Here is a 136,131-nt window from a genome sequence, read left to right on the forward strand (position 1 = left end):
CCCCCTTTGGTCTGCAGGGAGTCTTTCTGCACACGTCTGGTCCGGGAGGTCTCCTGACTTCAGGAATCAGACAGGTGGTCTGGCAGGGCCCAGCCTCCTCCCTTAATTGTCCTGCTGTTCCCGTCTTGGAGTTTGGTCAACAGGGAAAGGAACCTCCAATTGCTTCCCCCAGGGGCCGGGCCATCAGCCTCCCGCTGCAGGACCACAGGGGCACTGGACTGTCCCAGGCACAGCAGACCACGCGGTCTCCCTGAGTGGCCTCTTTTCAGGGCAGAGCACCCTCCCCAGGGCTGCAGGGGTGGGATTCAGGTCCTGGAAGCTCGCCCTGTAGGTGGGGACCGTGCACAGAGGGGCTGGGCGGGCTACAGTCTGTGGGGTCGCAAAGGAGTCGAATGCGACTGAGCTACTGGACAACAGCCGCTGGCCCGGCCGTGCCAGCTCGTGCACGGGATGGGGGAGAAAGCCTCGGGCCGAGCTGGTGCCGGTGCCCATGACCGAGCTACTGAACAGCAACTGCTGGCCGGGCCGTGCCAGCTCGTGCACGGGATGGGGGAGAAAGCCTTGGGCCGAGCTGGTGCCGGTGCCCATGACCGAGCTACTGAACAGCAACTGCTGGCCCGGCCGTGCCAGCTCGTGCACGGGATGGGGGAGAAAACCTCGGGCCGAGCTGGTGCCGGTGCCCATGACCGAGCTACTGAACAGCAACCGCTGGCCCGGCTGTGCCAGCTCGTGCGCGGAAAGATGGGGAGAAAAGGGGAGAAAACCTCAGGCTGAGCCAGTGCCCAAGCTGCTCGGTCAGAGCTGAGGCCACCGCACCCCCGCCACCCCGCCCCCGGGGGCCCACAAGCCGGGCAGGAAGTCCTATCCCTGTCCTTTGAAGAAGAAAAACAGGTCTAGGGAGCTGACAGGTCCAAAGTGCTCCTGCCCTGCTGGGTAATTACGCAGGCGCTGGAGGGGAGGGGCTGGGGGGTGCGTGGGGGAAGGGGTGGGGGGCAGGGCAGGGTGGGGGGCAGTGACTGTAAAGCTGAGGCCCTTGCGGGCGTCCTGTCTGGTCACCCGCTGCTGTTTGTTCTGCCTCCTCCCTCTCTGACTACAGATGGCGTTTTGAGGCTCTGGGCTCTGTCCTGAGCTCGAGATTTACTCAGGAGATGAGTTTCTAAGAGTGTTGCTTCTAAATAAGACACATCTTTGTCAGATACAATGAGCATTTTGAAGGACCGTGTCGTGAAGCCCCTGGACACGCAGGGACCACAGGGAGCTTTTGTAGCAGATGCGACGGCTAGGAGAGGGAGCAGGTTCAGGAGGCACCCCCAGGAGGTGAGAGGGAGCAGCTTTGGGAGGCCCTCTGGAAGGTGCTGGGGAACTGGCAGACCCATCTTCAGGCTGGGCAGGCGTCCCTGCCCCGTCCTCCTCATCTTCCTTCCATCACAGGGGCCCCACTGACCAGTGGCTTAAACAACAGGAGCTCATTTCTCCCCACCCTGGAGGCCGGGCCCACGGCCGCAGTGGAGGCAGACCTCTTGTCTGGTCCATACCCGGCCGCCTCCCGTGTGCCCGCGTGGTGGGCCCCTAGGCACGTCTGATCCCCTCTCACGAGGACACAGGTCAAATGGGATTAGGCCACCCTAGTGATCTCATCTGACCTTAATCCCCGCTTTAGAGGCCCCATCTCCAAACATGGTCACGTTCAAAAATATTTCTGCTCTTGAAAAACGGCAAGGCTCTCAACTTTGGGATTTCAGAGCAATAATATAAAGAGAAAATACCCCAGATGCACGGCATTCGGAGAAACCCAACGCGCATACACCTGGGACGGGGCTGGCGTGCTTGTCACTGAGTGTGGGGCCTGCTGACGTTCACGCCAGCTCACGCGTGCTCTCACGTGTCTGCATGCAGGTGTGACCGGTGTCCCGGCTGGCAGCCCTGTCCCAAAAGCCTCTGGAACTGTGACCTGGTTCCCTCTGGCCGAGAGGAAAGGTGATCTTTCTGCCTTGAGGCAGCCTGAGGGCTGTTCTTCCAGGAAGGACAGTCTTGAGCTCTGTCCTGATGGTCTGAGCGCAGCCTCTGCCGTCTGCACTGTGGCAGCAGCTCGAACCCAGGTCCCACTTTGCTCTCCACTCGGGTCTCAGGGTGAGGGCCTCGGGACGTCCCAGGTCAGGAGCTGGTCAGGTGTGGGCACCCTGAGGCCGTGGGATGTCCTGGTGTGTGTCAGCGCCCCACGCCAGGAGCCTGATCCCTAGAGCGTTCACTTTAAGAGACACACAGCTGCCGGAGCCAGCGTCACACCAGGATTTCAGGCAAACACAAGAGCAGGTCCTGCGGGGCCGCTGTGAGTGGTCATTAGCCACTGGGTCTCATCCGGGACATGGTGATGGCTGGAATGGCGAAAGCAAGTCTGGACCATACGTTTTACTGGAAGAGTTTCCTCTGCGGGGAGGGGAGGACTGGAAGCTGGGGTTAGCAGGTGCAAACTATTATAAGCAGAGTGGGTGAACCACAGGGGCCTACCACACAGCTCAGGGAGCTGTATTCAGCATCCTGGGATAAATCATCATGGGAAAGAGCGTGAAAAAGAATGTGTGTGTAACTGAATCCCCTTACTGCACAGCAGAAATTAACACTGTGATCGGCTTCACTCCAGTAAGATAAATTTAATAAATAAAATTTCCCCAGCACAGACAGGGCGTGTCCCTCCCTCTCTGAGATGCTGGGAGACTCTCTGAAGCCTCTGGGCAGGTTTGCATTCCGATGCCTTCTTGGGGTTGCACCCGTCTCTGAAGTGCGGATGTGGAGGAGGGTCCCCTTGTGGGGAACGTCCCCCGGGAGCCGGTCCGCACAATGCCACTTCCTCTCACGGAGAAGACAGGAGTTTCACTTCTCCTGTGTGTCTCAAGGCCTGTGCTGGGGTCTTCCTCCCAGATTCCCGGCAAGTTCCCGGAGGTGGACGTTCTGCCCACAGATCCCGGAGAAGGAAACTGCTCTCTTGGCCGCCCACCTTTGCAGGAGGTTTTCGGGGCTGGAGAACGCTTGGTTGTTCGGTTTGTTGTGAGGCTGGGGTGCGGCTTGGGGGTTTGGGGGAGCACAGACTCGCAGTCCCGGGGGAGCGACACCTCTGCTAGAGCTTCTGGTGGCCCCGACACCACCTCCCTGCCTGCAGGGCTGAGACCCTGCCCCCTGTGGGCTCTGGTCCTGTGTCTTCTCCAACCCCTCCTGCTCCGACTTCCCAGAAGCCCCGACGGGCTAGACTTTGGAGCGTATTTCCTTCCAGACTTTGTAACCCGTGTAGGGAATAGAACAGCAGGTATCATGCACACACATGTACAATGCACATATACCCTACACATCTGTACATGCGTGTACACATGCACACACACACACCCTATTTAACGGGCTCTCATTCTATACGACGTTGGAGCCACTCTTGAATCCTCAAGCCACCCTCACACATCGCCCAGCCCTGCCCGTCCCGGCCCCTCTCAGAACGGGAGTAAGTGTCAGATGACCCGCCTCCATGCGCCTCAGTGAGATCCGGAGTTCCTCACAGGAGGAGGTGCCCCCCGCAGGAGTCCATCCTTACGGCCCAGCTGTGGACAAGACCCTCATCCACAGGGCTGCAGGGGAGCAGTGACTGTGTCCACACGACCCCCGGAGGCAGGGACCCCTGCTCTGCGCCCACCCGCCTTGCGGGCACACTGGGGCGGCCCCTCACCGAGCGGGGGCCAATCCTGGCCCCGAGCAGGATCAGCTGCAGGGAGGGGGGTCCCTGCGCTCTGTGCGATGAGCAGATGAGCTGCGAGCGCCCCGGCTGTCACCCACCCCGCAAGCTCCCTGCATCTGCACGCCCTGGGGGGCTGTGGGACCCAGACCCTGCAGAGTTCCTGGGCCTGCAGTGCCCTCTGGTGACGCTGGCCATCCATCTCAGAGCTGAGTCTGTGCCCAGCGGGTCTGAGCCCTCCCTCCGCCCGGTGACCTCGGCCCGAGACTCAGGGACGGGCAGATGAGGAGGGCCGGTGGGTGCTGGGGCGGGTCGGCGGGGACCGCGGGCGCTGGAGCAGGTCACTGGGACTCGTGGGTCAGCGGGGACCGTGGGTCAGCAGGGACCGTGGGCGTGGGGGCGGGTCAGCGGGGACCGTGGGCACTGGAGTGGGTTGGCAGGGACTGTGGGCGCTGGGGCGGGTCGGCGGGGACCTTGGGTCAGCGGGGACTGTGGGCGCTGGAGTAAGTCACTGGGACTCGTGGGTCAGCAGGGACTGCGGGCGCCGGGGCGGGTCAGCGGGGATCGTGGGCACCGGAGTGGGTCGGCGGGGACCGTGGGCTCTGGAGCAAGTCACCGGGACTCACGGGTCAGCAGCGTCACTAGGACGCGGGCAGGGCGTCCTCTCCCTGCCTCCTGACGCTGGGAGACAATGAGAGTCTCAGGTGCATTTAGTTTGACTCAGGAAACAGTGACACAGACGAGTGCCTGTGGTCTTCCACAGTCACCACGGCCGCCAGGGCCCAGAAAGTCAGAACTTCTTGTCTCACTGTTGGCGTCCATTGGCAGAGCGAGCGTGGAGGCCAGCATTTATTCTGGCTCCTTCAGGCTGTTTCTGAAAGACTTGAAATTCTCCCCGGGCCGTGCGTTTCCAGTGCGTCCACACCTCCGCCATGACCCCACCTGGCCCACGACTTGGTGATGAGTGGCACACGTGTGCCTGGGCTCCATCCAGGTTCCTGGCTTGAGCGCCCACGACCCTCCAACTTTGCCCCGGTTAAACCCCTTTGGGCCTCACCCAGGTTTCTGCCAAGGTGGCGACTCTGGAGGTGGGGGAGACCGGCCCCCTGGTCAGAGGTGTCTCATATAATCAACATGCAACCTGTAGCAGGAGCAGAGTCTTGCCTGAGCCATCCTCCCGGGTTCTGCTGGGAATCCATCCTGGAGAAGCACAGTTTTCAGCAGTTTTGTGGCTTGTCAGAAAAAAGAACATCAAACAAGTCAGGGATACATTCTCCCACGGGTGAAAAACAAAGCAGCCTGTGGTATCTTAGTTCCCTGATGAGGGATTGAACCTTCGACTCCTCCATTGGAAGTGCAGCGTCTTAACCACTGGGCCTCCAGCAGACGGAATCCAACATGGACGCTCTTTACTTCTGGTCAAAGCTGCTGCTGCTGCTGCTGCTAAGTCGCTTTAGTCGTGTCCAACTCTGTGTGACCCCACAGACAGCAGCCCACCAGGCTCCCCGTCCCTGGTTTTCTCCAGGTAAGAACACTGGAGTGGGTTGCCATTTCCTTCTCCAATGCATGAAAGTGAGAAGTGAAAGTGAAGTCACTCAGTCGTGTCCGACTCTTCATGACCCCATGGACTGCAGCCCACCAGGCTCCTCCGCCCATGGGATTTTCCAGGCAAGAGGACTGGAGTGGGGTGCCACTGCCTTCTCCGTCTGGTCAAAGCATCTCTTTCTTCACCAGTTAAAGCAGACGTACTGTGTGTCTGATGTGCGGCAGGTGGGCTGTTTTAGAGGCATCGAGCCCAGGTTAACTTGTGGCTAAGCCGGAGGGTCTCCCCACACGTGGATATGGAGCACTGCTCCCCTCAGAGGCTCGGAGAGTGTGGTCCCAGCCCCGACCTCGGGGGGACGGACGCTGAGTTAATCACCAGCGGCCAGTGAGTTCACCCGTCCTGCCTGGGATCGGACCACCTGCAGGAGCCCGAGACGTGGGGCTGAGAGCGCCGTGCTGGGGACTCGGGGGCCGACGCCGCGCGGGGGCAGGAGGCCCGCCGGTCAGGACTGTCCGGTCTGGGCCCGCCGGCCTCGTCGTCGGCCATTCACCCACCACCTTTCTAGAAAGCTGGCCGTGGGAGCAAGGTGTCGGCTTCGGGAGCTGCCCCTGGGCGGTGGGAACCCCAGTTTACATAAGTGGGGGTGTTGGGGATCCAGCACTGCCTGCTGACCCTGGGGCTGAGCCCGAGTCTGTGGGGTGGACGGTGGACGAAAGGAACCTACTGCAGGACCTGGCCGGCGTCCAGGGAACCGCGGGGGGCGGGCCGCGTGGGAAACCACGCCGGCTCTCAGTGTGGCGGGGGGAGTGGGGTTCCTGCTTCACAGGTTTGGGGCTCCTCCGTCCCTGCAGTCCAGGCTGAGCATCTGCTCTGAGCAGACCTCCAGGAGAGCCCCCCACGCGCACGCGTGTGGGGTCACGGTGACGCCCCCGACCTGCAAACCTGGGTCCTGTGACCATGACCCTTTGTCTCAAAAGCTTACCCACGTGTGCTCTGACCTCTAACAGGCGGAGTCCTAGGACTTTCTGAAAGACTACAGTCCTCGGGTGGTTCGAATGGAATCTCCCACTTTTTTCCTTGGATCAACGATTGATCAGGTTTTCTGTGGAAATGAGAAAAGCCAGTTTCCTTAGGCTCTCGGTTCTTTCAGGGAAAAGGCCCGGTGCCTTCACAGGCCGCAGGGGGATCCACACACTGAGTGCCCTGGGGGCACCCCCTGAGCCAGGCCAGGCCTCGGGGATGGTCACACCTGCTCTTCTGAGAAGCCCTTCCTGTGCAGAAGGAGGGGGACACGGGGACCCTGTCTCCTGTGTCTCCAGGCACCAAGGAGCGCGTTAGGAGAGGCTGGACACAGGCCCGTCCCCACGCGCGGTGCTGGGCTCTGGAGCGCCGGGCCGGGGCTCCCACTGGTGGCCTCTCTGCCAACCCTGGTGGTGACCCCAGGCCCTGCTCTGGGCACTGCAGCCTCCCTGGACGTCCCGGGCGAGTGGCCACTGCCTCCTCAGGGCCCTGCTTCCCGGGGGCGGCCCTTCCTCTACCTGGGCTCTGCCCAGCCCACCGGGCATCTGTGCATCCCGGGACAGCCGCTGGCCTCGTCTGAGCCCCCGGGGGCCCCCTGCAAGTCCCAGGAAGGCGCTGGCCTCGTCCGGGCCCCCGGGACCCCCATGCACATCCTGGGACGGCCGCTGGCCTCATCTGGGCCCCCAGAACCCTCCTGCGAGTCCCGGGACAGCCTCTGGCCTCGTCTGGGCCCCCGGGACCCCCATGCACGTCCTGGGGCGGCTGCTGGCCTTGTCCGAACCTGGGGGGGCCCCCTGCGAGTCCCGGGATGGCTGCTGGCCTCGTCCAAGCCCCGGGGGGCCCCCTGCACATCCTGGGATGGCCGCTGGCCTCGTCCGAGCCCCCAGGGCACCCCTCTCCGGGAAGCCTCCGCTCCTGCTTCCTAATCTGAGACCCACCTCCCCCACAGCCGTCAGAGAAGTGAGAACCAGGTGTGTGACGAGCCACGTGTTTTATTTCCTTTCTCAAATGATTTCCAGCTGAATAAAGTTAGTAGAGATTCAAAGGAAAGAATACCACAAAATATATTTAGTTAATTCTTGCCTAATGGATCATTTTAGAGTTAACTTGTATACAAAGGAGGATAAAATAAGGAACACTGAATCAACAGCTGACGGTTAATATGTAATCAAGTATTTAAAAAATCAGGACCAAAGGGCAAAGGTGCCCTCGCTACGCAAATACGCAATGCTGAATTTGTAAACTGAGCGATGCTGTTCCTGACGGGCGCCTGAAATAAAAGCGCACGCCCGCGACCCCGGCAACAGCGCCTTCTCCGTGGGCAGCACGCGGACACACAGGTGGGGCTCACAGACGGGTCTGTAAACAGAGCCCGAAAGCGCTGAATCGAGGTAAAAGTAGACGAGCTACTTCAATGTAAGAAAGCACGTCAGCTAAAACGCGGATATAAACATCGGCCACCCGTCCGCCCACCCGCTGCCGCAACGGTTTTTTCAGCCCAGGGGTCTCGAGGGTCTTTCTTCTGTAGAAAAGACGTCACACTTGCAGTGCGAACACTTCCTCCACCAGCCAAGCTCGAAGGACCTGGTGGTCCAGGCCAGGGTCCAGGGCCAGCTGAACACTGACCCCCAGCAAGTCCTCGGGGGTCTCTCTGTTCTTTTCTGGGGGGCTGCTGGGAGGACGGTGTCGCCGGCAGTGGGGGCCGTGGGAGGCGGCCCCTCGGGTCACAGGCTTGGGGTGGGGTTGGAGGTTCACGTCATGTTTCCACGACTCGAAGGGGCGTGACTGGCGGCATCTCAGTGGCCGTTCTGGCCTGTTTAAAAACAGTGACAAACCCCTCCTGCTTCTCGTTTTAAAAAGAACACACAGCGTGCACAGCGTTTTTATCTCCTCCGTCTGTCTTTGCCAACCGTTGCCTCAAATCGTTTGTGGACCAAAGTATAAATCAATAAAAAGGATAAATCAGATGGTGCCACCAGGCACAGCAGGGGGCGGGCACCCCCCAGCCCCAGCCGAGGCGCTGGGTCTGAGCAGGTGGGCCTGTGGGAGAAGGGTCAGGCCGGGGCTCTGCTGGGCTCCCCACACCTCTGCTAAGGGGCCTGCGGGGTCTGTAGCTCGGGGGGCTGACCGCAAGCCCAGCGCACTCCTCCTCTGACCCCAGCCCCTGCAGGTGGGTGGCCTCAGGGCCAGCGCCCGCCCAGGCCGCAGCAGGACTCACAGGCCCGCGAACGCTGCTCTGCCGGCGGTGGGAGAGATGGCCGGTGACGGGTCTGGGAGAGATGGGCCGGTGACGGGTCCCGCTGCTCTGCCGGCGGTGGGAGAGATGGCCGGTGACGGGTCTGGGAGAGATGGCCGGTGACGGGTCCCGCTCCTCAGCAGGTCCTGAGGGAAAGCGCCCTTGGAGTCACCTGGAAGCAGCACTGGAAACTGCCCTTCACGGCTCTGAGAGTCAGCGTCCAAGGGAGCAGTCTCCCCGCGTCTGTTGGCTCTGGCCAGGCTTGGGGGGCTGGAGCAGCCGTGCCCGGACCCCAGTGAGGCCTGGACCCCTGATGCCACTCGGGGTCACTTCGGAGGGCTGTACTTGTCGCTGGCCCTGAGGATGGTTGGCCTAAAAGACAGCTCAAAGGACCTCTGGTCACTGAAGCTCTGGGCTCGGTACTTGGCCAGGTGTGGCCCGCGCCTGCTGCGCCCCACCCCGGGGGCATCTGGGGGCCCCTCCTGGGCAGGGCCACGGGGCGCAAGGCTGCTCCCCAGCTTGGGTGTGGGCACTGCAGAGCCTTGCGCTGGCCGGAGGCTGGGGGCCACCGGACTCTGCCCCTTCTGGATGCTGTAGGGTGCCTGGATCTCCCCTTCCCGGGGGCTGGGGGCTGCCGGACTCTGCCCCTCCAAGCTCTGCGCCTTCCTGAGACTGGGGGCCACCCAGCTCCGCCCCTCCTGGACGCTGAAGGGTGCCTGGATCTCTCTCTCCCCAGGGCTGGGGGCCACCTGGCTCTGCCCCTTCTGGATGCTGTAGGGTGCCTGGATCTGCCCCTCCCCAGGGCTGGGGGCCACCTGGCTCTGCCCCTTCCTGAGACTGGGGGCCACCCAGCGTCGCCCCTCCTGGACGCTGAAGGGTGCCTGGATCTGCCCCTCCCGGGGGCTGGGGGCTGCCGGACTCTGCCCCTCCAAGCTCTGCGCCTTCCTGAGACTGGGGGCCACCCAGCTCCGCCCCTCCTGGATGCTGAAGGGTGCCTGGATCTCTCTCTCCCCGGGGCTGGGGGCCGCCTGGCTCTGCCCCTTCTTGAGACTGGGGGACACCCAGGTTTGCCCTTTCTGGATGCTGAAGGGTGCCTGGATCTCCCTCTCCTCGGGGCTGGGGGCTGCCAGGCTCTGCCTCTCCTGGATATTGGAGGGTGCCTGGATCTCCCTCTCCTCGGGGCTGGGGGATGCTGGACTCTGCCCCTCTCCCAGTAGCGCTCGGGGGCCCCCCTGACCACCCCTGGGGGCTGGAACCTGGGGTGCCTCATTTCTGCCCACTGTGAGTGTCACTCCCCCTGAGCCGCTCACGGGCCGTGCTGAGTTGGGGGGCACCGTCTGGCGCGCCTGGGCCTTTGCTGGGAGCGTGGGGCTCCCCGAGGGGGACAGGGCCTGGCTCTCGGAAGTTGGGGCCCTCCGCTCCTCCAGGAGACCCTCGGCGTGCCCCGCTTGCTGCCTCCGCGGGAGCTCTGGGCCCTTCCCGGCACGCCTGCTGAGAGCCTCCTCCCGGGGCCTACTCCCAGCCTCCCTGGCCCCTCGCGAGCCGGACCTCTCGCCCCAAAGGCCTTCTCCCTTCCTTCCAGAATCATCCGGACTCACAGCCCCTGGGCACCCCTCCTCTCGTCCATGGCGACTTTCTCCCGTGCCCAGACCAGCCCGCTCTCCTCCCTCCACTTGCCCGGAAGCCTGGAGGTCAGGGTGCTTCGGGGCCACCCTGTCCCCCCATGGCCTGTCCACTGCTGTGGACGAGGGGCCGGGCTGGCGGGAAGGCCCAGCACTGAGGGGAAGCTGTTCGCTGGACGAGGGGCCCGCCCTGCCCTCTGCCTGCTGCTGCTCAGGAAGCTGAGGCCTCGGAGTCCCTGCCCCGTGGCTCCCCCGGGGCGCCGGCAGGCCTGGGACTGGAGCTGGGCGCTCCAGGCTGTCCCCCCGAGGCCTCTGCCACGTGGTGCCAGCGACCCTGCCTCCTGCCTCCACCTTCACTCCGCCTGTGGCCACGTCACCGGTGGCCAGTTCACCCAGAGCCACCAGGTGGGGCTGGACGGCCAGGGTCGGTGCGCTGGGGGCCTCCTGAGAGGGGCCGGGCGGGGACCCCAAGGCCGAGCTGTGGCCACAGGGCTGGTGAGCAGCCTCCTCGGCCATGACACCCACAAGACCCGGGCCTGCGGGCCACCCAGCCCTCCCACCCTCCCACTGCCCAGCTGCCAAGTTTCTGGGGCTCAGGGCTGGGGGACTCTGGGAGGCGCTGCCCACCGGCTCCCGCCTGGGGGCTCTGACGCCAGGTGGTGTCTTTTCATTTGAGGAGGAGGCTCTCTTCTCACCAAGATCACGGCTGGCGCTCCCTGCAGCTATAGGCACGCGCCCAGCTGACTCCAGGCGTGGCGGGGCCCCCCGGGGTCCTTCCTGCTCCCTCGGGGGGCTCCTGCGCACGGGGCTCAGGCTCTCGGGCCTCCTTCCAGCCCCAGCGGGTGCCGCTGGCCACGTGGGGACACGCGTCCCGCTCTTGCTGTCGGGCACCGGTGCTTGCTGGCCGCTGGGTGCACAGCCCATGTGGCCCCTCCGACGGTTCTCCCAGGCACTGGCGTCGCCGCCTGGCCGTTCCTGCAGTTCTGACTGCTGAGGCGGCTCAGAACTCAGGGGGGACGCGTCCTGCTCACGCACGTCCTTGGGCTTCAGGAGCCATTGTGAGGCCCCAGGCCCAGGTCTGGCGTCCTTTCCTCCCAGGGAGCTGTTCTGTGGCTCCGTCGTGGAGACGGCCGCGGGGAGGTCTGGACCGCAGGCAGCAGTACCGTGTGCGGCTGCGAGCCTTGGCGCCGCCCCTGCGCCCTGCGGCGGTGCACCCCGGCTCCCGCTCTCGGCCGTGGGGGAATGTGGGGCGCCTGGGTTTCCCGTCTCACTGACCCCGCCCAGAGGACCCCAGCCTTGGTCTCCTGACGCCCTTTGCAGGGTGGCGGGAGGGGGCGGCATCGTGTGGACCACCGGGAGTCTGACCGTGACCTGTGGGGGCTCCATGGCCGGCTGTGTGCGCCGCGCGGCCTGGGCAGAGGGTGCGGTGAGTGCGGCCAGTGGGGGGATGTGTCCCGGCGCCTTCTCTTCTGGGAAGCTGTCCTGGATGGCGAAGAGGGGCTCTGGCACCCAGTCCACACTCGCTGTGTCCATCTCATCCTCTGAGCTGCACACGGTCAAGGTGACCTCGGGGCCAGCCTCCTCGTGGCCTCCGGAGAGTCCTGGTCGCGGCCCCAGGCTTACTCCCCTGGCCCCCTGAGCAGCTCCCTGACCACCTGGGCTGGCTGGGCCCAGCGCGGAGCTCGCAGGCTTGCAGCCAGGATGGGCTTCGCTCCCGGGGGAGGCGGCAGCGGGGGCTGCCCGGGGGACACATTCGGCCTCCATACCTGGGAGCCCTGTCTCCAGGTCGTCCCTGGAAGCTGCCAGCGGGCCGTTGGAGGGCGGCGGGGGCCGCCACCCCGGCTCTCTGCTCCCTCCGGGGGTCTCTGCCGCGTCGGGGGAGTTGCCCGTCTCCCCTCGGGGCGCACGGCCCACGCCCGTGTGGGTGACTCGGGTGCCGTGGGACAGCCAGCTCCGGGGCCCGCAGACCACGGTGGCGACGCTGAAGGGCAGCGCGGGCTCGGTGGAGCAGGCCAGGAGGCGGGCGGCCGGCGCGCGGAGGCAGCTACTGGCCAGGGTGGCCACGCGGAACACGCGCGGCTCCGGCCGGTGCAGCGGCCTCCGCGGCGGGCGCTTCTTCGAGCGCTCCTCCGCGCGCCGCGGCAGGAGTCCGGCCTCCGCGCACAGGCCGCCGCTCTGCGCAAACTTCTCCCGCAGCCTGGCCAGCGCCGCGCTCCGCGCACCGGCCTTCACCTTCGCCTTCGCGGCCAGGCCCCCCGCGGCTGCGGGCGGCTCTGCGGGAGGCTGCTCCGCGGCCTGCTTCTCCTCCGCGGCCAGGAACACCTTCAGGATGCTCTTCACCGAGCTCCTCCCAGCCGGGAGGGCCCGCGGCTTCTCGCGGCCCGGTGGCTCCCTGCCGGGGGCCGGGCGACCGGCTGCCTCCCCGGCCTTCTCCAGCAGCTTGTGGATGGTGGCGGCCACCAGGCTCCTTCCAGGGCCCTGCTTGTCCTTGAAGATCAGCCGCCCCACCTCCCGGGTCCTCTTGAGGCGGGGCTCGCGGCCGCTGCCCATGAACCTGGCCTGGAGCAGCTGGAAGCGCGTGGGCCGCCGCTGGGCGTCCTGGGGCTCAGGGGCCCGGCTAGCCTTGCCCTCTGCCCTCCGGGCGGCAAGAGGCCCCGGGGCCGCGTCCTCGCGGTTGGTCAGGTAGAGCAGCAGGCTGCTGAGGATGGCGCGCGCCGCTGGGTTGCAGGTAACCCGGCCCACCTTCTTTTTCAGGGCTTGGACTTCGATGGGCGTCTTGTCGCTGCAAACCTTGCTGCTCCTGGGGCTGCAGGGAAAGAATGAATCGTCACAGATTTTATCTTCGTTTTTCTAGGGTGAGCCCGTACAACATTTCTTATGGGACGATCCCATTTAAAACACCTCAGGAAGCCCAGGAATGGGGCCTGGGTGCCGAGGGGCTTGGCTTCTAGTCGTCCCTGCTTCTGCTCCAAGAGTCAGGGTCGCCCAGGCCCCTCTGGGCCACTGTGTCCCCTTCTGTTAACTGGCCATTGTTCTGACCGGGCCTCTGCAGAGCTTGGAGAGAGCACTTGGGAAAACTGCTTGCACCGGTGGTGTTCACACTTTTTTTTTTTTTTTTTTAATGCGGGCCTTCCTTGTTTGAAGCTAAAGGCAAAGGAGAAAAGGAAAGATATACCCATTTGAATGCAGAGTTCCCAAGAATAGCAAGGAGAGATAAGAAAGCCTGCCTCAGTGATCAATGCAAAGAAATAGATGAAAACAATAGAATGAGAAAGACTAGAGATCTCGTCAAGAAAATTAGAGATACCAAGGGAACATTTCATGCAAAGATGGGCACAATAAAGGACAGAAGTGGTATAGACATAACAGAAGCAGAAGATATTAAGAGGTGGCAAGAATACACAGAAGAACTATACCAAAAAGATCTTCATGACCCGGATAACCACAATGGTGTGTGTGATCATTCACCTAGAGCCAGACATCCTGGAATGTGAAGTCAAGTGGGCCTTAGGAAGCATCACTGTGAACAAAGCTAGTGGAGGTGATAGAATTCCAGTTGAGCTATTTCAAATCCTAAAAGATGAAGCTGTGAAAGTGCTGCACTCAGTGTGCCAGCAAATTTGGAAAACTCAGCAGTGGCCACAGGACTGGAAAAGGTCAGTTTTCATTCCAATCCCAAAGAAAGGATTTCTTTGGGAATGCCAAAGAATGCTCAAACTACTGCACAATTGCACTCATCTCACACGCTAGTAAAGTAATGCTCAAAATTCTCCAAGCTAGGCTTTAACAGTACGTGAACCATGAACTTCCATTGTTCAAGCTGGATTTAGAAAAGGCAGAGGAACCAGAGATCAAATTGCCAACATCCGCTGGATCATTGAAAAAGCAAGAGAGTTCCAGAAAAACATCTATTTCTGCTTAATTGACTATGCCAAAGCCTTTGACTCTGTGGATCACAATAAACTGTGGAAAATTCTGAAAGAGATGGGAATACCAGACCACCTGACCTACCTCCTGAGAAATCTGTATGCAGGTCAAGAAGCAACAGTTAGAACTGGACATGGAACAACAGACTGGTTCCAAATTGGGAAAGGAGTACATTAAGGCTGTATATTTTCACCCTGCTTATTTAACTTGTATGCAGAGTACATCATGCAAAATGCCGGGCTGGATGAAGCACAAGCTGGAATCAAGATTGCCGGGAGAAATATCAATAACATCAGATATGCAGATGACACCACCCTTATGGCAGAAAGTGAAGAACTAAAGAGCCTCTTGATGCAAGTGAAAGAGGAGAGTGAAAAAGTTGGTTTAAAACTCAACATTCAGAAAACTAAGATCATGGCATCTGGTCCCATCACTTCATGACAAATAGATGGTGAAACAATGGAAACAGTGACAGACTTTATTTTTGGGGGGTCCAAAATCACTGCAGATGGTGACTGCAGCCATGAAATTAAAAGATGCTTGCTCCTTGGAAGAAAAGCTACAACCAACCTAGACAGCTGGAGAAGGCAATGGCACCCCACTCCAGTACTCTTGCCTGGAAAATCCCGTGGACAGAGGAGCCTGGTAGGCTGCAGTCCATGGGGTCGCTAAGAGTCGGACACAACTGAACGACTTCACTTTGACTTTTCACTTTTATGCATTGGAGGAGGAAATGGCAACCCACTCCAGTGTTCTTGCCTGGAGAATCCCATGGACAGAGGAGCCTGGTGGGCTGCCGTCTATGGGGTCGCACAGAGTCGGACACGACTGAAGCGATTTAGCAGCAGCAGCAGCAACCTAGACAGCATATTAAAAAGCAGAGACATTACCAACAAAGGTCCGTCTAGTCAAGGCTATGGTTTTTCCTGTGGTCATGTATGTATGTGAGAGGTGGACCGTAAAAAAAGCTGAGCACTGAAGAATTGATGCTTTTGAACTGTGGTGTTGGAGAAGACTCTTGAGAGTCCCTTGGGCTGCAAGGAAATCCAACCAGTCTAAAGGAAATCAGTTCTGAATATTCATTGGAAGGACTGATGCTGAAGCTGAAACTCCAATACTTTGGCCACCTGATGTAAAGAACTGACTCATTGGAAAAGACCCTGATGCTGGGAAAGATTGAAGGTAGGAGAAGGGGATGACAGGGGATGAGATGGTTGGATGGCATCACGGACTCCATGACTGACTTAATGGACATGAGTTTGAGTAAACTACAGGAGTTGGAGATGGAGAGAGGCCTGGTGTGCTGCAGTCCAAGGAGTCACAAAGAGTCAGGTGTGACTGAGTGACTGAATTGAATGAGCTTTGTTTGCATAAGATCACTGCTGCTAAGTTACTTCAGTCGTGTCCGACTCTGTGCCACCCCGTAGACAGCAGCCCACCAGGTTCCCCCGTCCCTGGGATTCTCCAGGCAAGAACACTGGAGTGGCTTGCCATTTCCTTCTCCAATGCATGAAAGTGAAAAGTGAAAGTGAAGTCGCTCAGTTGTGTTCGACCCTCAGCGACCCCATGGACTGCAGCCTTCCAGGCTCCCCTATCCATGGGATTTTCCAGGCAAGAGTACTGGAGTAGGGTGCCATTGCATAAGGTAGGAAAAAGCAAAAGGAGTTTCTATTCTGTGGTTCTGTTGGTTCCTCTAACCACACCGTGCCCTGACTCAGGCCGAAGGGGAACGTCCCCAGCTCTGAGACTCTGCCCGCTGTGGACAGTGGGACTCAGGCGCTGGAGGGTCTCACTAGAGTGGAAGTGATGGGGGGGGGGCGGGGATGATGGAGTGGTGGCCGCAGAGCTGGAGTGGGTAGACTTCGCTGTGTGTCAAGGGAGGAGGGCTGAGGTCACCACCGGGGCCGCCTTCCTGAGCCCCTAAGAAACGCTCCCAGAGAAACCCCAAGACTGAGAAGCCTGAGCCCCACCCTGCAGCCCTGTCCCCAAGGACCCTTCACTCCAGCCTGGCCACCTGCAGGCGGTGCCTCTACAGGATTCCTGGGGTGGGGGTCTCAGTCCGACGTCCGGACGAGACACTTTCCCCTGAGCCTGTCGGCCGAGTGCTGCTGAAGCCTCCTCCCTGGTGGGGCCCAGCCTCTACAGTTGGTCGTTTGGCAAAGGTCGTTTGCCCAGAATCGCAGTCCAGCCCTCCCCCACTGGCCGCTCATTCCCGGAGATGATCGGCACAGTGCGAAGATTACTGGGCTGTGTGCGGGCCGGGACACACGCTAAGTGGCTGACGCTAGGGCGGCGGGCAGAGCCTCGGAAGCCAGCACTTCTGAGTCTGCGGGGAGAAGGCTGCGGCGGGAAAATGCTGGACACACAGCGGGCAGAAACACAGAGGCTGGACGCAAGCCTGCGAACACACTTTCTTTTCGTACTTCTATTATTTTTGCAGAAGCGAGAGCCCTATTTTCAGAAGCTGCACACAAACTTCTCTCAAGGGGCCGTTAGCGGGGCTTCCATAGCGGTGTGACAGCCGTGGGGTCCTCCGTGAGCCGGGCGCACGCCCACTGCCTGGAGCGGATCTCGGGCTGAGTTGCTCGGGTCCAGGCGGAGGGGGCTGGACGCGTCCGCGGACCTCTCCTGGGAACCCTGCGTTCACCGCGGCGCCGTGAACTCGCACAGAGCGCGGCTCCGCGCGTTCGCCTCGGCCCCCAGGACCCAGAGCGGCTGGTCTGAGGCGCTGGACTTGCGTTTCCGGCAGGCTCCCGGAGCGGACGCAGCGCCCAGGACCCACCGTGAGAACCTCGTGCAGCGGGGCCTCTCCAGCCTCAGACCCCGACGTGGGGGGCGAGGCTCCTCAACAGGCCAGCCCTGAAGGCACCGAGCCCCGAGAGGGCGCAGGGACCGCGGCTGAAAGCAGAAACGGCGGGGCGGGGCGGGGCAGCACCGGCGTCTGAGCTCCGAGGCCGCCGGAGGGGCCGCGCTCTGCGCTTGCGCCCGCCCGCGCCCTCCCGCGGCCCGCCCGGGCCCCCAGCTCCCAGCCCAGGGCCTCTGCAGCCTGCCCATCGCAGGGGCCCGCCCAGCGCTGCCCGGGGCACAGCCCCGGGGTGGGCGTGAGCAAGCCCATCCCAGGAGGAGAGCGGAGCACGTTTCTCCGGGGGCCAGTGGAAGCAGTAGGGCCGCAGTAGACACGCCCAGTGTGGTCCTGTCAGGAACTCAGGCTCCCGAGAGGTCACTTGAAACACAGGATCACCAGTCAGCGCCGGCGACACCGCGCCCCCCGGCCAGTGCCGGGCCCCCGCGGCCGTCACAGGTGGGCAGGACGCCGGGGTCCTGCACCCGCTCCTTGTCCTAAAAGGCAGTGGCGTCCAGCGCCCGCGGGGCCACGCCCCCACCAGGGCCCCTGTTCTGCCTGGCCTGGGCCGGCTCTGCAGCACGTGGGCGTGTGTTGGGGGCAGCGACTGGACGGCCCCGCCCCCGCGTTCCCCGCTGAGATAAAGGTTTCCTGGGCACAGGCTGCCTCCAGCCCTGAGGGTCGGATACTATTTCAGGACCTGAGAGTTAAATAGCAGAGTGCTGTGGGGACACACCCCTCATGCCTAGCGACTAGGGCTGCTGTGTGCGTCTGTATGTGCGTGTGTGTGTGTCTGTCCGTGCCTCTGTGCGTGTTTGTGTGTGTCTCTGCGTGCCTGTGTGTCTCTATGCGCGTCTGTATCTCTAGGTGTGTCTGTGTGTCTCTGTGAGTGTCTGTGTCTCTACGCATGTCTGTGTGTCTCTGCGTGCCTGTGTGTCTCTGTGTGTCTGTGTGTGTCTCTACGCATGTCTGTGTGTCTCTGCGTGCCTGTGTGTCTCTGTGTGTCTGTGTGTCTATGTGTGTGTGTGTATGTGTCTCTGCCAGTGTCTCCGTGTGTCTGCATGTCATGAGAGGGAGAGAAGCCCCTGCAGTAAATGGGGTCCAGTGTGAGCATAGTAACAGTGGGTGAAGCTGGGCGAAGGGAACGTGGATTCCTTAAGCTGTTTGCGATTCTGTGCTTGAAGTGCTTGAAAACAAATGGGAAAGGACAGGGAGGAAGAAAAGCCACTGGCTTTGACAAGGGCCTCCAGGGCCCTAAAAGCAGACCGCCCCTGGGCCAGGGGGGCGCGTGAGCCCTGGCGGGGTGGGTGAGGCTCTGGGTCGAGGGTGACCTGCCCTGCCTGTGCTGCAGGGCTGGCCTGTGGTCAGGCTCCAGCCAGCCCGCGTCTCCTTGGTCGCGTCTGGGGGCCCAACGTCTCCTCGCTGGCATCTGGGAGGACCAGCCCGCGTCTCCTTGCTCAGATCTGGGGCCCAGCGTCTCCTCGCTTCTGTCTGGGGGTGGGCAGGGGAGAGGAGAAGCCCGAGGAGCTGACGTGGGCTTAGCCTGGCCGTCACCTGTCTGCAGCTCGGCCCCGGAACCTAAGCCCCGTCCAGAGAACTCGAGGCTGAGCGGGTGGCTGGCCGCTGGAGCCCCCGAAAGGCTCGAGGCTGGCATCCTTCCGCCACACCGGCGCTCACATCATATCCACTCCTTCACCGGGAACAGGTCAAGACAGGGGGCATCTTAACCCAGGTGGTCAGCGCTGCCTCTGTCACCCCAGGGATCCCTTACACCTTCAGGGTGAGTCTCGGGGACGGAGTTTTCAAACTCCTTTTCGGTGGAGCACAAAGTTGGAGGCTTCCTGCTTGACATCTGGTTGGTATTTCCCTCCGTCTGGTCTGGGTGCTGGGTTCATAACTGATGGGGCGGTCAGGGAGCCGGGGGGCTGGGGGTGGGGGTCGGCTTGTTGGAGGGCCCCTCCCTGAAGCTGTGGCGCAGGGTGTGAACCTGTGGTTCTCACACCCACGTCCTGACCGGCCCTGGGGCCGTAATGCAGGCGTGCAGTACAAATGCAGGAGGGAAATGGCCACCAAATTCAGGGCAATGGAATTTCAGGCAAGAGCTGAAGAGATGGAGAGAGATGTATGTGTGATGATCTAGGAAAATGTCCAGAAAAGTGTCAAGTGAAAAACACCCATAACAAGTCACAGGTAATGTGTGATTCCTATTTGTGCAGAGAAGTCGTGTGTGTGTGTATCACACAAATGCACGTGTGTGGCACCCCGCTTACCCTCACTGTATGTGTGCAGAGCCTTCTGGAAGGACGTGTAGGCACCGTGACCTCTCAGCCTGGTGACACCAGTCGGGTGAGGGTCTGAGGGATCCTGGGTCCCACACCTCAATTTATGGACTGGGTTTCTAAAGCTGTGTGTACGTATCCCCCTTCTAATAAAAATGAAATCAGCAACTATTACATTTTAGAACATCTGAGTACATATGGGATTGTCTTTCCTTTTATGATTTTTTTCTTTTCAAGATTTGCGTTTCCCTGGAATAGGAAAAGGAAGTGGGGGGAACGAACTTCTCTCTAATTTTATGAGCCTTAGAATCTCTGTGTTTTAGTTTATAATCAGCCTGTAAGTAGACTCGCTGCCTGACTCCCAAGGAGGCGATTAGTTCTCCTGCATCATCAGGAGGGTGGAGGCCCCACGGCTCCAGCCCAGGGGCTCCCCGACCCTGGGCACAGTGGCACGGGCACGCGGCTCTGACGGGAGGGCGGGGCACGTGGCATAGAGGCTGCGTGGAAGCCCAACACGTCCTGTGCGCCTGGGCCAGGGTCGACTCACCTTAGCCGGCTTCCCTTCCTGGAAGATGACTCTGTTAATCTCCACACCCCCAGCCCTGCCTGCACCCGCGCGGCGGGGCACCTGCCCTCCCCCCGACTCTGACTGCCGAGAGTCCTGAGCAGTGAGGTTAGTTCGGTGGCTCAGAGGCGCTGCGTGGAGCCCCTGTGTCGCAATGCGTGTGAGGCCAAGGGCTTGTCAGCACAGCCAGGGGCCCCGCGGGCCGGCGGAGCACCACCCATGGCCTCGGCTGGAAACGCGCCCCGGGTCACTGCGGCCCAGGGCTTGGGGTGAGTGCCGCGCGTGTCTGGAGGGGACGCGCCTGACTGCTCCGCCCCAAGCCTTCTCCCCGTGGGGACGGCCACCCCACGACAGGCCCGCCAAGCTGGTGAAGCACGTGTTATGTGTCAGCCGCCACCCACTGTTCCGCTCACGCTAGCCGCTGCTTCACCAAGGCTGTGGTCAGGGTTATTTTTAACAAGAGCGAGTGTCCTCAGGGAGAAGCCGGACCACAGGGGGCAGGCCCAGCTCTGTCCTCATCTGCGAGCCTGGGGACGGACATCCCGTTTCCAGGCGTCCTCGGTTACTTGCTCCCAGAGGGGTTGGTGTTAAGCGCTGGTGTGATTAAACACATGGGCTGGCGGTTAGACGAGCGTGTGGGGCGCCCCGAAGGCTCGGGCTGGGGGCCGCTCTTCCTCCTGGTCTGGACACACCGCAGTGAGGATGCAGACACAGCAGCTGCCCTCCGGGGCTGGGAACCCAGCGGTGTGTGGGGTGGACAGGCCTCGCTAAGAGCTAGAAAGCAGCCGTGCAGAACGCCCTGCAGCCCGAGGCCGTCCCAGCTGAGCCGTGGCGGTTAGTGCTGTCCAGTCAGTGAGCAGAGAGCGTTAGTTTTGCAACAGAATAAAATACACCGAGTGTCCAAGAGGCCCTTCGTGACCTTGTATTCGGAGGTCTGAGGCTGTTGAACGCAGAGTGACATCAGTAAGGCATGAGGCTCGGCCAGGGCAGGGAGGACACGCTCACCGGACAAACAATGCATTTTATGCAGCAGTTAGGCCCCGGGAGCCCGGAGGGCGGGTTAAGACGGCGCGGGGCTGCGTGTGGCCCCGCGGGGAGGGCTTTACTTCTCCTGCGAGGACAGGCGGTGCAGCGCCTCGCCCAGGCGCCTCAGCTCGTCCTGGTGCTCCAGCTCGCGGTACAGCCCCGCGGGGACGGCGTCCAGGCCGTGCAGCAGCCCGAACAGGCAGCCGGCGATGGCCCCGGTGGCCCCGCTCTCACCTGGAAGAGGCGGGACCCTCAGAGCTGCCCCGTGGTCCCCGCCCCCGGCCCCGCATCCCCTCACCAGGGGGCTGAGCTGTCTCAGCCTCTGCCCTGACCTCGGCTGTAGCCCAGTGAGGGGGCGGGGTGTCCCCTCCCGCTCCTTGGACGGCTGGACCCCGGCGTGCAGAGGTCTTCCCAGCCCAGGACCCAGCACTCAGGGGACAGCCTTGAAGGGGTGATGTCCTCACGGTGCCCCCCACCCGCTGACCTCGCCTCCCAGCCCCCTCCTCCCTACCCACCCGAGGCCCCAGGTCGCTGCCCCCTTCTCCCCTCTGCCTGCCCCGAGAGGTGCCGCTGGGCACCCCTGGGCGCTCGGAGAGGCCCCTGGTGCTGGGGAGGTGGGTGTTCCTCCCAGCAGGAGGCCCGCAGGCGGCCCCTCACCTCCATGGAACATGGCGCGGTGGCACAGCTCCGTCCAGCTGCCCTTGGCTCCCAGGAGGGCGTCGTAGGCGATCATGGGGGCGTCGTGGCCCCGCCGGCCCCCGCGACCCTCAGAGCTCCATTTCCTGTACGTCTGGGGAAGGCACCACGGGTCAGAGGCCTGGCCCGGGCCATGCCGAGGGCCTCGGGGCACAGTTCCCAGCCCACCCCTGCACTGATGTGACACCCCTGTGTCCAGGCACTGCCCCCGGCTGAGGGTGGACAGTGGGCAGGAAAGGCCTGCTTCCCAGGGCTCTCACACCCGAGCTGTCCCGCAGACAAAGGCGGCAAATTCTGTGATGCAGATGGCTGGCAAGGGGCCGGGAATGTTGTGGTCGGGCGTCACTGCGGCCTGCGTGGGGCACGGGGACAAGTGAGGCTGGGTGGGTTGTGGGTGTTTTCTGGGCTGCAGACCAGTCGGTGGACACAGTGGGAGCAACGGTGGCTGGGGCCTCAGGGCAGGTCCCTCTGTCTGGGAGAGAAAACTGATAAGGGGCAGGGGCCAGACACAGCCAGGGAGATGGACGCAGGCAGGTCACACCGCTGCACCTTGGCAGCAAAGCCAGCTGGTCTGAGGCAGCAGCGTCTCCAGAACAGTGCGACTGAGTCTTTCTGCATCAGGGGACTCGTGAGGGGTAAATGAAAGGGCAGTAGGAAGCACTTAAAAAGGAAAGGGTGGGTGCTGCTTCTTCCTCCACACCTTCCTGACACCTGGAATACAGGTGTGCTGGCTGGAGCGGGAGCAGCCAGTTTGGACTATGAGGCAAGTTCTCAGAATAGCAGAGCAGCCAAACAGGAAGATCCTCAGTTCCTCACTGCAAGAGAGTTCTGACCAGCTCTGAATACCCTTTATGTGAGGATAATAAATGTCTGTCTTGGTTAAACTGTAGCTACACAGGCTTTCTCTTGTGTTGCCAATCATGATCCCGGTGATTTCAGCCACTTCAGGGGTTTTCTCAGCATGGGGAATGCCACTGGTTTGCACCAGTTTATTCATCCTAGACAACCCTATATCCCTGGTCTTCAGAAGAGATGAAGTGAGATGGACTATTTTTGCACAAATTGTGTTTGTATTCAAGAAGATGAAACCATAAAAGCAGTAGCCATTTCAAACGGGCTTCCTGCATGAAGTTTTCCACAGCCCCCCACACGCTCCCTCAGCTCACCTCCCTGGTTCCCCACAGGTGGGGGCGGTAGGCAGGACTTGGCCTGGGACCCGGGGCAGTGGCCCCCACTTCTCCCACCCCATCCATCTCGGGCCCAAGAGCCTACTTTTTCCCTCTCCTCTGCATCATAGCGGTCAGGAAAGCTGGCCTCGTTCTCCGTGTCCTCGATGATTTTCCTCTCCTCCAGGTAGAACTGCCACTTAGCTTCAAAGTAAAACCAGTGTTCCTGGTACTCTAGACACAAAGAGCGGGAAGAAGGCTGTGCCGGCCGTCCAGCCGGGCACCGTGGACAGCGATGGGGAGGGCCAGAGGCAGAGCCCATGCCCCAGCCCAGATGGGCTTGGAGGGGGGCCTGGGGCTTTAGCAATGGCTCCCAAAATAAAAAGATGCTCACATTGTAGCTGCTTTGAGATACTAGCAGGGAAGATGGAGAGGGGAAAGGATGCTTGATGATGGGCTGAAGTAAGGCGACCATCGCAAGATCAAAGCGGCTTCTCATGGAAATTCTGAACATGAGTGTTTTTATTAACTCAATGCTGTGCCTGCAAAGTCAGGAGACAGGACATTCGTTGCCCCTAATTAATGGCCTGACATCCAAGCCCCAGAGGCACTGGTAACTTTTCTGAATCGTTGTGCAGCTCCACTGGCTCATGGATGATGCTGGGGGTGAGGGGGAACCTGCGTTTCAAGAACCCAGAGAGGGTCCCCACACCGGGCCTCCCGCTCTGCGGCCAGGTGACACCACAGACCACAGACCTGGGGTCCGCCTGTCACACGGAGCCCCCTCCCCCTGGGCCTGGCCACTTCACTCTGTGTGTGGATGGAGCTGCCGGGAGCCGGCTCACCTGCCAGGTGCCGGATGGTCTTCTTGCAGTACTCCTCGGCCAGCGGCACTGTCCGAAGCATGTCTCGCCCCCACTGCTCCAGCCGCTTTCCCTGGACAGCGTATGATGCAAACAGGGCGGTGCACAGGGACCCAAGGAAGCCTGGGATGCGGGACAGAGGCCAGGATGGACCCCCTGCACCCGCCTGCCGGGGCCACGCTCGGGACAGAGGCCAGGATGGAAACCCTGCACCCGCCCGCCGGGGCCACGCTCGGGACAGAGGCCAGGATGGACCCCCTGCACCCGCCCGCCGGGGCCACGCTCGGGACACAGGCCAGGATGGACCCCCCGCCGCCCACTGGGGTCACGCTCAGGACAGAGGCTAGGATGGACCCCCGCCCGCCGGGGCCACACTCAGGACAGAGGCCAGGATGGACTCCCGCCTGCCGGGGCCACTCTCGGGACAGAGGCCCCAGGATGGAACCCCCGCCCGCCGGGGCCATGCTTGGGACAGAAGCCAGGATGGACCCCCCGTCCACCCGCTGGGGTCACGCTCGTGACAGAGGCCCAGGATGGACCCCCCCACCCCTGCCCACCAGGGCCATGCTCGGGACAGAGGCCAGGATGGACCCCCGGCCCGCTGGGGCCACGCTCAGGACAGAGGCTAGGATGGATCCCCGCCTGCCGGGGCCACGCTTGGGACAGAGGCCCCAGGATGGAACCCCCACCCGCCAGGGCCACGCTCAGGACAGAGGCTAGGATGGACCCCCCGCCCACCGGGGCCATGCTTGGGACAGAAGCCAGGATGGACACCCCGTCCCCTGCTGGGGCCACACTCGGGACAGAGGCCCAGGATGGACCCCCCCACCCCTGCCTACCAGGGCCATGCTCGGGACAGAGGCCAGGATGGACGCCCCACCCCCCACTGGGGCACACTCCCGAGCGTGGCTCCCGGTCACCCCGAGCCCCGCCCTCCGCCCCCGCGCCATCACCTGTGGGGTGGTTGTGCGTCATCCTGCCACACTCCACGCTGACCTCCACCAGCGTCTCCAGCCGCTCCGGCTGCCAGTACCGCATCCCCACGCACATTGCCTTGGTGGCAGCGCCAAACCCCGAACCTGTGTGGGGAACCCGCATTCAGACCTCTGCCTGCAACCCCACCTAACCTGGACACGCACAGCAGTCTGTGCCCACGTTTATCAGTGTCGGTGACTCAGAGACAGGGACACTGCCCACATTCCTAAGACGAGAGACGAAAGAAATTGCATGGGGGCACGTGTTGGAACAGACGCAGCCACGAAAGAGGCTTTCGGCTGGGGTGGGGCCCGCTCCCAGTGTGGCCCGGCTGGGAAACGCAGGAGCCAGAACCGTCCACGGTGCACGCCCAGTCATGTCTGCCCCTCTTCCTAAAAGCTGCTTCCCTGAGCTACAGCTGACGGACAACCGGCCACATGTATTTAACAAATGTGTGTTGTCTTGACATGATACTCCCCGGAAACCGGTACCCAAGGAAAAACTGCACATGCATCTGTCATCCCAAAGTGTGCCTCTGCCCCCTTCAGAAACGTATACAAACAGAGTCATGTAGAAAGTAGCCTTTTTCGCCTGGCTCCCCTCACGCAGCGTAACTGCTGAGACTTGTCTGCGCTGTGTGTCCGTAGCTGGGCTCCACCGTGTGGGTGGAGGGACCTCAGCTGGTTGGTCCACTTCCAGCTGATGCACGATCGAGTTGTCTCCAGTCTGAGGCTAATACAGATAAAGGTGCTATGAGCATTGATGACCGAGTCTCGTGCGGATGGGCGCTTTCTCTTCTCTTGGGTAAACATCTCTGAGAGGAACGCTGAGCTCACACATCCCATGAATGTTCAGCGTGTGAGAAACTGCGGAACCAGATTCCGAAGTGGCCACACTGCTGCACACCCCCCACCCTGGAATCTCCGCCACATCTGGACACCGCTGTCAACGCGAGCTCGCCCATGAGGTTGGGGGTGGGCCCGTGAAGTTGAGGGTGAGCCTGTGAGGTTGGGGGTGAGCCCGTGAGGTTGGGGGTGAACCCGTGAGGTTGGGGGTGAGCCTGTGAGGTTGGGGGTGAGCCTGTGAAGTTGGGGGTGAGCCTGTGAGGTTGGGGGTGAGCCTATGAGGTTGGGGGTGAACCCGTGAAGTTGAGGGTGAGCCTATGAGGTTGGGGTGAGCCTGTGAGGTTGGGGGTGAGCCTGTGAAGTTGGGGGTGAGCCTGTGAGGTTGGGGGTGAGCCCATGAAGTTGGGGGTGAGCCTGTGAGGTTGGGGGTGAGCCCGTGAAGTTGAGGGTGAGCCCATGAGGTTGGGGGTGAGCCTGTGAAGTTGGGGGTGAGCCTGTGAGGTTGGGGGTGAGCCCGTGAGGTTGGGAGTGAACCCGTGAAGTCGGGAGTGAACCCGTGAAGTCGGGGGTGAGCCTATGAGGTTGGGGGTGAGCCTGTGAGGTTGGGGTGAGCCTGTGAAGTTGGGGGTGAGCCTGTGAGGTTGGGGGTGAGCCTTTGAGGTTGGGGGTGAACCCGTGAGGTTGGGGCCTTTCACCGTGGCTCCGTGTCAGCATGTGATAACGGGTGTGCTTCCCTGGCATGCACATGTCTTCCCTGGTGAAGCGCTTGTCTCAGTGGTTTTCCCACTTTTGTGTGGGGTTGCTCTTCTATAATCAGGGCTTTTTAATTAGTTACTCATTTATGCTCGCAGTGCGTCTTTGTCGCTGCACGTGAGATATCTCTGGCCGCAATGAGTGGGGGCTGCTCTCGAGCCACGAGGTGTGGCAGTGGCTTCTAGGCTCTAGGGTTCGGGTTAAGGAGCTGTGCACACGGGCTTAGCTGCTCCGTGGCATGTGGTACCCTCCCAGACCAGGGATCCCACCCACGTCTCCTTCAGTGGCAGGTGGGTTCGTAACCACAGGGCCACTAGGGACGTCCCTCATCATTAGGCTCTGAGAGGTCTTCAGGGCGTCCCTGGGGGCTCAGAGGTAAAGAATCCACCTGCCGACACAGCAGACACGGATTTGATCCCTGATCCAGGAAGACCCCACATGGCGTGGAGAGACTACACTCACGCCCCACCACGACTGAGCCTGTGCTCTAGAGCGCGGGAGCCGTGACGACTGAGCCCACAGCCACAGCTGCTGAGGCCCGAGTGCCCGGGCCTGTGCTTACAGCAGGAGAGGCCCCTGCCGAGAGGCAGCGCCATCTCTCCCAGCTGGAGGAAGCCCCGGGTGGACGGAGACCCCGCACTGGCAACAATAAATAAACAAAGTTACTTTTAAAAAACAAGTTCTTTGCGTCCTTGGGGTTCACATCCCTCGCAGACTTGTGCTCAGCAGTGCGTTCTCCAGCACGTGGCCTGCCTGCCTGGCCTCTTAGCCGCTGCGTCTGAGGCGGGAGAGGGCGCCTGGGGGCTCCTGACCTCAGCTCCCCGGAGGGGCCGTGTGCGGTTGGCTCCGGGGCCTCTGCCGCTGTCGGCAGCCTCCCCGTGAGCATGCTGGGCCTGCGTTCCCATCGTCATTTCCTTCACAGATGAAATGCTGCCCGCGTGGCCTGTGCAGGTGGTCAGGACGTGCGGGCATCTCTCCCCGGCACCCTCGGGCATGGACTCCTCCGCTCCGCCCACAGAGGCTGCTCAGGCCTCGCTGCTCTGGGCGTAGGTCTGACCGGGTTTCTCTGCGCCCGGAGGTGCTGCTTCCGCTGGAACCCGCCGCCCTCACCTTGGCGGTCCGCAGGGAGGCGCGCTCCGTCTTTGTTGACAGTTCTGAGTGATTTGATGGCTGTGGGTCTTGTTGGAGGTTTTTGTTTGTTTCTTATGCTTGGAATTTATTGAGTTTCTGGGCCATGTGCGTTCACGTCTTTTAAAATCTACTTTGGACAATTCTGGCCACTGTTTCTCCACATCGTTTCTATTCTCCCTCCTCTTTTAATGCCCCAGTGCTCCAACCTGTCCCATGGCTCCCTGATGTCCCTCCACGTTTTCGGGTTCTTTCTTCTCTGTGTGTCCCGGTTTTTATGTCCCAGTTTTATGTGGACAGTTTTTATCGCTCTGCCTTTCAAACTCACTCATCTTTTTTCTGAAATGTCTAATCCGCTGTGAATCTCAGTCAGTGAGTTTCACTCAGACACTGCAGTGTTTTCTCTAGAACTGAGATGTAGGTCTTTTGTGTACCTACAAAAGTATAGAAAAGAAAAGTGAAAGTGAAGTCGCTGAGTCGTGTCCGACTCTTTGCGACCCCATGGACTGTAGCCCACCAGGCTCCTCCGTCCATGGGATTCTCCAGGCAAGAGTACTGGAGTGGGTTGCCATTTCCTTCTCCAGGGGATCTTCCCGACCCAGGGATGGAACCCAGGTCTCCCACATTGTAGGCAGACGCTTTACCATCTGAGCCACCAGGGAAGTCCTAATGTATCTACTTAACTTTTCGGAAGTATAGAACGCACACAATTTTATATCCTTACCTGATAACTCTAGTGACTGTCAGAGTTTGTCGTTTCTGATTTACTGATATTTCTCTTTTTTACAGACCATATTCCCTGCTTCTTTATTTGCCGGTTGAGCATTCTTTGGCATTGCCTTTCTTTGGGATTGGAATGAAAACTGACCTTTTCCAGTCCTGTGGCCACTGCTGAGTTTTCCAAATTTGCTGGCATATTGAGTGCAGAACTTTCACAGCATCATCTCTCAGGATTTGGAATAGCTCAACTGGAATTCCATCACCTCCACTAGCTTTGTTCGTAGTGAAATGTTCTTAAGGCCCACTTGACTTCACATTCCAGGATGTCTGGCTCTAGGTCAGTGATCACAACATCGTGATTATCTTGGTCGTGAAGATCTTTTTTGTACAGTTCTTCTGTGTATTCTTGCCATCTCTTCTTATTATCTTTTGCTTCTGTTAGGTCCATACCATTTCTGTCCTTTATCGAGCCGAAGAATTGATGCTTTTGAACTGTGGTGTTGGAGAAGACTCTTGAGAGTCCCTTGGACTGCAAGGAGATCCAATCAGTCCATTCTGAAGGAGATCAGCCCTGGGATTTCTTTGGAAGGAATGATGCTAAAGCTGAAACTCCAGTACTTTGGCCACCTCATGTGAAGAGTTGACTCATTGGAAAAGACTCTGATGCTGGGAGGGATTGGGGGCAAGAGGAGAAGGGGACGCCAGAGGATGAGATGGCTGGATGGCATCACCAACTCGATGGACGTGAGTCTCAGTGAACTCCGGGAGTTGGTGATGGACAGGGAAGCCTGGCGTGCTGTGATTCATGGGGTCGCGAAGAGTCAGACACGACTGAGCAACTGATCTAATCTGATCTGATCTTTGACTTGATGGTATCCTTCAGCATCAACCCAGAGGTCAGGCCTGCCCTTGCTGTGAGCCCAGAGGTCGGGTCCAGGACCCCAGCAGCAGAGCCCTAGGGGCAGAGGCTGCCTGCCAACATCACCCCAGATGGGATCATCACAGACACAGACATTTGTTTTGGCTGAGAGCACACGTTTAAAAGGGAAGCAGTGGGAGATTATCCTTAAGGCACACCAGGGATGGTGACTGAGATGCCTGCATCCCCGGTTGGTGCCCAGGTGGGGCCGGGTCCCTGGGGTCCTGTTGGGGGTGACGAGCAGGGCCCTGTCCCGAGGCCCTCTGGCCCCGCCTCCTCAGAGGAAGGGGAGAGCGCCCTGACCTTTCTCGTTGAACGGCGTGTGCCATGCCAGGAGGTAGTTGTCTGGCTTCAGCTGGGAGCAGCCCTCCAGGGTGGCCGGGTCTGCCCGCTGCTCCGGGAGCTTCTCCAGGACGTCCACGTAGCGCCGCACCATCTCACGGTAGAGGTCGTCCAGGCACCAGAAGTCTGGGGAGGAAGGGAGGATCAGATGAGCCCCAGCACGCGGCCCGCCCCCACCACAGGAGGGAGGCCCTGGGACCGGCTCCCCGGAGAGACCTGACTGCAGACGCAGTGCGCTTTGGATTTCATCTCATTTCAGAGGCTGCGGTTTCTCGTTGTTACACACAAGAGTCTAGGAAGACCTGGGGTCTTCATGCACAGCGATGGCTCTGTCCACGAGGGGCCTGCTGGGCCGACATCCACCTGTTCCGTGGCCCTCAGTGTCCCCTGTCCAGGGTGCCAAGAGCCGCCCTCCCAGCCCAGCTGCCTGCTCCCCGCTCCAGCCAAACAGCCACGCCCCCCCCCACCATCCCCAGCATCCCCACCGCGACCCCTCAGGAAGGCAGTCTGGGGACGTGTCCTTGGAGCGTGTCCTTGGAGATCTCAGGGTGCCAGGCACAGAGGGCTTGCTGACCGGTGTCCAGATGTCCTCATGTGCCCCCACTGCAGGGTCAGGCCCCTGTCTGCCTGCTGTAGGCTCAGCGAGGGATTGTGAATGGGTTTTCATCACAACTGGGCATTTCTGCCATTAAGTGAGTCCACAGCGTGGTGGACAGAGACCACACACCCTCCAAAGCTGGAGCCCAGGGGGCCTGGTCACACGAGAGCGGATGGGATGGAGCAGGCAGAGGGCGTGCCTGCCAGCGAGGCTGACGGCACCGGGCCCTGTCTGTGCAGGGCTGCGTGCAGCCCTCCCAGTGAAGCCCCGTCTCTGGGGGCCATGGGGGTGGAGAAGGACGCTGCCCACCTCCTGCCCACCCTGGACGCAAAGCTGGCAGCGGAGCCCCCTCTCTCTCGCCCACCCTGGGCGCAGAGCTGGCAGCAGAGCACAGTTGGCACAAAACCCAGGTTGCCTCCGGCCCTGGTGCAGGCAGGCAGGGCAGACGCCTGAGTCCAGGCAGAGTGGGGGTGCGCCGCGGGTCCCAGCGCTGCTCTGGGAGCTGTGCTGCGGGGGAGCGGCTCCTGTCCACCCCCATCTCAGCAGTGGGGCAGAGGCCTGGCGCCATCTGGCCGCTGCTTCGACTCTGGGCCACGCCATGCTGCCTCAGTTCTGAGCCAGGCGGGGGTGTTGTGGGGTCCGGGCTGGGGGTGTGAGTCCCATCTGGCCCATGGACAGTGACGCCAGGTGACACTGGGTAACCCTGGCAACATCGGATGACAGCAGGTGGTGCTGGGTGGCCCTGGCCAGGGAGGGGCAAGACCGGGCTCTCTGTCACCTCCTCTACCGTCTCAGTCCAAGGAGAAGAAGCCTGGGCCTTCCAGGTCCCCTAAGATGAGTCGTTTTATTCTGGAATTACTTCTTTTTGAAGAGACAAAGTTCTTTAAAAGCAAAACGGCAGCAAAAGCCGGGAGCTGATCCCAAATTCAGAGCCACAGAGCCTCGCGCCCTCTGGCCCGAGCTCCTCTGCGAGCTGATGCGGCCACTGAACTCACTTCTCTGTCTCCCCTACTCGACAGATCCACCTACAAAGCCCCCTGTGAGCCTCCTGGCTGAAGTCATGACGGAGAGAAGGCAGGAGACCCATCTGGATCACTCGGTAATACCGACGTTTCAAATGCCGCCGCAGGCAGCACTGGGGAGAGGATCGTGGGGCCGGGACCTCTCTCCACTCTGCAGGGCCCGCCTGCCCTGCGGGGCCCTGGACGCCACGTTCCGCTCAGCGCCCACTTCTGTTCAGCACTGCCTGTCTCAGAGGCATGGCGGAGTGGGCATGGCTGGGCGCACCCACCGCTCCGCAGGGCCCGGCCCACAGCCACACGCCTGGGGCCGCAAGCCCTGCCTGCCTTTGGAAATCACGTGAGGAGCCACGGTCTGTCAGGCCCCTGAAACAGCGCAGGTCCTGCAGCCCTGGGTTGGGTCGGGGCTCCAGAGGCAGGCCGAGGCTGTCAGGCTTCTGTCTGCACTTGCTGGGCAGCACTGGGCTGATGACACAGCTCCTCTGTGTCAGTCCCTTTATCTGTAATCCGCTGTAATAAAGTCGACCTGAAGGGTGACGTGAGGATGCGATGATAACACTCACGGTGAGACAGGCCCACAGTCAGGCTCCACTGGCGCTGTGATGCACGTGGCTCAGTCAGTCCACTCAGTCGCGTCTCTTTGCGACCCCACGGACTGCAGCACGCCAGGCCTCCCTGTCCATCACCAACTCCTGGAGCTTGCTCAAACTCATGTCCATTGAGTCAGTGATGCCATCCAACCATCTCATCCTCTGTCGTCCCCTTCTCCTCCTGCCCTCAGTCTTTCCCAGCATCAGGGTCTTTTCAAATGAGTCAGCTCTTCACATCAGGTGGCCAAAGTATTGGAGCTTCAGCTTCAGCATCAGTCCTTCCAATGAACCCTCAGGACTGATCTCCTTTAGAATGGACTGGTTGGATCTCCCTGCAGCCCAAGGGACTCTCAAGAGTCTTCAACACCACAGTTCAAAAGCATCAATTCTTCGGCGCTCAGCTTTCTTCACAGTCCAACTCTCACATCCATACATGACCACTGGAAAAACCATAGCCTCGACTAGACGGACCTTTGTTGGCAAAGTAATGTCTCTGTCTCTGCTTTTTAATATGCTATCTAGGTTGGTCATAGCTTTCCTTCCAAGGAGCAAGTATCTTTTAATTTCATGGCTGCAGTCACCATCTGCAGTGATTTTGGAGCCCCCCCGCAAATAAAGCCTGTCACTGGTTCCATTGTTTCCCCATCTATTTGCCATGCCCCTTACACAAGCTACAGTTTGTTATTAAAGAAAAAAGTTGGGCGGTTTGAAAACTAAACTTAGATGTTTAGAGAGTGAAAACAATTTCTGGGGCACAGACTTGCCCGAGTGCATCATGGTCACCTGTGGGCCAGAGGGCATGTGTCCAGAGGTGCCCGCATCCAGCTGTGCCCGAGCCCATCAGAACTGGGCCTGCTACCAATGTGCTCCGGATCCACATGCTTCACCCGGGCGGATTCCGCCCTATTCCTGCCAAGGGGATGTGACTTGCTCCAACCCGGGGGAGCACGTTCTTGACAGCAGCCACGGCAGGGAGTCCTGGGACCACAGTGCAGGCTGGAGGCATGCCAGGGACTCTGCCAGGTGGGCACCACAGGAGGGCCCGGGGATGGGAGACGGAGGGGCCTGGGGCCTGCCCAGAGACGGCCTGGAAGCCCCACAATTGCACCCTGCCCCCCCTCCCCCCGCCCCACCCCAGATCTCGGAGTCTGCAGACTCAGAAGGACGGCTTGTCATGTCAACCTGCTGTGACACTATCTTATCTGAGGCTCAGTTCTCCGCCTGCTATTTGGAGCAGACAGCATTCCTGTGCCGTGACATCTGAGCTAAACCCGGCTCCCGGGCGGCTGGCGGGTGAGCACTCGGTGACACACACATTCCAGCCACTCAGAGCCGCCTCAGGTTCTAATTTTGCAGTGGCGCCCTCACCCTCTGACAGGTTTTCAACAGCAATTGTAAGGAGACTGTGCCTCACCCAGACGCCCGCTGCTTTTCCGAAATTCAGTAAAAACGTGTTCCTGAAATCAACCTGCTACTTAAACTCTGTTTCCCCCAAAACCAACCAGTTCATGGCGTTTTCGTAGGGTAACCTCCAGCAACTCTCCAGGCTCAACCCTATTTGGCAGACGGCATTTTAACCACACAACTCATCGGGATTTAGAAGCAGCTCCCCCCAAATATCATCTTAATCGGCGCAACTGCAAACTGGCTTATTATTTTATATATTTTTTGAAATAAATTCAGAAGCAAGCTAACTATTCACAGTGAGAAGTTGAGGTTTCCTCCCAAATGGGCCCAAAGTGAGCCCTTTGATTGCGTTTAACTCTGAATACACAGGCTTTGCTGAGTGAATGTTTACAAACACAATGCAAAGTCTTGGCTTAAGAACCCGAGTCTGCAGGTGAGCAGAGTAAAGTGACACCGTTGCCCAAGAGGCTGTCTTGGGACGCAGTGGAGGCGCACCCCGTCTGCTGGGGACCCCATGTGACGAGCCGGTCTCGGCCGCAGCAGCAGGCGACCCCCGGGCTCTGGGCCCCTCACCTCGGGATCCCCCCGCCACCCCCGCCCCGGGGCAGAGCCTCACCTGTGATGAGGGCCCCCGCTGTCGACATGTGCATGATGGTGTTGTCGCTCACCGGCCACGTCTCCGGCGAGAGCACGAGGTGGTCCAGCCCACCTCCCTTCCCCATCTCCTCCTGGACCCTGGCGCCCAAGCTGCTGCTCTCCCTGGCAGCGTGCCCGAACCCCAGCGCGTCCCCGACGGCCCCCAGCAGCATCGCAGCCTGAAACTTCTCCATATCTGCCCCTGGCTGCGGGCGGCCGACGTGCTGCTCTGCCTTTAGTCAGCCCTGCTGACCTCCGGGCTGGTCATTGTGCCGCTGTCAGGAGCCTCCCCGAGTGGCAGGCACTCCTCCTCTGTCTCTGCAGGTGGCACCAATGAGAACACCGTCTGGACTGCAGCTCACAGCCTCCGCCAGCCACGTGGGGCGGCAGCGTCTGTCCACAGGGTCGGGACTGAGCTGGCTCTTCCGTGGAGGCGTCTGCGGCTCAGAACAGCCCTGGGTGGGCGAAGCCGCTGCTCTGGGGAAGTCTGCCCAGTGACCTGGAGGAAGCACTCTCGTTTCTAGAGCTCCGGTGTGGAACCCCCACACCCAGGCTCAATCCAGTCAATCGCACAGTGTGCCTCGGCCTCCCACAGCCAGGCTGAGACCCCCGAGTCCCCTGGCCCCTCTGCCCCCGTGACCCCCCACCCCCGGGCCTCCACCCGTCCGCCTTGTCCCTGGGTCTTTGCGTTTCCTGGACTCGCAATCACACGGGTCACCCTCAGCAGCCTATGCCCGGCTCCTGCACCCAGCACCCTGCTGGGACTCAGCTGTCACGCGCGCGGCTTTGGTTTCTGGAGGGTGAGTGACTGTGGAGTGTGTTGATGATAGAAATCTGCTACTCGGGAAGGAGGAAGCAGATGGAGCTGCAGTGACCTGGGTGTCCCCCAGCCCAGCGCTGGCAGTGCCTCCCTGACAGACACAGGCCATTCTGTGTGGGGTGGGATGCAGGGCCCCCACCCCTGCTCCACGGGAGGAGTGTTCACGGTGGTGCCGAGGCTGGGGGGCCCAGGTGTAAAGCAGGCGTCCGGGCCTGAAGCCCAGGGTCAGAAAAGCCGCCATCTGTGTCCCCAGGCCCATGGTACCACAGGACCCGGTCCTACGTCAGGCCAGGGCACCAGGACGTGAGGAACACATCTGATAAAGTTTCAGTAACAGAAAGATGCTAAGATGCTAAGATGCTAAGATCCTAAGATGCTAAGGTGCTAAGGTGCCCGTGAGTGCGTTGTGGCATCTTCGCAGCCCGTGTTGAGAGTGAGGCTCTGGAACACGACTCCAGCTGGCACGGTTCTGGGAGACCCTGAACCCAGGGGCCTCACAGTGAGTGCCATCCGGTTGCTGGGCACGCAAGCTCCCTCCCTGAGGGCAGCCCTCTGCCAGCTGCCTGCTGTGGGGAGAAGGGCACCGCTGGGCAGAAATACTCGTGGCTGAGGCAGAGGCACCGTCAGAGGTGCTCAGGGCAACTGCACACCGTTCGGCCGACGTGAGCCGAGAGGACGCAGGGAGGTGAGCCCTGGCCTTGTGCCTTGAGCGTGGGGGGTGGCCGCCCTGCAGAGCCAGGAGCCAGAGATGCGCGTACCCGCCCTCGTAAGCGTCTACTAAGCCGACATCACAGACTAGCACGCAGGATGTCACCACTACAGCAGGAGGCGGTGCTGCTCAGGCCAGGAATCTCGGTGGGCACAGGGTGTCCAGCTCGTTCATCCCTCATGTGGTGAGTCCGTGTGTCTCCAGTGTGTGTGTGGCGGTGGGTCAGGCAGGTGCAGTTCTTATCAGCCAAAGGAACGCCCATGCATCCTGAGGCTTCTGTGCACCCTGAGGTTTCTGTGTCCTGAGATCTGTAACCGCCCACCTGAAGCAGGCATGCTCAGCAGAGGCCTCATGACACCAAGAAAGGAGAGGAGAGAGTTCAGACCGTCCACGTGGGACTCGATTCTGTAAGGAGGCGGCAGGCCAGACACAGCTGGGAGGGCCCCGGGTGTGGTGGCTGCTCCCGACGTGGGGCGGAGGAGGCCAGCCAGGCCAGCCAGTGCCTGGGGTCCGTGCGTCCGGGGCAGAGCAGAAAGCCACCACGGCCCCAGAGAGAAGCACTTCAGCGTTTCTGAGTGCTCGGCGCATCCACAGCACGCCCGACGGGAATGCTTGTGATAGACGGACTGACACCGGCCGTGTGCGAGAGACTGGTTCCAGTCACTGAGCTCTGGGGTCTGCTGGTGGACAAGAAGGCCCTCGTGCACCGATGGCCTTTCCCACACAGCCTTAAGCCTCAGGATGAAGCAGTGCCGCGGACCTCGTGACTCTCACAGGCCTGAGTTCTGCAACCTCTCTGGAACTCTTACACGTCAGAACCCAAAAGCCCTCAAAGGACCCTGAACGATTGTTGAGGCTTCTGTTAAAGCTCTAAGAACCCCAGGCTTGTGGGCAGAGGTAGCCCGTGTTTTCTTTGCGGCCACAGCAGTGGGGCTGGGAGAGGTCAGCAACTTCTGGGCCCTGCACCTCGAGAGGGGCTGACTCCTACACCGCCCGCCCGGCTGGGTCTCGGGACGCAGGTCTGGGTGGCTCATGCTTCTGGAAGCCAAACTAAACTGCACATTTTAGGCACGCGTTCTGCAAATCTGCGGGCACCCCCTCTCCTGTGAGTTGCCCCAGCTTCTGTCTCATAAGTGGGGCCGCTGTGGGGCCACGGGTGTGCCGTGACGTGATCGCCCGTGTTCGAGATGTGGCCCACCCAGCGCTTCTCACACCGCCACACGAAGCCACTTCCACGATGGGCAGGCGGGTCGCGGCGCCCACCTGGACAGCACGCGGGCCAGCCATCCTCCCAGCCCCCAAGCTGGGTGTGACCCCCAGGAAGGAAGGGGGTGGCGGGGGACATGCCGGAGGCCAGCGGCTCGGGGTGCCGACTCTCCGCTCCACGTGCGAGTGACATGGTTTTCGGTTTGTGGCATTTTGGGGACAACCACGTGTGTCCTTACCTTCTGAATGTGACCACACGTGAAGGGCAAGTGCTCACGTTACAGACTGTAGAAAGGAGCCAACAGTTGATTTTTAAATTTAAATTTCTCACAAAAGAGATAATTTCTCACAGAAAAATGTCTTTTTAAATGTAATAAAATACATTTTTTTAAAAAAGCATACTTGCATACTTTATGAAGCTTCTCAGGAAGCTGAACTGACACTACTAGCGGTAAGCAGACCCGCTGACTTGCACACAGTCTGAAGCTGCTGTGCAAACCTCAACAGCTCGTCGACCTGTAAAATCATTCCCGTGATCATCCAGAGGAAACAGAGCTGATAAACCTGGATAATTCAAAAACTTACGTCTTAATCCTGGCACCAAATCTAAAAACCTCAGCGTCTACGACTGTCCTCTCAGGACATGTGTCCGGCCGCCTGACCGGCGGTTTCTTAGGTGTGGTTCCCGGACAACCAGTGGGTGTGGGCGCAGGGCTCGCCGGGATCTGAAGGCGGGAGACTGCAGACAGGCCCCGCCCCTCCACAGTCAGGAGGAGGGACTGCAGACAGGCCCCGCCCCTCCACAGTCAGGCGGAGGGACTGCAGACAGGCCCCGCCCCTCCACAGTCAGGAGGAGGGACTGCAGACAGGCCCCGCCCCTCCAGTCAGGAGGAGGGACTGCAGACAGGCCCCGCCCCTCCACAGTCAGGCGGAGGGCTCCACAGCAGAGCTAGGGCCCCGTCCCCAGGCGCCCGGCCGCGATCGCGGAGGGTCTCTGTGCGGCGCCAATAGTCAGCGGCGTCTTCTCTAAGCAGCGGCAGAGGGTCTCCAGGCTCACGACTGGTCAGGAGGAAAGGGCGACAGGCACAGCTGGCCAGCATCTCCTGCAGGACGCGGCTCCCTTCCATCTAAATCCAACTCAATTTTCTGCCGAGACACGACCGCCTTTACCACCTGCGAGCACTGGCCGCGCATATTCTACGAAATCATCTATGAGAACAGGCCATGCTCCTAAAGGAAAGCAAAAGGTGTGAAAAAGTCGGCATTTTAGAACAATATTTTTTATAGTCAAAGGTTTTTCTCACAATCCAACATTTATATCTCATGAACTCAAATGATTTTAAACTTTTTAAACTTCTACACGTGATGGATCAGCTGGAATTACCCTCCTCGGCTCTGGCCAGCCGGGGGTGGCAGGTGCTGTGTGCTGGGCAGAGGGGGCTGGGGGTGGACATTCTTTCTGAGCGGGCAGCGCCCACAGTGCAGCAGGTGGGAGAAGTTCCCTGAGCCCTGAAACGCCTGGGGTGGGGGCCACTGCAGGTGTGGCCATGCTCAGGTGAGTACACAGGCGGGGCTCCGCTGTGTGCTTCGCGGCGTGATGGAATAACCGCTGGCCACACAGGGTCAGCGGGCCGCAGTCACCGTCCTGCTTGTGGTCCTGCCTCCGGGCCTCTGCACACCCACCGTGAAAGCTTCAGCTCAGAAGAGGTCCTCCTGACTTTAATGTGAGCGGTATTTTCTCTTGTGGGGTTTACAGGACGTAATAAGTAAGTACTAGGCACTTCATCACTCCTGTCTCACACACGGGGTCGGGCAGGGGTCAACAGGGACCCACCTGCCCCCTGGCCATCTCCTGAGGTCTGTGGACTTTGCCTACCTTCTTCATCATAGTTGGACATGTCATCTGCGATCATGTTTCCAAAATCTAGAAGAAGGTTCCAAGTGTCCCTTGGGATTGATCGTTTGTGATGCTCCTAAAACACAAGAGGAAAAACCAGCAGACTGCTGGCTCAGACGGAGCTCTCAGCCTGGTGATCTCAGGACATAATGTGACCAGGCGTGAGAACCAGACCAGCACTGTCAGAAGTTAATCCAGCAACAGCGCTTTGGGTCAGTGTTAAGAGCTGCATGATGCCAACGTGCAGAAGTCTGCAGAAGGCAGACTTATTGAAACACAAAATAAAACAAAAATTATTGACTTTTATTTCAAATAGAAAGGCAGCATTTTTAATCTCTTTGTCCAAGCCTGAAACCAGCTCAGAAACAGCATGGGCAAGCAGCATCTGGAGGTGCTCACCTCCTGTGAACCAGGCGGCTCTCCGCAGGGGTGGGCGCGCCCCGCCACTGGACGCTTCAGACACCGGAGGACCCGCCCTGCTCCTGGGGGGCCCCAGCTGGAGAACAGCCCCAGGTCTCCTGGAGGCTCCCAGACCTCTAAGGCCTGTCTCTGCACACGTGAGTGCACGTGTCCACAGATGGCTCCCAAGCTCATCTCACGCTCCACAGCACGTGCACGGGGTGCATCACGCATGCTCCTCTGCTCCTGCTGCCCGCTGCACAGCAGGCCTGTCCCCCCGGGGCGGGCCTCCCGCTGCCCCCCCCCCCCCCGCGTGCCCTAGGTCCCCCCGCTGCGCCCCCTGTGCGCCCTAGGCTCCCCTGCTGCCCACCACATACCCCGGGCCCCCTGCTGCCCCCTGCACGCACCCCGGGCCCACTGCTAACCCCTCCACGTGCCCCGGGCCTCCTGCCCCCCACACGCCCTGGGCCTCTCCGCAGCCCACCACATACCCCGGGCCCCCCGCTGCCCCCTGTGCGCACCCCGGGCCCACCGCTAACCCCCCCGCGCATCCTGGGCCCCCCTGCTGCACCCCCCGCACGCCCCGGGCCTCCCGCCGCATGTGCTGGGGTCCTTCCCCAGGCTGCTCCTGGAGGGCTGTCCCACACCCCTCCACTAGAAGGACTGGTCCTCACAGAGCAGGGGGACCCTGAGCAGGACAACACAGTCACCTCCCACAGTCAGGGACGGGCCCGGCAGCCCGCACCCTCCCCTCACCCACGGTCACTGAGCAGTCTCGGCCCATGAACACCCTGGGGCGGGGACCACAGACACACAGGCTGGAGGTGGCCTCGAGCAGCCTGGCCCGAGCCCATGGGCACCACTTTCTGCGGGAGGCAGAGTGTGGTCGCGGGTGGGCTCCCTGGGACCGTCGCTGGGGACACTGGTTCCTTGGGCCCGCAGACAAGCAATCGGTTATTAAGACGGTAACCGGCTTGGCTGATCCCTCGCATGGGGACCTGGCAAGCAGGAAGACCCTTACCAACAAGAAGGTGTTCCAAAGATCTAGAAACTTAAACCTTCCGGATAACACCAGATTCCAGTATGCGACAGCCATTTCCAAATCTGGCAAAAAGAGAGAAAGCACTCAGTGAGTCCCAACTCCTTTTAACACAGCACAGTGACCACTTCTTAGCACGCTGGTGTCACTTAGTAACACTCGGCAGTCTTACCCATGGTTGCATGAGGTCTAAGGCTTATAGAAGAGCTCCTGAAGCTGAATCTGATTTGGTACCTTGGGGAAAATGGCTTTGGAAAACGATTTGTGTACTAGGATAGCTGGATGTGTCAATAATTATTCCCTAATTAATCCATTATGAAGACTGCTTTTCTCATGTACTGGGCTTTCTTGACAGCTGGACCGACCTGGATATGATTAGCTGGATATGATTAATGCATACCATTTATATATACATTTAAAAAAAAACAGCCCCACGCACTTTCTAAGTGATGAACTACAAGTTAAAAACTTGTTTAGAAAGGAAGGGACACAGTGCTTTCCAAACAGACCTTCCTTGCCACGGTAAGAACTAAAATGGAATCTGATTCAAAAGTCAATCCCGTTAAGTATCATAAAGACTTGGGATTTCTTAAGATAAAGCCAAGACAAATTAGCATGTTGTTTGGTCACTAGTAAAAGTCAATGTCCTCATTTTTCCCCAGTTGGACGGTAGCGACGATTTCACGTCTAAACAGACTGATGCCGTGGGCTGCATCATGAGATGAGATGTTCACGGACACAGAAGCTGAGTGTCAGGGCTGCAGGAGAGGGACTCATTCTCTGCTCACTGCAAGGCTGGTATCGATTTATTTCTGTGTGATTGATACACCAGAACATCAAGGGGCTGAGAAGGTAACTTTTTGAAGCTGACACCCTTCAACTAGGTTGGCTAGAGCTCATCGCTTTCAGATGATACAACAGTCCTGCACTGAAATAGTGCTTATGTGTGTGTGCCAGGAGAATGAATGCAAAAAGCCGATAAATAAATGTTTAAGGTAACAAATGCTTTCAATGCAAAATATTCTACTAAACACCTTCCAAAAGATTTTCATCTAAATCTGGTTTGGCCCGACTTGGACAGAAGTCATAAAAGCTGAAGTTCTGACCTGAGGTTCCCAGGTCAATCATTAGAAATGAATGAGCAAGAAACACGTGAGTAGTAGCCAACCTCAAATAAAATGCCTCTATTTCCTGTGTGTTTAACGTCCACAAGATAACTCAGTCTGAAATAACCTGGAGTCCTAGCAAGAAAGCAGTGGTCAGAAAACTTGAGGAACAGGCAGGAGAGAAGGCTGGCTGGACCTTGCCCATGGGCCCGCGCCCTGCTGAGTCTACTTCCTTATCACTGAGGAGAATCTACACTCATCCTAGTGAGGGAAAGTCTCACACTGAGAAATGGATGCAAACCTGGGGAAGAGAGGAAAATAAAGCTTCATGGCAGACGTTAAGTCTGGTCACCTTTGGGTTCGTTTGGTCCTAGAAACCCTTCTTATAAAGTTCCCGATGTGCATATTTGTAAATCACACAACTCGCAGTAGCTGCCTGCATTTTCAGAGACCCAGCATCACCTAAGTAAACACGCTGAGTGCTGTCCTGATGGACCTGGTCGTTTGCAAAACAACCGCAACACTCCAAGTGATAGACTTGAGAGCTGAGATCAAGAACAAAATCTACGACCATGAAAGGAATCATCAGAGCAGCTATTTTCTTTCTAATAACCTCTGAAAAACCCTACCTCCTGAGTAAGAAAATGATTATAAGATGTTCCTAAGTAAAATTTATGTCTGTGATGCTCCATTTAGAATTAGATCATAAAGATGATCATTCTGTCAAAAAAGAATCTTTGGGCTGATGGAAAAATTAGTTAATAATCATGAAACTTTACTTCCTCAAAAATTATGATTTCTCAAAGCCAGCTGATTACGGACTCTAGCCAGTATAAGCCATGCCAAGTATCTCACATTAAAGCAAAGCGTCAAGGAGTGTTAATCACCTCCTCTACTAGGGGGCGTCCCTAGTGGCTGGTAAAGAATCCGCCTGCAGTGCAGGAAACCCGTTTGGTCCCTGGGTCAGGAGATGCCCTGGAGGAGGGGACGGCTACCCACTCCAGTGTTCTGGCCTGGAGAACTGCATGGACTGAATAGTCCCTGGGGTCACAAAGAGTCGGACACGACTGAGTGACTTTAACTAGGCTAAAGAGGAGGAAATGGCAACCCACTCTAGTTTTCTTGCCTGGAAAATCTCATGCACAGAGGATCCTGGCGAGGTACAGTCCGTGGGGTGGCAGAGTCGGCCGACTGAGCAGTGAGACAGCGCTAGGCTAAGGAGCAACCACCAAACGGCACGTGCCCCTCTTGCCACACACAACAGGCACACAGGTCTGAAGGGGATGAAGCCTTGACCTGTAGGCTGTTTTTCCACCCCTTTCCAGTGCTGTCTACACTTTTTTAGGAATTATAGGAACACCTGAATCAACCTCTTTAAATTATATTTAACCCTTCAGAAGACAGACAATGTCATAAACTTTGGAAACTGTAAAATCAATTGTTCCATCTGGGGTTCACAGCTGTAAAATTACTCTTTTTTTTTTTAAGTGAAGTACAGTTGCTTTGGGAGATAGTGAAGGACAGGGAAGCCTGGAATGCTGCAGTCCATGGAGTTGCAAAGAGTCAGATGCAACCGAGTCACGAGCAACAAAAGCAATTAACAGTTGCTTTACAATGTTGTACCCGCTTCTTTGATAGAACAACAGGGATCGGTTCTGGGGTTGCTGCCCTCCCACCTCAAGCCTCCCTTCTGCTCCCCTATACTCATCTGGCTTTGTATCTTTTTTAAAAAACCCTCAAGAAACCTTCTAAAATAAAGTGTGATGTCTGTGAAGTGTCCAGGTATGTAATAATTTTCCTGAAGAGGCTGTTGTTCCCTTTAATATGATTTTATGTTCTCTCAATGAGTCTCATGAAGCACAGACACGAAATCAGTAACTGTTCCAATTCTTCAGTGACTGATTTCTGATAAACATCTCATTTGTCTATAGGTATAAAGTAGATAATGATTTTTTTTTCTCTCTCAGTAAAGGAATTACAGGATAAACTATAAATTTCTCCTTTTCTGCTGCCTGATACTCAGGCAAAGCTACTTAAAATAGAGACTATGCTGGGCTCCATGCTGCAAAAGTGCTTCAAAATACTTCTCCTCACACTGAACTTCATGACCAAAGCAAGTAAATTTATAAAACTTTAAAACAGGTGATTAACTTGGACTAATTTACAACCTCTTAGAAGTTACAGTGGAATTTTAAAAGCATGGCAAATGCGGTGACTTCAGATGGAACCAATGCTGTAGGCCTTCCAGGCAGCTCCCATCTCCCCTGCCTGCAGCCCTGCAGCCTTCCGGTGGGATCACCGCCCTGCAGGGGAGCCCCGGTCAGCCAGGGCGGGCGGTGTCCAGCGGCAGCTGGAACACTGCTAAGCGTCTGACCCGACCCGTGTGGCACAGAGGGCTGCCCGGCGGAGCCCTGCAGAGCCCTGCAGAGCCTTGAGCCAAAGGATCATACGCCATAAAAATGATGGCTGCTTGAAACCCTGAGTTTGAGGTTCTCTGTGACATGGCAACAGAAATAAGCGGATTTTATAATCCTCAAATAAACCAAAACCTCAAACCGGAAATACAAGCTAAAGATTTTCTGTATATACCACATACGGTAATGCACAAGTAACATTTTGGCAAAATCATACATCTCTGAAAGAAGAAGAAAAATATAATCCAACACACATCAGAATTAGTTTAAGTAAGTTAACATTAAATCCCCAGCCCAGGACGAGGTTAACGTCACCTGCCCGCGTCTCTAACCCATTAGACAATTACACATCAACAGGAGAGAATGCAGAGCATCTGAAAATTACTCCACATTTAAAATCGTATTTTTGGCTCCACACGTCAGGAGTGACTGCAGGCTGAGGGGCTGGAGCACGTGGGACTGTCCCAGCGGCAAGGGGCGCCCTCAGTGGGGACCCCAGAGGAGGGGCCCGCCCGGAGCCCTGCTGGCCACGCCCGTGGCCTCTGGAGCTGCCTGGCATCTGGCAGGTATACTCACCTAGCCCTTTCTGCCCCGGGCTCCTAGCAAAGGCGAAGGTGAACTGGTAAAGGGCCTTGAACTTCACCGCGTCCTTCAGCTCCTGCTCCAGTCCAGGCAGTAGGGCTCTCAGCTGCTCTGTGCTGTCACACCTGGGACAGGAACAGAGCCTCACGTGGGCGTCGCAGGTGGCGGACAGGGCTCCAGCCTCCCCGCGCTCTGATGCGGCCTGAGGCTCGGGCCTAAGGGCGGAGCTAAGGTCCCTGTTCTGGCTACAAGGGCTAGAAAGGGCTAGCCCTGTTTGTGGTGATAACCCCACGTTCTGTGAACCAAACCCACTGATTTATATGGCACATGGACTGCATCTTAGAAGAGAGGCCACTGGGCTTCCCAGGGGGTGCAGTGGTTAAAGAACCCACCTGTCAGCAGAGGAGATACAGGAGATCCAAGTTCGATCCCTGGGTCGGGAAGATCCCCTGGAGGAGGAAACGGAAGCCCACTCCAGTGTTCTTGCCTGGAGAATCTAAGGGACAGAGGAGCCTGGCCCATTGGGGTCACAAAGAATTGGACATAAATGAAGCGACTTACCATGCACACAGAGATGTCATTAAAAGTAAAGAAAAAAACCCACAGAAGCTGCAAGGCTCTCCTCGCTGTGTGGGCTGGAATACAGCCAGGGATAAGCCCTGCGTCCGGGCGTGATGGAGACAGGGCGGGAAGACCTGGGCCCTTGCTGAGGGCAGAGCTGAGCCAACCTGCAGCCTGTACCATCCCGGAGGAGACAGGCCTGCAGACTCAGGTCAGTGTCCAGGGCATGCTTCATTACAGTGGGCTGGACTTAAAACAGCCAACACAGGAAAAGCACTCTATCGCTTTAAAACTGGATTTTCCTCCAAAAAGCTAACAACCTTCAGGAATAATTAAAAGCCCTCACTAAAGCAGGATTCAGAACAACGAAACATAAAATCTGTCGTTTGACTGCACGACAAGGAGGAGGCTGAGAGCCACACGTCACTGACCCGCGTGCCCCGGTGTGGCAGGTCCCCGAGCCCGCGTGGAGCTCAGTGTCTGGCGGGTGAGCGGCACCCCAGCCCTGCCCACCACTGCCCTCCTCCTCCAGGCTGCCACCCCTGCTCTTCTCCGCCTCCATCATAGCACAGCGCTCCTTGGCGGACCAATCAGTTATCCTGCTTTGCAGTTGACAAATGGGAACTCCCGAGTTCTACTTTGTGTCTGGGTTTCTGTGCCAACGTTGTGTGTGCGAGGCTCACCCGTGTGACACGTGGGCTCTGGTGGTTCATCTCCGCCGTCTCAGCCACCGCAGTCACACCGCAACGCCACTGTGCTACAGGTAAGCATTTTGGCTGTTTCTAGTTTTCTGGTCATGAAGAATGCTAAAGGTTCCCGTATGTGTATTCTGGCACACAAGTGAATGTGTGAGGCAGACACCCACCCGCGAGTCCACAATGCTTGTCAAACCCTTCTCCAGGGTGACTGCCCACCGGCGACACGCGGCAGCTGTCCCAGAAGAGGACCTGGGAGGGCCTAGTTTGATGTGCTCCTAATTTGCAGCCCCCTACCCCAGCCCGTGAGTGAGGCTGAGTACCTGCTTTTATCTTCACTGGCCCCTTGGAAAGCATCCTCTGTGAAGGGCGTGGTCATGTCTCCTGTCCGTTCTCAACCAGGTCATCTTTTTATTGTTTTGTGGGGATTCTCATGTCAGCAGAGCGTCTCACGGCCCCTGCCCCTCCTTCCCCGCGTGATGCCTCCTGGTGCTATTTCTGGTCAGAAGTTCTGATTTCAGGGCAGCACAATTTACTCACTAATCTTCTCTGAGGTGGTTTCTGATGGCGTTTTACCACCTGCGCTACTGTACGGCTGTAGGTATTCTCTGCCTGCAGCCTTTTGCCCTGAGATCTACAACTCACCGAACTGACTATATGTACAGTCTGAGGCAGAGACCAAGACGAACCTTCTCCCACGAAACTGTTAGTCACTCAGTCGTGTCCAGCTCTTTGTGATCGCATTGCTTACAGCCCGCCAGGCTCCTCTGTCCATGGAATTCTCTAAGCAAGAATACTGGAGTGGGTGGCCATTTCCTTCTCCAGGAGATCTTCCCAACCAAGGAATTGAACCTGGGTCTCCTGCATTACAGGCGAATTCTTTACCATGTGAGCCACCAGGGAAGCCATACGACTTTTCCCATACAACTAGCCAGTTCCCTCAGGACCCTTTTGTGAAAAGCCATTCCTTCTCTACATCTCTAAAAGGCTACCTCTGCCATAAATCAAGTGTTCTGGAAACCCAGGTTTCCTGGCTCTCATCCTGCCCCACTCCACGTACTGCTAATTACTGCAAGTGCCATGTTACACACTGATAAAACAGCCAGTCCTCCCTTTTCTGTTACTACAATAAATTACATTAGTTGACTTTGTAATGTTAAACAGATCTTGCATTCCTGGACTACAATGAACTGTCATCACAATTTATCCTGACTTTTGGTTGACTCGTTTTGGAGGCTTGATTTATTTTGCTGAAAATCTGGTTAGGATTTTTGCATCTTCTGTTCATCATATGTGTCTTTTGATTCTTATGACTGAGAGAGGCTTATAATTTTCCCTTTTCAACATGTCCTTTCTAGGTCTTACTATCGAAGCTATGCTGGCCTCAAAACGTGCTAGGAGTGTTTTTTTCCTTACTCTTCTCTGGTGTGAAACTGATGTTATTCTCTTTATTAAAAGTTGGGTAAGATGTGCCAGTGAACCAATCATGGCCATGAGTTTTCTCCTTGAAAAGATTTTAAATTATGGGTTCTGACTCTCTAAGATCTACGGAACTATGTCTTCACATTCCCATTTCAGTAAGTTGTCATTTTTTAAAGAACTGCTATATTTCATTTTTCAAATTTATAAGGTTGTTCGTAATACAGTCTCATTTATCTGCAGGGTCTATAGTGACGTCCCCTTTCTTTCTATATGGCTTATGTGGCATTCATTACTTTACTGGTCTTCTCAAATACCAAGGTTTTGGCTTTATGAATCATTTCTACTTATAGCTTTTAAAAAATATCATTAAATTACTGCCTGTTTAAAATTGTAATTCCCTGTGTCTGCACTCTGAGTTCAATCTCCTGTTCTTTTCTCTCCTTGCTGAGATGGATGCTTTCCTTCCTGAGTTTCAGCTTTCTAAAATACGCATCTCAGAGGCTGACTCCCACGTGTTCTCATAGTTTCATCACTCAAAACGCTTTCTAATTTCTGTCGTAACTTCTTTCTCAACCCAAGGGTTATTCAGAGGTCCAGTATCCACACAGATTTCAACCTAGCTAGCTCTCTTTTTTGTTATTGTGGCCAGGAAACACGTTGTATCACTTCAACTCTGGGACACTGGCATCTTACCTTATGCCCTGTTTATGTCAATATTCCTAAGTGTTCTTTTTGAAAAGAATACGTATTCCTCAACATCAAGGGCAGTGTTCGATTTCCTTTTCCGAATCTTCTATTCACTACTGATTTTTCATCCACTTAGTCTACCAGTTGGTAAGATGTGTGTGAGAAGATGGGAAGATGTATTCCCCACTGTGCTGGCAGATGTCTATCATTTTCTTTAGAGTTTTGATTTCTGCTTTAAATAAACTGTACTGTCCTGGTAAGATAAACCTTTTATCATTAAGAGATGGTCTTCAGATTCCTCCTGCCTCCACTCTTCCCTCTTCTCCTCGCTCTTTAATTCACTTACACATGACCTTCCCTCCTTGCTGTCTCACTCATCTACACGCCGGTTGGTTTCTCTGTGTCAAAATGTCTCTAGTTGAGACATCATATGAGGTCTTCAGGGAATGTGATCCAGGTGCTAATACCATCCTGCTCTGCCTGCCTTGGGCTGGAGCTGGGGAGCCGGGAACTCACAGGATGTATATCCTCAGGACTCCAGGGCCTTAGATGGCAGAGGCAGAAGACCATGGAGACGACATGTCCCGACCACTGCAGGGCAAGCCTCCAGAGGGTGGCTGGAGCTGACTGGCACCCCACTTTCAATTTTCTGTCCCCTAACCAGCAACTCAGAGGTGGTCTGAGGACACCAGTCCACCATCTTCCCAGGTTGCTGGCCTCCTGAGTAAAAGCACCTTTTCTTTTTCCACCAAAAAAAAAAAAGAAAAGAAAATGTCTTTCATTATTTGTAGAATTACTTTCTGCGTTAAAGCTTGTTCTAACACATTAACAGCCACACCAGCCTATTTTTGGTTCCTGCTCGCACACTACTTTAGACTCTGTCCCTCAAACTGTTCTGTGCCCTTATGTCTCAGTTTTATCTACTGCAAACAGTATATACAGTAGCTGGCTTTTAAAAACCCACCTAGCATTTAGTTCACTTACATTTAATGTGATTATGTAAATGCAAACATTTTTAGCTTAAACCCTCCATTTTATCATGTGCTTGCTATCTGTCCCACCATAAGTTAATTTTTCTTTTGTCCTTTTTTTTCTTGGATTCTTTCAGATTGAATTTTATGTTTTTATAGTGATTATAATATATACAAAGAGAGAACAAATATTTTTTCCCACTGTTTTATCTTTTTCATTTTCCCAACAGCATCTTTTGATGCTGTTTTTAACTTTGATCAAGTCCAACTTACCACTTTTTTCATTTATGGTTAGTAGTTTTTCTGTCTTTTCTGCAAAAGCTTAACCCGAGGTTATAGTTTCTTAATCTGTCTAAAACTGTGTGGTCTGTGTCTTGCAGGGGCCCCAGTCCGCCCCAGCTGACTCCCAGGATGGTATGAAGGAGGGACTGAGGCTAAGGCTCTCATGTCTGCCCAGTTGTGTCGGCACCATTTGTTGAAGACTCTTCTTACCCCCACGGAAGTAATAAACACTAACAATCTTGCAGTAGATGAACCATGTGGGAAGACTGTACTAACTCATCAAGACTCATTCTAAAGCTACAACAATTAAGAATATGTGGTGCTGGGTTAAAGACAGATAAAAAGACCCATGGGTACAGCAGGGAAGACCCGCACACAATTTTTTGTTTTTAAAAATGTCAAGGTATTTCATAAAGTTTATTCAGTTTATCTAAGAATCCTCAAGCACCCAAAGAAAAGGTGTAGAATTAACTGTTAAAGGCAGGTATTCTAACCACAGTCAGGAGTCAACAGCCAGGAAAAGTGTGAGGAAATCATAACAGAGCAGATACAGAAGCCAGAGTATTTCTAGAGCTCAGCACTATTTAGAGGCAAATAGTCCTTCACGTCCCTAGAAGCACAGGTTATTCTCCACAGCATAGTTCACTAATACATTCATAAAACTTTTGTTGAATATTTTAAATGGTACTTTCACCTTTAACTGCCCCATGAGGTGTGGAGAGAGAGCAAGCCACTGACCATCACTAACTTGTGACCTTAAATTATATTCTGTAAACTTCAGATAACAGGGTGTGAGATGATCTAAAAACATTTTGGGAAGATCCATGCTCAAAATCTTTAATATATGTATTTAAAGTTATGACACTTCATAGGCTAATAGGAATTTAAAAATTTTATTTGTACGATATATTCCTAGGCAATGTCTAAGAAATACCATTAATTGTCTCTGTAAGAAGCACTTATTTCCAAAAGCTTCTATTTTGGGGCGATTTTAACAGGTGGGGTAACTGTGGCCCAGCAGTCATGGAGTGCTCTTTTAACCCGTCTTTCCGGTACTCTTGCCTGGAAAATCCCATGGACAGAGGAGCCCAGTAGGCTGCAGTCCATGGGGTCGCTAAGAGTCGGGCACAACTGAGCGACTTCACTTTGACTTTTCATTTTCCTGTATTGGAGAAGGAAATGGCGACCCACTCCAGTGTTCTTGCCTGGAGAATCCCAGGACGGGGGAGCCTGGTGGGCTGCTGTCTATGGGGTCGCATGGAGTCGGACACAACTGAAGCGACTCAGCAGCAGCAGCAGCAGCCGGTTCTAAGATCACTGCAGCTTCTTCTAGGCTTTCCCAGGTGCAAAGAATATCAACACAAGTGCGCTTACAACACTGTTATAAAGATACCTGTTCGGTTGGTTTTAAATTGGTTTTATTCAACTACCTGGAATGTGGTAAGATATTAGAAATAAAGTGTCATAGAACTTATCTTGACAGACTCCTCTTGTTTTAGTGAAAACAAGCACCCTGTCTGCACAGCCTTAGAACATGTTTACCTAAGGCTTTCGAGCTCCTTTGGGAGCTAAAAATAAGTGAGTTTAAGTTGTCAACACTGAGTCCTCAGAGTGTCAGCAAGTCAGCAGGTCGGCTTCTACACACTTCATCAAACAGTGCAGTGAGCTTAATGGTTAAAAGCTATTTATGCTACGTGCTTTCATGTACTTCTCTGACTCACCTAATAACTAAGAAACATCTTAAGGTATTAACGAACCTTTTACTCCGACTATAGGTAGAGCAGAGAAGTTATACACGCAAAAGACAGAATGGCATTTTATTAACGCTTAATGCAGCAACACAGCAAATTATGCATTTAGTGCACAGTGTTATGAAATAAATGGCTGAAAACAAACAAAAACACCTGGATGTTTATGATAACTCAAAACTGGAAGGAAAACATTAAAAAGGAGAAAGTGTAACAAAAGGAATTAATCTGAATAAAAATACTGAACAAAACCTTAATTGGAATTTAAAAGAAAACTAAAGGTTTAATAGTACAAATGCACAAGAAATTTGTAAAATATACAAAGGACACAGATTGATATGAAATTTACAGGTCACTGAAAAATAACATTGAAAATACTTTCCTTTCTGAAAAAGTTTAAACTGAGACCAGTTTACTTACCCAAGTTCTGTCATGCCGTCTACAAATTCCTTTTTGCTAAATTCACATTGAGTTGCAGCCCTGAATTTCCACGCAATAACCAAAACTGTGATACTGGCAGGATCTAGGCTTAAATCATCACAAAACTGTTGAATCCCATCAATTCCAATTTTATTTTCATCTTGTGGATCTACAGTTAAAATTAAGGGGAAAATAAGTTAAAAACTTGGATATTTTCAAAAGTATTACTAAAATGGGTGGAATGAATGTATTTTTAATACATCAATTGATGAATGCACTGCAATTTTCAACTATATATGAAAGAAATAGTAACAGATAATAATTTATCCAGAAAATACTCCTATTTTTAAAATCTAGGTTTCTGGGTTTTCAGGGGGGAAAAAAAATCACTGAAACTTCTCTGAAAATGTCACCATGAATAAAAATTTTGATTTCCCTAGAGTAAAATAAAAATTCAAGTTTACAGAATTTTAGCCTGCCCAAAGGCAAACTGCTATGAAAAACACTGCATGGTGAAGTATTCCACCTTGTCATGGCGAAAGAAAGATAATGTATCTTTCAAAAGGGATTTCGTGTTTTTTTTTTTTTTTAATAATTTTTATTTCGGGCCGGGATTTCATTTGTTATAGTGCTAATACCACTGCACAACACTTGTTTTTTGGTCATTTAGTTTATACACCCACATTTAACAGCTGAGAAATTCTGGCTTACCCCTCCCCTAATTTCTAGTTTAGAAATAAAACTAAAGAAGTTAGCAAATTTCCATGGGAAAATCAAACAGTGAAGCCCACTAAAGCATCAGCAAGAGCACACCGGTGAGGCCCTGCGAGGTCACCGGCCTCCCGACCTGCCTGGTGCTGCGGGAGGCACCAGAGCAGGCCGTGGCACTTCACTCAGAGCAAGGTCAAGTGTAGCAGACGCTTCACCACACAAGGTCAGACTCCTCAGTGCTCAGCACCACCTCTAACGTACGTCGTCACCCAAGGAGACCGCTGGCCCCACCGCTCCAGCAGTCACCAAGGCCCTCCAACTCTACGCTCCCAGGTTGTGAGAGCGGGCTCATGGCACAGAGGGGCTCACCACACTCCGACTCAAGCCCATGCTCCTAGCACGGTACATGGTCAGGAGGGCAGGACACTGGGTCTACGTGCCCTCACCTAACAGCCATCCTGACAAATGTCACGTGCGTCGTCTCTGGGTGTGCTACAGTAGCTTGGAACACCTGTTCACGTGTACACATTCTGTAAGGACAGATGTTTTTCAACAGTCTCTATATATTTATTTTTAGGGCCTAAATCTTGAACTAAAGGATAAAGATAACTTTCATACAAAAATATTTTTGCAAAGGCAGTTGCACATATATGAATAACTTAAAAAATCTGCAGGGCGTAGAACTTACAAAATCAGCTCAGTAATTAACTTAGCCAAAAAATCTAAAGCACACAGAAAACAATGTTCCTTTTTGGAGAACTACAAATACAAACCTGTTTTTTTTAACCACAGAAGGTTTCTGAACTAAGATTAAAAAAAAAAAAAAGAATGCCATTTTTGGTTGATTTTTTTTAATCTAGATCTCAATAAAAATAACCACTGTCTCCAACTGACAACACAAGGTTTCTCTGCCAAGAGCTCTTCCAGAAGCTTCTGCCATGGCACTGTTGCAGGACTCTGGCACCACCAACCGTGGAGGGCAGGGTGACCTGCAGCTCCTGTCAGAACTACTCGGATGATGTGGAATAGTTCTCAAGCAGCCTTCTCACCAGGTACTCCTGCCCAGTGGAAGTGCTGGGGAAAAGTACTCTTGTAGCGGGCGTAGCCCCCTGGCCTGGACACCAAGCCTCCCACCAGTGACTCCCCACAGCTGACCCAGGCCGCGTATAGGAGGGCTCGCTGCCCATCAGCCTTTAGACTCTGTGCGCCTTGTCCCACCCCAGCCTTGAGCCATCAGGAGCCACGTTCCGATTAAACTAACCAAACCGTATAGCTGACCGTCAGCAAGGGAGGGGACTGTGCTCCTAACACGGCACACGGTCAGAGGCCTCGGGACACGCACGGGAAACTCCCAGCACCACCCCTGCGCCTGGACGTGCACACGGTCAGAGGCCTCGGGACACGGCACGGGAAACTCCCGGCACCACCCTGCGCCTGGACGTGCACACGGTCAGAGGCCTCGGGACACGGCCCGGGAAACTCCCGGCACCCCCTGCGCCTGGACGTGCACACGGTCAGAGGCCTCGGGACACGGCCCGGGAAACTCCCGGCACCCCCTGCGCCTGGACGTGCGGCGCCTTGGTGCCCTTACCTTGGTACCTGTTATACAGCCGCTCCAGCTTCTTCCTGTCCACGGAGGTTCTCATGGATTCCCTGTGAACAAGCTCGGGTGCTGGGAGCAGCTGTCTGTGGCCAGGTCTGGTGTCTACTTGCTCTGCTCTAAGCAGTGGGTGGCACTTCTCTTGCCAGCCTGAGTAAATGCCATGAACTGGCGGACCTTGTCCTTTTGAGATGATTTAAGTTTATGCTCTGGGAAGCGAAAGAGGCAGGAAAGCCAATGAGGCCAGCCCAGAGAGCTGTTACAGCTCGATCACCAGCATCTACATTGTATCTGGACTTAACTTCTCCTGGGTGACCGGACTGCACTTCAGAACTACAGAAATACAAAGCTTTGTTGCCCATCGGATAAAAACACTGGACAGCCTTCTGAAAATTCAAACGACAGTATCTATATAGTAACAAATGTGGAATGTCTAAACTCCCCCAGATTAGAAATATCAGTATTCTATGCAAAATACATTTTGATCTTTATCTGGTTCCCTTTGCAGGAAGTAGGATGCTGCTTTTTTCCCGAGTCTCAGTGAAATCCCCCTTTATAACACACATGTACCATCTGATGAAGTGAGTCTAGAGAGTAACCCGAGGTCTGACCATAACATCACAGCCCATCTGTGGGTCCTCCTCAGCTTCAATTAATTGCAGGCCCTAATGACCAGGAGAAGGCCCTTGAGATTTAGAAACATTATTTTAAGTCCTCCTCTGTCTAAAATTAGCAGAACACTGATGAAAACACACACAGGTAACAAAAAATTGTGTGAAAAGTAACTTATAAAAGTTTCAAAAGCAGGCACAAAAAGCCTGTGATGATTAAGGAAAGATACTAATAATGAGAAGTTCATGTACATGTGACAGAAATAAAATGGAAAAATAGGGCAGAGGCTGTGGATGGGTAGTGAATACCAAAACTGCCCTGTAACTGCACTATATACAGCACATGATGAAACCAAATAGTATTTCGATGCTTCCAGATACCGGAATGGTTAAGGTTTTATTTATTGAAGGTAACCTGATGAAAACGACAGCAGAAATGACAGTGATTCACCAAGGCTGTAAATCAAAACAGACGCCAGGGCCTTCCCTGACAGTCCAGCGACCAAGACAGCACGCTTCCACTGCAGGGGGCACGGGTTTGATCCCTGGCCGAGGAACTAAGATCCCACGTGCTGCATGGTGTGGACAAAGTGTCCCCCCTAAACAAAACCAGACCCATCTACTAGATGCTAATACTTTATAAAAAACAGTATGACAAAGGGGAAAATTTTACTTTTAAAAGGATTTATACTCAGTTTTGTTCAAAAAATGATGACATAGTTTACAGAAGCACACAGAATAAGTTGTAACTTACAAAAACGTGTAACTGGAAAACAAGATGTAGATGAAGAAATTAGGAGGAGGAAAATAGACCAAAAAACCCAGAGATAAGATACAGACACGCATACCATATATATGAGCTGAAAGCTGAAAATTAAGCTTTGAGCTTCTCAGTTGCCAAAGCAAAGTACAGAGGGGACAGTTCATGTCACCACTTTCTTCAGTTTTGGTGCCAGGAGGAGCTGGGCCATTTGGAGGTCATGCCTAAAAAATAAATTAATAAAGGTTCATAAATTGGCAGGACCACAGCCTACACTTCAAGCTCTGATGGACTTCACTAAGGCTCACCATGCCAAGGAAATTAAACTATTATCCACGGCTTTTAAGGGAAGTGGGTGGGCTTTCCCTACATTTCATTGTCTTACTCTCTTAAAATGTCCAAAATTTTCATTAAAAATGTGGATAACCTAGGAGAAACATCAGATAAATTCTCTAACCTCTGGAAAAGGTCTCAAGCCTTTTAAACTGTGACCTTGTGAAGAACCACTTCTGTGATGTGGACATCAAGACTGACCATATATCGAATGAAGATACGCCCTTAAAATACCCTTCCAGAGACACCGAATACAACAACAAAATCTCCTCTTAGGGTCGCTTCCAAGGGGCTGACCCAGTTAACGGTGTAAGCTGAGTCACCCTGATGGTTCTGGGTTCAGCAGGTCGGGGGGGGGGGGGGTGGGTGATGCGGCAAGGAGTCAAACCCAAGTGCCCCCTTCACTCTCCCGCCTCCAACCTCTTCAGAAGGCCAGGCTCCTGCCCACGCAGCCCCTTCCCTCGGGGAGCTGGGGCGCGGTCTCTGCTTTCTGGACCTGCTGGACGCCTCCCGGCTCTGACCGGCCTCCTCCGCGGCGGCTCTCCCCACCGGGAGGGGTCCTCACGCCGCCGCTGCCCCTGCACCTCCCTCCTGGACCCCCTCTCCTGCCCGGAGCCCTCTCCCCAGGACCCCGCTGCCAGGACGGCGAAGGCTGCCCCAGCGCGGCCGGCTGCGTCCTCTCCCTGGCCGCCTTCCGACTCCTCAGGGCACCCGGTCTGCCCCTCCCGCACCTCTGGACGCCCCCCGCCCCACCCACGGCGGAGCGCTCAGCTCGCATCGAGGAGCCGCGGCTGAGCGTCCACGGGCTCAGCGTCTGACGCCGCCACACGGCTCCCGGCCCGGCCCCGACCGCGGAGAAGGGGCTGGGGCCCCGCGCCCCGGCCTGCCTCTCTGCCGGGCCTCGGCCCCAGCGTCACCGGACCCGCGTCTGTCTCGTCGGCCCGGGACCCGCTTGCCGCACAAGGGACCCCTCCGTTACCGCGCCTCCGCGACGCCTCAGAGCACAACCCGAAGGCTCCAGAAGCCCCTCCGTCGCTGACCCCCGCCCCGGGCACCGCCGCCGGTCTCCGACCCGGTCCTGCCCCCGCCGGCGACCCCCGCGCCACCTACCCTCGCCCCACAGCGCCCCTGTTCGCGCCCGCCGAGCCACCTGCGCCGTCCCCGCCTGGGCCTCAGCCCGGACAACGTCCGGGGACACAGGACTCCGACTCCCGGCGTGCCCCGCGCCGCCCGGGGGCCGCCGGGACCCAGGCCGCGCTCGGCCTCCGACTCCCGGCGTGCCCCGCGCCGCCCCGCTCCGGGCCGGGGACACCGCGCCCCGCCTCCTTAAAGGAGCCGGGACGCCGTCTCGGCCGCGTCGGCGCCGAGCGCGTTCGGGAGACGGCGGGCAGAGCGGGCCCTCTGGGCGCCTGACCTGGGCCCCGCCCCGGGGGCGGCCCTGCCGCCTGGGAAGGGATGCGGAGAAGTCGCCTCCGTGTCCTCCCCTCCGGAGAGCCGGACCCAGGACGCGCCGCGGCCGGAACGTCCGGGTGAGCGCTGCTCGGCGCGGCGTCTAGTGCGGCCCTCAGGGCTCCCTTCCCCTCCCTGCCCGGGGGTCTGGGCTCCCCCGCCCGGGGGGTCTGGGCTCCCCCTCCCCGGGGGTCTGGGCTCCCCCTCGGGGGTCTGGGCTCCTCCCTCCCCGGGGCCTGGGCTCCTCCCTCTCCGGGGGGGTCTGGGCTCCCTCTCCCCGGGGGTCTGGGCTCCTCCCTCCACGGGGGGTCTGGGTTCCTCCCTCTCCGGGGGGGTCTGGGCTCCCTCTCCCCGGGGGTCTGGGCTCCTCGCTCCACGGGGGGTCTGGGTTCCTCCCTCCCCGGGGTCTGGGCTCCTCCCTCCCAGAGTCTCCGGTCTCCCCGCTTCCTCCCCAGAGCACTGTCTCCACTCTCGGGGTTCCGCCCCCCCCCCCGGCTTTGTGCAGAGGACCGTGCTGCATCTGAGCGCCTTTTCCATGCCCGCACACCTGGCGGCGGATGCAGGGCAGATGCGGGACGGGGAGGGCGCATGGGAGCGCGGGCGGGGACTGTGGACATAGCGGGCTTGGAAGGTCCACAGCCCCCTCCCCCTCTCCCCCCTTCCCCCATACCCCAGCCAGATCAGGTGTACGGAGGAGTCTCCCCCTCCCCGCACCCCCGGTTCCTGCGGGACCTCACCTGGGAGCTCACACGTGTTTGTCCAGGGGTCACGCGGCCTCCAGCTCCCTTGAGAAGGAAGCACAGCGTGGCCCCCAGTTAACGCGTGACTCAGGGACAGCTCCCAACCCAACTTCGGGGAGCTACTCTGAGGAGGGGATGTCGAGGGTGGCTGCCAGTCACAGGACAGGTGCCAGTGATTGGGTTGGTACCTGTCCAGAATACTGGATTTTGCACAGTTTAATTAGCGTTACATATTTTAAAATTTATTATTGTCCATAAGAATTTTCTGTCCTTCCTGTTTTGCTTTTTAAATTCATTTTCCAGTTCTTTTAGTGATTAGAAAGGAATCATAAGTTGTATTTACAGGATTATAAGTGCTTTATCTTTTAACAAATAGAATTTACATCATCTAACTTGTTAAAGTGTAAAATAGGCTTTTCGGGTAAAATCCTCTGCAAGTCCCGTTGGGTTAGCTCGCTCCCGCCCAGGTGTCTCTGCCTCCTTCTTTGCTGCTGTTTTCTGCCTGGACGCTCTGGTGGAATCTGGCCAAAATGCTCATGACAAACCGTCCACTGCAAATAACCCTCCTGCTTCCTTTTTTCCAGAGGTTCTGCATCTGCTAACCCTGATCCCGCTGGACCCTGGAGGCTCGCTCTGGAATTCTCTCCTGGAGCTCTGGTGCCAGGTCAGGCCCCGCTCCCCCAACGTAGGGCCAGGGGTTCAGCTGGGTGTGGGAATTTTAAGAATTCATTATAAGACCAAAACTAGTCCAGAGTGTCTGTTTTCAATAATTAAAAAAAATGGCAATAAGAGGGACTTCCCTGATGGTCCAATGGCTAAGACTCCAGGCTCCCAACGCAGGGGACCCACCTTCCGTCCTTGGTCAGCGAATTAGGTCGCACATGCTGCGACTAAGACCCGGGACAGCCGAATAAGTGAATAGAATTTTTTAAAAAGGAAAATATATGCCATTTATTTAAAAAAATAGCAATAACAAAATGACACCATTTACTGGAGAGAAACATGTTACAATTTAGTAGTCCATAGGATTTGGTAGTTGAATTGGAAGGTAAAATCAGAAGTTTATGAAGAAGGAATGATTCATATTTTTAAAAAGTATTTATTTGATCGCGCTGGGTCCTCTCTGTGGCTTGAGGGAGCTTCAGCCTTTGTTGCAGCCTGAGACCTTTAGCTGTGGCCTGTGGGGACCAGTCCCTGTGGTCAGGGATTGAACCCAGGCCCTTTTCTCTGGGAGCACAGAGTATCAGTCACTGGACCGCCAGGGAAGTCCTGGTTCACATATTAAGGGTCTGTAAGTAATTTCAGCTTCATGTTCATAGACATCTATCAAAAGATAGACGCTCTTTTCAGTGGACATTATGACTACGACTGAAATTCTCAAAGGTTTCTCCTTAAAGTGACTGCGCCCCTTGGGTGTTGGGGGAGGGAGAACCTACTGCAGGGACTTGTCTGTGGGAGGAGCTGTCACAGTGGACAAAGGGCGTTATTCCCGAACTCTCTGTGCAGCAGTTTATTTTTCTGAAGTTTGAAATCTATAAGAGATTTGCTTTCTGTGATCTTTGGAGAAAACGTGTGTGTCTAGGTCTGTGCCATTAACTCAGCATCTGAAGTTTGTGTCTCGGTTTTGAAAAATACTGAATGTGCGCACATCTGAAGTTGAGCTTGATTTCTTTCCCTCGAAACAGTAGAATCTTAGCATGTGAGTCAATAAAATAACAGATCAGCACATATTGCTGGTATCACTGTGATTGGTCAGTGGTTGGTTTGTTTAAGGTGGTAACATTTACTTAAAGCTGTACTGAAACTGCACGGGAAACAGTAATGCAAACAGCCATAGTTGTGTATCCTGGCTCGTTGGAAAGTGAGCTGTCCAGAGTCTGTGGTCCTCTGGGAGACGTGGGGACACAGAGGGTCTAAATGCATACTGAAAAGATTCCTGACTTCATCAGAATACTGGGCCAGCGTGCAGTTTTCAGCGGGTGACTTCTAACTGTCATTCTGAACGTGGGTCACTCTCCTGTTCAGTGGTGGCCTCTTCAGGGTCTGCCTGGGACAGTCGGCCCCACTCGACCACGGGCCACAGCCCCGCAGCAACCTCTTGTGCCTTCGTGAGCTCTCTGTTGGCTCTGAGTTCTTGGTTTGTTTGGGATTCTTAGAAATGCATGCTGTTATTTTTGCTGCGTCTAATCTACTTTGCCTGGGAAACCAGATTAAACTCATTAGAGCTGGGATTCCCAGTGAAGTGAACAGTATTTGCACGTTGTAGAATGCCACATGCGTCCTGGAAACAGGGGCCTTTGCGCTGTCCCTGGTGTAGGGCTCGGGCCTCACTGCCCGGCTCAGGGGTGTCGGGTCGCCTTCTGCTGTCCCGCGTCTGCACCTCTCCTGTGCCCGCCTGCCTCTGTGGCCATCCTTTCTGCTTGCCTCCTGCACAGCCTCCACCCGCGCTTCCACCAGGCCTCTTCTAGGCGGCACAGCCCCTCGCCCCACAGGCAGCGCTAAGACCCGGGCCCTGTCCAGCCCTTCACCCGACAGGTGGTGCTGAGACCTGGGCCCCAAGCCCCTCACCCCACAGGCGGCACTGAGACCCAGGCCCCGTCCAGCCCCATGTGTCCCACAGGCAGTGCTGAGACCTGGGCCCCATCCAGCCCCTCACCCAACAGGTGGCGCTGAGACCTGGGCCCCAAGCCCCTCACCCCACAGGCGGTGCTGACACCTGGCCCCCGTCCAGCCCCTTGCCCCACAGGCGGGGTGTTCCAGGCTTCTGCCTGAGGCCCCCCTGAGAGAGGAAGTGGAGGGGCCTGGTCTGCGGCAGGGAAAACGCTCCAGTGTGGCTGTGGTTTATGACTGTTTCTTTTCTGTCCTTGACATTTTGTTAGCTTGCACCTGTAGACTTGTGCTGGAAATCGGACCGAGGTCCAGGTGGCTCAGGGAAGTGGACGGTGGCCCAAGCCGTCTCGTGACACTTGAGCTCCGCCTCTGGCCCCTGGAGCTGGTTCCCGGCCCCTCGTCTGTGATGGGGAAGCGGGTAGCGTCCCTGGGCCTTGAATGGGATTGGTGTGTGTTGTTTGCACATGGTAGATGTGGTACATACATGAGGCTGAATTTCCCTTAAAAAATTGCCTTTAAATTCAGGTGTAACCTTCCAGGCACCGTACTCTACATTCAGTATTGACTGTAATCTAGATGCCTTAAATAACTCAGGTGTTTCTATTCATCTAGGAAAAATAACATTTTCCTCAGAAAAGTGATAGCTTTTAGTAATTATGTAATACTTTAATCTCAATAGCAATGAATCATCCTTCAACTATATGTGACAGTTCGTCTCTTCTTCAGCTGAACACGTGTATCTGAAATGCCCGCTCATCATAGCCAGAGTCCCTGGGCAGCCCGGCCCTGTCCCTGAGGCTAGATCATGAAGGTGCCGGGGAGGAGCCACTTCTGGATGTGGCTTCCATTCCTGCAGCTGCTGGTGAGCGGCGCAGAGCAGGAGGGCGTGGCGGGGCCCGCTGTTGAGCTGCCCCGTGGCCGGGGGGCGGCCGTCCCGCAGAGGAGGCCGTGGGTCCTGGATGGCTGCAGGAGGCTCTCCGGGCTCCTGCGCCAGAAGGCTGCGGTATTGAACAAGCTGGAGGACGCGATCAGAGCGGTGGAGAGGGACGCCAGCCTCTCAGACCAAGAGAAGCTGTTCCGGGTGCACACGCTTGAGATTTTCCAGAAAGAGCTGAATGAAAGCGAGAACTCGGTCTTCCAGGCCGTGCATGGCCTCCAGAGAGCGCTCCAGGGTGACTACAGGGACGTGGCCAACATGAAGGAGAGCAGCCGGCAGCGCCTGGAGGCCCTGCGGGAGGCGGCCATCAAGGCAGGTCCAGGGCTGGGGCGGGCGCGCCCAGGGCTGTGATCCGGCCCAGCGTGCTGCGCAGGGCCACACCTGAGCTCGCTGGGTCTCTCACGCGCCTGCCCGTGGGAAATCCCTGTGTCCTGAGAAGAGCGGCTTGCGCTCTGCAGTGACCCCACGTGGAGGCAGGCCCCCTGTGCTGCTGCCGTGTTTCGAGTCTCTGATGAGAACTTTTAGCACAAAAGCTGATTTTCTTCAAGGCCCACACTCTGAAAACTAAAGTGTTAAGGTAGCTTTAAACAAATGTATACACTTGAATTAAGGACTTTGATAAAGGATACTTCTAAAATTAAAAGAAACTATTGTATCCGATGTAATATTTATATAACATTTTAAAGCTATCATTTACGCCATCTATTATGTGGCAGACACTTTAAATATACAAAGTATCATTATTGATCTTGCTGGAAAGGCTATATTATTACAAGCTTTAAAAGTGAGAGGATACAAATGATTAAGCTTTTTTTCACCCAAGTGGGTATTTCTGCCAGCAGTAAGGTGATGGGGTGTGTAGCTCCCGGGTCCGGGACCTGCCTGCCTGTGTGCTTCCCTGCTGTGTGCGACCGGGAACCTCTGAGCTCGCTCCTGGCGCGTGCGCGGGCGGGTTCCCTTCTTAATAAGCATCACTCTTCATTTCCCACTCATGAACAGGAGGAGACAGAATATGTGGAACTTCTGGCAGCAGAAAAGCATCAAGTTGAAGCCCTTAAACACACGCAGCATCGAAACAAGAGTCTGTCCCTGCTAGACGAGATCCTTGAGGACGTGCGGAGGGCGGCCGACCGTCTGGAGCTGGAGATCGAGGAGCACGCCTTCGATGACAATAAGTCGGTGAGTGGCTGCCGCGCTCCCTGCAGGGGTGTGCGGCTGCGCCGGCTCACACGTGTGTGTTGGCACAGGCTGGAAACACAGGCAGAAGGGCAACACTGTGCCCCGGAAAGGGCCTTGTGTGGCCCCGCAGATGTGCACTGGTCCCCCTGTCTGGCCATCGTTGCACCCCCGCACCCCTGCCCCTCGTGGCCCATCTGCCTCCTGCCTGACAGAATCCTGGAGGCGTTCCTATCTCTCTCTCTGTGGGATACATGAATTTGAACGCATCTGGCTGGTTTCAGTGACGTGACATTGTTCCTTCCTGAAGGTCAGAGGGGTCAATTTTGAGGCGGTCCTGCGGGTGGAGGAGGAGGAGGCTGACCCTCAACAGAACCTCAGCAGGCGGGAGGTGGAGGAGGACCTGGGCCTGAGCATGCTCATCGACTCCCAGAACAACCAGTACATCCTGACGCGTCCCCGAGATGCCACCATCCCACGGGCTGACCACCACCTCATAAAGGTAGCAGGGCCCCCCGCCCCTCCCCCGTGATGGGATTCATGTGTTCTGGTTCTGTAGTTGTTAGAACCCCCTGGGAGCGAGCCGCAGCTCCTCCCCGGATGCTTGGGAGGTGCCGCGAACCACGCCCCACCTCCTTGCCTCCGTCTCCCCTTCAGGGAAGGCAGGGCGCTGTCCCCCATGGCTGGCGGCCCCCTTTCCCCCGCTGACCGGCGTCTCGCCCTCGTGCAGGACCTCGTCAGCATCGTGATGCTCTCCCTGCCTTGTGGCTGGCTCTGCACCACCATCGGACTGCCCACCATGTTCGGCTACATCATCTGCGGCGTGCTGCTGGGGCCCTCCGGACTCAACAGCATCAAGGTCAGAACAGAATCTGCTGTGCAGGACCTGCTGAGCTTAAATCGAGGAAGGTGGCCGTTTCTTATAAAGCTCATCAGAGATGTCCTTTAGAATTTAGTAGGAAATCTCTAAAGTATAGGAACATTGTTGTGTTCCTTAATGAGTGAGCATGTTGCCCAGAGAAGATGACCCTGTTCACGTCTGTAAGATGATACTTGTTTTAGAGATTCTCCGTGCAGTACTACAGCAGACTGGGTTACTCAGACGCTGAAGGAGCTGGATGTGCTGGATTAAGTACTCCGCAGTGCTGGATTAAGTACTCCGCAGTGCTGGATTAAGTACTCTGCACGCTGAGAGGCTGAGAGCTGAGCAGTGATGAGGCCGTGGTGTCGTGCGGCCAGGGGCGTATAGGGCGACCCAGCCAGCTCCTGTGGAGGCCGCTTGCCGACGAGCGGCTCTTCTGGCAGTGAGGAGAGAGTCCCCGGCCTTGTGTTCTCTCAGGAAAGCACAGTGTGGACACGAGGGAAAGAGAAAGCCAGGAAGCAGCATCCTGGTCCCCTGCCGCGGGACCCCTAACGCAGGGCGTGGGAGGGCATGTCCGTCCCCACCCTGCCCGACACTGCCCTGCGGCCTTGCCCGCCTCAGCCCAGGCTCCCCGCAGACCGCACAGGCCAGGCGGGAGGCCTTCACGCTGAGCAGTCCTGACCGTGGACAGGCTGCCGGGTGAGAAGGGCCGTGCTGCCGGCCGAGAGCCCAGACTCGGCGGGGAGACGTACGTGGCCGCCGCCTGGGAGCCTGGTTTCATTCATGACTTGGCTTTTAAGTGGCAGTTTTCGTGTGATGAGACGGCATAAAGGCTGTCGGTGGAAAATCCCCTCCTGCCCTGTTCCTCCCTCTTGCCAACAGTAGAGACACAGACGTATTTTCCTTTCCGTTTTCTCTTAATAGCAAAGAATTAAGGCTATCAGATCCAACTGGATACTATGAAAATTGTTCTTGATAAATCACCTATACCATGGAAAAATAATATAATTATAATAGATAAAGATACCAAGATAAAAATCCAAGATCATACTAGCCAAAAGTGGGAGTGGGTAATGGAGAAAGTGTAATTGTACTTAACTGTACCCCAGTATTTATCTTTCCTGATAGGGAGTTAATAGACTTTCAGTTTCTAAGTCAAGAAGTGTAGGTTTAAGTATGTTACTTTAAAGTCAGGTTGGAGCCCAGTTTTCAAAAGCGGAAAAATAGTAGCAGTAAAGAAGTGTGAAAAGCAGAAGACATAAGAGAAGCAAGAGCAAACATGTCTTATAACAAATATACATGGAATAAACTTCGCTATGAAAAGACGCAGGTTCGTAGATGGTGTCGGGAAAAAGCGTAAACAAGGTCGACTCAAAATAAAATGACTGAAGGTTGAGAGTGAAAGGAGGAAGATGCTGGCAGAAGCGGCCGGGTTGCTGCTGTTCACGGCCTGTGGACCATGGACGTGCCCGGTGGGGCCAGGGCAGCAACTGTCGCACGAACACCTGGACTCTAGTTTCACGTGTTCAGGAAACACTGGAAAAACTGACCAGTTGGTGGCCGCCACGAAAACCTCAAATGTAAACAATGTGCATAGCACCAAATACACAAGCAGCGTTCTCTCCTGTAGAGCAGGGACACCGGGTGAACGCTTCCGTCTGTTAGGGCCTGTGGGGGTGCCCGCCGTGGCCCAGGAGGATTCCACACTCCCTCTCACCAGACCCAGGGAACGTGAGACTCTTATCAGTTAAGCTTCAACCTCAGCGTTAGTGCCTCCCTGTCCCCACAGGAAGCCAGTGGGAGGAAGTAATAGAAATGTAGTGGCAGTTAATGAGCTTGAAAACACATGAATTTGTGAGCTGGTTCCTAGAAAATAAATAAAAACATTCCTCCAGCTGATCGAGAAAAAAGGAAGAAAAGCACCACACTCAGGAAGCCCAGATCTCAGATGTAGAGGAAGTCCAGATCGCTCGTTTTTCTTTTTTTTTCTTTACTAGGCTTTTGGGGTAGTCCCACTGAGTTAGGATGATTCTGTGAATATCTTAAATGCGTTGAATTACATGGTTTTAAACTCTCTTGTTTTTCAGTCGATTGTGCAGGTGGAGACGTTAGGAGAATTTGGTGTGTTCTTCACTCTGTTCCTCGTTGGCTTAGAATTTTCCCCAGAGAAGCTAAGAAAGGTGAGTCCACTCGTGTGCTTGTGGTGGTGCCTAACACGCTCTGTGCTCAGCCTAACACGCTCTGTGCTCAGCGTCCACGTTCGTGGCTTGCCCAGCAGAGTAGAATATGATGTTATAGTTTGATGTTATTTTTGGAACATAAATTTCAAAAGATAAATTTTTTTTAAGTGAAAATACAACGAATAAGTGGAATTAGCTTTTATGTGTCTAATTCCAGACCAGGTCTTAGAAGGGATACGTTCAGACTTACTAACTTATGGGTCCCACCAGGAGGGTCCAACTCTGCCAGAGGCTAAAATACCATAGGGATTGAAAATTCAGCGTGTTACTCTAGGGGAAGTTCCTGGTTCTAATTCCTAAATGAGTGGCAGATTTTGACTTAACTGCTCTGTCACTGTGAGATGAAAATACCTGAAAGATTAATAGGCACGCTTAGGGCTATGTGTATCGATAAGCATTAAATTAGTGGAAGCTGCAGTTCCCCTAAGTGGCTTGGCTTCTAGAACGATTACTTGGAAAGCTGGCGTATTCCAGAATGGAAACGGAGTTAGATTAGAAGTAAATTAATGAAAACCACTCTGTGTTTGAACAGACACATCACGTAGGAGGAAAAAGCTGATGGGGACAGGATGGGGTGGTGATGGACGCCGCTGGCTGCAGGAAGGGCAGCTCCCAGGTCCCTGGGTTTTCACGTGTGTTCAGTTTACAGACGTTCACAGCAGATGGTGTTGCCTTGAGGGTGGGAGCGAGGGGGCCAGCGTCTGGCCCCCACGTGTCCCTGGCTTGGCCGTCTTAGTCACTGGCGTCCTCATCCAGGCCGTGAACACTGGGGAGACGCAGGTGTCCTCTGGCCCGAGTGCTGAGATTCACCCTTTCCTGCACTCAGGTCTTCAGTGTTGAACGAGCGCGGTGTCGCCCACCGTGACACCCCTGTCTTTGTCGGGGTGACGTTTGTGATGCTCTGGGGGTTTTGCACCTGTCGCTGCAGCCTGAAGCAGGGCTTACAGGGCAAGTGTGTGTCCTGAGTTGGGGCAGGAGCCTGGGAGGGACTGGCCCCTAGTGGCTGCCTTTGGGACTGGGGTGAGCTGGGGTCTCTGACGGCCCCTCAGCTCCGACATCCCCAAGCGCCACTGAGCTCTGGCTGCTCCCCGCCTGGCGGCCCTGACCCTTGACCTGCACCAGGGGCACACCCCACGGCTTCGTAGGCAGGCTGGAGGCTCGGCGTGTTGGCTCTGAGCTGACAGTTCTCTCGCTGTGTTGGGTACGTGTGGGAGATTACTGGTAGGGCTTTGAGGTGTTAGTAACTGTGGGCAGGCCCCTCTCGAGGCTTGGGTGAATTCTCCCAGACGCCTGATGAGAGGCTGTTCAGAGATGCCTGGCTCTGCGAGCTCCTTCCTGGGCCTTGTGGCTGAGGACATCTCTGTTCTGCCGTTGGGCACCCTGGATTTGTCGTTTATCCTTAAGCCACCTGGGCCGCCCCGGTGTGTCCCAACCCCGACCCCAGGATCAGGGACAGGCGCTGTTTCCATTAGAAGAGGGGCCATGGGTCCTCGGCTCCAGTTGTGTTCTGAGGATGGGGTGCACACGGAGAGGGAGGGGCGTGCTTAGTCCTCAGCAGTGCCCGGGGCTCAGGGGTCACGTGTGAGCACCTCAGTTTCCTGGTGTTGTGCCCTGCGTTTACTGCAGAATCGCTTTCTACAGGGCCACCTGGTTCCTGAGCAGGGGCGCTTCTGCTGCTTGGGGCCGTGGGCGCTGAGGCATGTACACGTGGTCCTTGGGGCCATGGGTCCTGAGGCGTGTGTGCATGTGCTCCTCGGGGCCGTGGGCTCTGAGGTGTGCGTGCAAGTGCTCTGAGGCATGTGTGCACGTGTTTCTTGGGGCCATAGGCTCTGAGGCATGTACGCACATGCTCCTCGGGGCCGTGGGCGCTGAGGTGTGTGCACGCCCCTGTGCTCCCCCAGGTGTGGAAGATCTCCCTGCAGGGGCCCTGCTACATGACTCTGCTCATGGTGGCCTTCGGCTTGGTCTGGGGCCACCTTCTGCAGATCAGACCCACCCAGAGCGTCTTTATCTCTGCCTGCCTGTCCTTGTCGAGCACACCTCTGGTATCCAAGTTCCTCGTGGGCAGCGCCCGCAGTGACAAGGAAGGTAGGTGGGCGTGTGTTCCAAGTGATGCTGGAGTTGCCTGACCCGAGTCCACACACTCTTAGTGGTGTCTTCCCGAGCAGGCGACATCGACTATGGGGCATTGCTGCTGGGGATGCTGGTGACTCAGGACGTGCAGCTGGGGCTGTTCATCGCCATCCTGCCCACACTCATCCAGGCGGGAGCTGGTGCTCATGCCAGGTATGCTTTATGCTGTGCTTTAGTGCAGTTTGTTTTTCTGGCTTCAGATCATTTGTTTATCGAAATACTGCTTAGCACTTTTTCCCAAAGACATGGAACTTGTGCAGCACAGGCTCAGAGCTTAGTGACAGCCGTCACACCCCTGGGCTCAGATCCAGCTCCATGGCTGTGGGCATTCACTTTATTTCTTCCTTTCTAACCTGTATGCTTTTTCTTTCTTTTTCTTGCCTTATTGCACTGGCTAGAATTTCCAGTGCTTTGTTGATGAAGATGGTAAGAGTAGATGTCCTTGCTTCTTCCTGATCTGAAAGGGAAAGCATTCGTTCTTTTCTTCATTTAGTGTGATGCTAACTGGGATTTTTGTAGTTATTCTTTATCAGTTCCCGGGTTGCTCGGAAGTTCTGTCTTGAGTGCATGTTGGATTTTGTCAGATGCTTTTTCTGTACCTACTGATATGATTGTATGGCTTTTCTTCTTTACCCAGTGTATATGGTGGGTTACATTGATTAATTTTTGAAAGTTGAACCAGCATTGCGTATCTAGAATAAATTCTACTTGGTTATGGTATATAAATCTTTCTATGCATTGCATCATCTAATTTGCTAGTATTTTGTGGAGGACTTTTGTGTCATGAAAGATACTGGCATGTTGTTTTCTTTTTTATTCTCTTTATCTGCTTTTGGTATTAGAGTAATATTAGGCTTGTAAAATTATTTGGGAGGTGTTCATTCCTCTTCTGTTTGCTATTTTCTGGAAGACATTGCATAAAATTGCTGTTAATTCTTCCTTAAATGTTTGGCAGAATTCTCCAGTGAAACCATCTGGGTCTTGAGAGTTCCTTTTTGAGAGTTTTCTGGAATTAGAAATTCAGTTTGCTTTATAGTTACAGGGCTGCTGGAATTATCTGTTCCTGTTGTTGAATGTGCTAGTTGGGTTTTTTGAGGAATCGGTCCGTTCCATTTAATCGTCAAGTTTATAAGTGTAGGCTCGTTTGTCGTACTTTCTCTCCCTTTGGTGTCTGAGGTCTGCAGTGATTGCCCCTCTTTGATTCTGCAGTAGCCCTTTCTCAGAAGCAGCTCTTTGTTTCACGGGTTGCTGTCTGTCTGCGGTTTCGCGTCCATTGTTTTCTACCCTCCTTAGTATCGCTTCTTCCCTTCTGTTCGCTTTAGGTTTATTCTGCTCTTCTTTGTCTAGGTTCTTGGTATGAACTCCGACTATCGATTTGAAACCTTTCTTCTTTTCTACGACAAGTATTTAGTGCTATACATTTCTCTCATAGCACTGTTGGCTGCACTCACTTATTTAAACATTTTGAATTTTTATTTTCATTCAGTTAAATGCATTTAGGATTTTTCCTTTGACACTTCCTCTTTGATCTGTGGATTGTTTAGAAATGTGTTGCTTAATTTCTAAGTGTTTGGTGATTTTCTTGTTGTCTTTATTTTATTGATTTCTAGTTTGATTCCACCATGGCAAGAGAACACACACTTTGTTTCAGCTCTTTCTCATTTGTTGAGGTTTGTCTTCTGGCCCCAGATATGATCTGGTAAATGCTTCAGAGTCGCTTGGAAACAAAATGTGTGTATTTTTATCATTGTTGAGTGCTCACGTGTATCAGCCATTCCTGTTTGTTCGCACGTTGTTCAGTCTCTCTGAATTCTTGCTGTAGTTCAGCCACCTGTTGAGGGAGTGGTTGGAAACCTCGGTTGTAACCCCGTTGTCCGCTCCTCCTTTTAGCCCTGTCAGCTTTTGCTTTATGTGTTTGGGGCTCTGTTGTTTGGTGCATTCATATTTAGTATCATTTTGTTTCTAGTAATCTTTCTTGCTCTGAAATTCACTTTATCTGATATTGATACACATAGTCCCTCCTGATTATTTTTTATTCACGCAGCCCACAGTACACCTTCTCTTCCCTTCAGCTTTCAGCCTCTTGTACTGTTGTATCTGAAGCGAGTTTCTTATGGACCACGTTTTTTTGGATGATGCTTTTGTGACCGGCTCGGCAAGTCTTTGTGCCTCAGTCGGTGTGTTGAGACATTTGTGTCTGAGGTGAACACCGTCGCGTTGGGGCTCAGTCGGTGTGTTGAGCCATTTGCGTCTGAGGTGAACACTGTCACGTTGGGGCTTCAGTCCTGACGTTTCATTTTGTTGTCTCCGTTTCTTGTCCTTTTCCGTTTCCCTTGCATCCCAGCGGCACTTGCTTATTTTTAAGCATTCTGTCTTAGTTTGTTTAGAGTGATTTTTAATGTGTTGCTTCCTGTGGCTCCTTCTGTGACTCGTCAGGCGCCACAGTATCCCCACGTGGACTTGGTCACCGCTGTTAGCATTTCACCGTTTCTTGGAGAACGTTCCACGACTTGTGTGAAATGTGGATCCTGTTTCCTTCTAGGGCTTTTTCCTCCCCTACTTTATAAATGTAATTGTTGTATTTCGTATTTTCTCTACTTATGTTGAGTACTGTTATCTGATGGCTTTTTAAAGTTTTGCTTCAATGATTAAATAGGATTTTTAAGTTTTATTTTATTTTTGTTTACCTTGCCATGCAGCTTACAGGATATTAGTTCCCAGCTAGGGATTGATCCTGGGCCTCTGGCAGTGAAAGCTTGCAGTCCAGGGACTGCCCTGGACTGCCAGGGAATTCCCCTGAAATAGGATTTTTGAAGCTCATGAGAAGTACTACTTACTATACTTCCTGTCTTTCACCCATCTGACTCTCCTTCTCCTCCCTTCTGTGCGGTCTCCTTCCTGCTTGAGGACTCTGGCCCCTGTCTCACTGTTAGCCTGCTGCGGGCAGCAGGCTCTCTCGGTTTCCCCGTCTGAGCGTCTCCCCACTTCTTCCTGAGGGTGCCTGTCCACGGGGTGGGTGTCTTCCTTCCAGGGGCAGCAGGCTCTCTCAGTTTCCCCGTCTAGTCTGAGGGGGGGTGTCTTCCTTCCAGGGCCTGGTCGTGTGTGCTGCCCCTCCCTCTGGCAGCCCAGCGGGGAACTGGCTCCTTTGGGCTGCATTTCTCTGGAGCAGCACACGGCTCCGCTCCGGCTGTTCTTCTTTTGTTTTAGTTTTCAGACATGGTTTACAGCGTGTCCTGGCATCTCGGTCGAGCTGACGGCGCACGCGATTCCGAGGCTGGCATCCTCCCAGACCGCTGGCCTCTCACTTGTCCCCGGGCGCCCTCTGGCCTCTCCTGCGAGGCCACTGATCCCACTGCTGCCCTGCCCCCCGAGGCCTCCCTCTACGTGGACGCGCTTGGGCCGCAGCAATGAACCTGTGAGCCTGTGACTCTCTCTGGGTCTGCTCTGCGCGGCGTTCGTTCGGCTCCTTGCAGCCACAGGTTTCCGTCTCTTGCCTGATTCGGGGATTTCAGCCCTGGTTTCCTCAGGTGCTTTTACAGTCTCCCTCAGCCCTCATTCCAGGACCCCATGGGGCCTACACGGCTCTTCTCTTGCCTCCCGGGCCTCCAAGATGCTTCTTTATCAGTCTGTTTTCTGTCTGTGGTTCAGACTGGGTAGACTCTGTCCAGATGCTTCTTTATCCGCCTGTTTTCTGTCTGTGGTTCAGACTGGGTAGACTCTGTCCAGATGCTTCTTTATCCGCCTGTTTTCCGTCTGTGGCTCAGACTGGGTAGACTCTGTCCAGATGCTTCTTTATCCATCTGTTTTCTGTCTGTGGCTCAGACTGGGTAGATTCTGTCCAGATGCTTCTTTATCCATCTGTTTTCTGTCTGTGGCTCAGACTGGGTAGACTCTGTCCAGATGCTTCTTTATCTGTCTGTTTTCTGTCTGTGGTTCAGACTGGGTAGACTCCGTCCAGATGCTTCTTTATCCGCCTGTTTTCCGTCTGTGGTTCAGAGTGGGTAGATTCTGTCCAGATGCTTCTTTATCCGCCTGTTTTCTGTCTGTGGCTCACACTGGGTAGACTCTGTCCAGATGCTTCTTTATCCGCCTGTTTTCCGTCTGTGGTTCAGAGTGGGTAGATTCTGTCCAGATGCTTCTTTATCCGCCTGTTTTCCGTCTGTGGTTCAGACTGGGTAGACTCTGTCCAGATGCTTCTTTATCCGCCTGTTTTCCGTCTGTGGCTCAGACTGGGTAGATTCTGTCCAGATGCTTCTTTATCCGCCTGTTTTCCGTCTGTGGCTCAGACTGGGTAGACTCTGTCCAGATGCTTCTTTATCTGCCTGTTTTCCGTCTGTGGCTCAGACTGGGTAGACTCTGTCCAGATGCTTCTTTATCCGCCTGTTTTCCGTCTGTGGCTCAGACTGGGTAGACTCTGTCCAGATGCTTCTTTATCCGCCTGTTTTCCGTCTGTGGCTCAGACCGGGTAGACTCTGTCCAGATGCTTCTTTATCCGCCTGTTTTCTGTCTGTGGCTCAGACTGGGTAGACTCTGTCCAGATGCTTCTTTATCTGTCTGTTTTCTGTCTGTGGTTCAGACTGGGTAGACTCTGTCCAGATGCTTCTTTATCTGCCTGTTTTCCGTCTGTGGTTCAGAGTGGGTAGATTCTGTCCAGATGCTTCTTTATCCGCCTGTTTTCTGTCTGTGGCTCACACTGGGTAGACTCTGTCCAGATGCTTCTTTATCCGCCTGTTTTCCGTCTGTGGTTCAGAGTGGGTAGATTCTGTCCAGATGCTTCTTTATCCGCCTGTTTTCCGTCTGTGGTTCAGACTGGGTAGACTCTGTCCAGATGCTTCTTTATCCGCCTGTTTTCTGTCTGTGGCTCAGACTGGGTAGATTCTGTCCAGATGCTTCTTTATCCGCCTGTTTTCCGTCTGTGGCTCAGACTGGGTAGACTCTGTCCAGATGCTTCTTTATCTGCCTGTTTTCCGTCTGTGGCTCAGACTGGGTAGATTCTGTCCAGATGCTTCTTTATCCGCCTGTTTTCTGTCTGTGGCTCAGACTGGGTAGACTCTGTCCAGATGCTTCTTTATCTGCCTGTTTTCCATCTGTGGCTCAGACCGGGTAGACTCTGTCCAGATACTTCTTTATCCGCCTGTTTTCCGTCTGTGGCTCAGACCGGGTAGACTCTGTCCAGATGCTTCTTTATCCGCCTGTTTTCCGTCTGTGGCTCAGACTGGGTAGACTCTGTCCAGATGCTTCTTTATCCGCCTGTTTTCCGTCTGTGGCTCACACTGGGTAGACTCTGTCCAGATGCTTCTTTATCCGCCTGTTTTCCGTCTGTGGCTCAGACTGGGTAGACTCTGTCCAGATGCTTCTTTATCCGCCTGTTTTCCGTCTGTGGCTCACACTGGGTAGATTCTGTCGGTTTGTCAAGTCCCCGGGCCCCAGCGCCTGTCGTTGCCTCTCTGCTCTTCAGCTCATCCAGCTTCGGTTAGTATGTTGTTTAGTTGGATAATTTCCATTTTATTCTTTTTTTTTAAACTTCCATTTCGTTGTTGAGATTTTCTGTTTTTTTCTTCCCTTTGTTTCAAGAGGATTTTTAATTGCTATTGAATCATTTTTATGACAATTGCTTTAAAATCTTTGTCAGATAATTCTAACGACGACTGGGTCTTGATGTTGGAATCTCACTCAAGTTGTGGTTTTCCTGATTGTTGGAGTTTTGTATCTGATGAGTCTCTGATTCTTTACTCATTTTTAAAGCCAGAGGCCCCACGTTGAGGTGTGGTGGGGGGTGGGGGGGTCATCCTCCTGCTGGGCCCGGCCTGGGGGAGCTCATCGCCCGTCGGCAGGTGGAAGCATTTTATATTTTATATATTTGCCTTTCGCCAGATGTTATACTGAATTTCAGCAATCCAAAAGTGATTCAGATATCTGCTCCACTCCCAGGTAGCTCATCCCATTGGGGAGGGTAGGAAGGGCAGCTGGTTAACTGAGATTCCCAGGGGTGGAGGCCCCCAGCTCGCCATCAGCCAGCCCCACGGCCTGGGTGAGGTAGCTTCCTGGACACGCTGGACGTCAGTGTCCTCACTGGCAGGATGCAGACGCGGTGGGAGTAGCCTGCCTTCTGGATGGTGTGTGCGGGTCGCCAACGGGAGACTCGCAGAGCCGCGAGCGCGACCCTCGGACATGCAGCCACCAGAGTCTGTTTAGCAGGAAGGCAAGCTAACTGTTTGTCCCTTTGACCCTAAGCTGTTTAACTGTCAGAAAAGCAACCTGAGTCACAACCTTATTTCTTCTGCCTACAGATTTTCAGGGTAACTGAACAAAATTCTGGACAGAAAAAGGATTTTAATTTTAGCTGGAGGTCGCTTGAGTTCTGTTTGAGATGTACAGTAAGTCACTCCCAGGAGATGAGGGGCCTCCTCCCGAAACAGAAGCAGAACCGAGGGTGCTGGGCCCCCGCAGAGCGTGGGCATCACTTGGGAGCAGGCCCCTACTGGCTAGACAGCCGCAGTGCATGCAGAGAGACTGGGAAAGCTGTTCTTTTTCTATCTTCCTGATTTAAAGCTCATCCAGTACAGGTCCTGGTCCCACTGATTTTGTTCCAGTTTAGTCACGGATGCTATGTTGACTGAGAACTTTACTGACAAGGCAAAGTCCCCTGCGTTGTGTTAAGACTGTAGAAACGGCAGCAGCACGTACAGCGTTTCTCGGGTGAAGCTGGGGCTACCGTGTGCCCCGGCCCCTCCACGCCAGGGCGTGTGCCCCGCAGAAATGGGAGCGCCTGTCCCCAGGCGTCTCCTGTGAGTGACGGCAGCACGGTCCTGCCTGAATCACACACTGATGGGGATGAGTCTTACCTGAACGTGTGTTACCACAGTAAACAGAAACGCTCGTGTGAGTATTCATGGCAGCATTGGTCACACTGCCTTTATTCTAAAAAGAGCTTCGTGCAGAGCCCTTTTCTCTGTGACGGAGTGACAGGGGCCTCCAAGCTCTGGCTTGGGGTGAAGGACTGGCACCCCCAGGCGGGAAGCCTGCGGTGTTCAGGGCGCGGTTGCCTTATGCAGGATTTCAGGTGGCGGTTAACCTTGGAGAGGAATTCTATCCCCTGCCCTTGGCAGGGACACATGAGCTGTCAGCCGTGGATCTTTGCATCCTGAACAGCATACCTGCTCCAGAGTGTTTGTTGATCACAATACAATTCAGCCTCTATATTTGATTCAAGTAACTGAGTTTCTGAGGTTAACGTTAAATAGATTTTATTCCAGCATTTGGGAATAAAGATGTGTATGATCTGGGTAATTTGTTGTGTAACCTTGAAAAGGAACGGAAGGTCTTTCTGCTGGACTGGGGCATGCCTTGGGGAGAATAAGGCCTGTCTCTTTCCCCAGCGTCGCCATGGAGGCCCTGCGGCTCCTGGCCCTGGTCGGGCAGGTCCTCTTCTCGCTTGCCGCCGTTCTGCTCGTCTGTCTGCTGGTGAGGACCTACCTCGTAGGCCCTTACTGCCGGAAGCTGCACGTGGAGAGCAAAGGGAACAAGGAGATCCTGGTCCTGGGCGTCTCCGCCTTCACCTTCCTCATGCTGACGGTAACGCCCGGCCTCTCGGCATGCGCATGGCTGGGGCAGGGCTCTCTGGCTCACGCTGCTCACGGCTGGCGCGTGAGGCACTGTTTCCACGTGTGCGCCGTTGCGCTCACGCTCCCGGCTGGGGTGCCCGCGTGTCTGTCCTGCACGCCTTACACCTAAGGCAAGAGTCAGTGTGAAATCGTTTTCATCGTGTTTGATGAGAACGAGCTAGTTTGCAGCATAACTTCTGCTGCTGTGATGTGAGAGGCTCACATGGAGGCTGGTTTTGGATGGAGCCTTTCCAGCTGGTAAAGAATCCGCTTGCCATGTGGGAGACCTGGGTTCGATCCCTGGGTTGGGAAGATCCCTTGGAGAAGGGAACGGCTACCCACTCCGGTATTCTGGCCTGGAGAATTCCATGGACTGTATAGTCGATGGGGTTGCAAAGAGTCAGACATGACTGAACGACTTACACATACACATCCCAGCTGAGGCACAGGCTTCTTGTAAAGGAGGGCGGAGTTCCGGGAGACCCTGTAAATAGTCCGAGTTGTGGCGACATTACCTGCAGGACAGCAGCTGCGCCCCTCGACGTGGGCCGACCTACCTCGTGTTCAGCCAGTCAGCATTCACGCACGGTCCTGGGACTGGCCCGTGACTCCAGGCCTGAGGCCGCTGTGGGTCCACGGCCGTCTGTGCGCGCTGTTTGCTGTGGCGGCTGCGAGCACTTTGTCCGCTCCCTCCCGGGCGTGTTTTGGGCTCCAGCATCGTCGTCTGTAGGGCCTGTGCTGCTCTTGTCTTGGTTTAACCCGAGTTAAACACACATCTGCTCCCTTCCTGCAGGCACCAGGGGGTGGGCACAGGTTCCTATGCCACGTTTTTAATGCTCAGGAGTCGGGCAGTTTATTGATTCAGGATAGAGAAAATGTATGACAAATACTTGTTCTCACTCAGAAATCCCACAGCAGTCTCCCTGAATGGTGGTTTCACCTGGTTTATGGCTGCTCCTTCTCGCCTGTGGGCAGTGGCTTGGCGTTTGCCACTGTGTCCTCCCCGGGGTCCTCCCAGGATGCTGGGCGGGGGCCAAGGAGCTGGTTGTGGGGTTCTATGGGGACCCCTCTGGCGTGAGCCTCCTGGCAGAGACTCTGCCGCGTGTGCCCGGCATGTCCCGTGTCCTCCCCCCAGGTCACCGAGCTGCTGGGCGTGTCCATGGAGCTGGGCTGCTTCCTGGCTGGAGCCCTGGTGTCCTCCCAGGGCCATGCTGCCGCCGAGGAGGTCGTGTCCTGTGTGGAGCCCGTCCGCGACTTTCTGGCCATTGTGTTCTTCGCGTCCATAGGTGACTGTCCTCCAGGGCTGATGCCCCTGCTGGGTCTTGTCTGCTCACTCGTGTTTCTACTAACAATTTGTGCGGTGAAAACAGTTCCTGTGGAGGCTAGGGACTGAGGGACTCTCACTGAGGAGGGCAGGTCTGAGCTGAGGGACATGGGCTTTTAACAGGTGGTCCTGCGTGGCCCCTGCTTAGCAGGGTGGCAGGTCCACATCAGCGCATCCACACCAAGTGTGGGGGGATTTCTGATTTTAATACAAAAAGCCCAAACTGGTGTTCAGGCTGCTTCCCTGGGAACACCCGTGGGGTGGGGGAATCAGCCTGGCCCCTCACTCACGCCGGGCACTGCTTGGTGGGCCTGATCAGCCCCAGAGACGTCGAGTGCGTGGCTGTGTAAATGGGCTCCTGGTTTGGTCCTGGTTCCTGAAGGCCAGGCCTGCCGCGCGGGGCTCTGGGTGGGATGGGTGGGGAGACCCCCTGTCCCTTCCTGTCTTGGACGCAGAGGTGCAGGGAGTCTGACCGCCTGGCCTTGGAGGGTCACCCGCCCTGTCCCCGCAGGCCTTCACGTGTTCCCCACCTTCGTGCTCTACGAGCTCACCGTCCTGCTGGTCCTCACGCTCTCGGTGGTGGTCATGAAGGTACGGTCGTGCTTGTGAGCTCCACTCTGTCTTTGGTTTACCCAACACCCCGCCCGCCGCTTCCTGCCTGTGTGACCCCTGCCTCCCCTCCTGCACCCCGCGCCGCTGGGACAGCTCGGGCTTCTTGGGTCAGGGTGAGGCTCCATCTCAGACTCTGTTGAAAATGGGGTCTTAGAAGCTGGGAGTGAGAAGCTCTGGATCGTCCAGGGGCCCTCACTCTGTGCTTTGTCTTGTCCGGAGTATAAACACAAACCCCAGTCTTGTACCAAACGTGCATTTTAACGGCCCTGGAGAACTATCTTGCCACTTCCCACTTGTATCCTTTGTGGCTTCAGACTCTTGAAGTGCCTGTGTTAACATGCGACCCGGGTGCAGAGGGCGGAGGAGGGGTTTACAGCGAAGGAGCCACACACCCCCAGGCTGCTTTGCCCAGGCCTCACCCACAGTGTGTTAAGAGGACAGTTGCATCCTGACCACTGCTCCATACTCCTGGGCAGCAGGCCTGGTCTCCCCGGGGTGGGGGTGGTCCAGTGTCCTCTCGTGTGGCACTGTGGTGGGGCCGAGCAGGCCGCTCTGGTGGGCTGTGGTGGGGCCGAGCGGGCCACTCTGGTGGGCTGCATGACCCACCTCCCCGGCAGTTCGTCTTGGCAGCCCTGGTCCTGTCCCTGCTCCTGCCCAAGACAAGCCAGTACGTCAAGTGGATCGTGGCCGCTGGGCTGGCCCAGGTCAGCGAGTTCGCACTGGTCCTGGGGAGCCGGGCACGCAGAGCCCGAGTCATCTCCCGAGAGGTGAGTCTGCCCCGGGGCTGGGGGTCGGGGGTTGGGGGTGCAGGTCGAGGTCCCGGGCCCTCCGTGGCCCCACCCCTGCTGCGGAAAGGCCCGCCCACCCACTGGTGCCCCGCCCCCACCACAGGAAGCCCCCCCCCCCCCCCCCCGCTGATGCCCCGCCCCCGCAGGTGTACCTGCTCATCCTGAGCGTGACCACGCTCAGCCTCCTCCTCGCCCCGCTGCTCTGGCGCGCTGCCGTCGCCCGGTGCGCGCCCCGGCCAGAGAGGCGGTCCAGCCTCTGAGGACCCCGGCCAGGTGACCGGCGGAGCTCTCACCGCTCCTGGACCTGCTGTGCCCGCACTGGAGAGTCTGGGGAGGCTGCCTCCGTGTAACGCTGACTTGGCGGTTGTGCCTGGATGTGCCTTTTCTCCTGAAATTACCGTTAACTTCATGTTGTTACTCCATCACTTTGTGTGTTTTCTTGGTAAGGAAAAAATTAAGGAGGCTTTTTTATTTATTGAACAACTTTTTGTTGTAATCTGTTGGTCAGTACTTATTAAACGTTTCTGTGATGTGAGCTTTTAATTCTGACAGTTTGGAAAGTTACTTTTAATACTTAAAGTCTGTGTTTTCTAGAGACAAAGGTCTTTTACATGTCTGTTTGTTTTTTATTACAATTTTAAAACACTCTCGTGTCAATTTGTATTAGAAATACCATTTCTTTAAAGTATTTTGTTTTGAATCATGAGACTATGCATTCTTAATAAAGATCATTTATGACCAAAATATAAATAATTGAAATTTATTGATTTCATTAGATTTTTATGTTGAGCTCATCTTCGTTGATTTTTTTAAATAAAGATGTGTCCCCTGTTACCTCACTATTTGAGAGATCGCATAGATGCATAGCTATCTGTGAAGGCTAAGTTCTGACTTTAATTCTCAAAGTGTATATTGGTGATTATGTGCCCCATTTTAGAAAACCATGCAGCTAAGATCTGATCCTTACAAAGCTTTCCTGAAGGGGTGCCTAAGTGGAGAGTTTCTATAAATACAGGCCTTAAGAGCCCAACAATTTGACCAGAACCCTTGGCATAGAGGGAGACACGTGAAGGGTGATTATGGATCACAGACATAAATTAGGAGTTGCAGTAATATAAACTAAAACATTAAGATGAAGTAAACTGAACTAGTGTGACGTAAATCCATGGAGAAATGACGTGAATGTGCTTATTTTTAGAAACCAGCATTGGTTTTGCTCGTTTCTAAACCATTCCAGATGGTGCCATGGCCTCCGACCCTTGGGCACGTGGACACTGGGGGTTCGGGGTTGCCCGGGGAGCCCGGCCCTGCTGCGCTGCACCTTGTCCACGTGCCTCCGCCTCCAGCCTGCGTCCTCTCTGCTCTCGCATCTCCAGCACCCACGGCAGAGCCAGGAGCTCGTAAGACCACGTGAAACCTATCTGATGTGCGGGCAGCAAGTGTTCCCTCAAATGTGGAGTTAATACCACTCTGACACTGAAGTAATTAATAGACGTGCCCTCTGTGAAGAGGAAATGCTGTTGGAAAAGCCCTGTGCTTGGAGAGGCCTGGACCCTTAGCACTGCCCAGAGTCATGAGGACGGCACCGGCCTGGGCCCACCCCGCTCTGGCCCTGGGACGTGGCCTCCTCACCTTTTACTCAGCAGTGTCTTCACCCTCGCCTCTCTCTGTCCTTAGCATCCATAAGCCTGCTCCAGGCTACCCCATCGCAAACTCACAAACTCAACCCCGTCTCTCAACCCCTGTCCTCATGCTCCCTTTCCCGTGTAGACTCAAGCAGGCCCAGAGCCCTGCTAACCCCTGCGCATGGAACTGCAGACCACCTGCCTCCCAGAAGCAAGCCTTGACCCATCACCATTTCCTCTGGGCCTGTGCACACCCCAGCAGAAACTTCAGGCCAGAAGGAAGTGGCATGATATACTTTAAGTGAAAAGAAAAGACATACAACTCAGAATACTCTACTTAGTAAGGCTATTACTCAGTTTGAAGGAGAAATGAAATGTTACAGACAAATCAGATTTTCTGCAGGACAGAGCACATGCTCGGCCACAAAACAAGTCTCCCTAAATTTAAGAAAAGTGAAATCCTATCAAGCATCTTTTCCAACCACAACAGTATGAGACTAGAAATCAGCTGAGAATGAGAACTGCAAAAACACAAGCACGCGGAAGCTAACCGATGCTGCTAAACGGCAAACAGGTCACCGAAGGGGGGAGAGTACCCGAGGTGGGTGAAAACGAGACAATGGTCCTAAAATCCACGGGACGCAGCAAGGTGGTTCTGAAAGGGAAGTTCACAGTGATAGAAGCCTACCTCGGGAGACAAGAGAATCTCAAATTCTACTCTACAAAACACGAAGTCAAAAACATACACGCACCTCTGTGTTCATTGTGGCATTATTGACGATAGCCAAGATACGGAAACAACCTAAGTGTCCAAGGGTAGATAAAAAAGGTATGGTGTTTTTATATACAGTGGAATGCTACTCAGCCATAAAAAATAAAAACAAAGACCCTTGCCATTTGTGAGAACATAGATGGGACTAGAGGGTAGAGGGAGGGAAATACGTCAGAGAAAGACAAATACTATATGATTTCACTTGTATGTGAACTTAAAAATGAACAAACACAACAAAATAGAAAAATACAGAGAACAAACAGGTTGCCAGAGGGGAGGAGTACGAGGGAATGAGTGAAGTGAGGGAAGCTAAGAGAAACAAACTTCCTGTTATGAAACAAACGAGTCACAGTGAAATGTACGAGGGGAATATAGTCAAGAACTAGTGTCTCTGACAGGTTGTAACTAGACTTACAGTTGTGATCAATCTGTAATGAATACAAGCGTCAGGCCACGGTGTCGGGCACCGGGAACCAGCACCACGTTGTCAGTGAAACAGCGACCATAACTACGGGGTCCCCGGGAGCGGTGGGCACTGGGGTCAGAGGAGGTACGACCATGCAGCTCACACCAGCCCTCAGCAGCCTGACCAGACTCTCACCCGGGGGAGAGAGGTTTTTACCTTGTTGAGGGCACTGGTGTGCCGTGAGCGCTAACGTAGCCCTCCCTCTGGGACAGTCTGCAAGGATATGTAGGCGAACAGCAAAGGCCCCACACCAAGGCCCTCAGTAGAGAAAGCACAGACTGGAGTCCACTGTGCAGCTCAGAGCATGTGAATATATGAGAGGTGTGTGTGTGTGTGTGAGTGTGTGTGTGTGTGTGTGTCTGTGTGTGTGTGTCTGTGTGTGTGTGTGAGTGTGTGTGTCTGTGTGTGTGTGTCTGTGCGTGTGTGTCTGTGTGTGTGAGTGTGTGTGTGAGTGTGTGTGTGTATGTGTGTGTGTGTGAGTGTGTGTGTCTGTGTGTGTGAGTGTGTGTGTGTGTCTGTGTGTGTGTCTATGTGTGTGTGTGTGTCTGTGTGTATGTGTGAGTGTGTGTGTGTGTGTGTGTGTGTGTGTGTTCTAGTGGTGTGATACATTTATTTTCTTATGGTGAACTACCTCTGTATTCCTGGAGTAAATGGTATCTAAGTTGATGAAAAATAGGAACCTACAAATCCTGGAAACTCAGTGAAGTCAAATATGATAAACTCAGAGAGCCACACTGAAACACTTTATAATCAAACTCAAAGGACAAAGACTGAGAATTGTGAAGGCAATGAGGTGTGACTTATCACTTACAAAGGATGCTCAGTAAAATTAATAGCCAATTTTTCACTAGAAGCCATGGGGGGCAGTTGTTGTTCAATTGCTAAGTTGTGTCCATCCAACTCTTTGTGACCCCATGAACTTCAACCTAGAAAAGACTAGAGGTCTATTAAAGAAAATTAGAGATACCAAGGAAACATTTCATGCAAGGATGGACTCAATAAAGGACAGAAATGGTATGGACCTAACAGAAGCAGAAGATATTAAAAAGAGGTGGCAAGACTACATAGAAGAACTGTACAAAAAAGATCTTCATGACCCAGATAATCATGATGGTGTGATCACTCACCTAGAGCCAGACATCCTGGAATGTGAAGTCAAGTGGGCCTTAGGAACATTTCACTACGAACAAAGCTAGTGGAGTGATGGAATTCCAGTTGAGCTATTTCAAATTCTAAAAGATGATGCTATGAAAGGGCTACACTCAATATGCCAGCAAATTTGGAAAACTCAGCAGTGGCCACAGGACTGGAAAAGGTCAGTTTTCATTCCAATCCCAAAGAAAGGTAATGCCAAAGAATGCTCAAACTACCACACAATTGCACTCATCTCACACACTAGTAAAGTAATGCTCAAAATTCTCCAAGCCAGGCTTCAGAAATACGTGAACCGTGAACTTCCTGATGTTCAAGAAAAGGTTATAGAAAGATTATAAAATAGGCAGAGGAACCACAGATCAAGTTGCCAAAATCCACTGGATCATTGAAAAAGCAAGAGAATTCCAGAAAATCATTTACTTCTGCTTTATTGACTATGCCAAAGCCTCTGACTGTGTGGATCATTTCAAATACTGTGGAAAATTCTGAAAGAGATGGGAATACCAGACCACCTGACCTCCCTCTTGAGAAATCTGTATGCAGGTCAGGAAGCAACAATTAGAACTGGACATGGAACAACAGACTGGTTCCAAATAGGAAAAGGAATATGTCAAGGCTGTATATTATCACCCTGCTTATTTGCAGAGTACATCATGAGAAACTCTGGGCTGGATGAAGCACAAGCTGGAATCAAGATTTCCGGGAAAAATATCAATAACCTCAGATATGTAGATGACACCACCCTTATGGCAGAAAGTGAAGAGGAACTAAAAAGCCTCTTGATGAAAGTGAAAGAGGAGAGTGAAGAAGTTTGCTTAAAGCTCAACATTCAGAAAACGAAGATCATGGCATTCGGTCCCATCACTTCATGGCAAATAGATGGAGAAACAGTGGAAACAGTGGCTGACTTTATTTGGGGGGCTCCAAAATCACTGTAGATGATGACTGCAGCCATGAAATTAAAAGATGCTTACTGCTTGCAAGAAAAGTCATGACCAACCTAGATAGCATATTAAAAAGCAGAGACGTTACTTTGCCAACAAAGGTCCATCTAATCAAGGCTGTGGTTTTTCCAGTGGTCATGTATGGATGTGAGAGTTGGGCCATAAAGAGAGGTGAGTGTCGAAGAATTGATGCTTTTGAACTGTGGTGTTGGAGAAGACTCTTGAGAGTCCCTTGGACTGCAAGGAGATCCAACCAGTCCATCCTAAAGGAAATCAGTCCTGAATATTCATTGCAAGGACTGATCTTGAAGCTGAAACTCCAACCCTTGGCCACCTGATATGAAGAACTGATTTATTTGAAAAGACCCTGATGCTGGGAAAGATTGAAGGTGGGGAGAGAAGGGGAAGACAGAGGATGAGATGGTTGGATGGCATCACTGACTCAATGGACATGAGTTTGATTAAACTCCAGGAGTTGGTGATGGACAGGGGGCCCTGGCATGCTGTGGTCATGGGGTTGCAAAGAGTCAGACACGACTGCAACCTGCCAGGCTCCTCTGTCTAATGTCTCCACTTTTTAATATGCTATCTAGGTTTGTCATAAGAGACTTCAATGTCCCACTTTTCTTTTTAAAAAGATGTTTCAGCACCACCAAACCAGCTCTCCAACAAATGCTAAAGGAGAGTCTCTAGATAGGAAACACAAAAAGGGTGTATAAACTCGAATCCAAAACAATAAAGTAAATGGTAACGGGATCATACTTATCAATAATTACCTTAAATGTAAATGAGTTGAATGCCCCAACCAAAAGACAAAGTCTGGCTGAATGGATACAAAAACAAGATCCCTATATATGTTGTCTACAAGAGACCCACCCCAAAACAGGGGACACATACAGACTGAAAGTGAAGGGCTGGAAAAAGATATTCCATGCAAATAGAGACCAAAAGAAAGCAGGAGTAGCAATACTCATATGAGATAAAATAAATTTTAAAACAAAGGCTGTGAAAAGAGACAAAGAAGGACACTACATAATGATCAAAGGATCAATCCAAGAAGAAGATATAACAATTATAAATGTATATGCACCCAACACAGGAGCACCACAATATGTAAGACAAATGCTAACAAGTATGAAAGTGGAAATTAACAATAACACAATAATAGTGGGAGACTTTAATACCCCACTCACACCTATGGATAGATCAAATAAACAGAAAATTAACATGGAAACACAAACTTTAAATGATACAATAGACCAGTTAGACCTAATTGATATCTATAGGACATTTCACCCCAAAACAATGAATTTCACCTTTTTCTCAAGCACACACGGAAACTTCTCTAGGATAGATCACATCCTGGGCCATAAATCTAGCCTTGGTAAATTCAGAAAAATTGAAATCATTCCAAGCATCTTTTCTGACCACAATGCAATAAGATTAGATCTCAATTACAGGAGAAAAACTGTTAAAAATTCCAACATATGGAGGCTGAACAACACGCTGCTGAATAACCAACAAATCACAGAAGAAATCAAAAAAGAAATCAAAATATGCATAGAAATGAATGAAAATGAAAACACAACAACCCAAAACCTGTGGGACACTGTAAAAGCAGTGCTAAGGGGAAAGTTCATAGCAATACAGGCATACCTCAAGAAACAAGAAAAAAGTCAAATAACCTAACTCTACACCAAAAGCAACTAGAAAAGGAAGAAATGAAGAACCCCAGGGTTAGTAAAAGGGAAGAAATCTTAAAAATTAGGGCAGAAATAAATGCAAAAGAAACAGAAGAGACCATAGCAAAAATCAACAAAGCCAAAAGCTGGTTCTTTGAAGGGATAAATCAAATTGACAAACCATTAGCCAGACTGATCAGGAAACAAAGGGAGAAAACTCAAATCAATAAAATTAGAAATGAAAATGGAGAGATCACAACAGACAACACAGAAATACAAAGGATCATAAGAGACTACTATCAGCAATTATATGCCAATAAAATGGACAACGTGGAAGGAATGGACAAATTCTTAGAAAAGTACAACTTTCCAAAACTGGACCAGGAAGAAATAGAAAATCTTAACAGACCCATCACAAGCACGGAAATTGAAACTGTAATCAAAAATCTTCCAGCAAACAAAAGCCCAGGTCCAGACGGCTTCACAGCTGAATTCTACCAAAAATTTAGAGAAGAGCTAACACCTATCCTGCTCAAACTCTTCCAAAAAATTGCAGAGGAAGGTAAACTTCCAAACTCATTCTATGAGGCCACCATCATCCTAATACCAAAACCTGACAAAGATGCCACACAAAAAAGAAAACTACAGGCCAATATCACTGATGAACATAGATGCAAAAATCCTTAACAAAATTCTAGCAATCAGAATCCAACAACACATTAAAAAGATCATACATCATGACCGTGTGGGCTTTATCCCAGGGATGCAAGGATTCCTCAATATCTGCAAATCAATCAGTGTAATACACCACATTAACAAATTGAAAAATAAAAGCCATATGATTATCTCAATAGATGCAGAGAAAACCTTTGACAAAATTCAACATCCATTTATGATAAAAACTCTCCAGAAAGCAGGAATAGAAGGAACATACCTCAACATAATAAAAGCTGTATATGACAAACCCACAGCAAACATTATTCTCAATGGTGAAAAATTGAAAGCATTTCCCCTAAAGTCAGGAACAAGACAAGGGTGCCTACTTTCACCATTACTATTCAACATAGTTTTGGAAGTTTTGGCCACAGCAATCAGAGCAGAAAAATAAATAAAAGGAATCCAAATTGGAAAAGAAGAAGTAAAACTCTCACTGTTTACAGATGACATGATCCTATACATAGAAAACCCTAGACTCCACCAGAAAATTACTAGAGCTAATCAATGAATATAGTAAAGTTGCAGGATATAAAATCAACACACAGAAATCCCTTGCATTCCTATACACTAATAATGAGAAAACAGAAAGAGAAATTAAGGAAACAATTCCATTCACCATTGCAATGAAAAGAATAAAATACTTAGGAATATATCTACCTAAAGAAACTAAAGACCTATATATAGAGAACTATAAAACACTGGTGAAAGAAATCAAAGAGGACACTAATAGATGGAGAAATATACCATGTTCATGGATTGGAAGAATCAATATAGTGAAAATGAGTATACTACCCAAAGCAATCTATAGATTCAATGCAATCCCTATCAAGCTACCAACGGTATTTTTCACAGAGCTAGAACAAATAATTTCACAATTTGTATGGAAATACAAAAAACCTCAAATAGCCAAAGCCATCTTGAGAAAGAAGAATGGAACTGGAGGAATCAACCTGCCTGACTTCAGGCTCTACTACAAAGCCACAGTCATCAAGACAGTATGGTACTGGCACAAAGACAGAAATATAGATCAATGGAACAAAATAGAAAACCCAGAGATAAGTCCACGCACCTATGGACACCTTATCTTTGACAAAGGAGGCAAGAATATACATTGGATTAAAGATAATCTCTTTAACAAGTGGTGCTGGGAAAACTGGTCAACCACTTGTAAAAGAATGAAACTAGAACACTTTCTAACACCATACACAAAAATAAACTCAAAATGGATTAAAGATCTATACGTAAGACCAGAAACTATAAAACTTCTAGAGGAGAACATAGGCAAAACACTCTCTGACATAAATCACAGCAGGATCCTCTATGACCCACCTCCCAGAATATTGGAAATAAAAGCAAAAATAAACAAATGGGACCTAATTAAACTTAAAAGCTTCTGCACCACAAAGGAAAGTATAAGCAAGGTGAAAAGACAGCCTTCAGAATGGGAGAAAATAATAGCAAATGAAGCAACCGACAAACAACTAATCTCAAAAATATACAAGCAACTCCTACAGCTCAATTCCAGAAAAATAAATGACCCAATCAAAAAACGGGCCAAAGAATTAAATAGACATTTCTCCAAAGAAGACATACAGATGGCTAACAAACACATGAAAAGATGCTCAACATCACTCATTATCAGAGAAATGCAAATCAAAACCACAATGAGGTACCATTTCACACCAGTCAGAATGGCTGCAATCCAAAGTCTACAAGCAATAAATGCTGGAGAGGGTGTGGAGAAAAGGAAACCATCTTACACTGTTGATGGGAATGCAAACTAATACAGCCACTATGGAGAACAGTGTGGAGATTCCTTAAAAAACTGGAAATAGAACTGCCTTATGACTCAGCAAACCCAGCACTGCTGGGCATACACACCGAGGAAACCAGAAGGGAAAGAGACACGTGTACCCCAGTGTTCATCACAGCACTGTTTATAATAGCCAGGACATGGAAGCAACCTAGATGTCCATCAGCAGATGAATGGATAAGAAAGCAGTGGTACATATACACAATGGAGTATTACTCAGCCATTAAAAAGAATACATTTGAATCAGTTCTAATGAGGTGGATGAAACTGGAGCCTATTATACAGAGTGAAGTAAGCCAGAAAGAAAAACACCAATACAGTATACTAACGCATACATATGGAATTTAGAAAGATGGTAGTGATAACCCTGTATGCGAGACAGCAAAAGAGACACAGATGTACAGAACGGTCTTTTGGACTCTGTGGAAGAGGGAGAGGGTGGGATGATTTGGGAGAATGGCATTGAAACATGTGTAATATCATATATGAAACGAATCACCAGTCCAAGTTTGATGCAGGATACTGGTTGCTTGGGGCTGGTGCCCTGGGATGACCCAGAGGGATGGTATGGGGAGGGAGGAGGGAGGGGGGTTCAGGATGTACACCCGTGGCAGATTCATGTTGATGTATGGCAAAACCAATACAATATTGTAAAGTAATTAACCTCCAATTAAAATAAATAAATTTATGTTAAAAAAAAGATGTTTTAGTTTAATTCATTTTTACTCATGTTTTACCCTGGGGCTTTGTTGCTTTTGCTTGAGCTTTCTCTAGCTGTAGAGTTGGGGCTGTTCTTCGCTGTGGTATGTGGGGTTCTCACTGCACGGGCTTCTCTTGTTGGGGAACACAAGGTCTAATGTGCTCGGGCTTCAGTAGTTGTGGTGTGTGGGCTTAGTTGCTCTGCGGCATGTCGGATCTTCCCGAACCAGGGATGGAGCCCTGTGTTGGCAGGTGGATCTTATCCACTGAGGACCACGGAGGTCCTCAGTGTCCCTCTTTTGATAGTGGATGGAACACCCGAACAGAAGGCCAACAGGAGGCGGAGGACGAGCACAGCACTGTCTTTTGACCGAAAGGCTCAGCATACGGATCTTAGCTCCCTGACCAGGGATCAGACGTGCACCCACTGCAGTGGAAGCATGGAGTCCACCACTGAAAGCCAGGGAAGTCCTGAGCTATTTTCCATTTTTAAGACATCACTCTGGCTGCTGAAGAGAGGGGAGAGGAGGTCAAGGCTGGAGGAACAGGAGATGGGCATTGTTTGCTCCAGCCCTCAATAAGGAAGAGGACGGCTGGCCAGGGCGGAAAGCAGGAGAACTCGAGATAGCTCAGGCTGGCAGTTGGTTTCAATTGCTGAGGACGAGTCAGGTGTTTGAGTTCTGTCTACATCTCTAGTCTGAACAACTGGGTGGACACAGATCTTCTCCTGAGTGAGCTGGAGCCGGGTGGGGAGGGGCTGGTTTGAGAGAAGTGTCGTGAGTTCACCATTGGTTGTATCACATGACATTTTAAAGATCAATCATCTTGCCCAGTTTTTTTTACTGAGCATTTGCGCTAGCTAACACTCCCATCAATGGCATACAAAACCATAAGGTTGCCTTGACGGACTTTGTTTTCTAGTCATAAAATGGAAAACTAGATGGAAAAAAATTATACCTCGGTCGCGTTGGAGGGTTTAGAGTGGGGAGAGGAAAGAATGGATGAGGAGACTGTCTAGAATGGTATAGATGAAAATTTAGAGAAATATCACACTCAGTTGCTTAGTTGTGCCCTTCTCTTTGTGACCCCATGGACTGTATAGCCCACCACCTCCTCCGTCTATGGGATTTCCCAGACAAGAGTACTGGAGTGGGTTGCCATTCCCTTCTCCAGATATTTCTCCAGAAATATCATAGATTGGATGAAAAAAAAAAAAAAAAACTAAATGCCCATCTCCCCCACCAGTTTTAGAATGTGGGTCTCTAGTTCAGACTCTCTTGCCCTCTCTGATGCTCTCTCTGCCTCCCCTGGGTCCTGTGCCTTTCTCTTCTTCATCTCTTTCCTTTCAGAGACTGCTCAGCCTGCAAAAACCCCTCAGGTCTTCATCTCCCCAGCGGCGCCCCCCAGCCCCCAGCTGGAGCCCCCAAACCACTGGGTTCCTGCCAGCCTCCCTCGCCTGCCCTTCCACGCCCTCCTCCTTGCCTCCCTTCAGCAGATCTTCGGCAGGGCTTTGCCGCTCTACTTTATTGAAAATGCTCAGATAAATATCAATCACCTGCTTGCGGAGCTGAATGACTGCTCTTCACCTGACGCTGTTGTCTCCCCTCCTGTTTGAAAGACATACTTTCTTGGTCCGTGAGTCTGTCCACCCGTGTCATTAGTGACCACTTTTTATGTTTGGAGGTTGAAGCAGCCAGCGTTCTGACAGGAATAGGCCCATCTGACCGCACTGTCTGCAGAGGTGGGTGTGGGCGGGGCAGGTGGCGAGTACCCTGGGGAGGGTCCCCCGGCCTGGGTCGGAGGACGGGCGGTGGGCAGAGAGGGATGCGCACACAGCCCGCTGGCTGGGGAGGAGGAGAACCCCGTGGGCCGACCTCTCCCGCATCTCTCTGCAGCTCGTCCCGGTGGCCGAATCCAGGGACGGCAGAACGGCCGGGAGGCGGGGTGGGGATGAGAGGCCAGCCGGGAAGGCAGCGGGGTCATCCTTCCCGGGAACGCGTCCTCCGCCGGCGCCTGGAGACACCCCCAGAGCGCCCGGCCTGTGCGCGCCGCCCGGCCAGTGCAGTCCCGGCGGCCTCGCGCCGTGAACGTCCACCCGTGTCTCTGTCACGTTTCTCTGCGGCCTGCGAGGCAACTGTCAGAAACGCCGGCGCGACCGCCCAGCCCCGTCCTCTGCCCAGCGGCTTAGCCCTCCCTCACCCGCCTTCCGGGTCTCCGCCCAGCGCCCGTGGACGTGGGCCCTGGGGCTGCCCTGCTGTTCCCCGGGCAGCTGCATCGCCCGCTCTCCGCCGCAGGCTCTTGCGCACTGGAGGCTGCCGGTGTCCAAAGCAATTCTAGGTGGTCAGCAAATGTGCCCTCGTCATCAGCGGCGGGAGGCAGGTGCTGCGTGCCACCCTGGGAGCCCAGAGGCGCCACTGCAGGAGCTGGAGTGGGGCGAGGCCCACGGGATGAGGTCCGGGTCTGACCCCGGGGCCCCCATCCGCGGCTCCTTCCCGCTGGGCGCCGTCTAGAACCCCTCCAGCCTCCACGCCGCGCACTCCGGCACTGCCTCTGCAGTCCTTCTCCACTGGCGCCGGAGGCTCAGCCCTTCTCCCCACTCCACGTGGGGCTCACGTCTCGGAGACGAAAGTCCTCTCTTCCTCGCTCAGAACAAACTGCTAGTCATCTCGGAACATCAGCTCTCTGCCCTTTTCTTTACAGACCTGGAAGCGCTTGGGCAGACAGAGGGCCCAGAACCGTGCCTGCATTTTCTAGCATCCCTCACGGCCAGGTGCGGCCCCACCAAACCAGTAGGACTTCATGGTCTGAGTGTGCGCCACTCACAGCTCACCCCCAGCTGGAGTGACCGGCAGGACCCCCCTGCTGTGGGGCGGCTCACGGCCCAGAGCACAGCCGCCCTCTCCACCACCTACAGGAGTCTCTGCAGGCACCTCCCTGTCCACCTGGGAGGAGACGGCAGGGAGACCACACGCGGCACTCCTCAGGTAGGGGACCGGGTGTCACCGCAGGCGCCCTTCTCTCCTTTCCGCGTTCCCCCTCGCCCAGCCGCTCTGTCTTCAGCTGAAGGCGGTCCTTAAGCCTGAGTTCTGAGCCGCTCTGAGAGCACCCCACTTTCCCTGGTGTGCCCCGTCCTCATGAGGTGCACACTTTCAGCTTCTGCTTTTCTCTCGTTAACCTGTCTTTTATGGGGGCTGCAGCCTAGAGTGGAGGGGGAATTACTTCTCCTCCACTGCAGGTGACATTCGGAGGTGGGGCCTTTGGGGGGAATCAGGTCCTGGGAGCAGTGCCCTGCAAACGGGGTTAGTGCCCTGTTAGGAGGGCCGGGCAGCAGCCTTTGCGCGTAGGACGAGGCGGGAGCCATCTGTGAGCCAGGAAGACAGCTCTCACCCGAACCCCCCAGGCTGGTACCCTAAGCTTGGACTTCCAGCCTGTATAACTGTCAGAAATAATTTCTGTTGTTTATGAGCCACCAGTCTGTGGGGTTTTATTGCAGCTGCCCTGCCTAAGACATGGATGTAAGCAGCCACAGGCATTTCCCAAGATGTGTCCTTTTCTGCAGGAACACGCGAATCCTAACGTGTGCACACTTGCACACACACCCCTCAGCTGCTCGCAGACCATCTCAATGTCACCTTCGCTATGAAGCCTTCCCTGATTGCCTACAGGAGCCATGATGGTTCTGGCTCTCTGCTTCCACAATTCCCGTTTCCAGCCATGAAGGGACCCTTGTCCCCATCATATTTGGTCGTACGGGAGTCTGGCTGTCCCGTCTGAGCAACCCTGTCTTATTAATCTGCATCAGCACACTAAACTGCACATATTCATGGCTCAGAAATGTTAGGTGAGTGAGGAATGCAGGACAGCAAAGCCTTTGAAATTGTGGTTTGTCTTTTTAGCAAAGAACTATTTTTATCTATTTATTTCTCAGCTAAAGGGATTTGCGCATCAGAGAGGCTAAGATTACTTATCCAAGGTCATCTGACTTCCCTGCGTCTCTGCTTCATCGTAGCAGGTGGGCTAGACGGCACTTCTCTGTATCAGCAAGTGAGTGGACAGCAGCGGGGAAATGACCAGAGACATTAAATTCTACACAAAGTCAGGTTTCCTAAAACCATGCTGTGGGCTCCTGGCTGGATTATTTTGAGGAAGAAAGTAACACAAGGAGAGGTGGATGTTCAACATCTCTGGTCATTTCCCCGCTGCTGTCCACTTACCTTGTGGATTCAGAGAAAGGCCCTCCAGCCCACCTGCTACGATGAAGCTGAGATGAAGGGAAGTCAGACAACCTTGGAGAAGTAATCTGAGCCTTGACGTTGTATGAGTCCATGGAGAACAACCTGGATATCATCTTAACAGGAGCATAGGCAGGTCACCCAGATGAACGCTGGTGGATTGTGGAGTTCATGGGCAAAGGAATGAAAGGGATTTCTTTGAGTAAATTTGAGTCAGCTTGGATGCCATGACCTTCTAGAACTTGTCAGGTCCAAGGGGAGCTTTTCAAAGGACTACAACTTCAGTCTGTAGGTGGTTGTGAAGGTGTTTAAGACAGAGCGACGCTAAAGGCACAGTGACACAGGAAGGCCAGGGTCTGACCATCTTTCCCGGAGGGCGGCTTGGTTTTGGCCAGAAGTTTTCAAACGGAGTTGTGAAGTAAGGAAGAGGGAGAAACACAGCTGCCTTGGTGTGTCCAGGTAGTGGGTGGGGCTCAGAAGTGGTGGCCTCTTTGTGGGGGGCCAGGGGCTTTTCCTGAGGCTTGCCAACAAGCCACCTGATTCACTTATATTTCCTGATACGGAGAAAGAAGCAAGCGAACAAATTTTTCCAAAGACACCTTTATTGCTATCTGGTCAAAGAAAGAGCAAACGTCCCCTGTGCACACGCAGAATCCCCGCCCGAGTCTCTGAGCCTCTGCCCCGCTCCCTGTCTCCCCACCTCCTGATGTCACCGTTGCCGTGGTCACCCAAGAAGGTGGAAAACAGAGAAAAGACCTGTCACGGAGGAGGGAGCCGAAGACAAGTTGGATATTTTAACAGACTTAGAATTCAGATTTTCAAGGGATTAGAAAACTTTCTCTCCTTCAAAGGAGAGTTTAATAGGGGTGGGGTAAGGCTTTGTATCAAGCCCACAAAGAAAGGGGGCGCTGTGACAGGTGGGCATTCTCCTGGGAAGCACCGGCCCGCCTTCTAACGGAACACAGAGCAGCACCATCCCACACAGTGGCGGCGCAGCCCCAGGGAGGAGGACCAACTGAACACTGGTGGAAGGCTCACTAAGGCCCCAACTTCTGGGACACTCCCCAAAGCAGACCGGCCTGATGGAACATGCGTGGGGTCATCACCTGCCTAGGTCACATCTCTGCCAGCCTAGGGGTTTCAAGGCAAGATGTGGCCAAAAACATTTGGATCTTCAACCAAAATTATGTTGTCACCTTTCAACACAGGCACAGGCGTTCTGGAGGGTAACTGACTATAGAGGCAGAGGTTCCGAGCAAACCAGAGGTTTGTTTCAATGCTGCGGCAGCGCTTGCGAGCTCAGAGTGTTTCACGAGTGATTTCTGTGCAGAAATGATTTTGAATATGAGAGCTGGTTATCCCCTGTAAATACTGGTCAAAGACTGGATTCTGTGGGGAGAGGACTTGGGTTCGGACTCTGATCCTGTGTTTCTCCTCTCTCCGAGCACCCAGCCCTCACCCAGAGGCTTGTCCGTCTGTGCACCTGAGCCCCAGGGAGGGGCTTCTGGCTGCTACGTGGGGGTGAAGACTCCAACACTGTGAGAAAGACGGAGTTTCTGGGAAAAAGCGGCGGGGCGAGGAACGCAGACTTTCTGAGAAAGAACGGGCGGGAGGTCCAGGCACCACGGCCCTCCCAGTGGGGAGCTATGCATGTTTCTCCACAGGGAAGCGGAGGTGTCCAGCCTGCAGGGACAGAGAATGGTCCCTCCGAAGCCTTTTATTTCCCACCCCTCCCACCCTGTTTTCATCATCCCTGTTACTCTAAGAGCAGTGTACTGATCAGTAGAAAGAATGGGAAGATTCCTGCTTTTCAAGAAACCAATGCTAATTAAGGGTTAACAGTTCAAGACTGGAGTGGCTTGCTAGAGAAGCAGGTTGAAAGTGGTTAAACTGTGAAACCGTCCCAGGCGGCGTGTAAGGCGATAGCACCTGAGGGTGCATCCACGCTCAAGTCCTCTGTGCCCCATGAACTCTGGACTCGGCCCGCACGCCCCGCCTGCCCTGGCCCTGCTGATGGTGAACCGGGCGGGTCAAGTCTCCAGGGCTCAGACTCCACTCTGCCCAGGCCACCTGGCGATGAGGAACAGGCCCGCACCCTTCCGTCCAGAAGACTCAGAACCTGGGCAGAGGCCGGGCGTGGGCATGGAGACCTTGGGCTGGGCAGGAACAGGTGAGCACCTGGCGGACAGGGTGCTGCGCGTGCACACACTGTCTCCTCCGAGCATCCGCACGAGCACACACCCGACCTCCTCTCCTTCCTGTGCACACACATATGCACCCACTCAAACACGCCTACGGGCACAATCCCAGCCTGCCTTTCTCCTCCGAGAGTACACACACTGTGTGCTACTCGACCCCGCTCCTCCAAGTCCCCACATCTGCACATGCATGCACACACACACACATACCCACAACACACTTGACTCCTGGCCTCTGTGTGCACACTCTTGCATCTATCCCCTACTCCTGGCTGTGCACACATTCCAGTGTACCCCCATCCCTGGCCCCCGTGTGTGTACACACTCATCTGCACACCTTCCACTGTTTCCCAAGTGCCTACGAAATGCATACACCACCCCCCTCAGCCCGTGAACCCCAGGTGCATGCACATCCACACACACCAGGCCTCTGTCCCTGTGTGCGCACAGGTGCACACGTCCCACTTCCTATCCCCAGGGTGCACACACACGCACGCGCGCACCCATGCCTGTCCCCCGTGTGCGCACATGTGCTCACATCCCTGACTCAGCTCCCCTGCACGCGCACCGCGGAGTCCTGGACCAGGCCCTCCTCTCCATCCCCAGCCGGCGCGCGCACACACGCGGGCACGCGTGCACACACGCGGGCACGCGCCAGAGCAGCTCATCTTTTCCGAGCGCGGGCCGCCGGGCGGGAGGAGAGTGGGGGGTAGGGGGAGGGGGAGGGGGAGGGGGAGAAGGAGGAGGAGGAGGGAGCCGAAGGCGCGAAAAGGCGCGCAGGCGCGCTGCGGGAGTCGGGCCGCCGCCCACGTCACCGCGCCGCGCACGTCACGCCGCCCGACGCTCGCAGGGTGAGCCCCGCGCCCGGCGCCTCGGCAGGGCAGGGACCCCGGCCGAGCGCCGCCGGGACCGCCGCCCCCCGCCCGCCGCCCGCGGGTGCGCGCCCGCTGCCCGCGCCGCCCGCCCGCCAGGTGCGGCGGGCCGGGGTCCCCAGGGGCGCGCGCCGGGCGCCCGGACCCGCCGCCCCCGCCCCGCGCCGCGTGCGCCGCCCTGGTCCCCGCGCGCCGGGGCCGCCGCCTGGGCGCCCAGGTGACCCCCGGAGGGGGGCGCGGGCCGGGGGCCCGGGCGGGGCCTGCGGGCAGCCTCCGGGCGGAGCGGCGCGCGCATCCGCGCCCCGGCAGGGTCGGGGCGGGGCGGGCCCGGGCGCGCGGGGCCGGGGTCCGAGGTCCGGGGCGCGGGCCCCACCTGCCCGCCGACTGCCGGTTCCGGCGCGCGGGGCGCGCTCGCGGGAGGCGGCCGCGGCCTAGTGACAGGCCGGAGGCCGGGGCCCCGGAAGCCCACCTGTCAGAGTTACCGGTTGGCCGGTGGTCGCGGGTGGGCCGGGGGCGTCTACGGGTAGCGCGTGCGCGCGGGGCCGCTCCGGGTGGGGGCTCGGGCCGCGGTGCCAGGCTGATCCACGCCGGGTCTTTGTGCGCCTCGGGGAGGCCGGCGGGCAGCCGGGTCGTGGACGCTTCCCTGCCTGAGATGACTTTAAAGTCCCTGGGTGGGGGGCGTTTCTGGGCCGCACCCCCGGGACGGAGTGTGGGCTTGGAGAGGAAGGGACTCCTGCCGCTTAGATGGGTGGTGATGCTGAGGGGATGGTGGTGGTGTCAACTTCTCATTTCAGCCTGGCTCATCCCTCCTCTCTCCTCCTTTTTACCAGGAAAACCATTTTTCTTTTCTGGAGGGTGACCATTACTAGCATCGATTTCACGGATCTGGTAACATGGCAAAAGATGTGAGTACGTGTGTCTGCTCTGTGCTGGACTGATGTCTGCCTAGCACTGCGTTCTCGGTCACTCCCCACCTTGTTTCAGAATGACCACCCATAAACTGCGGGCGTGTTGGTGTTCAGACCTTTCAAGCAAAGAGACAAAGTAAAGGTGAGGAGGTGGGGACAGCCGGTGGTGCTGCACGCGGCCTGAGCGATGCTGGCCTCCGCCTGGGCCATGCAGGCCTGAGCTGCGGCAAGCTGCGTCTCGAGGCTGGTCACCGCCGCGTTCCTTGGTCTCTTGGAGGCTGGTTGCTTGTGAATCAGTCGGGGCTTTGTGGGAGGACCCCGCCTGCGGAGGCACTGGGCTGGCGGAGCCTCCCTGAGCACCTGCTCTGTGTGCCTGCTGGGAATTAGTTCAGCTTCCAGCCGTGAAAACGCTCAGCACTGGGCTTGGCAACTGTTTTTCTCAGAAAAAAATGAAATGTGGTGATAAACAAATGTGAACAATCTGCTTTGTTTACATTTGTCATGAACCCATAGAATATCGTGAGTAAACTTTTTCGCATTTTGCAAGAAACAGGCTTTTAGGCCTCCACGCGGAGCTGACTTCATGGGCCGTGGCGCTCCGTCCTACCCTTGGTAGCATCAGTTAAATTCCCTGAAACCCCAGCTCTGTCGGTGTTTCTCAGAACTTGCTGTTCTGTGAATGTCAGGGAAGAGAGGCTGTTTACTTATTTACTCATCAGTTGCACGGAGTTGGAAATACAGCCCGAGGCACAGTGTATCCGTATCTGTGGGACCAGAATAGCACACTCAGAGCCCTTTCGTGGGGGTGAGCCCCGCATCCCAGGTGGCATGTCTGTAGTGAATGTCGTGACCTGCGTGTGCCGTGGGGGTGACTTATCATCTCTGAGAGTCCACGGTTCCACGCGGTCCTCTGCTCTGTTTGCCCCAGGATGAAGGCCGGGCGGGGGCCTGGCTTGCCTGCCTTGCTATGTGAACCCCCGAGGGTTCTGACTCCTCCGAGGCACCTGGAGGGTATCAGGGCAGATGGTTGTCGCCCCACTTGGCTGCAGGAGAAGCGCTGCCCAGCGACCTTGTCCTCCGTCCCTCCTGGAGATGCAGCCTCACGGAGCGCAGCCCGGTGGTGGATGGAGTGACACGGCCCATCTGCCGTGGGGTAGGGAGGTGCCTCTGGAGTAGATGATGCCGGGCTGAGAGTGGGGCGCAGGTGAGGTGGCTGTGCCTGTGCTGAGCTGAGCTGTCCGGTGTGCTGGAGCCAGGTCTCAGCCGGGCTGGTTGTCGGCAGATGGAGGCTTGGCCCCTCTCCTGCTGACTGTGTCTAAGGCGCGTGTGACGTTTGAGTCTGGGAAGATGACTCTGCAGCCAGTGTTGACTTAGGTCACAGGGCCTCACTGTGGTCTCAGATGTAAGTCGAAGCCCCTCAAGGTGAAGTGGGTGGGCTGGGATGCCAGGGCATGGGGGCAGAGCTCTGGGGGCGCCGTGGGGGCTGTTGGGGCCTGGGGAGCTGGAGTTGATGCTGGGGGTCCCAGTGGAGGAGGTTGAGGGGCTGGGGAGGGGTGGCGTTGGGCCTCCCCACTGGGCGGGCAGGTCTCCCCGGCGAGCTGGAGATGCTCCCCGCCCTGTTCCAGGCATCGGGCTCAGAACCCTGCACCTCCGAACTGCGGGCCCTGTGCTCCGTCAGCCTCGCTGGGGCTGTGGGGCCTGCAGAAGTGGTGGCGGGCAGGGTGGGCCCGAGTCAAGGAAGAAGCGTGCTATTCCCCTGAACCTGGAGGGTGAGGTGGGGGTCGTGCTTGAGCTCTGAGCTCAAGGCTTGAGCCTGTCCTGGGGCTGCTGTTTCTAGCGCTCAGAGAGGTGTGAGTCTCTGTTGTTTACAGAGACATGCAGACGGGACACTGTTATCCCTGAGTTTAACCTTCCTGTGGTAGGGGACAAAGCCCGACGCCTCGGGGTTCGCTGCATGTTTCCTTTGAAAAGTGGGTCTTAGCGCCGTCCTTCACTCACCGGCCCGTCATTGCCCCTGGGCCCTCGGCCCTGGTTTGTGGGACTCGCCTTAGAGCTTGGGGGCTGTCTTTCGTGTGCACGTGGGGTAGTTCCAGGAATCTTGCAGTGAGACCCCCAGGTCAGTGAGGCCTGCGGTGGGGAGACTGTGGCATTGGGGGCGCCGTCCAGGGGTGCCTGTTCCCTCCCCCATGGGAACCTGTTGCCCTGGTGAGTGAACACGTGGTTCATTGGTTTTTGATTTATGAAACTGGGTGTCTGCGGGTTTTATTTTGTGCCTTGGGTCTGGTGAGAAGATCCTGATCGGGGGGTTTTCAGCGTGCGGGACGCTCCTGGGCGGAAATGTAGGCACGGGTTTCCATATGACAGTGGCAACTGTCACCATCAGAAACATCTTGCACTGAACGCTGCAGTTGTGTGACGTACAGGGGGACGGGGTCTGATGTGTACTGAGTGTGTGCAGGTGTGTGAGTGTGTACACGTGTGTGCTGAGCATGTGTACATGTGAGTGTGTGAGCATGTGTGCACGTCTGTGTGTCACAGGGGTGCATGTGTGATGTGTGCATGTGTGTGCCGAGTGTTACGTGTGCACATGTCTGCTGAGCATGTGTACAGTGTGTGTGCTGAGCGTGTGTGAACAGTGTGTGTGCATGCTGGGTGTGTGCATGCGTGCCGAGCATGTGTGTAAATGTGTGTGCCGAGCATGTGTGTCACGTGTGTGTGCTGGGTGTGTGCTGTGTGTACACATGTGTGTGGGATGTGTATACATGTGTGTTAAAAGTGTGTGTACTTACGTGCCCACTGGGTGTGTGTGCATGTGCACACGTGTGTGCCAAGCATGTGAGTACCTTAACATGTTTGGTATGTGTGCACGTGTGCTAGATGTGTGTGTGATTATTGTGTGCACACATGAGTGTGTATATGCGTGCCGAGCATGTGTGTTCACGTGTGTGCATGTGTGCTGGGTGTGTGTGTGTACACACATGTGCACGTGTGTGTGTGCTGAGCGTGTGGTGCCCACGTGCCCCTGCCTGGGCTGTCCCCCCCTCCAGTCTGTGGCCCAGGAGCGACTGGGAGTCCTTGGCCTCTGGAAGACTGTGGTTATAGAGAGCCTGCGCTGTGGCTCTAGCTGTTCTGGAATTGGCCAGAGGGCCATCGAAGAGCCCACGACAGCCCTCAACTCTCAGGGGAGGAGGGTGCAGGGCCGCCGTCCCCCCGGGAGGACCCGTCCTCGTCCTCGTCCAGTGTCACACAGGTCTGTAATGAGCAGGGGCGGTCGCTGTGTGGAGTCACAGGCCTGCTTTTACACAGATGCTCCAGGACTCTCGCGTGCCTCCCTCTCCCTCGGCTGTGGGAGCCAGGGTGGCCTTGTGCTGGTGGGAGAGCCCGGCTCAGCCCTGAGCTGGCCTGTGAGTCGTGGTCGTAGCTGCTCTGTGGTTGCACGTGGTGTTCTGAGTTTATGGTAACGTCCTTGGATCGTGCTATCGAGGGCAGGAAACCCAAAGAAACTGCAGAGCCTGAGCTCCCAGGTCTGGTTTAGCGAGCTTGTCTAAACACCCGTCCTATGCATGCCGCTTTCCGGCGGCCGGGGCGGCGGGCACCTGCTGGGTCCCCAGGCCTCGCCGGGCTGAGCTGCCCAGGTGCTGGGCGGCCCTTTCCTTCCCGCCCGAGGCCTGAGTGAGAACACCCAGCCCGCTCCGCTGAGCACCGAGGCAGCACTGCCGTGCTTGGTCTTACGACAGGTTTTGGTGTCTAACTTTTCCACACGAGATAAAATGGGAGAAAACCTGAGATGGTGTGGACAGTAGAAGGTCGTGGCTTGGTGACGAGCCGGCCCCGAGCGCCCGGTGACACACCGGTGCTGCCCGCGTCCTGACCGTCGGGCGCCGCCCGGCCCCGGCCCTGGGCTGGGGGCGTCCCCAGGGCTCGGGGGACCCCGCCTGGCACAGTGTGACCCCGGGGCTGATCCCCGCACACAGTCACCTTGTCAAAGCTGTTCTCTCTGCTGTTGAACGAGTCTCGCTTTTCTCCAGCATGGAACGAGCAGACGGCTCTTGCTCAGATGCCAGGCCTGGCTCCTCTTTCTGCGGTTTCGTGTGTTTGTTAGGCGAGGCTGGGCTGGGGGCACAGCCCTGGGGTCACTCCCTGCTTGAGGGCCGGGCCTCTGGGGGTGGTGCTGCCTTGGCCCAGGTAGAGGTGGGACTTCCCCGGGCCCCTCCGTCAGACGGCCGCCTGCCGCCAGCGTCGGTCAGCACCGAGGGCCTGGCGGGGGCGGACTGCTGGGGCGCCCTGGCCGTGGCCCGTCTAGGCTCTGAGCTGACGCGACATGTGTGGCTCTGAGGGTTCAATTCGAAGCTGGTCTTCTTTCTCTCAGCCTCTGTCGTTTGCCTCAGGACTTTGTCTGTCGGACTCCTGTTTTCCCAGGATCCAGTTATAAAGGGGATTCTGGTTTGACACAGCGAACCCCATCCATCTGCTGGGCTCGCAAACACAGTGCCTCCAACACTCGTGTCCCAGGTCCTGTCCACCAGGTGCGTGCTGCCGGGGGCCTGGGCTGGGGCTGGGGAGCAGCGCTGGACAGACCTCAAGGGGCCTCTGCCTGCAGGTCAGAGACGGCAGGAGACAGGAGAGCCAGCCCCTCGGGCCGGCCTGCTGGGCCTCCCCGCCCCGGAGACAGGAGAGGGCCTGCTGACCCCTCAGGCCGGCCTCCTGGGCCTCCCTGCCCCAGAGACAGGTGAGGGCCTGCTGGCCCCTCAGGCAGGCCTCCTGGGCTTCCCTGCCCCACTGACAGTTGAGCCAACCCCTCGGGCCTGGCCTCCTGGGCCTCCCTGCCCCGGAGACAGGAGAGCCAACCCCTCGGGCCTGGCCTCCTGGGCCTCCCCGCCCCGCTGACAGTTGAGCCAGCCCCTCGGGCCTGGCCTCCTGGGCCTCCCCGCCCCGCTGACGGGTGCGGGCGTGCTGGCCCCTCTCGGAGCATCCTGGCGGTGCGTGCCCCCCTCAGCGGGGACTTCCCTGTGTTGGTTGACGGCGTCACCCGCCCCGCTGACAGGTGCAGGCGTGCTGGCCCCTCTCGGAGCGTCCTGGCGGTGCGTGCCTCCTCAGCGGGGACTTCCCTGTGTTGGTTGACGGTGTCACCCCAGCAGCTTTTCCGTGTCCGACTTTGGGTTTCCCACGTAGCAAACCTTCCACGAGGAGCGAATGTGAGCTACTTAAACAGTTCAAGGAGCGTTTCTTGTGGCTGTAAATGTGGCGTGAGTTGTACTTGAATAGAAAACCCAGGCAAGTGAGAGAGCAGAGTGGGCTGCCGGCCCGTCTGAGAGCGGTAGCTGGGAGCCTGTGTCGTCCCTCTTGGGGAGGACGTGGTCATCCGTGGTGAAGGCGTGTTCCCCGTGTGTGGGCGCCCCGAGCTGCCGCCCCGCCTGCTTCACGGCCCTGTGCTGCCGCTGCTCCGAAGTCGCTTGTTTTTTCCTTCTACCTCATTTTTAGCAGCTGCTTGTTTATTTGATCTGTTGGGGAATCATAGGTGGTCGGTTAGGAAAAGTGAGCTAAGACGGGAAATAATAAAAAATGAGACCTTCTCCCTAAGCTCATCTTGCAAAACTGGAACACGTGTGTGAGCCCAGGCCCCTGGCGTGGAGCACAAGCCCCTTCTTGGTGAGCGGGTCCGCCCGTGTGCGTTTGTCGCGTAGACTGGCCCGCGATGCCAGTTTTGATCTCTGTAGGGTGGAGGCCATCTGAAGACCCTGAAGGCCACCTTCTTAGGTGGTTTGCAGTTTTCCTGGGCTTTCAGTCACAGGTACAGGCGGCACGAGTGGGTGTTAGAAGTGAAGCTGTTGCATGGTGGCCCGAGGCGCCAGTCTCGTGAGAGTCCTGAAAGGGGGGTTAACTCACCACGTGCCCTCCGCTGGGTCCCTCGCGGCCGGGCCAGAGCCGAGGGGTCTCTCACGTTGGCACGAGTGCACGATAGCCCACTCTGGGTCCTCAGTGGGGCAGCTGCACAGCCCTGCATCTGAGACGTGCCCAGATGGCCTCCCCAGACGGGCGTGCCGGTCACACCTGCTTCCACCCATCTTAACGCCCTGTTTTCAGCGCCGAGTTTGATGATAACCTAAGAGCCCACAAAGTCGCAGCGCTCGGTGGGTGAAGCTTCAAGCTGGTTTCAGTTTCAGTTTGCATCTTTGGTTTGGAGGCGGGATGTGTCTCTCTGTGAGTTGAATGTCCCCATCAGGCAGTGGTTTCCTCTCAATTTGCACCCCAGGAATTAAGGACGTTCACGTGGCCTTTGTCATCCTTCAGCACGAGGGGCAAGTGCACTGTCATTTCAGGCTAACCCCTGGAGAGCACGCCTGAGTTCACAGCTGGCGTCTGGCGTTGCGAGCAGGCGGCCTCCAGGTGTCTGCGCGCCCCCCGACCCTCTGTCCTGGTGCAGCATGGCCGAGGCCCAGCGGGGTCCGTGCCGCCCCACGCCGCCCAGCCCTGTGCTTCCTGGGGTTAGACTTGAGGGCCTGGCAGGGGTCTCCTCTCTCTGTTGTCTCCTTTGCTTTTCAGAAAGATCAGGGTTTGAGTGAAAATGTCTTGTGCTAAACCAGCCGTCTAAATCGGGCCAGAGCTCTGGGGGTGAAGCAGGGAGCCCGCCCCGTCTCCCTCTGTGCCCCCCGCCCCAGTCCTGGCTGCCACATAGGCGTGCCATGGGTGGTGGGGCAGGGCCTCGAGGGCACAGGGCCCAAGGCCTGCTGCGCTGGGGGCCGTGGTCCGTCCTGGGGTCAGGATGCCCACGTGTCCAGCGCTCGGACCGAGCCGGGGCTCCTTGAGGGGCAGTGGGCGGGCACGGCCTGGGGGCGTGGTCCATCCTGGGGTCAGGAGTACCCGCGTGTCCAGCGCTCTGATTGAGCCAGGGCTCCCCGAGGGGCAGTGGCCGGGCATGGCTGGGGGCGTGGTTCGTCCCGGGGTCAGGGGCGCCTGCGTGTCCGGCGTCCTGAACTAGCTGGAGCCCTGTGCTCAGGCTGAGCACCAGTCTGCTCCCCCTGTGGTCCCCCCGGGGTCCCCCTCGCTGACTTGAGACGTGACTGATGGAAGGACATGCAGTTCAGTGATGAGGGCGATACTGCACTGTCCCAAGGGCTGAGCTTAAAGGCGGAAGCAGTCATCTTCCTGCAGGTGGCGCAGCCGATCACGGTGGGTAACCCCGCGCGCGCCCGGCTGGCAGCTCGGCCCGACGCCGTCTCACTGTGTTGTTGTCCCTGCAGGCCGGTCTAATTGAAGCCAACGGGGAACTCAAGGTCTTCATAGACCAGAACCTCAGTCCTGGGAAAGGTAAGGGCGCCCGGCTCGGCCCGTCCCCTTGCCGTGTGTCTTGGCGTCCCTGACGTCCCGGGGGTCCGGGCTCAGCGGCCGCATCTACCTGGCTTGTAAGTCCTTGCTGTTTGTGGAGAGCCAGGGCAAGTGGAAGCGTGCGAGGACGTGAGCACAGCACTGGGCGCGCTTTCCTCCCGCCCCAGGGCAGCCCCGGGACCCCTGGCATGTGAGAGTGGCAGGGGCCCCGTGTGCACGGTGGTCTGAAGTGAGTGGTGGATGCGTGCCCACCGCTGCGTCCCCGGGGCGGGAAGGTGTCTGTCCCTTGGCTGTGTGTCCGGGTGTCCGAGTGTGGGAGGCAGTGTCCTTGTGGTCGCTCCTCCTGGGCAGAAACGTGCTGCTGCTGCAGGAGGAGGAGCCTGTGAGTCTGCGCCTGTCTGCAGACACACGGGGAGGCGTCTGGGCGCACTCAGTTCTAACTGAGGTTCTCTGAAAATCAGAGCTGTGAGCGCTGGGTCCCGTGGTCCCACCAGAACATTTTGTCGGGGGGCAGGCAGCCCATGGGGTTCGGGCAGGTTGGGGGCAGCCAGGGTGCAGCGGAGCCCTGAGCCCTGCACGCGAGGGCCTGGTGTGCGGTGGTCAGGAGAGGGCGGTGTGGGCACAGCCGCCAGGTTTGGGAGTCAGGCTCAGCTGAGGTGCCCGCAGCTGCCCGTGGGTCTGACGTGGTCCAGGGCAGGAGGGCCGCCCGAGCGGCGATCAGCTGGTGCAGATGCCGCGAGCCCGGACACGGGCCGCTGCAGCGTCGCCTCTTGGTTGCAGGCGTGGTGTCCCTGGTTGCCGTCCACCCCTCCACAGTGAACTCTCTCGGGAAGCAGCTCCTGCCAAAGACCTTTGGACAGTCCAACGTCAACATCACTCAGCAAGTGGTAAGGCCGGGAGGCTTGCTGTCTGAGGCCACGGTCTCGGGTGCAGGGCCAGTGCCGGGCGCCCCCCGGCTCGGGGCTGCCTGCCCATGGCTTCCCAGCCGCTCCTGCCTCTGCTTTCGTGGGGTCTGCTGGGCAGTGCGAGCTCTCGGGTGAGCCGGCTGCTCCTTGGCCAGGGCCTGTTGCCTGCCCAGGACTCGAGGCTGGCATCCGGGCCAACCTCTCGTGGGTTTGGGGCTCTGCGGATGCGGGTTGTGGCTTTTCTGGCCTTCCTGGCTGATGGGAGGGGTCAGACTCCCGGGGCCTTGCCCAGTGCCCCCCAGGAGCCCCCACCAACTCCTGCCCGCAGGCTCGGCGGCCTCTTCCTGATGTGACCTGTGGCTGTGAGGGGCGGGGCGTTCGTGGCCCACCCGCGCCTGCAGCCTGGCCCCCGGCAGGTGTGTGACGGCCCCGACGCTCAGCCCCACTGTGACGCTGGCCATGTTGGCTCAGCAGCTTTGCTGCAACGCTCCAAGTCCATAGTACATGGAGCCTGGGCCTTCTGTAACATCACAGATACTCAATAAATGTCTTTCTGACGGAAGTTACAATTCACATCATTTTATCTTGTAGGTACTGTGTGTTATAGCAGAGTCACGGCCGAGAGTGGCTCGGTGAGCGTAGCAACGGTTCTGTTGCTGTTTGCAGTTTAAATAGTGGGGAGCAGGAGTGACACGGAGATTTCTGTCGGTGTCCCAACCTTCAGCCCCCAGCGGACGCTCCCCTGCGGCTTCCTAGAGCTGGCTCAGGCCGAGCTAGTCAGGCGGCGCGATCTTCCCCGCGCCCTGGTGCCTCTCCAGCTGCACACAGAGGCTGAGCGCAGAGAGCTGGGGGTTCTCACAGGAGGTCGGTCGGTGGAGAGCCATGGAAATCGGGGTGTGAGGGCGGACTGAGCACCTGCAGGGCCCTCTGTGAGGCTGAAGTACCGCCTACGGGCATGGGGTGCCCTGCCCACCCCCGTGTCCTGTGTGGTCCAGGAAGGCCATCTTGGGGACGGACAGCCAGTGGGCACCTGCTCTCCCTGCACAGCAGGTGTGGCTGAGAGGGGTGTCCTCCGGGTGGGCGGGGAGCAGGCGCTATCGGGGGGCAGGGACCGAGGTGGGGGGTCAGCTGCAGCCTGGCCGCAGGTGGGGCTGCCGTCCCGAGCCTACTCTCCTGAGCGCTGGAGGGACGGCTCGCGAGGAGATAAGCCGTGAGCTGGGGCCCCCTCGCACTCACTCGCGAGGCCTCGGCTCTGGGGGTTCTCGCCTTCCACCCTGGTCCAGTCTGGGACACGCGTGCTGTTTGATCGCTTTCCAGAACACGTGCCGTTTGCCTTCGTGTCTCTTGAATGAGAGTGAAACACTGGTGGCGCTTTGGTCACTGGGAACGCGGGTTAAGAGACGAATTCAGCTGAGCCGTTCCCTTCCGTGGTTTGTGGATCGTTGATATTCATAGGTGACCTGGGCTTAGGGATAATTTGCAAAGTGCCAGGTCAGCTGTGTCAGGGCTGTGGCAGTAGCCCTTATCCTGCTAAGCAGCGGACTAGTGGGAGCATCCAGCTTAAAATAGCACAGATGTGCCCGCTCTCCACCCCCAGCGCCGGGTGCCTGGGGCTCCCATGCCGGTCCCCGGGAAGCACTGCTTCTGAGTGGTTTCCCGGCTCAGGCACGAGTCTCTGGGAAGCTGAGCTCCTACCTGGCTAGATGAGGCAGTGTGTGCATGCCCCGTGAACGTGGGGCCACGGGTCAGGGCTTCTGGGCCAGATGTCTGTGCCCGAGCAGTGGGCGCCTGCCTCCACCCCGGTGGCACTGCCCCCAGCCCCCACCATGCGCTGGCCGGGGTGCCCAGGGCTCCCTGTGTGGGTGGGCGGGCGCTGGGGTCACTGCAGTGAGCCCCACTGGCCCTGGGTTCTTTTCCTTTTCGTCTTCGGGGCTCGTTGCTGCCCCAGTGAAGCAGTCTCATCTCCGTCCGGGTCGCAGGGGAAGGCGGTGAAGTGCAGTGTGCGGGTCTCGGGGTCGTTTCCAGCTGCCCGTGTGCAGCAGGTGTGCGACGGCAGCCGGGGCTCCGGGGCTCTCGGACCCTCCTCCAGCCTCTGCTTAACGACACTCAGTGGCGGCTGTACGTAGCAGGAGGAGATGAGGCGGCAGCGTCGTGTGTGGGAGATTCTGACTGTTCTGAATTGTCTTTTTTGACTGTAGGTAATTGGTACGCCTCAGAGACCTGCAGCGCCAAACACTATCGTGGTGGGAAGCCCACACACCCCTAACACTCACTTTGTCTCCCAGAACCAGCCTTCAGACCCCTCACCTTGGTCTGCCGGGTGAGCACTTGCCTAGAACTCCCCCCACCCAGCCTCTGCATGCGCGTGGGCACGGCGCGCCGGAGGAGCGGGCAGTGGCCCCGAATGGCCTCGCGAGGCCAGGCCGCGGGCAGCCGCCCTGAGTTCTGGGGGGAGGGGTGGCGCCACTGGGGGGCTCCAGCTTCTGAGCGCGCTGTCCTTGGAAAGTAGCCTTTGTGGAACCCCAGGAAACGGGCGGGTCTTCCAGCCTCTCCCCCTGCCGCTAAACGTGGCTGTGTGCAGCCGCCTGCCACGGTCACGCTGCTGCCTTAGTCCTTTCCTCCAAAAGCAAAGTGGCGTGAAACAGTTTTACTCAGAGTCAGCTGCGCGGCCCTCCTTAGAGACGAAAAGCTACTGGTTCTAGAGCAACAGCCGTCAGTCCCCAGAACCCCTCAGTGGGGAGCCTGGGTGGCCCTTCCCCTCAGGTGGCGACTTAGAAGGTCAGGTGCTGGGTCTCCCTCCTGGCTGCCGTGTGGCCTCATCTCAGCCGGGCTGCGTTTGCCCCAAATTCCGAAATTTGCAGCAAAACTTCCATAGCTCCTCACGTCCGACGACGTTTTATTAAGAAGCACCGTTTAGCGTCTGGACACCCGTCCGACGTGTCCCAGGTCCTGCCCTGCTTTTCCCTAGAGTTGAAGAGACGTGTGGGGCGCGGCCATGTGGAAGTTTGTCCTGCGCCCTTTCAAGGAGGGGGGTCCCTGGACGGGGGACGGAGCCAGGCTCCCACCCCTCCTCTGTTGGGCATGGCCCATGGGGGCCCCTGGCGGCAGGAGCAGGCCCCCAGACGTGGGTGTGGCCGGCCTGCGCTGTGAACTGAGGCTGCAGCTGCTCCGTGCTGTCCCCACAGGAAGCGCAACCGGAAAGGAGAGAAGAACGGGAAGGGGCTGCGGCACTTCTCCATGAAGGTGTGCGAGAAGGTGCAGCGCAAAGGGACCACGTCCTACAACGAGGTGGCCGACGAGCTGGTGGCTGAGTTCAGCGCAGCCGACAGCCACATCCTGCCCAGTGAGTCGGTGAGTGCGCCGGGCAGGCCGCCCTGCCGCCTCCCACGGGTGCAGAGGAGGCCCCGGAACCCTTGGGAAGGACGTTTCTTGACCCACTGGTGCCGGGAAGCTGTCGCCTCCCTGTAGCATCTGTTGGCTCCTGTGGGGCCGTGCGGGGGCCGCCCTGGGTCGGGGGGTAGCGTGTGGCCTCGGGGGTGTCCAGGGTCCGGTGCTCACGTGCTGCTCTGCACGTGGTCCTGGGCCGTCTGGAACCCCCCGCGTCTCTGCCAGGCCTACGATCAGAAGAACATCCGGAGGCGTGTGTACGACGCGCTGAACGTGCTCATGGCGATGAACATCATCTCCAAGGAGAAGAAGGAGATCAAGTGGATCGGCTTGCCCACCAACTCCGCCCAGGAGTGCCAGAGCCTGGAGGTGCCCGGCTGCCCTGGGGTGCTGGGTGGGCCTGGGGGTGCTGGGCACGGCCGTGCTGCCCCTGGTGGTGACCCGGGGCTGGAGGCTGATGGCCCGGGGCGGGTACACTCCGCATCTTGGCCATTTAAAGAATGTTGTATCCGCGCCCAGAAGAGGGGAAGCCGGGCGGAGGCGGTGCAGTCCTGAGACAGGAGCCGCCCGCGTGCCTGGCAGCAGCTGCCTCGTCTGGACCCCTGGCCTCCGTCAGGCTCAGGGCTCGCGTCTTTGGTGACGATGTGTTGCCTTGGATTTTAAAATATGCTTCAGAAACGAACCGTGATGGTTTTGTTTTGGTGTTTGGTCTTTGAAGGTGGAGAGACAGAGAAGGCTGGAAAGAATAAAACAGAAACAGTCACAGCTTCAGGAGCTCATCCTGCAGGTGAGGGGCTTCTGCCCGGGAGGCCGCCTGGTGGTGCGGGCGCTGCGAGCCTGTGATCTGGCCTCCATTTGGTTCTGGGCGTGTTTTCCCTGGCTGGCGGCTCCCTGGGCAGCCACTCTGACCTCTCGGTGGACCAGCCTTCTTGGTGTTGGCTGGGGCCGGGCAGGGCCGTCGCATATGCCCAGGGCGGGGCTAGCTGTTCGGTGGCCGCGGGTATCAGCGTGTGCCAATTGTGTGTCTTTTTTAGCAAATCGCCTTCAAGAACCTGGTGCAGAGGAACCGCCAGGTGGAGCAGCAGGCCAGCCGGCCGCCCCCGCCCAACTCTGTCATCCACCTGCCTTTCATCATCGTGAACACCAGCAAGAAGACGGTCATCGACTGCAGCATCTCAAACGACAAGTAGGCCGTGGGGGCGGGGCCTGCCGGCGAGGGGGGGCGGGGCCTGCCGGCGAGGGGGGCGGGGCCTGCTCTGCGCAGCGCTGCGTGTCTGCGGGGTGTCTGCGGGGTCGCCAGGCGAGGCTCCCAGGGTTTCCTCCACTGGCGGGTTCCCCTCCCCCCCCCCGCCCCACCCCCCCAGGCTGTGCGGCCCCTTGGAAGGGAGGGCGGTAGGGTCCGTGAGGACTGCTGTCAGGACGGCAGGCGGCACCTGGGGCCCGTCCCAGGGGCGTCACTGCCTCTGATGGGTGGGTCGTATGCCGGGGAAGGTTTGGGGGCTCGGGGTCCCAAGCCAGGCATCGGCTCCGTTCTGGAGACGGTGCTTTTCTGACGGCGACCATCGCCTCCAGGTTTGAGTACCTGTTCAATTTCGACAACACGTTTGAGATCCATGACGACATCGAGGTGCTGAAGCGCATGGGCATGGCCTGCGGGCTGGAGTCCGGGAGCTGCTCCCCCGAGGACCTGAGGGTGGCCAGGAGCTTGGTGCCGAAGGCGCTGGAGCCTTACGTGACAGGTCAGCGGCCTGGGGGGTCACCCGCCTGCGGGGGCAGCAGAAGCAAGGGGGGCGGGGGCTGAGGGGGCTTGGGGTTCGGGGTGTGGGTGTGCTGCCTGTAGGGTTCTCAGCTGATCAGGGGTCCCGGAATCTGTCCTGCTGCCCCTCCGGCCAAGCTGGGGGTCCTGGCGCAGGGTGGGGGCGCTCTGGTGGGAGGAGAGGCCTCCCTGTGCCCCCTCTGGTGAGCCCCGCGTTGGGTGGCCTGGGGCTCCCGAGCCCTGCAGGACGTCCATGAAGCATCTCCTACCTGCTGACCCCCGACGCCAGCGGTTGCCCCACTGACCCCTGCTGCCCACCTGTTCTTGGCGTTGTGGTCGTGCTCGGGAGGAGGGGCGGGGCGGGGTCCCACCGGGAGGAGGGGCGGGGCGGGGTCTCGCCGGGAGGAGGGGCAGGGGAGCCGTCCCCTCTTGGCCCGTCCGTCGGTCTCCTGGAGGCCGTGTCCCTTCCCGGCCCTGCAGTGCCGTCGTCGCCACCTTCCCAAGGGGTGCCCGGCCCGGAGCCATCCGCCCTGTCTCAGAGTCCTGTGGCCTCTGCTTCGTGACGTTTGCCTCGTTTTCTTCCTCTTTGCAGAGATGGCTCAGGGATCCCTCGGCGGTGTGTTTGTCGCGTCGGCAGTGTCGACCTCTAACGGCACGCGGCTGTCTGCCAGGTAACTGCGCCCCCGGGAGCCACGCGGCCACCCTCCTCGGCGGGAGGCGCGGGTCTCATGTGAGCGGCCTCCGTCCTGCTCCGAGCGGGGCTCCCTGCGCAGCAGACACCCCAGGGCCGCAGGGTCGCCCGGAGCTCGTGCTCTGAGCAGAGAAGCTGTTTGTCCTGGTGAGATTTTCCCCCGAAGATCAGTAGCGGTACATGGATTTTATTTTCTATTAAAGTAACTCAGCGCAGTGGCAGCAAAACCACCTGAACCACATGGCCGGCAGCCTGAGTGACTGGCTGCTTCTCCATCTGTTTTTTTTTTTCCCTTTTCTTTTCAACACTCTTGAAGTCACCATGTACGTGTGATATTGTCGTTGCTGTTTCTTATTTTCCGTCTGTTGTGTGCATTCCTCCACGTGTTGAAGGAACTTCTATCATTTCAGCCAGAGTGTGTTTGAGCCGTGACCTCACAAGCCCCCGGAGCAGGGCTGGGTCAGGCCTCGGCATTCCTTCTGGTTCGTAAAGATAAGTGTAAGGTGATTTCCGTGCGAGTGGCCTCATACATGTTCATATCAGTCCTGGTAAAGAACGTCTCGTTTCTCACACACATGAAGTCAGCCGCGTGTGGGTCCAACGAAACCGGATTGGCTAGTAAACCCTGTGTACCTGCCTCGAAGGCTGCCTCTGACCCCGGCTCGGCCTCAGTGCACCCGAGGGAGGGCAGGCTCCCTGTGAGGGTCCCGGCGCCCGGCCCCTCGCGGGGTGCCCGCACCTGGTTGCGTTTGACAGAGGTTGGCTGGTTTTAAATTCTGAATCTGCCACTGTGCATGGCCCGGTCTGTAAAGCCTGAACACTGGTTATTCTGAGAGGTGGAATTCGGGTATTTTCTACACTTTCCTCTTTAAGAAATTCTTTCTATTAGTGAACTTTCGGGCTCTTGTCTGTGTTTTTAACAAGATGAAAGCCAGTACCATTTCGGAAGAAAAGCTGACCCTGGGGCCCCGGTTTACTGAGCTGCCCTCTCTGGTCGTGCATTCAGGGGGTTCCTGGCTGCAGGCAGCCACAGCTTCAGCCTGTTTTCCACTCTTTCCGACGTGGTCGCTAGATGGGGGTTTCCCAGATATGGGGTTACTTTGTTAGCGTGATACGGCCTAGGTTGTGCTGAGCAGCATCAGTAAACACCAGTAAAAGGTATTAAGACATGCGTGTGGTTTTCTCTTAAAACGAAAACATTCTGAGTGTTGGAAAACCGTGTGCACACCCATGAATGCACACACGTGTGTCACACGCCCCACTCCTCTCCTCCCCTGGAGGTCACGACGGGCACAGTGGGGGCTTTGGAGGAGGGTCTCGGGGTCTCGGTTGGTGCGCTGGGGCTTCTGTTCCTGGCTCGGTGAGAAACAGGAGCCCGCCCGAGCCGCTTGCTCCGTCGTGCTGGGCGAGGGTGACGGTGAGCTCAGCCTGGGAGAGGCGGGTTCCGTGCCGCCGGGCGTGCGGCCCCTGACGCCCCTGTCCTTGCAGCGACCTGGCCAACGGCGCGGACGGGGCGCTGGCCACGAGCTCTAGCGGGTCGCAGTACAGCGGGTCCCGGGTGGAGACGCCAGTGTCGTGCGTCGGTGAGGACGACGAAGACGACGAGGACTTCAACGAGAATGAGGAGGAGGATTGAGCCGCCGCCCGCGGCCAGGAGCGCGCGGGGTGAGATGTCCGTTCCGCGCCCTCCTCCCGGAAGAGCTCACCGACCTTCGGGCTCAGGGCGCTTCTGACGAGCCACTCGCCGTGCCCCGGGGGTCCCGACGAGCCGCCTGTGTTTGACACCGACGCACGACCTCTACTCTTTCGGATTTTGTGTTTTCGTTTGCTGTTTTTTAAGTTCAGGGTTCATTTCGCCCCCTGAGTTTGCTGAGTTTGCTGGAGAAGTTGTGCCACCTCCGTGCCGCCCGGCGAGCCCAGCACAGCGCTCGGGGGCACTGCGGGCCCGGCAGCGCCCAGCTCTGCTTCTCGACGTTTCGTTCTGACTTTGTTTCCCTTAAGTTATACTGACTGCGTGAGTCCAGCGGGTTTACACTTTGGTTTGCTCTGTGTTGCAGCAAATGGATCGCAAGGTCCCTTTTCGTTTCGTTTTGTTTGGTGAAAGTTTACTGCCGTGCTGGTGCAGCGATGGAAACTGAAGCTTGGAAGGGTTTACTGCTTATGGTAAAATTTGCCTGATTCTTACAGGCAGCGTTTGGAAACTTTTTATTATATAGTTGTTTACATACTTATAAGTCTATCATTTAAAGACATGTACTGAAACAAATGTTGTATTTGTTTCATAAGCATCTTCCTGTAATCTATTATAAAGTTGAAATTAAATATAGAGAATGTTTTAACAGTTTTTTAACTCAAAATTTGTCAATCATTTTTAATAGTTCTTTTTTTATAAAAAGAAAAAAGAATTTCAGGGCAGGCAGTAGTCTCTTTTAAAATGTATTCACCAGAACCATTAACTGCACAGTTGCTGTTAGCTGCCTGTTCTAAAATAGTCTTTTTATTGGAACACAAATAAGCTTTTCTGTAATATTTTGTGGAATAAAGAGACTTTAATTGTTTGACTTGTTTAACTCGGCACTGCTGGTTTTTATTAATAAAGTGCGCATGGGCATTTCAAACGAGCCGCGTGTCCCTGTGATTCGGGATGCTCTCTGGAGCTCGTCTGCCCCCACCTTTTCTGCAGGGAGGAGCGGGTGCGGGCCCTGCGGCAGATACAGGACCTGCCACGGCCCCAGCCTCTCCCGCACTGCCCCGGGGGTGGGTGAGGAAGGTGGTCCCGAGGACGCAGCCCAAGTGGTGCGTCCCCTCTGGATGGTGGTGGGGAGAACGTCTGTCCCTTGTCTGGTTTTGGAAGAACCGTACTCATCACCTTGGGCTTCCCAGGTGGCCCAGTGGTAAAGAATCCGCCTTCCGTGCAGGAGACGTGGATTCTGTCCCTGGGTCAGGAAGATCCCCTGGAGGGTGAAACGGCACCCCACTCCAGTACTCTTGCCTGGAGAATCCCATGGACAGAGGAGCCTGGTGGGCTGCAGTCTGTGGGGTCGCAGAGTCGGACACGCCTGAGCAACTGGACTGGACAGACAGAACCTAGCGTGTGTGAATATGACCACTACCTTTAACGTTTGAATCCTTGTGAAACGTGACCTTTGCAGACACATCCCCCAAAGGTCAAAAGCGTGGGGAAGCCAGGGCGGAAGGACGGGGATGATGCCCTCGCAGGTGATGGGCCCATAGTAAGATGACCAGGCCAGCCCTTCCTTACCTTCTTCCTGGATCCCAGGAGCTGAAACACAGTTTAAGGCTTTGACTTTCAGAAAAAGAGTAAGATGGTAAGATGGGCAAGGTCAATGCTTTATTCAGGTTGTCTGAAGTCACGAGCAAAGGTTCAGTACCAGGTGTGGACTAGAGCAGTCCTGTGCCCCAGAGTGTGGCAGCTTATCCTGCCTTACCCACACGTGGCCCACACAGTCATCCCCACTGTGACGGACTTACGTGCTGAGGGATGCGGCAGAGGTCGGGGCAGCGTCAGGGCCATGAGTGGGCGAGGGACAGTCACGAGTGGGTGAAGATGGGCCACATGTGAGTGAGGACAGGTGCGTGTGGGTGAGGGACAGTCATGAGTGGGCGAGGATGGGCCACATGTGGGTGAGGAAGGGCCACGTGTGGGTGAGGGACAGTCATGAGTGGGCAAAGGCGGGCCACGTGTGGGTGAAGACGGGTCATGTGTGGGCGAGTGCAGGTCATGTGCAGGGGAGGCGGGCCATGTGTGGGTGAGAGGGGCCACGTGTGGGTGAGGCAGGTCACATGTGGGCGAGTGCAGGTCATTTGCAGGGGAAGCGGGCCACATGTGGGTGAGGGGGGCCATGTGTGGGTGAGGCGGGTCACGTGTGGGCGAGTGCAGGTCGTGAGCAGGGGAAGCGGGCCACGTGTGGATGAGGGGGCCACGTGTGGGTGAGGTGGGTCACGTGTGGGTGAGGCGGGCCATGTGTAGGTGAGGTGGGTCACGTGTGGGCGAGTGCAGGTCATGAGCAGGGGAGGGGGGCCACGTGTGGGTGAGGGGGCCACGTGTGGGTGAGCAGGTCGTGTGCAGGGGAGGGGGGCCACGTGTGGGTGAGGCGGGCCACGTGTGGGTGAGGCGGGTCACGTGTGGGTGAGGTGGGCAATGTGTGGGTGAGGTGGGTCACGTGTGGGCGAGTGCAGGTCGTGAGCAGGGGAGGGGGGCCACGTGTGGGTGAGCAGGTCGTGTGCAGGGAGGCGGGCCGTGTGTGGCTGAGGGTGGACCACGTGGGTGAGGACAGACCCACCACAGCCACAGCTGCGTCCCCAGCGTGGTGCTCCTGCTCGTCCAGGGTGCTGCAGAGCTGACACACCTGGGGGCAGGGCTGAGGGTCTGTGGTGTGGGTGGGGAGCTTGGGCAAGGGTGAGGAGCTGGCATCCTCACCTCAGCGCTCTTCCTGGTGGCACTCGGCCACGACCCAGTCATCCTGGAGGGCCATACCTCAGGGCTTCCACACCGGCCTCCTTCCACCCCTTGTCCCCGTGGTGGTGGCCTGTGACCTCTGGGGGTGGTCACAGTTATAAGCTAGTGACTCCTGAGTTCTGCAGACAGGACAGCCTGGGGCGGCTCGGGCCAAGCCCTGACTCTGGTGTTAGTGCAGCATCGGTCCCTGGGGGGTGTCCACAAGCTCCTGCCAGTCCCCAATGGTCCCTGGGGGTGTCCACAAGCTCCTGCCAGTCCCCAATGGTCCCTGGGGGTGTCCACAAGCTCCTGCCAGTCCCCGATGGTCCCTGGGGGTGTCCACAAGCTCCTGCCAGTCCCCGGTGGTCACCTGAGGCATCGGTGACCTTGGTGCGAGGCCTGGCAGGAGAAGCATCCAGACTTGAACCCAGGCCTCTGACCTCTGACCCCAGAGCCTGGCCGCCCCTACCCTAGGGGCTGGTCAGCCTGTGTATTCAGCAGCAACTTGATGGGCAGGTCCAGCCCTCCTGTCCATGGGCGCCTTGTGGCCAGCTGGAGCTAGGTCTGAGAGCGTGTACTCCCCTCCCCACACCCGGCAGGGACAGCCCCTCAGCAGCTGGACTGATTCCCCCCCTGAACTGGGTCAGCAGCCCCACGTTCCAGGGTCTGTAGGGGGAACCTGGGCAGGCTGCCTACTGTGCATGGACACCACGGGCCCCATCGAGACCTTGGAGTCATTTCCGGGGTAACTATACCCCTGACCTCTGACCTCCCATGTGTCGTGGCATCCCCAGGATGGCCTGGACCCTGACCTGACATTTCCCAGGTGGCTCAGAGTTGCTGCCGAGGGGTCAGCAGGGAGGACGTCCCCAGCCCAGGGCCCCTGTCCCCTGGCTCCATGGGGCTTCCTCTGGAGGCTCTGGGTGACAGATAATAATAGCAGATATGTCGTTGGGACAGAATGTTCTGGTTTGGGATCTTCTGAACAGGCTGGGGCTGGAGACCCCCGCCCTGGAGGTTGGAGGGGAGACTGTGCTGGGAGGAAGGCCACCTCTGGGGTCCAGGCTCCACCACATGGCCACACCCTGCGTCCTGGCCATGTCGTTGGGGCAGCCCCTCCCACGCTGCTTCATAACTTAGCCGACTTGCAGTCGAAAGTGTTATAGAAGGAGAATTTTTTAGTTAATTTTAGTTAAGTCTTTTAAAGTTAACTAACTAAATTTTAATTCATTCCATTTTTTTAGTTAACTCTTCCCCATCATCAGGAAAGACATGACTCTTACGTAGGTTAAGAGTGAAATTTAGTAAACTTGATTTTTACAGTTTAGGAGTTGTACTTTTTAAAGCCAGAGTCCAGAATGCCTGAAGTCCTAAGTCAGGTTTCTGGTGTTCATAGTCACGTGTAGGAACAGTAAGTTATAGCGAGGATGGTGCGGTCCGCGTGGCCGAGCTGTGTCCTCCCACATCTTACGGTCCCCGTGTGAGCCTGTTTTTCGAAGCTACAAATCTGCCTGAAAGGTAAGAGGTCCGATGGGATCTTGACGGTGCGAGCTTGGAGTGGGGCTGTCTGGTGCCGCGCCGCCCGGGTGCCGGGTTCCGCTGGACGAGGCGCTGGGGTCGCCCTGTGCCTGGGGGCCAGCCTGGGCCCCACTACTTCTGGATTGTCAGCTTGAACTCCACCTTCCCCTCGTAGGGGTCGTGGGGGTTGTCAAAGGTCACGTGCTCCGCCAGGATCTTGCACACGACAACCACCTCCTTGTTCTTGGGGACGTTGAGGAGCTTTGCGGCCACCAGCGGGTTGCTGTAGTGGGGCTGAAGAGACGCCAGTTAGGGTCCTCGTGAGAGGGCGGCTGGGTGCTCAGCTCAGAGGCGGAGCTCTCACTGAGTTACAGACGTCTCCTGCTTGGAAATGAGGAGACCCGGCCCAGAGGGACGGACCCGTGACCAATCCAACGTCAAACTACACCTGATAAAAATTGACCAACACAGAGGATAAAGCAAGAGCTTTGGGAAAAATAATTTTAAGTGGATATGCAGTTGTCTAAGGAGGCCCGTGGAAGGTAAAAATAGGATTTGATGTCAATTTTGGGTGAGAACGTGGGCTTGGGAGACCCCAGGAGGTTAAGCGGTTAGCATGGGCTAAGTACAGTCTGGCTTCCTTTCACAGGCAAGCGTCTCCGGCCGTCCCTTCGCGGGCGGCGGCTGCGGTCGGGCCCTGGGGCCCACGTACCTGGGCCTTCTTCCCGTAGTAGGGGAAGTAGTGCAGGCTGTAGGAGCCGTTGGGCGGGAAGTACTCCACCTGCAGAGCCGGGGCGTCCCGGTGCTGGTCCTGCGGGTGAGAAGCTGTGCGAGAAAGGCCGGGCCGGGCCGGGCGGACGCACGCGCGTGTGTCTCCGTGCATGCGCTGTGTGTGTGTCTGCATGTGTGCACGGGTGCAAAGCAGGTGACCGCACGGGCAGTTGGCATGAGCCAGATCTAGTCTGTATCATCAACCAGGAATCCACTCATGGTGTAACTTGTTAGTTCATGAGACCCTGGTGACTTACCGAAGTTGTACCTTTCAGATTAAACTCTCTCAGGGTAAAAGAGGAGCCAGGGCCAAGTGTGTGGGGCTGGCAGCCCGCGAGCCTGGGGCCCGCCTGCCGCCGGGGCTGCCCTCGTCCTCCGTCAGGGTTGGCACACGGCCCGACGGAGCCCAAGCCCGTCCGAGAGCAGGAAGGAGCACTTTGGTGTCTGTTAAAATCTCAAGTCAGCCTACACGTGTGCGGTCAGGGAAGCTGGAAACGGGAAGCTGGGGCAGGACGCACCCCATGGCCTGGGGGCCGCACCAAGGTGTGTGCTGTCGCCCTGGTGGGGTGTCCCTGCAGGCGGCAAAGAGCCTGGGCCCAGGCATAACTGAGAAAGCAAACTTTAGAAAGTACTCAGTGAAGACAAGTTTAGTTTTATCCATGTGGTACTTAAAAACGCATTTTGAGAAAAACTGGACTAAATTAATGGCAATTCTTGGCAGTGTGTAAACTCACACTGTTAATCAACGGTGCTGGTGTTAGTCAGCATCGTTTTGTCAATAAGCAAACAAAAGGACAAAAGAGTGTGGTAGAGGTGAGTTGGGTTTTCCAAACTGCCACAGACATCCTGAAGTGTGTTGGGGATATGCTGTCTCAGATGCTTTTTTGAAGCAAAACAAAGTGCTGTTTTTCTTACTGGGTTTTCATCCCTGTGATAAAAACCACTTAGCGTGAAGCTTCCTGCCATCCGTGACCTGGTTTATTAGGCGACCCTTGAGATGTTTGTAGGGGAAACCTGATTAGGGTTTCCCGAGGGGTTCCCAGCCCAAACAGGACGGCCATGGCCCGTGGGTCACTCACCAGGAAGGCACAGTCCACCCTGGGGGCCGTGCTGTTGCCGGGGAGAAACTTGACGATCTGCAAGGGAGCAGCTGTGAGTGCAGGGGGCGGGGAGGGCCTGGGGGTCCTGCTCTGAGGACTCGGCAGGTGTGCCCCCTCATGCTCCAAGCCTGCGGTCTTGGCTGCCGTGTGGCAGAGCTGGGCGGCAGCAGAGCCCAGGCCGCGGCATCCGCCTCCCGCCCCTGTGCAGTGCCCCCTCTGTGCCTCCCCACCCCGCCTGGCTCCGCCTCTGAAAGCCCTGGCCCCTGGGTCCCCCAGCTGGTGCCCAGGGCCCAGGGTAGCACCCGCCTCACTCACAGGGACCCCAGCCTTCCTGCTCTGCGTGCCCGCCAGGGAACAGCCCCCGGCTGGACCAGCCTGAGCGCAGAGCGCATGTCTATGGCCTCCGCCGCCTCTCGGAGAGGAAAGTGAACAGTGTCGCCCCTGCCAGGTCCCGCGCCCCCTGGGTTCCTGTCCATCGTGGGCGGCCTCCAGAGGTTTGCCGAGTCCTCTCGGTCTGTCCCTCAGCGCCTGGCCCCGGCGGGTTCCCAGGTGCCCTCCCCATGCTGACCGCCTGGCTTTTCCCAGCCGTCCTGCGCACAGGACTGCCCTGGGCTCTGCGGCTCTCCAGTCAAGCAGGTGGCGAGTCCGGATGGCTACTTCCGGGTGAGGGGCTGCAGGCTCCCCAGCCAGCCCAGGGGCTGGAGGGGCAGAGGGTGGGGGCCCTTCTCCCTTCTGACCCCACACTCACCCTGTTCATCTTGATAATGAAGCACGGCTTTCCCTCTGCAAAACCGAAGGTGGGGTCAGGCTGGCCAGAGCAATTCTGCAGCATGTCCGCTGTGAACTTGCAGGAGAACTTGGTGTGGTTCGGGGCCAGGAAGTGCTCCTGGAAGAAGTACCTCTCGGACGTGCAGTTGATGTTGTCCTCCTGGGCTGCAGGCGAGTAGCCTGGGGGGGATGCACCTGTGGTCCTGTCCGAGCAGCAGCCTGCCCCCCACCCAGCTCCTTAAGAAAGGAGAATGGAGACCAGGGCCCGGGTCACCCCTTACCTGCCAGAAAGTGCCGCAAGGCCTGTGTGAGCCCTGTCCAGGTCCTGTTGTCTGACACGTTGTAGGAGATGTCCAGGCCTTTGTCCCCGTAGGTGTCCGGCCTCAAGGTCACCCCTGGAGAGAGGACGCAGTGCCTGGGGTCTGGCTGCATGTTTAGGCTGCGTGCTGTGCTGCTGGCCTGCCCTGGGCGGGGGCAGCGCCCAGGATACTGGGGCCAGGACTTCGAAGGCCCCCGGCCTCCCTAGGTGCGCCCAGGAAGGCCTGGGACACTGCACAGTAGCCAGGGGCCGCTCAGGTGCACGAGGCCTGGTTAGGCCCCCGGGCTCCCTCTGCAAGAGGCCCGCCCCTCACCCTGCCTGCCAGCCTGCGGGTTTGAGACAAACTCTATCAGGGTGTGGTTTCAAGCGTGTAGTCTACTACATCCTGTTCTGAGACTGCATTGAGATCCTCCACGTTTGATCTGTTTGTTGGTTGTAAAGATTGACCCCAGCTGTCACGAGGATTTGTGGACGATGCTCAGGGCGGCGAGCGCGCCGCCTCCAGGCACAGCCCAGCACTGCTCTTGGGTGGTCTTGGGTTATTTTCCTCAGAAAGCACTGAGGACGCAGGGTTGGCAAACACTGAGTCGCTGGGCTGGAAAAGCCGAGCTTCCTTTAGCACCCTTCCCGCCTCTCTCTGTTTTGCTGTCTGCTCTCAGCCCGGTCAGCGGGCTGCGTGCGGAGGTCTTGGTCCAGGTGCCAACCCTAGGCTTCAGAGGGGCTGCCCGCCTGACCTCGGCCCGCACGTCTCCCCAGCGCTTCCCCTTGTTTGGGCAGCGACTCCACATGGGGAGCGGCCGCCCCCCCTTAGACAAGACTCCAGCCCTGGGTCTGCTGGCCTCCTGCCGGCGAGGAGGCGAGGGTCCCCTGGGAGAGTAGCCTTGGAGCTGGATGCCCACCCCCTACCTCCTGGTCCCCTGGTGCCAGGGGGCTGGCGGAGCGGGGCCCTCCGCCGGTTACCTGGCGACTTGAGCTGGTCCTGGTAGTCGGGCGTGTAGGGGTCGATGGTGCACATAAGCACATAGATGCAGAGGGCGAAGATGCCCGTCATGACCACGTAGAAGGCCACGTAGTAGAGGCTGATCCACACTGCAGGCAGAGGCGGGTCAGGGGCTCGGTCGCCAGGAGCGTGCGCGCGCTCACCGCCTCACCTCTCAGGTGGGCACTCCACCTGCTCCAGAACATGCTCACCCCAATAACCCTGTGCCCCTTCACTTAAAAGTCTTCTTAAAAATTACAGTTTTGGGAACCTAGCTTTAAACCCACTGCTCTGAAATCCAGGGCTGAGCCTCTGGGGCCCGTCCTCAGCTGCCCTCCACCCTCCAGTACCCGGGGTCAGGGGTGTCAGGGCCTGGGCAGGCCTTTGGGGTCTGCCGGCGGGGACGGGAGGCTGGGGGGGCTTGGTCTGGACCCTGGGACCGCCAGTCCCTGGCAGCCGCGGGGCGGCCCCTGCCCTCTCCCGGGCCCCACGCACAGACCCCAGCGGGACAGCGTGCGGCCCAGCATCTGCCCGGTGTCCGGGTTCCAGCAGTAGCGCTGGAACTCCTCCATCCGCTGCCCGCACGACTTCTTCTCCTGCAGCGCCGCCATCGCTGACCGCTGCTGCCAGGGCTGCAGGGAGGCCGCGCGACCGGCTTTTAAGGTCTCCTCCTCGGAGCCCAAGGGCACTCGGCGCCCAGATCAGGGAGGCCCCGGCAGGCGTTATCGGCCCTGCTGTTAAGGTGCCCTCTGCCGCCTCCCCAGGCATGTCGGGGCAGCACCCCCCGCACCACCACCGCCAGCCCCTCCTCGCGCGTGCCCTTGGCGGGAACTTTATCTGCTCTGATAACAAGCAAGCAAGGAGACCAGCAGGTGCTTGGGAGGGGCTGGCAGGAGAGCAGGTCGGCGAGGCCAGGCCTGGACCCAGCACCCAGCCGTGGCCGAGAGGCTCGAGCTGAAGGGGCAGAAGCCTGAGGTCGTGGCAGGCGGCGGTGGGGGTCCCGGAGGGGTGGGAGCCGGGGACTCCTGTCTCTGTCACTGCTGCTGCGGGAGAGCCAAGCTCACCGGCGCCCCGGGAGGCGGGCTGGGGACTCAGGGGTCCCGACACTCGAGCACAGCTCGGGTGACCACTTACGTGCTGCCCTAAGAGCCACAGAGGGATCCACCGCCCTTCAGCGAGACATGCTTTTCACTCAACGACGCCAGGCCCCGGGTGTGCTGTTCAAAGGCAGGTTCTGACCCAGATGGGCCCAGTGGGCCGGGAGCTCCCGGGGGCTTCGCCTGCGGCTGCAGGGCCACAGCCATGTCTGGGCAGTGGACATGCCGCCCGGAGCCACGTCCGAGTCACCTGGGGAGCCTTGGCGGCCTCTGACACTGGTCCCAGCCCCGAGTTTCTGAGTGAGCTGACCTGTGGGGGGCCTGAGTGTCCGGACCACCCCCCAGTGCTGACCCCTGTGGTGTGTGGTCAGAACCAAGAAGCTTTGGCGGGCTATGTAGCCGGGGCCGTGACCTTGGCTTCCCAGGGAGCAGACATGGCCTGGGGATGTGACTCCTTCCTCCACGATGAGGCAGAAGAGGCAACACCAGGCAGGGGTGATGGGCCACAGGCCCCTTCTCAGACACGTCAGAACTGGCTGGGTTGACGGGGATTGCCCACAGCTCCAGCTGTCCAACTGTCCAGTGTCACACTCAGTCTGAGGGACGCACAGGGTCAAATCGGAAGGTTTCTTCCAGGGTAAGAATTATGAAAAACCTCCAGTCATTATGCCGTTTTCTTTAGGGTGATTTAGAGTTTGTCAGCAAAATGATAAAAATTCACATGGAATTGTAGCATTTTAGCTTGGACTCATAATTTCTTGGGTTTCTTAATGGGCGGCTCCTAGGCGCTTTCCTGCACACTGTTCCCAGTCACGGCTTTGGAACTTCGGGGCAGTAGAAACGCAGAGTGTGGCCTCGGGCTTCGGTCTCACTGTCCACGCCCATGGAGCCGGGGCTCCAGGTGAGGAGGCTCGAGGCGCAGGGCAGCAACTGGCAGACGCAGACTCCGTGCCGCCCTGGCCCGGACAGTGCAGACTCCCTGGGGCTTAGTCTCGGGACTGAACCCTCACACTTAGTCTCTGAATTCCCACAAACATGAACATGTGTGCTGAGCTGCACACGTGTTATCACAGCGACCTTCTCGGGACACGTGTCCATGGTTGGGGGGTAGGCACTGGGAGAGGGCAGCTTCCTGCCCAGCATGCCTGTGGGACCACTTGAGCAGATGACCCCCGAAAAGGGTGCATGCCAGACCAAGTGGGGCTCACCCCAGGTTCCCACCTGGGGGCCGTAAGGAGCAGGAGCCACGCCTCTCCCTGGTGGGGGGTCCGAGGAATCAGCAGAAACTGAAGGGCTAGATGAGAGGAAGATGCCCAGTGGATGATCACTGATCACAGCGAGACCCGAGAAGATCTCAAAAGGAGTCAAAACAGGAGAGTCAACAGGTGTCAAGACTGCGGTGACAGAGGCTGGAACCATCGATGGGTTGTGAAGCTGCCACAGTGAAAATGCTTCAGCGAGCATCTGTGAACATGCTTGACACAAATGGGAAAACAGAAGTAGGAAGTTTAAGGAAAGAAACCAAACATACACAGAAGAACCAAACGGAAATTTTAGATTAAAAAATACAGAAGCCAGACTAAAAAGCTCAAAGAATGTGTTCCTCAGCAGAGGGGAGGGGAAAGGGGAAAGAATCAGTGACATGGAAGAAAAAAAAAAATAGAAGTTTCCAGGTTTGAACAAATGGAGAGAAACTAGAGCCAGAAAAAATTGTGCAGAGCTCGGTGCCCAGCCGTGGTAAAGACTGACGCCCGAGTCATCGGGGTCCTGCAGGGCAGAAGAAAGCAGGGTGAGGAGTGAGCCTTTAGATCCAAGAAGCTGAGAGAACTGCTAACAAGGCACCCCAGCCCATGCCACATTGTAATCAAACTTCTGGATATCAAAGACACACACAAGAAACTCTAGAAAGCAACTGCTTAAAATAAAAAGGAATTACTTAGGGGTTAATCTAACAAAACATGTACAGGACTTTTATACTGAAGACCACAAAGTGACAATGAGACAGAAACCTACGTAAATGGAGATGCATAGTGTGCTCACAAGTTGGAAGACTCTACGCAGATGTCCATACTCCCCAAACTGATACACTCTTTTAACACAATTTCTATCAACATCCAAACAAGATCTATTTTTGGTGTCTAGGGATAAGGCTACTCTAAAATTTATTCAGAAAGGCCAAGGAACTAGAAAAGTTAAATATTTTATTCTTTATTTGAAATACTTACTTCTTTAGAAAATATTTTAAAAATGAAAAATAAGGTAGGAAGACTTGGTCTACACAACCTCAAGGCCGCAAGGGCAGATATAAACACACCATCAAGACAGTGAGGGACAGAGGGACAGAGGCCAACAGACACAACAGAGAACTCAGAAGCAGATTCACACACGTGCGCCCACAGATTTTGACAACAGGGCCAAAGAAGATCACTGAAGCAAAGATGACCTTTTTAACACATGGAGCCTGAGCAACTGAACGTCCAATAACCCTGATCTAGATCACAGCTTGCAAAAAAATTAACTCAAAATGGTCATGGATTTACATGTAAAAGTATAAAACTTTTAGAAAAAAAATGTGAGAAAATCTTTAAGAACTAGGGTTAAGACAGAGAGGTTTTAGACTTGACACTAAAATCACCATCTATAAGAAAAAAACTGAAAAACTGGACTTCAAGTACAGCAGCAGAAAAGCAAGTGGTCCAGTTAGAATGTGGTCAAAAGATGTGAAGAGACGTTTCACCAAAGAGGATTTGTGGGGGGAAATAAACACTTGGATAAATGTTCGACATAACTGGCCAGTGAGGAAATGCAAATTAAAACCACAGTGGTTACCACCTATCACAAGAGCTGAAATGAAAAATAGTGACAACTCCCAGTGCTGGTGAGGATGCTGAGAAACTGGGTCACTCACATGTTGCTGGTGGGAGTGGAAAATAGCATATGTTGTTCAGTCGCTGAGTCATGTCCGACTCTCTGCGACCCTCTGGACTTCAGCACACCAGGCTTCCCTGTCCTTCACTATCTCTCAGAGTTTACTCAAACTTACTCCATTGTGTTGGTGATGTTATCCAACCGTCTCATCCTGCTCCATCTGGGGAGAAGTTTGCCAGTTTCTTAAAAAATTAAACAGGCAAATATTGCAAGTGCATGTGACCCAGCAATGCTCTCGGCATTAATCCCGAGAAATTAGATTTCATGTCTGCATGGGTATCTGGATGTTTATGGCAGCTTTATTTACGATAGCCCAAACTGGACTCAACCTAGATGTCCTTCAACAAGTGAATGATTAAACCAGCCACGGTCCACTCACACCGTGGAGTGACCTGTAGGACTCAGCAGTCCTGCAGGTGTGGGTAGGCAAGCCACCTGCTTGCCTCCAGGGAGTCACGCTGAGTGAAAAGAGCCAGTCCCCGAAAGTATATAATGTGCGACTCCACTTACGTGGAGTTGTTTGCCAGCTGCTGAGTTGTGTCTGACTCTTTGTGACCCCATGGACTGCAACATACAACATTCTTGAAATGACAGCTTTATGGAAATGGACAGCTGAGTGGTTATCCAGGTTCGGGACACTGTCAGGGTGGGAAGGCGGTGGCTGTCTATAAAAAGTCACCATGTGGTGCTGGGGGTCCTGAGTGCTGGCTGAGTCCTCGTCGGTATATGTGCTTCGATCCTGCGCTAAGTGGGGCAGATGCTGTCACTGGGGGACGGGGCGAGGGCACGGGGGTCTCTGCATTACTTCTTATAACTGCACGGGAGGCTACAGTTGCTCTCAATAAAAGCTTTAATTTTGGAAAAGGACCCAATGAGTTTAGAAAGCTCTGTGTACTTGACTCCTCTCAGGCGCGTTCGCTCTTCAGTCTCTAAGTCCCGTGATAAACACAGTTAAAGTTGTTTACGAGTTCACCCAGCGGGCTTCGCTGTCCTCAGACCCTGCCTCTCGGGCTGCGTCCTGACCTCAGTCCCAGCCCCACGCCAGGCCCGCCGAGGCAGATCTCTATTTCTTCAGGTGACCCGAGTGCCTGGCGCCACTGGGAGGCACTGGCTCAGGACACAGACTCAGGAACACTGAGGAAGGGACTCCAGCCCGTGCCTGTGCAGGGGCTGCTGTCCCATCTGATCCCTGGCAGGCTAAAGAAAAGGCAGGAAGGGGTTGCAGCGACTGGCCCAAGGTCACCTGCTAGGAAGTGCCGCTGGACGTGCCAACCCGCCCTCTCAGTGACGTGCCCTCTCTTCTGCCTCCCCAGCTGCTGCAGAGTCTGCCGTCTCTCCCACCCCTGCGGAGCTTCCCTGCCCTCCCCTCCCGCCATGGAGGCTGGCCACCCGGCCTCTTCTGGCTGGGCTGTTCTGCATTTCTGTGGCCCTTCTCTCCTCCCTTCTTTAACTGTCACCAACCCCAATCACTTCCTCGTCATTCTTTCCCTTACTGTAGGTATTGAGCACCTACTGCCCACTAGAGCAAGACCGGCAAGGCTGTACTGAGGTGAGCCCCAGGTGCCCCGTAAGTGTGCCCCAGATGTGTCCTGGGTGTATCTCAGCTGTGTTCTAGGCATGTCCCAGGTGTGTCCAAGTGTGTCCCTGGTGTGTCTCAGGCGAGCCCCAGATGAGCTCCAGGTGAGTCCCAGGCGTGTCTCAGGTGTGTTCTAGGCATGTCCCAGGTGTGTCCAAGTGTGTCCCTGGTGTGTCTCGGGTGAGCCCCAGGTGAGCCTTGGGTGAGCCCTGGGTGTGTCTTGGGTGAACACCGGGTGTGTCTCAGGTATGTTCTAGGCATGTCCCAGGTGTGTCTCGGGTGAGCCCTGGGCGTGTCTCGAGCAAGCCCCGGGGGAGCCCCAGGTGAGCCCAAGGCATGTCTCAGGTATGTTCTAGGCATGTCCCAGGTGTGTCTCGGGTGAGCCCACAGTGTGTCTTGGGTGAGCCCCGGGTAGGCCCTGGGCGTATCCCCTGGGGGAGCCCGGGCCTGCCCCTGGCCTCTTCCTTCTCCCTCCTGCCTCTCTGTGGGGCTCAGCCCCAGGCACAGTTGGTGTGCCCTGCGTCCCTTTCCATTTTAACCTGGGTGCTTCTCTTGGCATTCCTGCTCCACCAGCCACACAGGTGAGGGCAGGGGCTGACAGGGAGCTGATTCCTCGGCAAGAGCCAGGGTTACCCCAGGGCGAGGGCGCCACCAGCCTGACACGCTGCTCTCAGTGTCAGGTCGGGACGCGTGTCAGGGCTCACGTACTGACCAGTGCCCTGGCCAGGGTCTCGCCTGTGGACATGCGGGAAGTGTACTCCTAAACCATCATTCGCGGGTCTTCTCACTGATCGCTTTTCTAAAGACGAAAATGGCACTCGGTGAGGAAAACCAGCCATGTGCATGAACTGAGCTTCCTCCTGGGCCCCGTGTCCCCACCAGGAAACAGAGGAGAGTCTGGCCTGTCTGTTCAGGCCAGCAGGCTGGACAGGGTCGCTCCCATGAGGCAGGGGCTCCGGGCTCGTGAGGTGGGCCTGGGCCCCACGTGTCCTTCCTTGCAGGAAGCAGTGGGCGCACGGCCGGGCTAATCCGCCTGCGAGCAGCTTAGGGATTGTCTTTTGCTGGCACCTGCTCGCTGCCCTGCACGTCCTCCACTCTGGCCGGGATTTAGCCCAAGCTGCGTCAGCGGGCTTCCCGGGGCTCCCACCGCCCGGCCAGCCTCCCGTCCCGAGGGCGGGCACAGGCCACAGGCCAAGGGCGGCGGATCAGTCCGGCTGGGGACGCGGGAGCCGGACGTGGAGAAGGCCCGGCGCCGGGATGGATTTCGGGTCCCTGGAGACGGTGGTGGCCAATTCAGCCTTCATTGCGGCCCGGGGCAGCTTCGATGCGAGCAGCGGCCCGGCCTCTCGGGACAGGAAGTACCTGGCCAGGCTCAAGCTGCCCCCGCTGTCCAAGTGCGAGGCGCTCCGGGAGAGCCTGGACCTGGGCTTCGAGGGCATGTGCCTGGAGCAGCCCATTGGCAAGCGGCTCTTCCAGCAGTTCCTGCGGACCCACGAGCAGCACGGGCCAGCCCTGCAGCTCTGGAAGGACATCGAGGACTACGACACGGCTGACGATGCCCTCCGGCCGCAGAAGGCCCAGGCCCTCCGGGCCGCGTACCTGGAGCCCCAGGCCCAGCTCTTCTGCAGCTTCCTGGATGCGGAGACGGTGGCACGGGCCCGCGCGGGGGCGGGGGACGGGCTCTTCCAGCCCCTGCTGCGGGCCGTCCTGGCGCACCTCGGCCAGGCCCCCTTCCAGGAGTTCCTGGACAGCCTCTACTTCCTGCGCTTCTTGCAGTGGAAGTGGCTGGAGGCCCAGCCCATGGGCGAGGACTGGTTCCTAGACTTCAGGGTGCTGGGGCGGGGCGGCTTCGGGGAGGTGTTCGCCTGCCAGATGAAGGCCACCGGCAAGCTGTACGCGTGCAAGAAGCTGAACAAGAAGCGGCTGAAGAAGCGGAAGGGGTACCAGGTGGGCTGCGCTGCTCGGGGCGCCTGGGTGGGGGTCGGTCCCCTGCGCCCCCTGGTCGGACCCGCCTGTCTGCACAGCGGCCGAGCGCCTGGCCAGGGCCGTGGGCGCGGGTGAGGCTCCATGCTGGACCTGCGGCTCGGCCCGGCCGCCTACTCTGGGCCAGGCCGGGTGGCCGTCCTCCGCAAAGCGCGGCCTGGGTGTAGCTGGCAAGGATGCTGTGCCAGCTTCCTCGTCCTCCTTGGTCTGTCGGCGCCCCCACGAGACGCAGCAGCCAGTGCTGAGGAGGCTGGATCGGTTTCCCCAGACCCCTTCCTCTGGCTTCCCGGGACTCCCTGGTTGCACAGTGAGGAGGCTGCCCAGGGTGTCCCCGTGGCCAGTGCGGGGAAGCTGGGGCGCCTAGCTCAGCGCTGCCCGGGTCCTGGAGGGGGCAGGGGTGCACAGGGGGCAGAGGCTCCCCTGCTCTGCCTCTGGCATCAGGCTCCATTTGGGCGGGATCAAAGTGGCTTAGTGTCTCGGATACTCGTCTCCGGCAGCAGTCCGTCTAGCGCCGTTGTTCCCATTCTGGGGCAACAGCAGCCCCCCCGCAGCACCCCACCCAGGCCCCTGATGGCACTCTGCCCGATGGACTCTGGGGCAGCGGTCACCCTCGGGGCCATCTACCTGTAATCTTAACCCAGCCGTTAGGGAACTAAGCTGCTTCTCTCCCGAGTTCAGGAAACTTACTGAACTTTTACAGTAAAATCTGCCTAAGATCTTCCCATGCAGTGGAGAGAGAGGGCTTCCGAAATCAAGAAGGGCTCTTGTCCTTACCCAGCACAACTTTTAGAAGCACTTTAAACAGACTTCATAGGGTTTTAAGATGAGTATAGAAAGTGACTAGGAGTGCGGGGTGGCTTGGGAGGGTGCTGGCCAGTGGGCCTGGCTGATCTCCACTGTCCAGAGGCCTGGACGGGAGGACAGGCGGGTCTGCAGAGGTGCAGCTGGAGGGAAGGCCAGTGCTCACAGGTGCCCAGGGACCCGTGTGACCTCAGGGGCGTTTGCAAGGCTGGCGGTGGGAGCCCGCTTGCTCCAGGCTCCAGGAACCCTGCAGTCCCTGCACGTGACGGGTTCCCAGGCTGCACCCTGTCCCTGCGAGATGGGGCCTGTGAGGCACGTCACTCAGTTACTTACAGCCGCTCTGCTGCTGCTGTTCAGTCACTCGGTCGTGTCCGACTCTGCGACCCCATGGACCGCCGCGTGCCAGGCCTCCCTGGCCATCGCCAACTTCTGGAGCTTGCTCAAACTCACATCCATCGAGTTGGTGATGCCATCCAGCCATCTCATCCTCTGTCGTCCCTGTCTCCTCTTGCTTTCAATCTTTTCCAGCATCAGGGTCTTTTCCAGTGAGTCAGTTATTCTCATCAGGTGGTCAAAGTGTTGGAGCTTCAGCATCAGTCCTTCCAATGAATATTGAGGACTGGTTTCCTTTAGGATTGACTGGTTGGATCTCCTTGCAGTCCAAGGGACTCTCAAGAGTCTTCTCCAACACCACAGTTCAAAAGCTCAATACTTTGGTGCTCAGCTTTCTTCACAGTCCAACTCTCACATCCATACATGACCACTGGAAAAACCATAGCTTTGGACTATACAGACCTTTGTTGGCAAAGTGATGTCTCTGCTTTTTAATATGCTGTGTAGGTTGGTCATAGCTTTTCTTCCAAGGACCAAGTGTCCTTTAATTTCATGGCTCCAGTCACCATTGCAGTGATTTGGAGCCCCTAAAAAGAAAATCCACCATTGCTTCTACTTTTTCTCCTTTTATTTGCCATGAAGTGGTGAGACCAGATGCTATGATCATAGTTTTTGGAATGTTGAGTTTTAAGCCAGCTTTTTCACTGTCTCTTTCACCTTCAAGAGGCTCTTTAGTTCCTCTTCACTTTCCGACATTAGAGTGGTATCATCTGCATATCTGAGGTTGTTATTTCTCCTGGCGATCCTGATTCCAGCTTGTGCTTCATCCAGCCTGGCATTTCACGTGATGTATTCTGCATATAATTTACATAAACATGGTGATAACATACAGCCTTGTGGTACTCCTTTCCCAATTTTGAACCAGTCGCTCTGTTCAGTTCAGTTCAGTTGCTATCGTGTGTGACTCTTTGTGACCCCATGAACTGCAGCGTGCCAGGCCTCCCTGTCCATCACCAACTCCCTGAGTCTACCCAAACTCATGTCCATTGTGTTGGTGATGCCATCCAACCATCTCATCCTCTGTCGTCCCCTTCTGCTCCTGCCTTCAATCTTTCCCAGCATCAGGGTCTTTTACAATGAGTCAACTCTTCGCATCAGGTGGCCAAAGTATTGGAGTTTCAGCTTTAGCCTCAGTCCTTCCAATGAACACCTGGGACTGATCTCCTTTAGGATGGACTGGTTGGATCTCCTTGCAGTCCAAGGGACTCTCAAGAGTCTTCTCAACACCACAGTTCAAAAGCATCAATACTTTGGTGCTCAGCTTTCTTCACAGTCCAACTCTCACATCCATACATGACCACTGAAAAAACCATAGCCTTGACTAGATGGACTTTTGTTGGCAAAGTAATGTCTCTGCTTTTTACAACCTCTAGAGATCAAATTGCCAACATCTGCTGGATCATGGAAAAAGCAAGAGAGTTCCAGAAAAACATCTATTTCTGCTTTATTGACTATGCCAAAGCCTCTGACTGTGTGGATCACAATAAACTGTGGAAAATTCGGAAAGAGATGGGAATACCAGACCACCTGACCTGCCTCTTGAGAAACCTATATGCAGGTCAGGAAGCAACAGTTAGAACTGGACATGGAACAACCAAATAGGTAAAGGAGTACGTCAAGGCTGTATATTGTCACCCTACTTATTTAACTTCTATGCAGAGTACATCATGAGAAACGCTGGGCTGGGAGAAGCACAAGCTGGAATCAAGACTGCCGGGAGAAATATCAATAACCTCAGATATGCAGATGACACCACCCTTATGGCAGAAAGTGAAGAGGAACTAAAGAGCCTCTTGATGCAAGTGAAAGAGGAGAGTCAAAAAGTTGGCTTAAAGCTCAACATTCAGAAAACGAAGATCATGGCATCCGGTCCCAACACTTCATGGGAAATAGATGGAGAAACAGTGGAAACAGTGTCAGACTTCATTTTTTTGGGCTCCAAAATCACTGCAGATGGTGACTGCAGCCATGAAATTAAAAGACGCTTACTCCTTGGAAGGAAAGTTATGACCAACTTAGACAGCATATTCAAAAGCAGAGACGTTACTTTGCCAACAAAGGTTCATCTAGTCAAGGCTATGGTTTTTCCAGTGGTCATGTATGGATGTGAGAGTTGGACTGTGAAGACGGCTGAGCGCCGAAGAATTGATGCTTTTGAACTGTGGTGTTGGAGAAGACTCTTGAGAATTGCTTGGACTTCAAGGAGATCCAACCAGTCCATTCTAAAGGAGATCAGTCCTGGGTGTTCATTGGAAGGACTGAGGCTAAAGCTGAAAGTCCAATACTTTGGCCACCTCATGCGAAGAGTTGACTCATTGGAAAAGACTCTGATGCTGGGAGAGATTGGGGGCAGGAGGAGAAGGGGACGACAGAGGATGAGATGGCTGGATGGCATCACTGACTCGATGGACATGAGTTTGAGTGAACTCTGGGAGATGGTGATGGACAGGGAGGCCTGGCGTGCTGTGATTCATTGGGTTGCAAAGAGTCGGACATGACTGAGCGACTGAACTGAACTGAAAAAATATATCTGCAGCTCTGTGTTTTATTGGGACATTTTCCGGTTGGTGGTGCTTGGCTGTTGGGGCGGCCTTTCTCTCCTGCCTGAACCTGGGCCTGCTCTGCAGGGCGCGATGGTGGAGAAGAAGATCCTCGCCAAAGTGCACAGCAGGTTCATTGTGTCTCTGGCCTACGCCTTCGAGACCAAGACGGACCTCTGCCTAGTGATGACCATCATGAACGGAGGTGACATTCGGTAAGGCTCCTCTCAGCCTCGTGGGAGCAGGGCTGGAAGGGCTTGGCTGACTGTGCAGGGTCTCTGGGGCCAGAGGGGCTGCTTCCCACGTGCTGAGAGTGAGTGGCGAGGAGGAGAAATCCTGTCCTTATCGAGCCTTCTTCTCTGTCTTCCATTTGCTGGTCCTTGAGGCGTCCGTGGTCTCAGTGAGATGTGGGGGCCCCGGGGTCAATGACAGAGCTGGAAGCAAGGCGTGAGGATGTTGGAACTGCAGCTTGGCCGTCAGCCCGTGGGGAGGACCAGAGGGTCTGGATTTGCGGGGGACCCAAGGGCCTGACCCTGGGCTCTCACGAGGGAAAGGACCCGCCGGTCAGCTGGGCAGCTCGGCCATGCTTGGCCAGCGCTGGTCTGTGCGACGGGGATAAGGATAAACACCGGTGCTCCGTGGCTGCCACGGAGAGTCAGATAGGGCCTCAGACACTTAGGGACTCACACGTCCCTCCCGAGCGTGCAGGGCCGTTGCCGGGCCCCGGCCCCCGTCCGGGCGCTCCTGCACTGAAACTCGGCTGGGTGAGTTGTTGGCCGCCCTTCCAGGTGAGGGGCTGAGGCTCTGGCTGAGTTGCCTATGCGTGTTCATGGAGGAGGAGCCAAGGGTCTGGAGTGTGCAAACAACAAGAGACCGACCTTGACGCTCCGCGTGCCTCCACGCCCACCACGCCCTGCAGGGTGCTGGGGAGGCGGTGTGATGTCCTGTGTGCACGGCCCTGCGCTGCGCCGGGTACTGTGTCGGCCTGTACACTGCACCGAGCCGCGCTGGGTGCGGCTGCCCGTGCCACCCTGCCCTGTCGCAGCCTCTGCTGCACCACGCTGCACTGCTCAGCGTGGTGCTCTTATACTGGGTTATGTTATTCTGCACCATACTCCATCATACCAGGCCGCAACCCACGCTGGAGCGAGGCTCTGGGTCAGCCGCTCGCGTCGAGCGGGCCTCGGGCTGCTCACGGCCTGCCTGCACCTCCCTTTGCCTGGCTCCTCTGCTGGTGGCTTTGGGGCCCGTTTCCCAGCCCTGTGGGCCAGGGCCGGGGGGCGGGGGTGTGGCTGGGAGAACCGCCTGCTCCTGCTGGTACTGGCTCTGGAGAGGGAGGAGGAGGACGAGGACACCAGGGCCGGGGTCCCGGCTCTGCCGCGGGCTCCTCAGGCCGGGCGGCCTCAGCCCTCGCCGTTTCCCCAAGGTTTTACTTCCCGTCAGAACTGTGGGCCCGTGGCTTGTGGTTGTGCCAGAGATGCACGGGCTCCACGCGCTCCGCCCCCAGGTACCACATCTACAACGTGGACGAGGACAACCCCGGCTTCCAGGAGCCTCGTGCCATCTTCTACACGGCCCAGATCGTCAGCGGCCTGGAGCACCTGCACCAGCGGAACATCATCTACCGAGACCTCAAGCCCGAGAACGTGCTGCTGGACGACGATGGTGCGGCGGGCTCCCTGCCCTCCTGCCTCCCCTCTCCAGCCTGACAGGCCATCATTAGGGGAGGGACCAGCTGTGATAGGTGCTGGTTATACTTCCACGGCACAAAGACCAGCTGACGCCTGTTTATTGTTCGGTCAGTGATTATCCCCAAGGGAAATCCGGAGCGTGCCTGGGCACCCAGGGCTGCAGGGAGTTGGTCCAGGCGTCGGGAGTGTGTGGAGCTGTGAGTAAACAGTTAGGGCTACAGCCAAGTCCCCACTCATCACTTTCCTTGCTGCCTCTGTGAGGAGTCAAACCGGGCTTCTTATAAGAAAGCGACTCCAGAGGCCGAGGCCTCCTGTAAGTGACTTTAGGGCCCCCTCCCCATCAGAGGCTGGTTGGACACCTGACGTCCCCATAGGCCGAGGCTGCAGAGCTCGCGGAAGAGGCTGGCTGGGGGCCGGTGACCTGGACTCCAGCTGCAGGTGCTGCTGGACACCCCCATCTGCCCACAGCGAGGAGTGGGGTCTCCTGTGTGTGCCATGCTTGTGCGTGTGCCTGGTGTGCGTGTGTGTGTGTGCAGAAGCTGGCCAGGGCTCCCGCAGCTCCAGGAAGACCAGGGCCTCTGTTTGTGGGGCTGTAGGTGACCTGAGCTGTGTTTGTTCTCCAGGCAACGTCCGCATTTCCGACCTTGGGCTGGCCGTGGAGCTGAAGGCAGGGCAGACCAAGACCAAGGGCTATGCGGGGACCCCAGGTGAAGGCTCTCTGGGGGCGCAGCCTCTCTGGGGCGGGGGCAGGGCCTGTCCTGAGGTCCCGTGGCCTGGGGTAGGGGGCATGGTGAATACTGGGGTGGCGGGAAACTGCTCTGCCATCTGTAGAGGGGGCAAGGGGCATGGCCCGTCCTGGGGTCCCACATCCTGGGGTCCCGTGGCCTGGGGTAGGGGGTATGGTGAACGCTGGGGTGTCGGAAAACTGCTCCCTCATCCGCAGAGTAGGCAGGGATACAGCCGGGGGCCTGCACAGCTGTGCGGAAGCGGCACCTGCACCCACCCTTGGGGATGGAAGCTCCCCAGCGCCGCCGTGGACAGAGCCTGGGGTCCGTGCTGAAGGCAGAGGGGCAGAGGGAGGGGGCACGGGGCGGGGGCCGGGCAGGGGCTCAGCTGTGGGCATCCCGGGGGGCAGACGGGGAGATGGCCTCGGGGGGCCCCCGGCCCACCCCTCCCCACCCCACACGGCCACGGGGAGGCTGTGCAGTGGGGGCTGCCCTTGTCCAGAGCGTGTGTGTGTGTTCACGCGAGCATGCCTGTGGGGTCCTGCCCCCATCCCCTCTCACCCCTGGCGGGTGGGAACAGAGGCTTCACAGCGGGGGACGGGGTAGGGGTCTCACCACTGAGGCCCCTGGGGGCCGCCGGGCACCGAGACTCACACGCAGACTGCCGCGCCCTCCGTGCTCCCGACGGCCCTGGATTTCTGCAGGCTTTCTCGGCAGCTCTGCTCCTCCCGTTTGCTCAGCTCTGGGAAGAAAGAGGGGCCCGGGGCTGGGGCCTCTGGGTTACGTTCTGTCCTATCCTGTGCTCTCAGCTCCTTTGGGGGCTGTCTGTCCCCACGGTAGGTCTTTCTCACCTAGGGCTTTATTTAGGTAAAGGTTCTGTCTTGAATATTCCGGACCTTGGGCCAGATCTCTGAGGTTCCTCCCTGGGCGTGAGCGTGTGAGGCAGATGCCTCTCGCCTCTTCCCGGGAACCGCGTCCTTAGGAGAACGCCACAGGGGCTCCTCCCAGGGGCCAGGACACAGGCCGCTGGACCGCAGGTGTGGCCCGCCCCGCTTGCAGGGGGTCCTGCTGGCCGCCAGGGGGCGCCAGGCCTCGCCGCCGGACCGCCAGTGTGGCCCGCCCCGCCTGCAGGGAGCCCTGCTGGCCGCCAGGGGGCGCCAGGCCTCGCCCGGCTGGCGCTCCGTCCGCGGGCTGCGCTGAGCCGGGCCTTTGAGGTCAGGCGCCGGGTGTGGCCGCGAGCAGCCCCGCGGGGCTTGGGGTCAGGGGTGTCCAGTGAGGCCTCACGGAGCCTGCTGTACCTTCTTCCCCGGCCCCGCTTCCTCCAGCCCGGGTCAGCCGCAGTCCACCCAAGCGGGGACTTGCATGGCCGAGCAGTGGGGAGGAGACGGGAGGTTCCCCCCGAGGAGCTGACACCCTCCCGGTTCACTCCTCGCCCCCCACTGATCCTTCTTTCACGCGGCGACTTTCACCGTCGCCACTGAAGACCGCGCGGCGCGGAGGGCAGGGGCCAGCGGGCTGTCTGCCGCCGGGACGCTGCGTCTCCGGGGCCTCCTCCTGGACGTTTCCATGGAGAACGGTGGTTGGTGAACGTGTCTTTCTTGAGTCTGGGGCACCTGGACGGCAGTGTCATTCCCTGATGGGAGGCTGCGTTCGGGGCCAGTGATTCTTCTGAACTTGACCTGCAGCCCCTGGGAGAATGTCCTGTGGTCACATCCCCCTTGGGAACTGGCCACAAACACGGGCAGACCCTGCAGGGCTCAGAGAGGCTGGAAACAGACACACGTTCAGCTTTGGTTTGGGGGGACATCCAGTCATCCAAGCACAGAAGCCCCCGACTTCCCGAGCACCCCTCTGCCCCAGGAGTGCCCCACGGGCCCCAGATGCTGCCTGTCTACCTCCCCACGTGCCAGGCTGGCCTCCGCACTGGGCCTGCAGGCCTGGAGCTTGGGGCGGGCTCCAGGGTGTCCCCTTCAGCTGGTGGGTCCCAGCTCCCCAGAGGTGGAGCGCACAGGCCACCAGCGTCCAGTCTGCTCTTTGGACACTGGGCCTCCGGCTGCTCCTATTGTGCCCTTTTGGGTGGCAACTGAGCGCCTGCCTCTGACCACAGCCCCGCGAACCCGCGGACCCCTTGTGAGCCTCAGACGCCCAATCCACCTGCCGTGGGCACCAAAGTGGGGCACGATCCACCCTGGGTGGGAGGGTCTCCCCTGGGAGCGGCTGTGCCTGGGGACACTCAGGACAGGGGGCACCTCCCAGGGGCGGGGGTCTGCCCCATGGGTCATGGTACAAGGACCCTGCTGGCTCCAGGGAGACGGGGTGTCTGCTCCTCTTGCTGGCTGCTGAGTCCCGCTCTTCTTGCCCAGGGTTCATGGCCCCTGAGCTCCTGCTGGGGGAGGAGTACGACTTTTCCGTAGATTACTTCGCGCTGGGTGTCACGCTGTACGAGATGATCGCGGCCAGAGGGCCCTTTCGAGCCCGTGGAGAGAAGGTAGGAGTGCCGGTGGTCCTGTGTGTGTGTGTGGGTCACAGGGGCAGCGTCCCCCGCTGACCTGCCTGTGGCCCTCCGTGGGGAAGCACTGGGTTCTTGGGGCACGTCTGCCCTGGGCAGGAGGGGGACATGGTGACGTCATCCCTGGTCTCCAGATGCCAGCCCTGCCCCAGGAGCAGCTCGGCCTGGGGGCTCTCCTCCCTCGTGCTGACTGCAGGTCCTGCTCCAGGCACAGCAGCGTCCCTGGGTATCCTGGGGCAGTAGGCACTGAGGGGCTCTGGGCCGCGGAGGCCCACTCCTGCCTGGGGGCGGCCCGTTGCCTCCCTGGGGCGCTCTGCCCTGCTCAGCAGGGCCGTGAGCAGAGGCCTTCCGGAGGCTCCGTCTGTGTTCAGAACAAGAAGACCAAAGCAGACTGTCCCGTGGGCTCCACGCCACCCAGCTCGGAGCTGGGGTGAGGGGGCTCGGTGTGGACGGCACTTCAGACGAGGCTCATCTGCTGTGCCCGCGGCCCCTCGGCCTGCCTGGAGGTCTCAGCTGTCCGCCTCTTCTGCTAGACCACCCCGGGGCACCCCTATCCAGTCCCTGCGCCTCTCCCAAGACAGTTGGGAGAATAGACCGGGTCCCCCAAGAGTGAGGACCTCCCCTCGACAAACATGTAGGGCTGTTCTGTGTCTGCACCTCTGCCTTGAACCAGCGAGTCTCCCCGACCGCGGCTCAGAAGAGCAGCAGGATGGGATCCACGCTGGCCTCGGGACCAAAGCCCCCTCAGGGCCTGTGCTGACCCCACAGCCCTGCCAGGGTCCCTGTGTCCTGGTGAAAACCAACATAAGGAGCTTTTATGAGAAAGTGAACTATCCCGGTCTGTCCACTCTCTGGTCCATCGTGGTCCCTCCAAATGTTCTGTGGTCCATCCTTGCTCTGTTCAGTGGTGAGGGGCCCTGGATACACCCACGACATGGACAGG

The 136,131-nt window shown here is 56.3% G+C and overlaps 7 protein-coding genes across 15 annotated transcripts in view; 3 read left to right on the top strand and 4 right to left on the bottom strand.

Annotated features, from left to right (window-relative positions):
* Window positions 1-7,257: 7,257 nt before the first annotated feature.
* Window positions 7,258-17,181, bottom strand: LOC109567105 (collagen alpha-1(I) chain). Its single transcript, XM_019971851.2, has 2 exons — window positions 17,002-17,181; window positions 7,258-12,989 (listed from the first exon to the last, which is right to left on the bottom strand). The coding sequence occupies exons 1-2, from the start codon at window positions 17,179-17,181 to the stop codon at window positions 8,844-8,846; spliced, it is 4,326 nt and encodes a 1,441-aa protein (XP_019827410.2). The 3' UTR covers window positions 7,258-8,843.
* Window positions 17,182-20,651: 3,470 nt separating this feature from the next.
* On the bottom strand, window positions 20,652-33,999 carry LOC109567031 (inactive ADP-ribosyltransferase ARH2). The gene is made up of 7 exons (XM_019971790.2): window positions 33,416-33,999; window positions 29,147-29,311; window positions 24,457-24,582; window positions 23,486-23,626; window positions 22,747-22,874; window positions 21,436-21,568; window positions 20,652-21,012 (listed from the first exon to the last, which is right to left on the bottom strand). The coding sequence occupies exons 1-7, from the start codon at window positions 33,627-33,629 to the stop codon at window positions 20,855-20,857; spliced, it is 1,065 nt and encodes a 354-aa protein (XP_019827349.2). The 5' UTR covers window positions 33,630-33,999; the 3' UTR covers window positions 20,652-20,854.
* A 2,476-nt stretch (window positions 34,000-36,475) lies between these two features.
* Window positions 36,476-55,670, bottom strand: DCUN1D2 (defective in cullin neddylation 1 domain containing 2). 2 transcript variants are annotated; one of them, XM_070800533.1, is made up of 10 exons: window positions 55,519-55,670; window positions 54,164-54,299; window positions 52,696-52,913; window positions 50,394-50,562; window positions 44,000-44,056; window positions 43,602-43,732; window positions 39,488-39,570; window positions 38,467-38,616; window positions 38,047-38,143; window positions 36,476-37,400 (listed from the first exon to the last, which is right to left on the bottom strand). In XM_070800533.1, exons 3-10 carry the CDS (start codon window positions 52,748-52,750, stop codon window positions 37,309-37,311), a joined length of 834 nt encoding a protein of 277 aa, XP_070656634.1. In that variant the 5' UTR covers window positions 52,751-52,913; window positions 54,164-54,299; window positions 55,519-55,670; the 3' UTR covers window positions 36,476-37,308. The 2 variants fall into 2 exon arrangements, with proteins under 2 accessions (XP_070656634.1, XP_070656633.1); XM_070800532.1 differs by lacking the exon at window positions 52,696-52,913.
* A 108-nt stretch (window positions 55,671-55,778) lies between these two features.
* Window positions 55,779-79,404, top strand: TMCO3 (transmembrane and coiled-coil domains 3). Of its 2 annotated transcripts, none has more exons than XM_019971786.2 (14): window positions 55,779-55,937; window positions 57,182-57,261; window positions 59,887-60,456; window positions 61,144-61,323; window positions 61,631-61,822; window positions 62,051-62,179; window positions 64,270-64,362; window positions 66,324-66,510; window positions 66,591-66,708; window positions 73,935-74,130; window positions 75,295-75,445; window positions 75,995-76,074; window positions 76,713-76,862; window positions 77,030-79,404. In XM_019971786.2, the coding sequence occupies exons 3-14, from the start codon at window positions 60,013-60,015 to the stop codon at window positions 77,141-77,143; spliced, it is 2,034 nt and encodes a 677-aa protein (XP_019827345.1). In that variant the 5' UTR covers window positions 55,779-55,937; window positions 57,182-57,261; window positions 59,887-60,012; the 3' UTR covers window positions 77,144-79,404. The 2 variants fall into 2 exon arrangements, with proteins under 2 accessions (XP_019827345.1, XP_019827346.1); XM_019971787.2 differs by having other exon boundaries at window positions 59,934-60,456.
* A 14,578-nt stretch (window positions 79,405-93,982) lies between these two features.
* On the top strand, window positions 93,983-111,601 carry TFDP1 (transcription factor Dp-1). 6 transcript variants are annotated; one of them, XM_070800537.1, is made up of 12 exons: window positions 93,983-94,037; window positions 94,889-94,963; window positions 102,208-102,274; window positions 103,073-103,179; window positions 105,396-105,517; window positions 106,383-106,548; window positions 106,810-106,953; window positions 107,303-107,371; window positions 107,619-107,770; window positions 108,157-108,323; window positions 108,933-109,011; window positions 110,520-111,601. In XM_070800537.1, exons 2-12 carry the CDS (start codon window positions 94,952-94,954, stop codon window positions 110,665-110,667), a joined length of 1,233 nt encoding a protein of 410 aa, XP_070656638.1. In that variant the 5' UTR covers window positions 93,983-94,037; window positions 94,889-94,951; the 3' UTR covers window positions 110,668-111,601. The 6 variants fall into 6 exon arrangements, with proteins under 6 accessions (XP_070656638.1, XP_070656637.1, XP_070656636.1 ...); XM_070800536.1 differs by having other exon boundaries at window positions 94,034-94,157; XM_070800535.1 differs by lacking the exon at window positions 93,983-94,037 and adding an exon at window positions 94,148-94,275.
* A 3,173-nt stretch (window positions 111,602-114,774) lies between these two features.
* ATP4B (ATPase H+/K+ transporting subunit beta) lies at window positions 114,775-119,557 on the bottom strand. 2 transcript variants are annotated; one of them, XM_019971793.2, is made up of 7 exons: window positions 119,445-119,557; window positions 118,927-119,055; window positions 117,929-118,042; window positions 117,628-117,827; window positions 116,859-116,915; window positions 115,721-115,819; window positions 114,775-115,302 (listed from the first exon to the last, which is right to left on the bottom strand). In XM_019971793.2, exons 1-7 carry the CDS (start codon window positions 119,554-119,556, stop codon window positions 115,141-115,143), a joined length of 873 nt encoding a protein of 290 aa, XP_019827352.1. In that variant the 5' UTR covers window position 119,557; the 3' UTR covers window positions 114,775-115,140. The 2 variants fall into 2 exon arrangements, with proteins under 2 accessions (XP_019827352.1, XP_070656641.1); XM_070800540.1 differs by having other exon boundaries at window positions 115,298-115,456.
* Window positions 119,558-125,803: 6,246 nt separating this feature from the next.
* Window positions 125,804-136,131, top strand: part of GRK1 (G protein-coupled receptor kinase 1) — a 12,928-nt gene continuing 2,600 nt past the window's right edge. Inside the window, exons 1-5 of the mRNA XM_070799958.1 lie at window positions 125,804-126,493; window positions 130,351-130,478; window positions 131,771-131,928; window positions 132,578-132,661; window positions 135,043-135,167. Coding sequence (XP_070656059.1) covers window positions 125,804-126,493; window positions 130,351-130,478; window positions 131,771-131,928; window positions 132,578-132,661; window positions 135,043-135,167 — 1,185 coding nt within the window. The remainder of the gene's footprint in view (window positions 126,494-130,350; window positions 130,479-131,770; window positions 131,929-132,577; window positions 132,662-135,042; window positions 135,168-136,131) is intronic.

Source organism: Bos indicus, chromosome 12, assembly GCF_029378745.1.
Source record: "Bos indicus isolate NIAB-ARS_2022 breed Sahiwal x Tharparkar chromosome 12, NIAB-ARS_B.indTharparkar_mat_pri_1.0, whole genome shotgun sequence".
NCBI classification, from domain to species: Eukaryota; Metazoa; Chordata; class Mammalia; order Artiodactyla; family Bovidae; genus Bos; species Bos indicus.

Coding starts and splice junctions, on each gene's coding strand:
- ATP4B (XM_019971793.2), bottom strand. CDS start 119,556: ATGGCGGCGCTGCAGGAGAAGAAGTCGTGCGGGCAGCGGATGGAGGAG. Junction 119,056..119,444: donor CCGCACGCTGTCCCGCTGGG/GTCTGTGCGTGG, acceptor CTCTGCCTGCAG/TGTGGATCAGCCTCTACTAC. Junction 116,916..117,627: donor TCATTATCAAGATGAACAGG/GTGAGTGTGGGG, acceptor GCTCCCTTGCAG/ATCGTCAAGTTTCTCCCCGG.
- LOC109567031 (XM_019971790.2), bottom strand. CDS start 33,629: ATGGAGAAGTTTCAGGCTGCGATGCTGCTGGGGGCCGTCGGGGACGCG. Junction 23,627..24,456: donor GACGCACAACCACCCCACAG/GTGATGGCGCGG, acceptor CCCGCATCCCAG/GCTTCCTTGGGTCCCTGTGC. Junction 22,875..23,485: donor GACCATCCGGCACCTGGCAG/GTGAGCCGGCTC, acceptor CTTTGTGTCTAG/AGTACCAGGAACACTGGTTT.
- DCUN1D2 (XM_070800532.1), bottom strand. CDS start 54,242: ATGAACTGTCCCCTCTGTACTTTGCTTTGGCAACTGAGAAGCTCAAAG. Junction 44,057..50,393: donor GACGGCATGACAGAACTTGG/GTAAGTAAACTG, acceptor TTCCTCCTCCAG/GGGATCTTCCCGACCCAGGG. Junction 37,401..38,046: donor GTCCAACTATGATGAAGAAG/GTAGGCAAAGTC, acceptor GCTTTCCTTTAG/GAGCATGGCCTGTTCTCATA.
- TFDP1 (XM_070800534.1), top strand. CDS start 102,041: ATGCAGTTCAGTGATGAGGGCGATACTGCACTGTCCCAAGGGCTGAGC. Junction 102,275..103,072: donor GAACCTCAGTCCTGGGAAAG/GTAAGGGCGCCC, acceptor TCTTGGTTGCAG/GCGTGGTGTCCCTGGTTGCC. Junction 107,771..108,156: donor TGCAGCATCTCAAACGACAA/GTAGGCCGTGGG, acceptor CATCGCCTCCAG/GTTTGAGTACCTGTTCAATT.
- TMCO3 (XM_019971786.2), top strand. CDS start 60,013: ATGAAGGTGCCGGGGAGGAGCCACTTCTGGATGTGGCTTCCATTCCTG. Junction 61,324..61,630: donor CCTTCGATGACAATAAGTCG/GTGAGTGGCTGC, acceptor TCCTTCCTGAAG/GTCAGAGGGGTCAATTTTGA. Junction 62,180..64,269: donor CCGGACTCAACAGCATCAAG/GTCAGAACAGAA, acceptor CTTGTTTTTCAG/TCGATTGTGCAGGTGGAGAC.
- LOC109567105 (XM_019971851.2), bottom strand. CDS start 17,181: ATGGGCTTGCTCACGCCCACCCCGGGGCTGTGCCCCGGGCAGCGCTGG. Junction 12,990..17,001: donor GCCTCGGAGCTCAGACGCCG/GTGCTGCCCCGC, acceptor GGCTCACCCTAG/AAAAACGAAGATAAAATCTG.